General features: G+C 43.1%; 8 protein-coding genes, 1 long non-coding RNA gene and 1 pseudogene across 22 annotated transcripts; 5 read left to right on the top strand and 5 right to left on the bottom strand.

The window, feature by feature from the left end:
• Positions 1-500: 500 nt before the first annotated feature.
• Positions 501-7,805, bottom strand: LOC146702248 (uncharacterized). Of its 2 annotated transcripts, none has more exons than XM_085468984.1 (4): positions 7,606-7,805; positions 5,427-5,532; positions 3,823-4,503; positions 501-2,318 (listed from the first exon to the last, which is right to left on the bottom strand). In XM_085468984.1, the coding sequence occupies exons 2-4, from the start codon at positions 5,442-5,444 to the stop codon at positions 1,701-1,703; spliced, it is 1,317 nt and encodes a 438-aa protein (XP_085325110.1). In that variant the 5' UTR covers positions 5,445-5,532; positions 7,606-7,805; the 3' UTR covers positions 501-1,700. The 2 variants fall into 2 exon arrangements, with proteins under 2 accessions (XP_085325110.1, XP_085325111.1); XM_085468985.1 differs by having other exon boundaries at positions 501-2,315.
• A 3,817-nt stretch (positions 7,806-11,622) lies between these two features.
• LOC146702240 (uncharacterized) lies at positions 11,623-94,969 on the bottom strand. 4 transcript variants are annotated; one of them, XM_085469001.1, is made up of 3 exons: positions 16,282-16,338; positions 15,134-15,318; positions 11,623-13,857 (listed from the first exon to the last, which is right to left on the bottom strand). In XM_085469001.1, the coding sequence occupies exon 3, from the start codon at positions 13,820-13,822 to the stop codon at positions 12,620-12,622; it is 1,203 nt and encodes a 400-aa protein (XP_085325127.1). In that variant the 5' UTR covers positions 13,823-13,857; positions 15,134-15,318; positions 16,282-16,338; the 3' UTR covers positions 11,623-12,619. The 4 variants fall into 4 exon arrangements, with proteins under 4 accessions (XP_085325127.1, XP_085325126.1, XP_085325128.1 ...); XM_085469000.1 differs by having other exon boundaries at positions 16,153-16,315; XM_085469002.1 differs by lacking the exon at positions 16,282-16,338 and adding an exon at positions 15,544-15,647.
• On the top strand, positions 25,762-34,397 carry LOC146702247 (uncharacterized). 4 transcript variants are annotated; one of them, XM_085468997.1, is made up of 5 exons: positions 25,762-26,192; positions 27,253-27,625; positions 32,118-32,220; positions 32,365-33,631; positions 33,985-34,397. In XM_085468997.1, exons 3-4 carry the CDS (start codon positions 32,206-32,208, stop codon positions 33,628-33,630), a joined length of 1,281 nt encoding a protein of 426 aa, XP_085325123.1. In that variant the 5' UTR covers positions 25,762-26,192; positions 27,253-27,625; positions 32,118-32,205; the 3' UTR covers position 33,631; positions 33,985-34,397. The 4 variants fall into 4 exon arrangements, with proteins under 4 accessions (XP_085325123.1, XP_085325119.1, XP_085325120.1 ...); XM_085468993.1 differs by having other exon boundaries at positions 33,982-34,397; XM_085468994.1 differs by lacking the exon at positions 27,253-27,625 and having other exon boundaries at positions 33,982-34,397.
• Positions 42,727-50,333, top strand: LOC146702244 (uncharacterized). Its single transcript, XM_085469019.1, has 4 exons — positions 42,727-42,790; positions 48,251-48,353; positions 48,527-49,541; positions 49,892-50,333. The coding sequence occupies exons 2-3, from the start codon at positions 48,339-48,341 to the stop codon at positions 49,538-49,540; spliced, it is 1,029 nt and encodes a 342-aa protein (XP_085325145.1). The 5' UTR covers positions 42,727-42,790; positions 48,251-48,338; the 3' UTR covers position 49,541; positions 49,892-50,333.
• On the top strand, positions 42,735-45,940 carry LOC146702246 (uncharacterized). Of its 3 annotated transcripts, XM_085468960.1 has the most exons (4): positions 42,735-42,790; positions 43,912-44,047; positions 44,205-44,345; positions 44,496-45,940. In XM_085468960.1, exons 3-4 carry the CDS (start codon positions 44,222-44,224, stop codon positions 45,731-45,733), a joined length of 1,362 nt encoding a protein of 453 aa, XP_085325086.1. In that variant the 5' UTR covers positions 42,735-42,790; positions 43,912-44,047; positions 44,205-44,221; the 3' UTR covers positions 45,734-45,940. The 3 variants fall into 3 exon arrangements, with proteins under 3 accessions (XP_085325086.1, XP_085325085.1, XP_085325084.1); XM_085468959.1 differs by lacking the exon at positions 43,912-44,047 and having other exon boundaries at positions 42,742-42,790; XM_085468958.1 differs by lacking the exon at positions 42,735-42,790 and having other exon boundaries at positions 42,914-44,047.
• Positions 45,928-47,978, bottom strand: LOC146702245 (uncharacterized). The gene is made up of 2 exons (XM_085468969.1): positions 47,568-47,978; positions 45,928-47,331 (listed from the first exon to the last, which is right to left on the bottom strand). Exons 1-2 carry the CDS (start codon positions 47,892-47,894, stop codon positions 46,090-46,092), a joined length of 1,569 nt encoding a protein of 522 aa, XP_085325095.1. The 5' UTR covers positions 47,895-47,978; the 3' UTR covers positions 45,928-46,089.
• On the bottom strand, positions 54,659-58,560 carry LOC146702243 (uncharacterized; annotated as a pseudogene). The gene is made up of 3 exons (XR_014922321.1): positions 58,492-58,560; positions 56,133-56,897; positions 54,659-55,777 (listed from the first exon to the last, which is right to left on the bottom strand). The product of XR_014922321.1 is annotated as an uncharacterized LOC146702243 (transcript).
• On the top strand, positions 59,802-61,755 carry LOC146702242 (uncharacterized). Its single transcript, XR_014922327.1, has 3 exons — positions 59,802-59,961; positions 60,367-60,951; positions 61,315-61,755. It is a non-coding gene; the product is annotated as an uncharacterized LOC146702242 (long non-coding RNA).
• On the top strand, positions 67,140-76,548 carry LOC146702241 (V-set domain containing T-cell activation inhibitor 1-like). Of its 2 annotated transcripts, none has more exons than XM_085469016.1 (5): positions 67,140-67,253; positions 71,839-72,153; positions 72,278-72,544; positions 74,269-74,565; positions 75,915-76,548. In XM_085469016.1, the coding sequence occupies exons 1-5, from the start codon at positions 67,193-67,195 to the stop codon at positions 76,037-76,039; spliced, it is 1,065 nt and encodes a 354-aa protein (XP_085325142.1). In that variant the 5' UTR covers positions 67,140-67,192; the 3' UTR covers positions 76,040-76,548. The 2 variants fall into 2 exon arrangements, with proteins under 2 accessions (XP_085325142.1, XP_085325143.1); XM_085469017.1 differs by lacking the exon at positions 67,140-67,253 and adding an exon at positions 67,322-67,437.
• On the bottom strand, positions 76,750-94,984 carry LOC146702239 (uncharacterized). Of its 3 annotated transcripts, XM_085469012.1 has the most exons (4): positions 94,919-94,980; positions 79,124-79,412; positions 78,925-78,984; positions 76,750-78,851 (listed from the first exon to the last, which is right to left on the bottom strand). In XM_085469012.1, the coding sequence occupies exon 4, from the start codon at positions 78,814-78,816 to the stop codon at positions 77,698-77,700; it is 1,119 nt and encodes a 372-aa protein (XP_085325138.1). In that variant the 5' UTR covers positions 78,817-78,851; positions 78,925-78,984; positions 79,124-79,412; positions 94,919-94,980; the 3' UTR covers positions 76,750-77,697. The 3 variants fall into 3 exon arrangements, with proteins under 3 accessions (XP_085325138.1, XP_085325139.1, XP_085325137.1); XM_085469013.1 differs by lacking the exon at positions 79,124-79,412 and having other exon boundaries at positions 94,919-94,984; XM_085469011.1 differs by lacking the exons at positions 78,925-78,984; positions 79,124-79,412 and having other exon boundaries at positions 94,919-94,981.
• Between the last annotated feature and the right edge of the window lie 9,175 nt (positions 94,985-104,159).

Genomic DNA, 104,159 nt, shown 5'->3' with positions numbered 1-104,159 from the left:
TTGGTTATGGAACTTCATTTATTTATTTATTTATTTATTTATTTATCTTCACACCACATTATGGCTTTATAAGTTCTACTCTGAGTTCTAGTTAATTTTATTTTACCATCAGTTATTTCATAATTTATGGACTTGAATCTTGCTTTAACTTTGGATTGAACTCTTTTATCTAAGACACAAAAAATGTTTACTGTATGTCAATAGACACCAATAAAACATGCATGAGACAGAGTTGGTTTTCAAACCTTTTTCCATCACTTGTCTGTCAGGCTCCCGTTTACAGATCAAAAAGACGAGAAAAAGGCCAAACCTCCTCAACCTGGTGAAACCAAACTACAGATGCTGGACCCAGGGCGGATTAGGACTACATGTTTGATATGGATACATCATAGATTCATAAGGTTTTCACTGTTAACCGTGCTAATTTCAGTTACTGCCCCAATGCACTAATCAATGGAGAATTTTGGATTGACCTCGAGGCGAACCAGACTGCATGAGACACGTTTATAGAGCAAAAGACATTGAAATAGTTTTTCGTTTTAAAGCGAAAGTAAACTTTATTGTCATCTCTGCTATATACAGTACAGTATATAGAGATGAGACGACGAGGCTCCAGTTCCATTCAGTGCAAAAAGAACAACAATTAATATAGGAAGAGTAGGAATAAATATACACTATAAGACTAAGGTAAGGGGAGTAAATATACACTTTGAGGTAAAAGAAAAAGGTTAATTTCAGTCTAACTTTACAATTTAGAATTGTGATTTAAAGTGACCTTGAAGTGGTTTAAAATGACCAACATAGCAGCTTTACAGTTTACAGTATGAGTGATTTAAAGTGACCTTGAGTGAAATAAAGTCACCAACATAAGCAGGATTGAGTGTAGGATTGTAGGATGGGTCCAATGGCTGTAACGATAATATACGATTATTTCTTTATTTTTCACACCGAAACATTTAATAAGACAAACTTTAAAGTTAATTAAATATAGCTACAAACTAACATGTGGGCAAGGTTACATGAAACGAACTGAACCTAAATTAGAAACCAAAACTAAAAGATTAAATCATTTGAATTAACTGAAAAAAACGAGTCAGGAAATGAGTCTCAGTGCTGCCATATTTATCAAAATAAAATATCGAATGGCTTCAGGTTCAGGTTAGATTCGATTATTTGTAGGTACATTTGGTTTCCACTGAGCAACTCATCCATGTTAAAATGAAAAACTTTCATTAATCTTTGGTTCTCTTCCACAGCATGTTTATGTCTCTTCTTCATCCCAGCTCCCTTCATAAAAGGGACTTTTTCCTTCCCACTGTGGCCAAAGCACTTGCTCGAAGGGAGTAAACTGATTGCTGGGACAAAGGCTTTTACTTCTGCGGGCCACCACTGTAAATAAGTATTACACAGAAGTACAGCCCAGGTCTAGTTCAAATTTAAAATTATACTGGTCCCATGGTTAGTCATGTATGCCACAGCTCAGAACGCCAGGGCCTCTGACTACCACCTGGTCCAAATAGCACTAAACCCATATGGCACCTCCTGTTGGTGGTGAATGTCTGTAGTTTTCAATGGTTGCCACTTATTAAATACAAAGAGTATCACTGCCAGTCCAAAAGTCATAGCTATGTCATAAGAACCAGGTGTGACATTAGCTGACTCTTTACAGGGGTAAACAGTCAGAACTATGTGGAGCCTGATCAGGAAGAGGTTCTTTCTGTCTGTTCAGATTTGTTGTGATCCAATGGCAGCAAAGATTTTAGTCCTGCATGATCATGCAGATGTTTGGTCAGAGCAGATAATGAAGTGAACGGTTTTGCACATTGGTCACACTGAAATAGCTTATTTGCAGAGTGCGATCGTTTGTGTTTGGAGTATGAACTGAGATTCTTGAAGCTCTTGTCACACTGGTCACAGCTGAAGTTTCCTTCAATGTGTGTACGTTCATGATCATTACGAGTATTTGCACGAGAGAAGCTTCTGTCACAGTGTCTGCACTTGTATGGTTTCTCTCCTGTGTGGACTCGTTTATGAGCTTTAAGCTCACCTGCAGTGGTGAAGGATGACCCACACTGGTCACAGAGGTTCGTTTTAATGCTACTGTGAATGAGTTCATGGCGCTTTAATTCGCCTGCTGTGGGGAAGCCTTTCCCACATTCTTTGCAGTACTTGAGTTTGTGTCCAGTGTGTCTACGTAGATGTATTTTTGGGCTCCTTTGCCAATTGAAAGTTTTTCCACAAATGTCACAATGAAACGCTTTCCCACCACCACAGTGATGACAGGGTTGAGAACTGGATCCATCTGTGTCGCTCTGCTTCTAAACAAAGACACAAACACAGTCAGAGTCAGGGAATTTCTTCAAAATCTTTTTTCCTGAAGGTTGCCTGAAATTAAGAGAATCTCTGCCAATGTCCAGTTACATTTTACTATGTCAGTGATAACTAAAAAGTAAAATATAGTTATTGTAGGTATACCAAAAAGAATACAACAATAACACTCATGTACTTTCAACTAATGCGTTCACACCGAACGCATTAGAAGCGACCAGAGCTTCAGGTTAACATGTAAAGTCAATGGAGGAGCGTGATGAAGCGCGACAGATTTGCATCGCAAAAAACACTTTTCTGCCTGATTCGCGCAAAAAGAAGCCTGGCTGATGCGTTTGAAGCGCGAAGTAAAATACGCACTGCAGTTTGTGTGGTGCATTTTGTGCATTCCCGCTTATTGCGTCTACCGCTTGAGTTGGAAAAATCTGAACTCCAGCGTCAAGTCGCGCCGCGAAAACCAATCAGGAGCCTCCAGGGCAGAAACAATGTTCTTATTTTTCTCCTCCTTCTCCCTGAGGCTCTTCCACTTTAAGCTGGGTCCTTTTTATTCCTGTCTCTCTGTAAATAGTTATATTTTATATATTCATGTTTAATGTTTTTCAGTTTGAGCATCTTAATATTGTTTCAAATAAATTTTTGTAATGACTAATGTGTAAAGCGTCCTTTACGCCGCTGCTCTGCTCTCCACGGTGAATAGAGAAGGGAGACCCTCTCTTCAAACGCTAGATCGACAGCTGCCATCTGGCACTACTTCCTCCCACATTTCCGCTTCACGGGCATGAAAATTGCATATTTTAAAGCCTGACCAGTTCGCTTTGGACGTGCTTCGAGGTGCGAATGCGCACACGACCAGTGAATGCACCATTACTCTAAAATTGTCACTTGAAATAACAAACTTAATGTTTCTTTGCAATATTAATCTAATATTTTTACAATTATGTAGAAATTTAGTGTTACACTTTTATTTTCTTTATATTTCACCACTTTATCATCATTGGACAATGTCTTCGATTAGATTAGGTGGCACTCATGGGGATCTTTTTATGGTTGACATTTTTTATATGACCTCGTACAGAAGCTGAAGCGGAAAACTTGATCTCTGACAGTGGTTGAAATTCCCTCATAGTAAATCCCTCAGGTGCGTCAAAGATAACTAAAATGTGTTTTGAACGGAGACAGAAGAATTTGTGCCTCAAAAGTTTAGGTGTGGACAGTTTCTAAGGCCCACTTACCAGCTGTAATGGAAGTGTTATGAAAACATTAATGTTAACAACCAGCAGTGGCATCACAGGCAAACAGCCTACTTGAGAGTAGACTATTTAGTTGTGGTTGTTTTTTAAGTCTTATATCTTTATAATGACACTACAATTCTTTTTATTCTATGTAGACCAGACAGAAAATGTACATACAGCATAGTTGCTAATATTGTAACAAAATTTAATAAGCAGAGTTGTTCAAACACTAAAATTACAAGATAAAAATGTAAACACATACCTCGCAGTAACTGCACTTGTAGAGTTTCTTCCTGGTGTGGATCTGTTGGTGCGCTTTGAGGGAACTTGGATCTTTAAAAGCCTTATCGCACACGTCACATTTATAAGGTCTCTCTCCAGTGTGAGTGAATTTGTGGATTTTTAAGTCTCTGTTTGTCATAAACACTTTTCCACACTGTTCACAGTAGTACACATCCTCTTTGGTGTGAATGCGTAGGTGTGCATTTCGGTGCCCTACTTGGCTGAAGGTTTTTCCACAAACCTCACAGCTGTATGCCTTAATTCCAGAGTGGGCAACTTGATGAGTCCATAAGCCGCTACGGTGAGCAAAGACTTTACCACACTGATCACAGCTGTACTGTTTAACGCCACTGTGGATACGTTTGTGCTCTTCCAACCCTTCTTTCCGAGAGAAACACTTCCCACACTGATTGCAAGTATGTTCTTTAACTCCACTATGAATGAGCTGGTGTCTTTTTAAACTTCCAGGCTGTCTAAAAGACTTTCCACACAAGTCACAGCTAAACGGTCTCTCTCCAGTGTGAATGACTTGATGTTTTTTTAATGAGACCTTCCAGGTAAAACCTTTCCCACAATCGTCACAGGTGTATGTTTTGTCTCTCTTTCTTCTGTGAGGTTTGTCGGCCTCCTGAGAGCGCTGACTTCTCGCTCCATGTTGGTCCTGCAGTGACAGAGATACAAACAGAGGCAGTGAGTGAAATGCAGTCGTGGAACAAACTCAACCTTCAAACTTCCTCCATTAACACGAGCTTTAAACCTGATGTTGAATCATGGCAGTTGCCAAATACCTTGTGGATTACCCCAACCTTCTGGTGACAGGAGCATACTTTACTATCAATTATTCATTTTTCCATAACTTAACCATTAGAATATCTGTAAATGGCTATACCTAGTGTTTAGATTGAGATATTAATTAAAACTATACCAGACCCCTTATGACAAAGAAGCAACTAAAAGTGGTAAATATCATCTCTCTTATGTTTCTCATCCCCACCCAGAACAAGCAGTAATTAGTAGAGTGAAGCTGATTAAAGCAGGATTATCACGATGCTACAAACTCAATCTCAATACCCAGAAAATTACCTGACTGCCAGAGGGAGGGGAAAAAGAAAATCAGAACAATACTGGACCATGAAAACGTATCCAGCTACTATCCTGTTTATTTTCTCTACTTCTAGTCATATTTCACTGCTGATCAGCTGAGAGTTGTTGGGTGGCACTCCACTGTTTTAATCCTATGATATTGTCGAAATGGGAGCTTTAAAGACTTCACAATATTTCTCATAAAGACCAGGGCTGTCACTCAGATGTTTGTAGATCAGATTATGTTTAAATGGGAAATTATTACATTTAAAATTTGGGGGTTTAATATGAATTTCAATTTTCTTAATCTGCTATTTTAGTGTCCTGTTAATGTGTGATCTTCTTATTTCATCTATTAACTTGATTCTTGTTTGTATAGGTATGAATGTGTAGCCTGGGGCTAACACACAGCAGCCGATGTGGAACCAGCTCCCAGTTTAGATTTGAGAGCCGATGAAGTGCACCCAGATTCACCAACAGAGAAACTGATATTTTTCTCACCTTTTCTGCGAAACTCATTGTTTCCTTTGTAGTGAGTCAGCTGAGACCAAATAGCTGAAAATCTTTCTCTGCTGCTCCGTCAGACTCTTCTCCTCCTGCTGATCAGCTGGGACAAAGAACAGATTTTTATTAGACAACGAGACTACTGAGAGGGACTACAAAGAGAGAGAATACTACACTGGCGTCCCTTCATTGACTCTCTGTTAAATCGAGAAGTGAATTTTAAATCTTCCTCCTCACATACAAGGTCTTGAATAATCCGGCCCCATCTTAATGACCTCAAAATACCATGTTTCCACTGCAGACCACTTTGCTGCAGGTTTACTTGCCGTTCTTATGATATTTGAAAGTAGAATGGGAGGCAGAGACTTCAGCTTTCAACCTCCTGTTGCCCCTCTCTGCTGCAGAACTAGCTCCCAGTTTGGATTTGGTAGGCAGATTCTACTTTTGAGATAAGCTTCACAACACTCATCTTTGATCAAGATGGATGTCAGTGTAAACTTTTTACATCACATTTAGCCCGAGATTGAATTTTGTGTCATTTCTATACAAAACCTAACACAAGTATAAAAAAGTGCTTTTCATAGGTTTTTTGAACCACAGAACTTTTTAGCCTGAAACACAGTTTTTTGCAAAGTCAAACTTTAGTGTACCCATTGTACGACAAGGCCCAGACATTTTTCTTTCCTTCTCGGTTTTGTTACTTTAAAATGATGAAATGATGAGCCAAAAGTGCATTCATGCCTGTATTTCCCGAATAAAAACTCGAATAACAAAAAACTTACTTAAAATTCTCCTGTTTAATAAAACTTATAGTTAATGTTGGATCAAGTGACCCTGAATGCTTCATTAGTTATGCTGCAACAGGCTCATGCTGCTAAGGCCTTCCCATGATGCAATGAGCACGTCTTCACACACCTCTTTTTTTAATCCACATGTGTTAATGTGTCACTGCTGCGTTCTTTGTTATTATTAAACTCGGTGTGTCTTCTGTCCCATCTCACCCCTCCCATAGCACATTGGTGCATCTCCCTGAGTCTGGCGGACATGCACAAACACATGCACATGCTCAGTGGAGTTGCAGCTTCTATGTGAGGCTTTATTAATTGCTCCTTGGGGATAAATAAAGTCTTTCTGATTCTGATATAGCCTAAAAGACAGCATGTTTGCAAACATTAACCAGATTTGTGTAGATTTCTACATAGAAACAGTGAATATCAGCTTCCTCTTAAGCTGGGCTTTTACTCCTAGCTCTGTACATGCTCACAAAAACAGGCATATCGGGCATCAAAATGACCCCTATGAGTGCACAATACTCTAATAAGCGACCTTATCAGACGGTGATACAATGCAGATGACAAGTCTGTAAAGAGAATCAAAGTGTAACAGTAAAATTGCTACATTGTTGCACATAACACGCTCTTCATTTGTAACCTCACAGCTGTCCAGTAGAGCTCTCAAACTTTAAAATGGACACATTTAAACATTTAATGTTATTTAGGCATCCTGCCACAAAATATGACCAATAATTTTAACACCTGCTGCTATCAAGTAAAAATGTGATATTTCCAAGTTGGGTTTTAAAAATTTAGTAACTCCCCTGCAAACAACCTCCCTGGCTTCTGGAGTATAGATAGCCAAGTTCCCCAATTTCAGCTTAAGCCTAATTTTCTCCTGGCCTCAACACACAGACCGCAGTCACCGGTGCATGTCTTTCTTTTTGTCTCCTGCAGTTTGTGTTTTGTCTTATGTGTTGTTACTGGTATCTCTATTCTCTCCTCATCACTCTCACTGCTGTCTGCAGATCATTTTAGGAGTTCACTTCCTCTCATGTGTTCATCCACAGCAGCTGGACAATAAAGTTTATTGTGACCCTGATACTGCAGCAGATCGCTCTCATCCATTTCCTGTTATCACTTCAAATAGAAACGAGGCTGTAGAGGTTTGGTGCAGGCAGAAAAACAGCTGCAGGGACAATGAAAAGACTTTTCTGCTCCAACTTCTCCCAGCATGCTGAGCTAATGATTAGTTGGTGTTCTTCTCCAAACACTCTCTCACTCTTCTCTCAACGTGTTCACAATAAACTGTGAACAGACACCGAGGAGAGCAGCAGAAGACCTCATTCAGGAGCTAAACTCAACATGAACTGAACTCACAGTAAAGTTAGCTCGGTGCTTACCTTTAGATGAGCCCACAAACCGAGAGAAACTCCGCGATGAAGCTGCAACTCTTTCCAAACACACGAAACAGATCAGGGAGCAGAGACCCACGTGGTTCACGCGGTTGTCAGGTGCGATCGTAGCTACAGGTGACACCACGCGCTGTTTTCTGAAGCCGTTTGAAAGCATCGGGACGAGCGTTTCCGCGGTCGCCATCTTGGTGATAGAAAACCCACGTAACTTTGGAAGCACGGATCTGGCTGTGAAACGGCTTGCTCATTGGCTAATAATTTGTGATTGACAGGCTCCTGTCCAATGAGCATGCGGAGAATATCAAATCCGATTCTTCTTATTAAAATACGGTATGACCAAGAGGATCCCTCAGGGATGGAGAAGTGAACTTGATTGAACTGTGATTAGCAGAGTCGTAACAGCTTTGGTATCTGTAAGAGCCAAAGTCAATGTTTATGTTTTGCTTATTTGTTACGGTGGCACAGGTGTATAGCTTTACCTGCGTCTTAGGTGATGGCATGTGGGTGTGGTCACAGTCTATTTACCTGATGCAGGTGTGTTGGGTGAGTGGATGTGGGCAAACTTTTCTGTTGAGCGTCATTTTTTGGCACACCAGTTAATCCATGCGCTATTTGTAAATTGATTGAAAGCGCAAACGTTTGTTTTTGTTTTGTTCTTAAAATAAATGCGCAAAGTACAAGTCCGACTCATATGGATTATTGGAGGCGCGTCACAGGGACACAACCAACTCAGCCGGCCGCGGCTTTATTTATGGATGAAAGTCGCAACAGTATCGATCTGATACTGAGTTACTACAGGACGGGTATTCCTGATGCTAGTAAATGCAGCTTATGCGGGCTCCATATTGTGTCATGATTTCTGAGATTAATTATCTTCAGTTTACAAATTATGAACACATACACCAGTTTAGCCTCTGTACAAAACCACAGCGGATTTCCAATCAAGTGCAGATGTTTAATTTACTTCAAACACAGTCCCTATTTCCAGAGGCTTAAACGTATTAATTAAGGACTATCCCATTTCATTCCCCACAGTTTTTTTGAATGAGACATTCACTGACCCTGTCTGAAGTGACCCGAAGTCACCTGCACATCTGTTTGGTCTGCTTTTATATGAAGTGCATGAACCATCACTGTAACCAGTAGCGGTTTTTGATACGGGCGGTTGCCCTAGTGGGCATCGGCAAAAATAAATAAATAATTGCTCGTACTCATGCTGCTCCAACATCAGCCAGCGCATATTGGGAATGGCATGGGCACCAATCGTTTTTCTATCGCCCATTTGCTGGGAGTAAGGGCGCCCTCCGTTTGCGAGGTGCGCCTGTTGCTTGCGGCACAGAAAGGAGAGGGCGGGGCGGCGGGGGATTCTCTGACCGGCTGGAGCAGCATCTAATAACCGACTCGCAAAATAAAAACAAAATAAAAACAAATCAACAAACACGAAAACACCAGACATCATGATACAGACTTATAATTTGCACCCATGTTTTTCCTCGGTGCTCCTGCTCGCTGCTGAAGTCAAAGTAAACTTTATTGTCATCTCCGCTACAGACAGTCCAGAGAGACGAGACGACGAGGCTCCAGTTACAGCAGTGCAAGTAAACAAACAATAAATATAAGAAGAGTAAGAAAATAAATATACACATTAGGACTCGGGGTAAAGGATCAATAACAATTTAAAATGTATAATTTACAGTTTGATGATTTAAAGTCTCACACACAACCTGTCGAAAGGGGCGGGGCCGGCTGCTTCCAGATAGAGCACATTTCATTCATAATGTTGTAAATCCAAGCCCATCATGTATTCATGATTTGAATCCTGGGTTGTGTGAAATCCCAGAAATAAAACCTACACAAAGGGAATCTGTGAACTAAGGTGTAGGTCTGTTAGGTTATGTTGTGGTGATCCTCGAGTTGAGGGATGGGTGTTCATACTGGAGTGCAAAATTAAAACCAATGGAAGATGTACAAGAAAAGTTCAAAGCCATCAGGTGCTCAGTTTAGAAAAAATAGAAAAGGGTGATAACAGGGTTCTTGCCATGATAACAGGGTTCTTGCTGATCGGAGCTGGCTTGGCCCTGACTTATCGGAGAAATAAGAGAGCGGAACCAGCTGTTCAAACTCCCCCTAAGCTGACCGCTGGAATTGAAGCGATGGGACGAGGCGCGGCCTCCCACACCGAACGCAGCATGGTTAACACCTTGGAGACGCTTACAGCTGCCGTGAAGACTCAAACTAACACCATTGAGCGTATGATGGGATACATCAGAGAGGGGCCTGCTCACAATAACACCCTTGAGCGAAAGTTGGATAACATCGCAGAACGGCTCACTGCAGCTGTGGGGTCTCAGAACCAAAAGAATGACAACACCACGGAACAGAAGCTTGATACCATCATGGGGAGGCTCGCAGCGCTCCAACGGGAAATCGAGGCCCCAGTGTCAGAGTGCTAAATTCGCTGCTCGCATAAAGGAGAAATCAACAATATTCAACATTTGGACACCACGGCGCCAGCTGCTAGGCCCAAGGCTGGAGCCCACCAAAACAACTCCCTGATAACGACTGTGTGATGACTATTCTTCCCATCCCATGAAGGACACCAGGATCGGCTGGAGGACTGTTTACTTAGCCTGATACAGCGAAGGACACTGTCTCAGCTGAACTCTGGACACACTTACACTGATAAGCACGCACTCATCCCCCTCCCTTCCAAACGCCTTCGATGCTTGTTCCTGCGGGGGAAGGCAGCGGGTCTGCGTGCCGCGCTGAAATGATAGCATGGTGCAGGACGACTGCTGTGTTCCTTCGAATCACCCCCCACCCCCCTATCCATCCCCTGTGGCTTGTCATGTGCTCTGATGTTGTGATGTGGACATTAATGTGCTCTCTGTGCAGAGGAGTTTTTTTGTTTCCTGTTCTCATGCTGTCCTTCCATAGGTTGCCCAGCGTGTGAAGAGGTCTCTTTTTTTCCTCTTGTACTTTTCCCAATGTTGTGTAATTTTTTCAGTGTTATTCTCTCAACGCTGCCGGTCTCCGACTGTATTCCCTTGTGTTGTCTTGTTGTTGTGTGTGTAAGTCGGGGGGGGGGTCCTATTCCTCTGTGGGGCAACCTGCATATGGCCAATAAAGCATTCATTCATTCATTCATTCAAAAGAAGAGGAGGAGAAACGAGCTACAGGTAAGCAGACGTGTGATTGGATAATGGCAGCTCATCCTGAAACAATCAGAGTCAGAATACTTTATTAATCCCTAAGGAAATAATGTGGGTTACAGTTGCTCCAAGAAGAAATGGTAAAAATAGTAACAGTAACGGACTAAACTCAAAACAATGTTATGTTACAGATTTTAATATTAATTAGTCAGTGTCAGTTGTTGATTTGTCCTGTTCTCATTGTATGACGAATTATGATGGCTGTTTGGTAGCCGTTTGCATACTATGTATACTCTCTCTCTCTTCATATGTGTGTGTGTGTGTTTTTGGGGAAATTCAGTATGGTTCCGACAACACTTTTATGTTAATATGTTTTATGTGTGTGTGGCGGGGGAAGGGGGATTCCAATCAAATTGATTCATGTTTGTGGCTGTAATGTGACAAGATGTGGAAAAGTTCAAGGGGGCCGAATACTTTTGCAAGCCACTGTATAAAATATCCTTGCTCTTATACACAGCGACTTTACCATTTCTGGTTCGGGACCACTGTCTTCTAAAGGCTGGTGAATCTTCTGGTACAAAATGTGGAGAAGTAAATGTGATGCATTCAGCTATGAATGGAGCGGACAATGTACACTCCAATAGTGGATTTAGTGATCAGTGGTCATGACACTTTGCATGCTAATGATTAACAGCCTTCATTATTCATTATGCACAGATGAACAGAATCAACTTCTGGGATTTCCTTACCTGGATGATTGAGCATGCATCAAGATATTACCCACAATTACTTAGGTACACGGGAACAAAGGGACAGCAAGTCAGTTTTATCATAAATGACACACATTTATGACTTACAATAAAAATATTTTTATTGCAACATAAAAAAAAGAATGTAGGTTTGTCTCTTCATGGAGCAAAACACACTCACATCCTGTAAGAAAACACAGACCACTGAAAACTTTACACATTACCTCGTCCCCCGCGGCATGAGCCTTACTTTTTCAAAGTCAAAGTCAACTTTATTTGTCAATTCTGCCACATGTACAGGACATACAGAGAATAGAAATTTCGTTACTCTCAAACCCTAGATGAAATAGCAAATGAACATTTAAATATAATTTTGGTTCCCTTAGCTGTGTTAGAAGATTCCTCAGTTATATAAAACTTGTACATAGTTCTGAGCTTGGGTGTACTGAGTATGCTTTTGGGGTTCTGTTACCTGTACACTCCGTGTTTTGTGACAATAGAGCCCATTTAAAACACATTTCCTGTGAGTTACAACAGAAGTGGCGCAGCACTGCCACTGATAATTACCTCACGATGAACAGCCAAATAAACAGTAACAGGTCTGACAGTTTGACCCAGAAGGTGAACTCTTCTGACATTTTGCTTTTCTTGTGATCAGATGATGGGAGTAATGTTTGCTCTGCATGCTGTTTGTGGACACAGCCAGTGAAGTTAAACTCGCTAAACTTGTGTTGGGATAACTAACTCCATAAGCTAAGATTTTGTAATCGCGGCTCGATCGCTTCACAACATTCATGATCTTCTCTTAAACTCTTTTTCTTTCCATCCTGTCTTGCAGCTCTATTGTCATCATCCTTTCCTGAGTATTGCCCTCTCTTTGAAAAAGGAAGAAGGGGCTCAGAATTGATGTAATCCTGCCCCCACCTTCAACCCAAGTATGTGTGGTAGTCACTGCTACCACACAAACATGTCCTGAACCACGCTCACATACTTCTCTGTCACTTCTGACTTCATCATGCAGTACCACAGTGCCTCTTTTTGCACCCTTTCATGTTTTCACTAGATCTACAAAGACAGTGAAGCTCTGACTTTCTCAGGAAATTAAAGCTGAATTCTGTGAAGCCTGATCTCAAGCTTTTTAAGTTTGACGCAGCATCCAGAAGAACTTTTGTTCAGATCCCCCGTTTCTCCCACTGTGTTCAAATGAACCCCGTCAGGGTAATGTCCCATTGGTCTGCCACTTTTCGCACAGGAGGACACTTTGTGGGTCTTTTGATGGCTCAATAGACTTTTGTAATGGATGAAAGACTTTCCACACTGATCACATACAAATGATTTAACTCGAGAGTGGGTGCGCTGATGTGATTTTAAGCTAGTCATACGAGTAAAAGCCTTTCCACAGTCACCACATACAAATGATTTAACTCGAGAGTGGATGAGCTGATGTGAGTTTAAGCCAGTCATAGACGTAAAAGCCTTTCCACACTGATCACAGCTGAACTGTTTATATCCACTGTGGATGAGCTGATGTGCTTTTAAGTTGCTCTTCTGAGTAAAAGCCTTTCCACACTGATCACAGCCAAACGGTTTATATCCACTGTGGATGAGCTGATGTGCTTTTAAGTTGCTCTTCTGAGTAAAAGAATTTCCACACTGATCACAGGTGAAAGGTTTAACTTCACTGTGGATGCCCTGATGTCTCTCTAAGTGATCTCTATCCATAAAAGCCTTTCCACACAGATCACAGATAAATGATTTACCTCCAACATGGATCATATAATGTCTCTTTAAGTGACCTTTTCGAGTAAAAGACATCCCACACTGATCACAGCTGAATGGTTTCACACCGGTGTGGAGTAGCTGATGTTTTTTTAAGTTGCATCTTAGACTAAAGGTCTTTCCACATTGATCACAGCTGAATGGCTTCACACCGGTGTGGATCAGCTGATGTCTTTTTAAGGTGCATCTCAGAGTAAAAGACTTTTCACACTGATCACAGTTGAAAGCTTTAAATCCAGTGTGGACGACCTGATGTAATTTTAAGCTCCATCTAAGAGTAAAGGTCTTTCCACATTGATCACAGCTGAATGGTTTCACACCGGTGTGGATCAGCTGATGTGATTTCAAGTGACCTTTCTGAGTAAAAGCCTTTCCACACTGATCACAGCTCAAGCTTCTGTCCTCCCTGTTGGCGTGCTTGCGTCTTCTGATCTGCTTCATAGCAGGAAAAGTCTTTTCCACAGGGATCGCTGCTGGCTCATCTTTACTTTCTGGTGCTGGATGTTTTTGGTTGATGTCATCCATGTGCTGAGGTTTGGGCCTGCTTTCACTTCTTTCTCCTGTAATGACAAAGAACCCAAACAGTGACATCAGGTCTATATCTTCAGCTCATCCACAAGTGCCCCCTCTTACCTCACAAAGCCGTCCGTCAAAATATTGTCAGACATAAACCGGTCCGTGGTGCAAAAAAGGTTGGGGACCGCTGGTCTACAGCTTTCTACCCCCCAAGGACACGTAGTCTAATGCCTTTATTTTTCAGGGCCATGTCCACTTAATACTACACTATACGGTTATATGGCATTTTAGTTCATATACAGCATAGAATTGAGGCACTTCAAATATTTTCATCTCAACACCTCCTCCCTGGAGATAAGGAGGAGTCTCACTATCTGCCTAATAGGGGTGGGGGAAAAAATCGATACTGTGTAGTATCGTGATATTTTGTTTGCTAATAATGTATCGATACAGGGACAGCAGAAATCGATATTTTGTTACAAACAATTTTTTCATGGACTGGAACATGATCTGACTTCATGTTGATCCTTTTTCTGAGCAAGAATCCTGACATTCCTTCACTGTCCAAATGTGTTTAACTTTTTTTTTTGGCAGCAATAAACATGACAGTTTACTTATTTTAATTTAAGACATGTTTTATTTTAATTAAGTTTAAAACTTTTTTATTTAATGTAAAATTAGATTTTGTTTTAATTTACTTTCAAATTCTTCAGTTGCTGAAGGGGCTGCATAGTTTTCATAAATTGCATAGTTCAGAATAGCTATAATTGTACCAGATGGTTGCATTCAGTTAAGTTGGACTAGACTGTAATACAAACCGTTCAGTTTGTCAACAATAAAACTGAAATGAGAGAAAGACTGAGTGTGAGACTTTGTCAGTCCAACTCACTCACAATACCCATCTGTGTGTGGAATAACATATTTGATGTTTTCCTATATGTAGAACCAAGTCACACAAAATGTACTATAGATATTACTAAAGTGATATTGTCAAAACATATGATCAACACATAAAATAAAGAAATCTCCATCACAAGAGTTAGCAGCTTACACAAGAAAAGACGTCAGAAAGAATATGAAAGAAGAGAAGTGGAAAAGGAAAACAGAGGATTTTTAATGAAGTCATGATCACTCCACAGACATCACCTTCATATGAAGGGAAACAGAGAGTGTAACTCAAATGATAAACCATTAAGTTCCTGAGGCAGACAAACAGAGAGGCTAAACAGAAGGCAGAAATCAAACCAAAGTGAGCTAAGAGAGAGAGACCCTGTAGAAAATGATGAAGTTAAGCAACCAGTGTAGTTATAACTGACTTACTCTGGATCTCCTCTCAGACTCAGGAGGGGGCGAGCGGCCGGCTTTGTAGTTGGAGTCGGACCAGCAGAGACAATGGGCTCACTGACCTCCACTCCCCAAGTCAGTCACCACGAGGACAAGTTCTTTGTTTAGAGATGATTTAATCCAAGCTCACCAACAACATCACTCAGCTGTCCTCGTCAGAACTAATGAAATAAAAGCAGTAACATTTAGAAACGTCAGTTTACTAAACATAAAAATATTGCTCTTTTAGCCTCGCTGACATATTCTGTAAAGATTAAATTACTTAAATCATCACGTGGTTTACAAAAACACATTGTTAATCTCAGCAAATAAGTGCGCATCCAGAAATAACTGTTTTATCTCGTTTGACATGGAAACTTAAATTTACAAAGACACACTGAACGCACCTTCCTACCAGCTGTAACCTAAAGCTGGGCAGACGCTGTGCGATTTTTTCAGTCGCATTATTCAGCTTCTGCTCGAACTGCACGATTGACTCGCAGGGGTTAGAAGTTCGTAGGTCACGATGCAGGTCTCACACTATACGGCCCGATGCTCTGATGCGACCCGAGTGCTCACACTGTGCGTCCATAAAATGAAGGTTATAACAGAAATTCTGTCGCTCGCTCTCCCTCTCTGCCTTTCACTCACACAGACACGCACACCACCACCATCAACTTTGCTAAATTGCTAATGAAAAACATGATCAGCTGTGTTTGAGCAGCAATGTAAATCCAACTATTTTCACGGTTGTTGTGTTTGCGCGTGCGCAGTGCGAGAAGCTGCGGTGACACCCTCCCGACCAAGCGATTTATGTTCGGGAGCTGCTCGGAGGTGTTAATCGCTTCTCGTTACCCCCACGTATACTACACGACGCACGATGAAGGCCAAAACCGGGCCGATCGACAAAACGGTCGCACGACTCAAAAACTGGCTCAAAATGGGCCAAAAATCGCACAGTGTGAGCCCAGCATAACAGGAGAACGAACGTTCGTCTTCGCAGCTGCAATACACACCTCACAACACGCCGTTCATCAATTACATTAAACACGAGGCGTCGCCACAATACTTTGATACGGGTTCTTCAACAAGTGCCCTACTTTTAAAACTGTGGCAAGACACAGCAAAGAGCACAGTACGCACACCTCTTCTTCTTCGTCTCCTCCCCTGCTTCTTCTTCTTCTTCTTAAGTTTTATTGGCGGTTTGCAAACAATAAAATGGTGCGTTACTGCCACCAACTGGTATGGAGTGTCGACCCTCAAGCCCTCCTCAAATGTTTACTCTCTTTTAAAAAGTGGAATAGGGCCTGATAACACTCACGTCTTGAGTCCTTTTGCAGTAAATCAATAAGATCCAGTTTAATTTTTATGTTACTGAGGTTTTGGATCAGTTACCTTCTCTCCACCTGATATTTCTGACAGTGTAATCTAACACGTTCTATAGTTCACCCTTCTCTGCAGTGATCACGTTTCCCTGCATCATGTTTCCCTGTCATGAATAGTTTTGTGTTCAAACCAGTATGTCCAAACCTTATTCTAGAAATGACCACCTCCTCGCGCCTACTCCAAACTGTGCTCCTCATTTCTCCTGCTCTCCTTTGAATTTTATTACAAGCATCGTCCCCTCCTTTCTTTATCCATTGTATTTCTCCCTCTTCTGAAACCACTTTGATGTTTAGATATGTATCCTTTATTTTCTATATAACACATTAATTTGTCATTTATTATTCGCTCCGTAATTTTAAAGATAAATGGTAAATGGCCTGTGTTTATATAGCGCTTTACTAGTCCCTAAGGACCCCAAAGCGTTTTACATATCCACTCATCCACCCATTCACACACTGGTGATGGCAGCTACATTGTAGCCACAGCCACCCTGAGGAGCACTGACAGAGGCGAGGCTGCCGGACACTGGCGCCACCGGGCCCTCTGACCACCACCAGTAGGCAACGGGTGAAGTGTCTTGCCCAAGGACACAACGACCGAGACTGTCCAAGCCGGGGCTCGAACCGGCAACCTTCCGATTACAAGGCGAACTCCCAACTCAGATGTTAAAGCTATGAGACTGTAATTTCCTGGATTTGTATCATCCTTTCCTGGTTCATGTATGGGCACAACCACAACCTCTTTTTTAAAGTGATTTAATAAATCATCCGTATCTTCTATCTGTTTCAGTAAAGCCCTATTCTCTATGATGGCATTACTCTTCCTCTTCACCCTTCTTCACTAATATTGCCTGAACTGTGGATTTTAACAAACGTTTTTGCCAACACATTTGCCTTCTCCTCATTTTTTACTGCTCTTGCCTCTCCATTCCTCAAGATTGGACATCCATACTCCTCGTTTATTCCATCCATCTGACCGTACCAGCTTTATTTATATGGTTTTATGTTAACGTTTATATAGCGCTTTAAAAAGTACTGTATATATACAGGTAGATTTAAACAAATAAACAAATAAACAAAATAAAATAATTTCATTAAAAATGTTTTTAAAGAAAGTTGAGTCAACCCCTTAAAATAGTGCCAAAGGCTTCAGCAAATCAGTATGTTTTCAGATAAGTTTTAAACTCAGAAAGAAAAAAGACCTGCCTAACGTGCAAGGACAGATTATTCCACAACAACGGATGCATCACTAACCCCACAATAAAGTGTGTTACAATATTCCAGCCTAGATGTAACAAAGGCATGTATTGCTGTCTCATAACACTCCTTTGATAAGATGGGCTTTATTTTGGCTAATTGCCTCAAATATAAAAGCTTGATCTTAAGACCTTATCGCCCGATTTGCCACCTCTGAGACTGCATTACAAGTAGAAGAATTTAATCAGCAACCTCAACATTTATATCAATCTTTTGTATTTCCTGGTCACTGACTAATCTAAATGTTTACCAATCAGCAGTACTGCAACACCACTTCTAAACACCCCCTTTGTCATGTTTCTCTACATTCAGCTCTATCTCAGTCATAGGATAGCGGTCTTTACCTACGGTCGGTACCTGCCATGAACAAATACCTGCCAATGAGTCTGACACTATTGTGAGGTCAGTTGCTGATTCTGAACTTGTTCTAACATTCACTCTTGGACAGAGGTGGGTAATGTCGAGATGAAATATTATTTTATATTCATAATCAATATTACTGTTGTATCATTTATGATTTATCATTGTAATCTTTCATTGACACATTTATTGAAACTGGTGAGGTTATATTAAAGTCTGTATTTCACGGGTTGGCATAAGCACATAATCTTTCATTGCAGGTGCAACTGTAATCATGTTATACACATATTGCATAATTAAAGGGTTGAAGCTCGGTCAAGTTAATTAATGGTTTGAAGCTACGGGCAGCGCGATGTCTGGCCGATCAATGGAGCAAAGTTCAGCTATTGAAAGGTTGCCTACATGTTTATCGTATAATTTACTGCATATTGCCTGTGTGCATTCAGCAGCCTCCTGCATTGAAGTTTGCCTGGTAACAGAGGACGTAGAGGGGGGTCAGGCGCTAAGGTCACAACACAGACACATAGTCTGCCTGAGGGAACTGATTGCAAAGGCTGTGTACCTGTATACGTGACAGTTTAGTTCTGATTAGTCCAGTGTAAGAGTGTAATGACAGGATGCATCTGTTAGGTGGAGGAACATCGGAAGGAACTGTTCTTTTTGGAATATCTCCTGAGATAGAATTACTGGAACATGCATGTTGTTTTTCATCTGTAGTGACGCATGTCACCATGGTCATCATGTCTATAAGTATCACACCCCAACTATTGTTCGGGGAAGATCGATGCTGTTTGAGTGATCGTGCTCGACTTCCCCCCATATACGTTTCAATAAAATCCTTGTTTTGGCGCACCGTACTGGGACTCTGCAGTCGTTGTCTTTCCTCAAAATACGAATCAGGTAACAGTAGTAACGAGTTACATTTACTCCATTACATTTACTTGAGTAAGTTTTTGAAAAAAATGCACTTTTAAAGTATCTTTTTTGCACGATACTTTTTACTTTTACTTGAGTACATTTGTGAAGAAGAAACGGTACTTTTACTCCGCTACATTTGCAAAATTCGACTCGTTACTTTTTAAAAAAATAATTAGTTTAACACATTAGATAACATGACGTCAGTGGAGTTTCTGGTAACTTTTTTTACCAATGAGATGTGGCCATGCAGTCACATGACCAGTTTGAAGCTGTGGTGGGCAGAGCGGCCCAAGCGTTTCAAAGTAGCGACACATGGAAAGAAGAAACATGAAAACATTGCAGAGTCTACGCTAGAGCTGAAGAGGATGAACAGCATTTTCCTCACATGCAAAGAATGTTTCGTTTAAAAGCAGCACAAAGGAACAGCTATGTCTGCAGTGTCGGTGTCTTCGGTGAGAGCCAAAACAAACCAACTTTTCAGCGTGAAAAAACTCAACTCGTGTAACCTGAGGAAATGGTACGTTTTCTCTAAATATCTTTTTAGCTGTGGCTAGCTGGATGTCAGCAGCTGTGTCGTGCTGGAGCTGCGAGTCATATTTTCGGCACCACGTTGTAGTGAGATAAGTTTGTAGGTGTTTTGTGCAGCTTCGGCTGTCCTTTTAAAAGGGAGATTTTCCTGCCGTTTTCATCAGATTCCACTACACTGCATTTTCGCAGGAAATGCAACCTTTTCTAGCTTTTATTTAACATTTAATTAACAATATATATTTTTGAATTTAAGCTAGAACAAGACTTGGCATTATTTAAAGGATATGCTTATGTCTGTGACGTTACCCCAATTAAATTGGACTCACGTCTTGAAAGTTGGTCTGCTAAAGGATTACCTACATTTGATAGTCTGATTAAAGATGGGAATTTAATTAGTGTTGATACATTGAAACAAAAATACAATCTGGAAAGACAGGATTCATGCCGATACTTGCAAATAAGGAACTAAAGACGACGATGAGAGTGGCGTCGGACACTAATGTAGATTTGATAGCAACGCTCAAAAAGGCATGTAGTGGCGAAGTCAACAAAAAACACATTTCCTCTTTGTATACATTTTTTACAAATAAGATATTATGGGAGAAGGAGGGAGGAGTGTGCATAACACAGGATGAATGGACTCAAATATGGAAACAACAATGGAAATGCACTACCTCACAAAGATGGAGGGAATTTGGATGGAAAATTTTGATTAGGTTCTTTATCACCTCTTACCAAAAGACTCATTATGATGGGAATCCCCCGTATGCTGGAGAAAATATGGACACAGACGAGTACACCTCTGACATTTGCAGGCAGAATTTTAAACCTTGGGTGAAATGGGGTCAATGCAGTTCTTAAGCATGCATACAAATGTTCATTAGTCAGCTGTGAGCGAGTTTTCCCCATTCATCTTTAAATGCCATATTTTCACTTCAGGAAGTACACAGCCCCACCCCACTGATGACTTGCTGTTGGCCAACACCCTCAACGACTTTTACTGTCGGTTTGATGATCCATCAAGCAGCTTTCACACCTCAATAGAGACACTTTGGTCCATCATCCCCCCACCTTCCCCGCTCCCCCCACAACAGAGCCATCGATGCTATCAAAGACTTCACCCACAGGAGCCCCCTCCTCACTTCACAACCTTGAGGATTTCAAACCACCTTCTCCCACTACAGCCCTTCATATTCATGAAGCAGATGTGAGGACGCAGTTTAACCCCTCTAGACCTACTAAAGAACCGATTCAAGTCAATTCAATTTTTATCTATATAGCGCCAAATCACAACAAAAGTAAAGCTTTCCCTTTTACTAAGTCATATAGTTAGAGCTGGTTCAGGTGACTCTGAACCCTCCCTTATTTATGCTGCAATAGGTGTAGGCTGCCAGGGTTTCCCATGATGTATTGAGTATTTCTTCCTCAGTCATCTTTCTCACTCACTATGTGTTAATAGACCTCTCTGCATTGAATCATACTTGTTATTAATCTCTTGTTCTTTTCCACAGCATGTCTGTTATCCTGTCTTCCTTCTCTCATTCTACCCGGTTGTGGCACATGGCCTCCCCTTCCTGAGCCTGGTTCTGCAAGAGTTCTGCTTTCTTGTCAAAAGGGAGATTTACCCCAAATAAATTGGACTCAAGTCTTAAAAGCTGGTCTGCTGAAGGATTACCTACATTTGATAGGCGGATTAAAGATGGGAATTTAATTAGTGTTGATACATTGAAAAAAAAAAACGATCTGGAAAAGATCGCAGGATTTCTATTGATACTTACAAATAAGACACTATATAAAGATGACAATTACAGTGGTGTCGGACACTAATGTAGATTTGATAGTGTTAAGAGTCAATTATACATAATGTGATCAGTTTTATGAAATGTGCCCTTGTAAGGATAGTTAAGCAAACCTCATGTCTACGTGACTTTTCATATAACAACTTTTAATAATAATAATAATAATAATAATAATAATAATAATAATAATAATAATAATGGATTGGATTTATATAGCGCTTTTCAAGGCACCCAAAGCGCTTTACAATGCCACTATTCATTCACTCTCACATTCACACACTGGTGGAGGCAGCTACAGTGGTGATAAACTTATTTAGCAACTAACAGCTTCCTCTGTTCTGAGAACATACAGATGCAGAAAAGGGGAACCTCAGCTCTGAGTTCTTGGAATAACTTTGTTATCTTTGTACACACGTGTAACCAGCTTGTATAAATAAAGAACGCAGACAGTGACAGAGCACGAATCCGTGAGCGTCTCTCTGCGAGTACGAGCGCTCTGGCTGCCCTCGGGAGTAAAGACAACTGCAGTGTTTGTGTTTTCTAACTCAGGTGTCTCAGCTGAAGAACTGTTGGGAGATTCTTAGAAATTCCCTGACAGATAGCAATGCTCAAAAAGGCATATAGTTCAATTCAATTCAATTTTATTTATATAGCGCCAAATCACAACAAAAGTCGCCTCAAGGTGCTTCAACAATCATATGACCCCGGGGCCTGGCGCCTGTTGCTCGGTCAGGCTTCCTCCGGGGTGCGGGGGGGCCCTCGGGCCTCCGGCCTCTGGGCCTGTGGCTCGGTTCACTCTGGCACAGCTGGCTGCCGGCAGAGCCGGCGGGCACGCCGGTGCAGCCCCCTCTAGCTTCTGCTCGATGGCTACTGGGTGACCCCTTGTCTGGGGATCCTCAGCCCTTCCCATGAGGGTGGCACGGATGCCCTCCAGTGGTCCTCCTTGGGCTCTCGCACTCTGGGGCCTCTGGATGTCTGGGGCCTGGATCTCCTCCATGCCTACTTCATGCCCTGGGGGACAGGGCTATGGCTCTCTACATCCTCTTGCAGACCATTACATGGGGAAACCATTTGAATATAAGCGCGCTGATCCACACAGGTGTGCACATGGATGTTCACTGTTCATAGACTTAAATCACACCTTTCTTGGCTGCTACGTCAAAGCACATTGTGCGCTGTCTGTCCTGCGTGCTGCACAACAACATTCAATATTTAGTGTTTACTGCTGTTTACACTTAGCTAGATTAATGCGATGCTAGAATAATGTGTTGTGTTTAGTATGTTGCTTTGGCTTTTTATTGCTTGTTTTCTATTCTTTTTCTCTCAACAGGTGATCCAGGAGATTTTTTTCCCCTTTCTCACTGTCCCTCTCCCCTTCTGTTTTTCTTTTCCTTCCTCTTTCTTTCTCCCTTTCCTATCCCTCACTCATGTCTGTCCCGTGTGTAAAATAAAATAAAATAAATAATAAAAACAAAAGTCGATCAAATGGACCAATACGGCAATGCCATGATGACCCATTTGGCAAAGTAAATCCATTGGGTATCCTTGTAGGTCTTCAGACAACAATTCTGACGACTAAAGAACCAAATGGGACAGGAAAAAAAAAAAAAAGAAATTCCCTGACAGATAGCAATGCTCAAAAAGGCATATAGTTCAGTTCAATTCAATTTTATTTATATAGCGCCAAATCACAACAAAGGTCGCCTCAAGGTGCTTCAACAATCATATGACCCCCTATGAGCAGCACTTTGGCAACAGCGGGAAGGAAAAACTCCCTTTTAACAGGAAGAAACTTCCGGCAGAACCAGGCTCAGGGAGGGGCGGGGCCATCTGCTGTGACCGGTTGGGGTGAGAGAAGGAAGACAGGATAAAGACATGCTGTGGAAGAGAGACAGAGGTTAATAACAGATATGATTCAATGCAAAGAGGTCTGTTAATACATAGTGAGTGAGAAAGATGACTGAGGAAGAAATACTCAATGCATCATGGGAAACCCCCGGCAGCCTACGTCTATTGCAGCATAACTAAGGGAGGATTCAGGGTCACCTGGTCCAGCCCTAACCATATGCTTTAGCAAAAAGGAAAGTTTTAAGCCTAATCTTAAAAGTAGAGATAGTGTCTGTCTCCCGAATCCAAACTGGAAGCTGGTTCCACAGAAGAGGGGCCTGAAAACTGAAGGCTCTGCCTCCCATTCTACTTTTAAATACTCTAGGAACAACAAGTAGGCCTGCAGAACGAGAGCGAAGTGCTCTAATAGGGTGATATGGTACTACAAGGTCATTAAGATAAGATGGGGCCTGATTATTTGAGACCTTGTATGTGAGGAGCAGGATTTTGAATTCAATTCTGGATTTAACAGGAAGCTAATGAAGGGAAGCCAAAACAGGAGAAATATGCTCTCTCTTTCTAGTCCCTGTCAGGACTCTTGCTGCAGCGTTTTGGATTAGCTGAAGGCTTTTCAGCGAGTTTTTTGGACATCCTGATAATAATGAATTACAGTCGTCCAGCCTGGAAGTAATAAATGCATGAACTAGTTTTTCAGCGTCACTCTGAGACAGGATATTTCTAACTTTAGAGATGTTGCGCAAATGGAAGAAAGCAGTCTTACATATTTGTTTAATAAGTGTGTTGAAGGACATATCCTGGTCAAAAATGACTCCAAGGTTCCTCACAGCGTTACTGGAGGCCAAGGTAATGCCATCCAGAGTAAGAATCTGGTTAGATACCATATTTCTAAGATTTTCAGGGCCGAGTACAATAAGCTCAGTTTTATCTGAATTAAGAAGCAGAAAGTTAGCGGCCATCCAGGTCTTTATGTCTTTAAGACATTCCTGCAGTTTAACTAATTGGTGTGTGTTATCTGGCTTCATGGACAGATAGAGCTGGGTGTCATCTGCATAGCAGTGAAAATGTATGCTATGTCTTCTAATGATACTGCCTAAGGGAAGCATGTATAATGTAAACAGAATTGGTCCTAGCACTGAACCCTGTGGAACTCCATAATTGACCTCAGTGTGTGAAGAGGACTCTCCATTTACATGCACAAACTGGAGTCTATTAGATAGATATGATACAAACCACTGCAGTGCAGTACCTGTAATACCTACAGCATGTTCTAATCGCTCTAATAGGATATTATGGTCAATAGTATCGAATGCTGCACTGAGGTCTAGCAGGACAAGCACAGAGATGAGTCCACTGTCAGAGGCCATAAGAAGATCATTTGTAGCCTTCACTAAAGCTGTTGAAACCTGACTGAAACTCTTAAAATAAGCCATTCCTCTGCAGATGATCTGTTAGCTGTTTGACAACTACTCTTTCAAAGATTTTTGATATGAAAGGAAGGTTGGAGATTGGCCTATAATTAGCTAAGACTGCTGGATCTACAGATGGCTTTTTGAGTAAAGGTTTAACTACAGCCACCTTGAAGGCCTGTGGTACATAGAGGATTATTAGAGATAGTTTGATCATGTTGAGGCTGTCATTTTTAGCATCTACATCAGGGGTCAGCAACCCTAGGCACGCGTGCCACAGTTTGCACGTGAAGGGTTAAGTGTTGGCACAACCAATGCTGGAATGGCCATCGGGCATTTCCTCGGTGGCCCGGTAACTTTTTTCCCCCTCTGTACACAAATATTAAAATAAACAATAAAAACAATAGACATTATATACAATGTAAAAGATCAAATGTAAATAATGTAAAAAAAATTAAATAAAATATGTAGATCAACAAAAGGCTTGTTTGAACAGAAAAGATTTTAACTGTTTTTTAAAAGAATCCACAGAGTCAAGCAAACGTAATTGATGTGGTAAACTGTTCTACAGGCTTGGTGCAACTGACTGAAAGGCTGTCCCCTTTTGTCTTCAGTCGTGTACGGGGAACAACTAACAGACTCTGAGTCTGTGAGCGGAGATGACAAGCAGCAGTGTATTTTATAAGAAGCTTGGATAAATAATCTGGGGCCTGGCCATTTAGTGCTCTGTATGTTAAAACAAGAATTTTAAAGCAAATTCTAAACTGTATTGGGAGCCAATGTAAAGAATATAAGATGGGAGTGATGTGAACACGCTTGGTAGAGCGAGTTAGTTGTCTGGCTGCTTCGTTTTGTATTGCCTGGAGGCGACAGAGAGATGATATATCCAAGCTAGTAAACAGGGAATTACAGTAATCTAAGTGTGATGACACAAATGCATGAATGAGTTTTTCCAGTTCAGCTGAGGAAACCACATGTCGCAGTTTAGAGATGTTTCTTAAATGATAGAAACAGGAACGACAAAAATATTTTACATGAGAGTCAAGGCCCAAAGAAGAGTCGAATATTACTCCAAGACTGTGAATATTTTACTTGACAGACTGTGTATAAAAGGCCCCAAGAAGAAGAAGAAAGTGTGTACATTATTGTACTTTATTGAGCCCCGTGGGGAAATTGCTCTCTGCATTTAACCCATTCACTCAGTGAAGCAGTGGGCAGCCATTGGGCGCCCGGGGAGCAGTGTGTAGGGACGGTACCTTGCTCAGGGGTACCTCAGGGTAGCTGTTAAGGGGAATCGAACCCCCGACCTTCCGATCATGGGGCAACCACTCTACCTACTGAGCTATCCCTGCCCAAAGTTCATATAATAGTTTTACTGGTGTTTATAAGTTTATATAAGTTCATGTAATGTTCCATCTTCTGTCAGTTTGGGCCAGCCCACCTTCTAGTGACATCATCCGGTTAGTAAGGTGGGCAGTTTAATGGCGGCTGAGCAGTGTTGGTCCGGAGGGGGTGCACTGATTCCTGGGGCATGTTAGGTGTGCGTAAATGACAAGTAAGTAGTGACCTGTGTCGTATTTTGCCTTTGTTGTGTCAGTACTGTAGTATGTTACCATTTAGGAGCTAATGTAGTCCATAGTTGGAGCGGTAGGCCACGCATGCAACGCGTGAGTTCACCCTCATTTCATATGCTAACTTATGTTGTTAGCTTGGCCCCGGTTTAGCTTGTTGACGCATGTACGGTCGCTCGTATGTCCATAATGTCATTCCTGTGTTATCAGACCTTCTCTATATGTTGTATGTGATGCTTGTGATTGTTTACTTTGAAGTAGCGGAGTTTGTAGCGAACAATTAGGTACGTGGATTAATAAAATAGCAAACGTAGTATAACCGGAAGTATGGCGTCCCACTTGCCCTTCACAATAAGAGCATTATAGCGGAATATAATGGGGGACGCTTTTATTTTGTATAACTACCGGAAGTAGTTCACATGTACTGACGGTTGCTTAACCTCGCACTAATGCTATTTAGTTGCATAGTGTGAGCAGTTTGAAGTGTATTATATTTTTCTGATCTTTATATTTGATTATGTTAACTATGTTGTATTATGTTTATATTTGAGTATTTGACTTTTCCATTCTCTTTATTTATTGTTATTTCCCTTGTTTATTTCCTTTGTAGGAAACCACACACACACACACACACCCAGACACACACTTATGTACACCCGCTGTGTTACAGCCCCAGAAATTAAGCGGTGACAATAAAGTGCCTCAAACGGAACCTTAAGCTCTCTCCTTCTTTCGTGCTCTGGGCAATTTGGCCTTAAGTGGTGTTCTGGCCGACACACCGGGGTGACCGTAGTGCTCAAAGACTGAATCAGTGCCACAGCCGTGCCTATCTTTGATATCTCCACTACAGACTGTGCAGTGAGAATTCAGTCAAAGCATTTAACTGAGATGTGAAAAAACTAAGCTGAACTCTACATCTTGTTGTGGTCTCCTGTGGCTTTAGGTGCTGACATGCCTTCCATCTGTTCTCCTGCATTTTCATTTACAACCGTAAAATATCTCCACATGGTGCTCCTCTCTCTCTCTCTCTCTCTCTCTCTGCAGCCCAAATGCGTCTTCCGAGCGCATCTGAGTCACGTGACCGCACAGTAACAAATCCCAGCAGGGCAAAAAGAAGGGGGCGGAGCAAAGTGAGTCTGCCGCATAAGAAGCGGTGTTTTCACAGACAGAGCTGCTTTTTCATCCAAAGGGAGTAAAGTTCTAAATTTAGAGGAGAGGGACGAACTAAAGCATCGATCATAAACCACTACCAACGTTTGGATCGATATCTGCATCGATCTGCCCACCCTTGTCTCCTGGATCGTAGCTGAGATCAGCGTGAACCACGTGGGTCTCTGCTCCCTGATCTGTTTCCTGTGTTTGGAAAGAGTTGCAGCTTCATCGCGGAGTTTCTCTCGGTTTGTGGGCTCATCTAAAGGTAAGCACCGAGCTAACTTTACTGTGAGTTCAGTTCATGTTGAGTTTAGCTCCTGAATGAGGTCTTCTGCTGCTCTCCTCGGTGTCTGTTCACAGTTTATTGTGAACACGTTGAGAGAAGAGTGAGAGAGTGTTTGGAGAAAAACACCAGCTAACCATTAGCTCAGCATGCTGGGAGAAGTTGGAGCAGAAAAGTCTTTTCATTGTCCCTGCAGCTGTTTTTCTGCCTGCACCAAACCTCTACAGCCTGATTTCTATTTGAAGTGATAACAGGAAATGGCGGCGCGGCAGTAGCACGCAGCGGCCACTCCGGAGCCAAAACTGGTGCTGCATTGTTTATTGTTTACGTTTTTGTGTGTAGCGTGCTTATTTTGCACTATGTATGGATAACGTCGCAACTGGTGTCGGTGTTCGTGCATACAACAGCCAGACACTTTTCAACCTAAATAACCTAGTTGACGACATCCAGGAGGGGCTGCGGGAAACGCTGCGTGAACTCGGCTTGCTCCGCGAACCAGGCCTCGAAGCCTCGGCGTTGCCTGATGCCGGCGGACGGAGGTGGAGACATCGGAAGCGTTGCGCGAGGAAGCGGAAGCGCGGCAAGCGGGCGGGAGTCTGTGCTAGGCTAAAAACAAACCCTAGCCGGCCGGCTCTACCGTCCATCATCTTATCCAACGTCTGCTCCCTGGATAACAAACTGGATTACATCCGACTCCAGCAGGCCACACAGCGTGAGATTAGAGACTGCTGTGTCTTTGTTTTCACGGAAACATGGCTCAGCGAAAGAGTACCGGACGCCGCTATTCAGCTAAACGGGCTGGCCTCGTTTCGCGCCGACAGAAATGCAGCTCTGTGCGGTAAGACTCGCGGTGGCGGCTTGTGTGTTTACATCAACGAGAAATGGTGCAAGAACTCTGTGCTAGTCTCTAGTTATTGCTCATCGCTGGTGGAGTTTGTGACTGTTAGATGCAGACCTTTTTACTTACCACGGGAATTCACCACTGTTTTCATTATCGGAGTGTACATTCCACCTAGCGCTAATGCTAAGGAAGCGCTATGGGAATTGTATACAAAGATCAGTGAACTGCAAAATACACACCCGGATGGACTGTTTATTGTTGCTGGGGACTTCAACCATGCAAATCTCAAGTCAGTGCTTCCTAGATTCCATCAGTATGTGGACTTTGCAACGAGGGGAGAAAACACGCTGGATCTTGTTTACACAAACATCCCCGGCGCATATCGGGCAGAGCCCCGCCCCCACCTCGGCTACTCAGACCACATCTCTGTTATGCTAATTCCAGCATACAGACCACTCGTCAGGCGATCAAAACCGGTTCTGAAGCAGGTGAAAACCTGGCCAGCAGGAGCCATCTCTGCTCTTCAGGACTGTTTTGAGAGCACTGACTGGAACATGTTTAGAGAGGCTGCAACTTACGGCGACTTCACTGACTTGGAGGAGTACACATCATCAGTGTCCAGCTATATCAACAAGTGCACCGATGACGTCACTGTCTCCAAGATCATCATCTCACGACCCAACCAGACACCGTGGATTACTGCGGAAGTGCGTGCACTTCTAAGGACCCGAGACTCTGCCTTCAAAGAGGGAGATAAGGTGGCGCTTAGAAGAGCGAGGGCTGAACTTTCTCGGGCCATCAGAGAGGCGAAGCGCGCACACGCCCAGAGAATCCACAACCACTTTAAGGACAGCGGCGACACACGACGCATGTGGCAGGGCTTACAAGCCATCGCTAACTACAGGACGACACCACCTGCCTGTGACAGTGACGGCTCCCTCCCAGATGTGCTTAACAACTTCTATGCTCGGTTCGACAGGCAGAACGACGTGGCGGCGAGGAAGACCACCCCTCCTCCGAACGACCAGGTCCTGTGTCTCACTACAGCTGAGGTGAGGAAAACTCTACGCAGAGTCAATCCACGTAAAGCTGCTGGACCAGACAACATCCCAGGCAGAGTGCTCGGAGAATGTGCTGTTCAGCTGGCAAATGTTCTCACCGACATCTTCAACATCTCTCTGAGCAGTGCCGTTGTCCCCACGTGCTTCAAGGCCACCACCATCGTCCCCGTGCCCAAGAAGTCTTCTGTGTCCTGTCTCAATGACTACCGCCCTATCGCACTTACACCCACCATCATGAAGTGCTTCGAACGGCTCGTCATGAGACACATCAAGACCCTGCTGCCCCCCTCACTGGACCCAATGCAATTTGCATACCGCCATAACCGCTCAACGGACGACGCCATCTCCACTGCACTCCATCTTGCCCTGACACACTTGGACAAGAAGGACTCACACGTCCGAATGCTGTACATAGATTTCAGCTCAGCATTTAACACGATCATCTCCCAACAACTGATCGGAAAGCTGAGCCTGTTAGGCCTGAACACCTCCCTCTGCAACTGGATCCTGGACTTTCTGACCGGAAGGCCTCAGTCAGTACGGATCGGGAACTGCACCTCCAGCACCACCACACTGAGCACTGGGGCCCCACAAGGCTGTGTGCTCAGTCCTCTGCTGTTCACACTGCTGACTCATGACTGTGTAGCAACACACAGTTCAAATCACATCATTAAATTCGCTGATGACACGACCGTGGTGGGTCTCATTAGCAAGAACGACGAGTCAGCGTACAGAGAGGAAGTGCAGAGACTAACGGACTGGTGTAAGGACAACAACCTGTCTCTGAATGTTGACAAGACAAAAGAGATGGTTGTTGACTTTAGGAGGACACGAGGCGACCACTCACCGCTGAGCATCAACGGCTCCTCTGTGGAGATCGTTGACAGCACCAAATTCCTGGGTGTACACCTGGAGAAGGACCTCGGCTGGTCCCTCAACACCAGCTCCCTGCACAAGAAAGCCCAACAGCGTCTCTTCTTTCTGAGAAGACTGAGAAAGGCCCGGCTTCCACCACCGATCCTGACCACCTTCTATAGAGGAACTATTGAGAGCATCCTGAGCGGCTGCATCACTGTCTGGTTTGGGAGCTGTGCCATATCAGACCGCAAGACCCTACAGCGGATAGTGGGAACAGCAGAGAAGATCATCGGGGTGTCTCTACCCTCTATTGAGGACATCTACACCACACGCTGCATTCGCAAAGCCACCAGCATTGTGGCTGATCGGACACACCCCTCTCACACACTCTTTACACTCCTGCCATCTGGAAAAAGGTACCGAAGCATTCGGGCACGCACATCCAGACTGTGCAACAGCTTTTTTCCACAAGCCATCCGTCTCCTCAGCAAAAAGGGACTGACTGATAAACACGCACACACACACATACACTAACATTATCACTCAGCTTAACTCAAATACCTCAAAACATTGAGACTGGACTGACTAACCAACACAAAGCGCAAACACACTGACCTACACCACCAAACCATCACACACACCAACCTGTAAATGCTCTTTTGCACAATATTATTACTAGATATATTATATATTATTATTTTTTTTTTTTTTTTTTTTGCACTAACTTGTCTTGTAGCACCTTGGTTCCTGGAGGAACGTTGTTTCGCCTCACTGTGTATTTTTAAACTGTATATGGTTGAAGTGACAATAAAGTTGAACTTGGAACTTGGAGAGCGATCTGCTGCAGTATCAGGATCACAATAAACTTTATTGTCCAGCTGCTCTGGATGAACACATGACAGGAAGTGGTTTTCTTTTTTTTTAATTAGCAAAAGAAAAACAACTAATCATTGGCTCAGCACGCTGGGAGAAGTTGAGCATTTGCTGGCAGAAAGTTGGAGTAGAAAAGTCTTTTCACTGATAGAAGCTCATTGATCAATGGTCATGAGTACCTTTCACGAAGAGTTTGGGGAATGGCTGCAATCACATGGTCATGAGAATTTGCATATTAATGGTCAAGGAACTGACCTCCCAGCCCATTGTTCCTTCAGTGGTGCTAGTTTCAGTCATTATGTAGGTGGAGCTGGGGGCCTGAAGGAGTTGAAAGTGTGGGGTGGGGGAGTAACAGGTCTGTCCCTGTTTGTGGAAACCACAGGAGGAGCTGTTCAGGCTGTTGCTGGGTGTGAATTGTTGATGGAGTCTTTAAACTTGTAGTTGCTGTTTTCCAGACTGAAGCAGAGTCGTTAGCTGAAAACTGGTTTTAGAGCTTCATTCAGGACACCTTCTCAGGCTCTTACAGCCTTACCTGTATCATAACAAAGTGTATAAACCCCAATCCACCTTTAACACGGTCCTTCTCCCAAACCTTCAAATAGGACTTTCTGGCCCTGTCATAGTAAAGGGCTGCTTAGAATATTAGAGCCAATGTCACAAAGTTCCTCCTGAAGTATAAGTGAGTGAGAGAGTTTCCTCACTTTGCAGCACAACACGTCTCACAAGATTTCTACAAGCAATCAGAGTGAAATTTGTACTTTGTGTTGTCAGATGAACATATGAGACACTTTGACTCTTCAGTGCAGTGTGGAGCCTAACAAAGATCTGTTTTGTGTCCCAGCTGATCAGCAGGAGGAGAAGAGTCTGACGGAGCAGCAGAGGAACATTTTCAGCCATCTGGACTCAGCTGAGTCACTACAGAGGAAACAATGAGCTCAACACAGGTGTGTGTGTGTGTGTCTCCAAATGTGCTATAGATAATCTCTATAGCACACTCGGACCACCCATAAAGGGTTAATGGAGGGAGTTCAGTTTGTTCCACGACTGCATTTCACTCACTGCCTCTGTTTGTATCTCTGTCACTGCAGGACCAACGTGGACCAAGAAGTCAGCGCTCTCAGGAGGCCGACAAACCTCACAGAAGAAAGGGAGAGAGAAAATACAGTTGTGACGAGTGTGGGAAGGATTTTACCGTTAAAGCTTCCCTAAAAATGCATCAGGTCATCCACACTGGAGAGAGACCGTTCAGCTGTGGAGACTGTGGAAAGTCGTTTACTGGGTCTCGAAGCTTAAAAAGACACCAACTCATCCACACTGGAGAGAGACCGTTCAGCTGTGATGAGTGCGGAAAGTCTTTTACCCAGTCTGGAAACTTAAAAAAACACCTACTCATCCACACTGGAGAGAGACAGTTCAGCTGTGGAGACTGTGGAAAGTCTTTTACCAAGTCTGGAACCTTAAAAAACCACCAACTCATCCACACTGGAGAGAGACCGTTCAGCTGTGGAGACTGTGGAAAGTCTTTTACCGAGTCTGGAACCTTTAAAAAACACCAACTCATCCACACTGGAGAGAGACCGTTCAGCTGTGATGAGTGCGGGAAGTCTTTTACCCAGTCCGGAAGCTTAAAAAACCACCAACTCATCCACACTGGAAAGAGACCGTTCAGCTGTGGAGACTGTGGAAAGTCTTTTACTGAGTCTGGAAACTTAAAAAAACACCTACTCATCCACACTGGAGAGAGACCGTTCAGCTGTGATGAGTGCGGAAAGTCTTTTACCCAGTCTGGAAGCTTAAAAAACCACCAACTCATCCACACTGGAGAGAGACCGTTCAGCTGTGGAGACTGTGGAAAGTCTTTTACCCAGTCTGGAAGCTTAAAAAACCACCAACTCATCCACACTGGAGAGAGACCGTTCAGCTGTGGAGACTGTGGAAAGTCGTTTACTCAGCCTAGAAGCTTAAAATCACATCAACTCATCCACAGTGGAGTTAAAGCGTACAGCTGTGATCAGTGTGGCAGAGCTTTTACTCAGAGTAGCAGCTTACAGAGTCATCTAGTTACCCACTCTGGGATTAAAGCATACAGCTGTGACGTTTGTGGAAAAACCTTCAGCCTGAAACAGCACCGAAATACACACCTACGCATTCACACCAGACATGATGTGTACAGCTGTGATCAGTGTGGTAAACTATGTTTAACAGGCACACAGTTACAACGCCACATGTTTACCCACTCTGAGGAGAGACCTTATAAATGTGACTTGTGTGACAAGACTTTTAAATCTCCATATGACCTGAAAGCACACCAAAAGATCCACACAAGAAAGACTCTACAAGTGCAGTTACTGTGAGGTATGTATCTATATTTTTATCTTGTCAACCCGACTGTTTGAAACAACTTGTATTAGCATGTTAGCAATTTTACTGCATGGAAAAACACCTCTGAGTGATTATTCAGACTCTAATCACAGGTTTTTAGTGATAGTGTTTGAGAATTGTATTATTGTTATTGTAGCATTAAACTAGTATTAATTTAATGGTTTTACTCTTATCGTTTTTATAGCAATTTAAATTGAGCCGAGTGTGATAATGTAAACAGTAAAATGTAATTGGACTTTGGCAGAGATGCTCTTTATTTCAGGCAACGTTCAGGGTGAAAATGTTGAAGGACTGACTTACACTGTGTTTGTGTCTTTGTTTAGAAGCAGAGCGACACAGATGGATCCAGTTCTCAACCCTGTCATCGCTGTGGGAAAAACTTTCAGTCATCAAAAGACCCTAAAAATACATCAACGTAGACACACTGGAGACAAACTGAACTACTGTAAAGAATGTGGGAGAGGCTTCACCACTTCAACGGACTTCAAACAATATGAATGAAAATGTGCCTCGTTACATTTTAAGCTTTCTAAACTGTTCTACTGTAGTGTTCATGTTGAGTGGTTAGCTTTGTTCCAGCAGTTGAATCAAAAATCTGTTTCCTGTTATGTTTTTAATGAATGCATCGATCCATGTTTTCTGCAGTTTTTTTTTTTTCAGCTTGTTTGTGATATGAGATCCTGCAACAGTTAAACCAAAATTTTACATGTTAAATAAAGAAATGGTTTACTGACAAAGAGTTTGAGCCGTGATGTCATTTCCTGTATATCAGAGCAACACCTGAAGTTACCAATGTTTAAAGTCATAGTCAAATTATGTGTCAGCATGACCTTGTGAAAACTGCTTGGCGCTGCTTCACTATGTTATCTGCTAACTGTTAGGGTGTAGAAGGACGAAACTCCCAGGATGACCAGTGCCAGGACCTTCCTGATGCAGAGAGTTGTGTGTGGGGGGGATAAAGGAGAAGCTGAGGCATCCCAAAGTTAAAGCTGGCATAACTGAACCTTAATGTTTGATGTGTGTTGTGGTTCTCTTGCGCGCAGTAATTAATAGCTTGAACACAGCAGAGCTTGATATAAAGACCTGGGTGACAACTAGCTTTCTGCCGCTGATTATACGTGGCCCTAAAATACCTAGAAATGTGGTATCTAACCAGATACTTGCTCTGGATGCCATTACCTTGGCCTCCAGTAACACCTTGGAGTAATATTTGACCAGGACATTAAAGAAATATTTAGGGCTGTGTGATCGGCAGAGTTGGAAAAAGCAGGAGTCACAAGAATTATTAGAAAAACAGGGTTTTCATTCATTTAACCCAAAAATTATATTTACAAAAGTAATTAATGTTGAGCTCATAAAAAAGGTCAAAGAAACAAAACTGAACTCAGGCAAAGAACTGCAAACTTAACAAACCAAATGACTGCACAAAGAAATATAACTGACCTAAACATGAACTGACACAGAAGGGTATATATAAAGTCTGATCAGACCACTATGACACACGAGGAGTAACTAAACAAAACACAATTGTAAACAACAAACATGGCAGTACAGTCTGGTTTGTCTTTATCCTGTTTTCCTTCTCTCACCCCAACCGGTCGCAGCAGATGGCCCCGCCCCTCCCTGAGCCTGGTTCTGCCGGAGGGTTCTTCCTGTTAAAAGGGAGTTTTTCCTTCCCACTGTCGCCAAAGTGCTTGCTCATAGGGGTTCATATGATTGTTGGGCTTTTCTCTGTATCTACTGTACAATATAAAGCGCCTTGAGGCAACTTTTGTTGTGATTTGGCGCTATATAGATAAAAATTGAATTGACTTGGTTCCTTAGTAGGTCTAGAGGGGTTAAACTGCGTCCTCACATCTGCTTCATGAATATGAAGGGCTGTAGTGGGAGAAGGTGGTTTGAAATCCTCATAGGTGTGAAGTGAGGAGGGGGCTCCTGTGGGTGAAGTCTTTGATAGCATCGATGGCTCTGTTGTGGGGGGAGCGGGGAAGGTGGGGGGATGAGTGACTAAAGTGTCTCTATTGTTGGGGAAGTCTCTATTGAGGTGTGAAAGCCGCTTGATGGATCATCAAACCGACAGTAAAAGTCGTTGTGGGTGTTGGCCAACAGCAAGTCGTCAGTGGGGTGGGGCTGTGTGCTTCCTGAAGTGAAAATCTGGCATTTAAACATAAATAGGAAAAACTCGCTCACAGCTGACTAATGAACATTTGCATGCATGCTTAAGAACTGCATTGACCCCATTTCACCCAAGGTTTAAAATTCTGCCTGCAAATGTCAGAGGTGTACTCGTCTGTGTCCATATTTTCTCCAGCATACGGGGGATTCCCATCATAATGAGTCTTTTGGTAAGAGGTGATAAAGAACCTAATCAAAATTTTCCATCCAAATTCCCTCCATCTTTGTGAGGTAGTGCATTTCCATTGTTGTTTCCATATTTGAGTCCATTTATCCTGTGTTATGCACACTAGTAGTAGTAGTAGTAATAGTAATCCAGTCTAGAAGTAATAAATTAATGAACAGCATCACTCTGAGACAGAATATTTTGAGATGTTTAGAGATATTGCGCATATGAAATAAAGCAGCTCTACATATTTGTATAATGTCCTGGTCAAATATTACTCCAAGATTCTGACAGTGCTACTGGAGGCCACGGTAATTCCATCCAGAGCAAGTATCTGGTTAGATATTATATTTCTAGGAATTCTAGGGCCACGTACAATCAGCAGCAGAAAGTTAGACATCACCCAGGTCTTTATATCTTTAAAACATTTCAGCAATTTAATTAATTGGTGTGTGTTACCTGGTTTTATGGATAGACAAAGCTCAGTGTCATCTGCATAGCATCTACTGCAGGGGTCCCCAGTCTTAGTCCAGTGTCCCTGCAGGTTTTAGATCGCACCCTGGGTCAACACACCTGTATCACATGATTAGCTCATTACCAGGCCTCTGGAAAACCTCGGCTGTGTCCCAATCAAGAGACCGCTCGCTTGAAGTACGCGCACTACGTGTACTACGTACGGTGCGTACTATAAGTACGAGAAGTGCGGAAGTGAGAGGCTTGTGAAATGGGACGTTCTAGCCTTCGTCGCGCTGTTCAGGTTGCCTAGCAACCATGATACTAACCACGAGAAACGTTACATACAGCTTTGTTTGACAGAAATGAAGGCGGGAAAAAAAGTGTTTTGTTGGTCATTCGTTTTTGTCATGACATCACTCTGATTAGTTGAGTATCTGAGGCTGAGACCACGGGACTGTAAAACATGACTGTTGGGCTTCATTTCTGTGCTGAACTGTCATTTTAAGATTAGTTAGTAAATAACAATTAGCTAATGTTGGAGGGAGGGAGGGAGGGAGGGAGAGATCAGAGCCTTAAACAGGCTGACTTCTGCTAAATGGGTCAAACTGGGCAGAAAGTCTACAAACACATAACATCCTTATAGAATATGATGTAACACTATAGATCAACTTACCTCAGAATATATAAAGCATACACAATTACAGCAATATGATGCAACAAACACAGCAGTGTTACTGATCCAAAATACTCAAAGCTTCATAGAACTGAAACAAACATTTGTTTTTAGCTCCATTCTGCTGCTGATACAGACTTTAGGTTTCTGAATATTACACTTGTTGCTGCCTTTCATAGTGTGTAACTTGAAGGCCCTGAGTACTTTCTCCCACACTGAAAACACTGGAATGATCACATTATTTGAACATTACCTAATTAGACTGATTCAGGACAGGACATGTTAAACTTTCCTAGCAGTCCTTCACAAACAGGGAACAGTCTGTCTATTCTCTCCATCTGTCAGCTGCTGCTGGCTCTTCCTCCTCCTCTTCCTCACACACTGCTGAGTTTGTCCTGGTGGATCATCAGGGGTGCAAAGCCTCACAGATGATGTGCAGCAGTGGGTCCCTCAGTCTGTCCTCACTCTGGACACTTGCAGTCGTCACACATGGAAATCAAATGTGTGATAAGCTGCAGGATTCAAACACAAGTGTAACTTATAAACACATGTTCATACTTTTATTCCACAATCAGAGAGAAAGAAACAGAGAGAGAGAGCAGGACAGACAGACAGGTGAGAGTCTCAGGTGTACACACTGCTACAAACAGGATTTAGTGTTTGTGTTATTACGAGTGCTAAACAAGAGTTCCCAGATGGTACAGTGGACACATGTGTGACTGCTGTGATTAAAGCATCTTTTTTTCAGCTTAACGAGTGAACCGTCAGCTCGTTCAAACACACGTTAAAGTCTGTTTGGCTCGACACCACCGAACAGAGGCAGCAATATAACATAGCTAACATTAACAGTGCAGTGAATCCTGCTTGTGCCGTGATGTTCAGGACTGCAAACCGAGCAGCATCACTGACTTTCAGCCTGTTGTGTTTGTGGATATATGACTGACTTTAATTATCCACAAAATCATCACAATCTCTGTAAGATTAAGGTCCACTATTGAGCGGCGTATATTTTAAAGTAAAGGCTTTAAAACCAAGTAAATGCTGAAAGTACAAACATCGCTAATGACACATAACTTTGCCGACATGTGGCCAACAGTAATGTTTTAATGTTCTTCATTATTCAACATTTGCACATAAATAAGTGATATATTATTCAGTACTTACTTTTATCAGTTTACTCCTTGGCCACTCCGCTTCTGCCGTCTGCCGCAAAATTATCCACACCGACTGCCGTGCTATGAATTGTGGGATATATTGGGCCACAAAGTCTACACCGCCACAGCCTTAAATTTCAGGGAAGTGAAGGACGCATTTGAGGGCCGCATTTCAAGCAGCCTTTGAATTGGGACAGCCTTCACTGTGATGTAATCGGCCTTAAAATGCGGCCTTTAAGGCTGCAGACCCTGAATTGGGATACAACCTCAGTGAGAGAGAAAGGTGACTGAGGAAGAAATACTCAATGCATTCTCCTTGGGCTCTCGCACTCTGGGGCCTCTGGATGTCTGGGGCCTGGATCTCCTCCATGCCTGCTTCATGCCCTGGGGGACAGGGTTATGGCTCTCTACAGCCTCTTGCAGACCATTACATGGGGAAACCATTTGAATACAAGCGCGCTGATCCACACAGGTGTGCACATGGGTGTTCACAGTTCGTAGACTTAAATTACACCTTTCTTGGCTGCTACGTCAAAGCACATTGTGCGCTGTCTGTCCTGCGTGCTGCACAACAACATTCAATATTTAGTGTTTACTGCTGTTTACACTTAGCTAGATTAATGCGATGCTAGAATAATGTGTTGTGTTTAGTATGTTGCTTTGGCTTTTTATTGCTTGTTTTCTATTCTTTTTCTCTCAACAGGTGATCCAGGAGATTTTTTTTCCCTTTCTCACTGTCCCTTTCCCCTTCTGTTTTTCTTTGCCTTCCTCTTTCTTTCTCCCTTTCCTATCCCTCACTCATGTCTGTCCCGTGTGTAAAATAAAATAAAATAAATAATAAAAACAAAAGTCGATCAAATGGACCAATACGGCAATGCCATGATGACCCATTTGGCAAAGTAAATCCATTGGGTATCCTTGTTGGTCTTCAGACAACAATTCTGACGGCTAAAGAACCAAATGGGACAGGCAAAAAAAAGAAGAAAGGAATTCCCTGACAGATAGCAATGCTCAAAAAGGCATATAGTTCAATTCAATTCAATTCAATTTTATTTATATAGCGCCAAATCACAACAAAGGTCGCCTCAAGGTGCTTCAACAATCATATGACCCCCTATGAGCAGCACTTTGGCAACAGTGGGAAGGAAAAACTCCCTTTTAACAGGAAGAAACCTCCGGCAGAACCAGGCTCAGGGAGGGGCGGGGCCATCAGCTGCGACCGGTTGGGGTGAGAGACGGAAAACAGGATGAAAGACATGCTGTGGAAGAGAGACAGAGGTTAATAACAGATATGATTCAATGCAGAGAGGTCTGTTAACACATAGTGAGTGAGAAAGGTGACTGGAAAGGAAAAACTCAATGCATCATGGGAATCCCCCGGCAGCCTACGTCTATTGCAGCACAACTGAGGGATGGATTCAGGGTCACCTGGTTCAGCCCTAACCATATGCTTTATCAAAAAGGAAAGTTTTAAGCCTAATCTTAAAAGTAGAGATAGTGTCTGTCCCCCGAATCCAAACTGGAAGCTGGTTCCATAGAAGAGGGGCCTGAAAACTGAAGGCTCTGCCTCCCATTCTACTTTTAAATACTCTAGGAACAACAAGTAGGCCTGCAGAGCGAGAGCGAAGTGCTCTAATAGGGTGATATGGTACTACAAGATCATTACTATATGATGGGGCCTGATTATTTAAGACCTTGTATGTGAGGAGCAGGATTTTGAATTCAATTCTGGATTTAACAGGAAGCCAATGAAGGGAAGCCAAAACAGGAGAAATATGCTCTCCCTGTCAGGACTCTTGCTGCAGCATTTTGGATTAGCTGAAGGCTTTTCAGTGAGTTTTTTGGACATCCTGATAATAATGAATTACAGTCGTCCAGTCTGGAAGTAATAAATGCATGAACTAGTTTTTCAGCGTCACTCTGAGACAGGATATTTCTAATTTTAGAGATGTTGCGCAAATGGAAGAAAGCAGTCTTACATATTTGTTTAATAAGTGCGTTGAAGGACATGTCCTGGTAAAAAACGACTCCAAGGTTCCTCACAGCGTTACTGGAGGCCAAGGTAATGCCATCCAGAGTAAGAATCTGGTTAGATACCATATTTCTAAGATTTTCAGGGCCGAGTACAATAACCTCAGTTTTATCTGAATTAAGAAGCAGAAAGTTAGCGGCCATCCAGGTCTTTATGTCTTTAAGACATTCCTGCAGTTTAACTAATTGGTGTGTGTTATCTGGCTTCATGGACAGATAGAGCTGGGTGTCATCAGCATAGCAGTGAAAATGTATGCTATGTCTTCTAATGATGCTGCCTAAGGGAAGCATGTATAATGTAAACAGAATTGGTCCTAGCACTGAACCCTGTGGAACTCCATAATTAACCTCAGTGTGTGAAGAGGACTCTCCATTTACATGTACGAATTGGAGTCTATTAGATAGATATGATAGAAACCACTGCAGCACAGTACCTGTAATACCTACAGCATGTTCTAATCACTCTAATAGGATATTATGGTCGACAGTATCGAACGCTGCACTAAGGTCTAGCAGGACAAGCACAGAGATGAGTTCACTGTCAGAGGCCATAAGAAGATCATTTATAGCAGGGGTGCCCAATCCCGGTCCTCGAGAGCTACTATCCTGCAGCTTTTAGATGCATCCCTACTCCAACACAGCTGAATCAAATGGTTTGATCTCTTCAGCATGCCATCATGTTTGGCAAAGGCCTGATAACAAGCCATTCATTTGATTCAGGTGTGTGGGAACAAGGATGCATCTAAAAGCTGCAGGACGGTAGCTCTCGAGGACCGGGATTGGGCACCCCTGATTTATAGCCTTCACTAAAGCTGTTGAAACCTGACTGAAACTCTTCAAATAAGCCATTCTTCTGCAGATGATCTGTTAGCTGTTTGACAACTACTCTTTCAAGGATTTTTGATATGAAAGGAAGGTTGGAGATTGGCCTATAATTAGCTAAGACTGCTGGATCTACAGATGGCTTTTTGAGTAAAGATTTAACTACAGCCACCTTGAAGGCCTGTGGTACATAGCTGATTATTAGAGATAGTTTGATCATGTTGAGGCTGTCATTTTTAGCATCTACATCAGGGGTCAGCAACCCTAGGCACGCGTGCCACAGTTTGCACGTGAAGGGTTAAGTGTTGGCACAACCAATGCTGGAATGGCCATCGGGCATTTCCTCGGTGGCCCGGTAACTTTTTTCCCCCTCTGTACACAAATATTAAAATAAACAATAAAAACAATAGACATTATATACAATGTAAAAGATCAAATGTAAATAATGTAAAAAAAATTAAATAAAATATGTAGATCAACAAAAGGCTTGTTTGAACAGAAAAGATTTTAACTGTTTTTTAAAAGAATCCACAGAGTCAAGCAAACGTAATTGATGTGGTAAACTGTTCTACAGGCTTGGTGCAACTGACTGAAAGGCTGTCCCCTTTTGTCTTCAGTCGTGTACGGGGAACAACTAACAGACTCTGAGTCTGTGAGCGGAGATGACAAGCAGCAGTGTATTTTATAAGAAGCTTGGATAAATAATCTGGGGCCTGGCCATTTAGTGCTCTGTATGTTAAAACAAGAATTTTAAAGCAAATTCTAAACTGTATTGGGAGCCAATGTAAAGAATATAAGATGGGAGTGATGTGAACACGCTTGGTAGAGCGAGTTAGTTGTCTGGCTGCTTCGTTTTGTATTGCCTGGAGGCGACAGAGAGATGATATATCCAAGCTAGTAAACAGGGAATTACAGTAATCTAAGTGTGATGACACAAATGCATGAATGAGTTTTTCCAGTTCAGCTGAGGAAACCACATGTCGCAGTTTAGAGATGTTTCTTAAATGATAGAAACAGGAACGACAAAAATATTTTACATGAGAGTCAAGGCCCAAAGAAGAGTCGAATATTACTCCAAGACTGTGAATATTTTACTTGACAGACTGTGCAGTGAGAATTCAGTCAAAGCATTTAACTGAGATGTGAAAAAACTAAGCTGAACTCTACATCTTGTTGTGGTCTCCTGTGGCTTTAGGTGCTGACATGCCTTCCATCTGTTCTCCTGCATTTTCATTTACAACCGTAAAATATCTCCACATGGTGCTCCTCTCTCTCTCTGCAGCCCAAATGCGTCTTCCGAGCGCATCTGAGTCACGTGACCGCACAGTAACAAATCCCAGCAGGGCAAGAAGAAGGGGGCGGAGCAAAGTGAGTCTCCCGCATAAGAAGCGGTGTTCAAACAGACAGAGCTGCTTTTTCATCCAAAGGGAGTAAAGTTCTAAATTTAGAGGAGAGGGACGAACTAAAGCATCGATCATAAACCACTACCACCGTTTGGATCGATATCTGCATCGATCTGCCCACCCTTGTCTCCTGGATCGTAGCTGAGATCAGCGTGAACCACGTGGGTCTCTGCTCCCTGATCTGTTTCCTGTGTTTGGAAAGAGTTGCAGCTTCATCGCGGAGTTTCTCTCGGTTTGTGGGCTCATCTAAAGGTAAGCACCGAGCTAACTTTACTGTGAGTTCAGTTCATGTTGAGTTTAGCTCCTGAATGAGGTCTACTGCTGCTCTCCTCGGTGTCTGTTCACAGTTTATTGTGAACACGTTGAGAGAAGAGTGAGAGAGTGTTTGGAGAAAAACACCAACTAATCATTAGCTCAGCATGCTGGGAGAAGTTGGAGCAGAAAAGTCTTTTCATTGTCCCTGCAGCTGTTTTTCTGCCTGCACCAAACCTCTACAACCTCATTTCTATTTGAAGTGATAACAGGAAATGGATGAGAGCGATCTGCTGCAGTATCAGGGTCACAATAAACTTTATTGTCCAGCTGCTCTGGATGAACACATTAGAGGAAGTGGTTTTCTTTTTTTAATTAGCAAAAGAAAAACACCAACTAATCATTGGCTCAGCACGCTGGGAGAAGTTGAGCATTTGCTGGCAGAAAGTTGGAGTAGAAAAGTCTTTTCACTGATAGAAGCTCATTGATCAATGGTCATGAGTACCTTTCACGAAGAGTTTGGGGAATGGCTGCAATCACATGGTCATGAGAATTTGCATATTAACGGTCAAGGAACTGACCTCCCAGCCCATTGTTCCTTCAGTGGTGCTAGTTTCAGTCATTATGTAGGTGGAGCTGGGGGCCTGAAGGAGTTGAAAGTGTGGGGTGGGGGAGTAAGAGGTCTGTCCCTGTTTGTGGAAACCACAGGAGGAGCTGTTCAGGCTGTTGCTGGGTGTGAATTGTTGATGGAGTCTTTAAACTTGTAGTTGCTGTTTTCCAGACTGAAGCAGAGTCGTTAGCTGAAAACTGGTTTTAGAGGTTCATTCAGGACACCTTCTCAGGCTCTTACAGCCTTACCTGTATCATAACAAAGTGTATAAACCCCAATCCACCTTTAACATGGTCCTTCTCCCAAACCTTCAAATAGGGCTTTGGAGCGTGATGTCACGGGGGTGGGCGTGGAAAGGATTTTAGCCCGATTCACCATTTTGGGGGTCTAAGCTAGAAGCGATAGCATAGCCATGGTTCGTACTTGCTGTGTGCTCGGCTGCAATGTTCGATCTTACGACCGGCACGGGAATAAGGTTGGATTGTCTTTTTATGCTTTCCCAACCTGGAAGCAACATGAAGGAGCTCATGTATCGGATGTTACCAAACGAAGGCGTCTAGCCTGGATAGCAGCCGTGAGACGAGTTGATATCAAGTTCTGTTACGTCTCCAGATATCAGCTGGTGTGCTCACGACATTTTCATTCCGGTAAGTTCTAAATATGTTCTTATCACACTTCAAAGCTGAATAATATTACCGTTGGTGGTCTCGGAAGTTATAGAAATTGCGATCAAACATCGAATGGAGTGACTTTGCAGACATATGTGCTATGTAACGATTCGCTAATTGTTTCGCACAACTGTAGGGAAGCCTGCCTATGAAATGGATCAAACAAATCCAGACTGGGTACCAACGCTACACATGGGGCACTCCGAAACCCGAACATCACATTCAGACCGTCACAGGAGGCGAACACAACGTCAACAAAATAAAGTACTATTTGGAGGTAAACGACAACCGCACGCCCAGCCACAGTCTCTTATTTTAAAAGTTGATCTTAGTCAATTAACACAAACATTTTTGAGTATTCATACGGCCTTAATGTATAAACCATTTAAAACTTCCCTTGTGTATTTGCACTCTTTTTATTGGACAGGCTTTGACAATGGAGCAGCAGAGTGTGAAGGTGAAGCCTCAGCAGAAGTTACCACAGAAGAGCAGCCAGAGATGGACACCACCGAAGAGCAACACCATAACAACCTTGTTATTTTGGCTGAGGGACAAATTTGTGCTGGACAAGTAGAAGCAGAGGTAACGGGTGCAGATGCAGAAAACATTGATATCAGAGAGAAACAGACAGAAGATCAACAACTGACAAATGATTGTGTGCACTGTGTACAGAGCAGAGCAGAAATAAACCGGCTGCTGGAGGAGAACAGAAAGCTTAAATCAAAGTTGGACAAGACAGAGCTGAATGAAAACTTTTTAAAGGGTGACACGGAAAAAGTGAAATATTACACCGGTTTTACTTGTTTTGCTATTTTTATGTCCGTGCTCGAGAATGTAAAAGCTTTCCTACCAGCATCAAAGAAACTGTCACATTTCCAAATGCTTTTACTCACACTTATGCGACTTAGACTTGATCTTCCTGTTCAGCATCTTAGTTATCTATTCAATGTCTCCCACAAAACTCTTTCTTCTGTCTTTTCTGATACAATTGACGTGTTGTATGCCCGCTTTGGAATACTTGTACACTGGCCAGAGAGGCACTGTTTGCAAGCAACAATGCCACCACAATTTACGGACACTTTTGGAAATCGTGTAGCCATCATTGTAGACTGTTTTGAAATTCGTACAGAACGACCATCTAATTTAAAGGCTCGTGCTCAAACGTACTCACACTACAAGGGTACACACACCATGAAATATCTGATCGGGATTCCTCCACAAGGTGCAATTTCATTCATTTCTAAGGGGTGGGGGGGCCGTGCATCAGATAAACACATCACAGAGCAATGTGGCATACTTAACAAGCTGTTACCAGGGGATGTAGTTTTGGCTGACAGAGGCTTTGACATCAGAGATGCGGTGGGAATGATGTGTGCGGAGGTAAAGATCCCAGCATTTACAAGGGGCTTCTGTCAACTAGATGCCAAGGACATAGAAAATACACGAGCCATTGCACACCTAAGAATCCATGTTGAACGAGTAATTGGCAGTTTGCGCAACAAATTCAAAATGCTACATACTACCATGCCCATCCGTTCTCTTCTTCCATGTGAGGGTGAAGACGTTACATTCCTTGATAAAATTGTGAGGGTGTGTTGTGTTTTGGTTAACATGTGCCCCAGTGTGGTAGTGAAACCAGGCACACATGAGACTTGTACTTGTTAATTAATAATTGTTTAAAAAAGGAAAACCTTTTTAGTTTTTTGTATGTGTGACTGTATGAACACATTGACATTGCGTTATGTAACCATTTCTGTACCTGTATACTGTAAGCGAAAGTTTATCATCACTTTGAACTCTTTGTTTCACTAAAATTACGTTATAATAAAAGCAAGATAACAAATAACTGCTTTGCACTCTTTATTTCACACTTTGACAATTGGTACATGGTAAGTGCTGCACGTTTGAAATCAAGTTATACATATTTCAATGCACTTCTGACAAAAAACTAGACACCAGAAGAAAAAACGTTGTGACCACTCGGGGCTGCATTTCGCTTAGAGAAATGTTTTCCTACAAGTTCAGGAAGGCACACCTTCCTGAAAGAACTCCTGAGCTTTCTTTAAATGTGATTCCCAGAAGTGCACATCTGGGAAGATGCGTAAAATTGCCATGTCTTTTTGTGTCCATACCACGAGGTCACAGTGCTTTGCGTTGGCCACAAAGACCTGTGTTTGCACTTGTGAGTAGAAGCGATGTGTCTTCTTCAAGTTAAGTCCTTTTGCTGTCAACTCGAGGCAGAAGTCTTTGTCATGTGCATTCAACGCTTGCTGAATGCTGTCACATCGATATTTAAATGGACATTTAATTTCTAGGCACCCCTTCCCACAGCATTCACACGTGGTTAGTCCATCAGGAGATGCTCCTACTTCAGGAAAAGCCATGTTAACAAGAAAACCACACATACGGACCTGTAGGTTTTTGTGACATGCTGACATTGTCTGGGTGTAGGCATGTCGAGCATCCTGTTCATGCTCCAGTCCCCAAGTTGTTTGCACATTACAGACAGAGTTAACAGGGTAGCAAACACGATTAACCACAGTAATGGCGGGTTTTTCTACAGTGGTGGCAAACACAGCGTGCATCATTGAAGCGGTGATCCTCCCAGCACGCCAAACATACCATTCTGGGCTCTTGTGTTGCAGTCTTGTGCGTACCTCAATAGCTTCTGCCTGTTCTTCAGTTACTTTAGCTGTGTTTATGTACTTTACGCAGTGCAGTTGTAGCTCGGTAAGGCCAAGAGACTGTGCACCTGTGCTGTGCAAACACGCCAGAGACAGTGGTAATGTGGATGACTGTACAGTGTGTGATGTGTAGTATTTCTCCAATCCAGACAAACACACTGCTTTATTGTGTTTTTGAAGTGTGTCTAACACTGGTGACAACTCCTCAAACGTAGCAGAGGGAATCTTTCTTTTTGAAGGACGGCTTCTTCTGCCTTTCACCACAGACGGTCCGTTTATATTTTCATCAAGAGTCTTTTTTTGTGCTGCTGAAGATGTAAAGTCAATGTTATGGCCAACCTCTGGCTGTATCTTGGCTGTGTTCCCCGGCAAAACCCAGTAAGCTGGTTCATCTGTGACTGTCTTTGTGCCACGTATCCTCACTGTTGCCTCCACTTTAAACAGAAGTGCAGCGACATGGGTGCAGGTCTCAGCCACTCCGGCCATACAGGTGCAGTGTGCAGTTTCGACCTTCCCTGTGGTGCTTACAATTACCCATGGTCGTAATGCAGGTTCATTCAATCTTTGGGAGTGCAGTACCTGTAACATGCAAGGACAAGGTTGATGTAAAGACAATAAATGAAATGAGACAGGGAGGACACTGATTGGCGTTAATAATTTGCCCGATTATCAATGTGTTAATTTGCATCTACTATACAATTATGGGCACATAATATGATAACGATATTTTAGCAGTTCAATGATAGAGGTATAACATTAATTATGGTGGGGGGTGGAAAATGGCTATGTCACTCGATGCACTCCAGCTGACTTACCTTGGTATGAATGACGACGTACTCAGATTTTGGCGGCTTGAAAATAGCCAAATCTTGCACCCAGCCATTTGTAAATTGGATATGCGCCTCCAGTGACTTGTAATTACGAAACTGGTTCGCAGTGTAAGCACTTACTCCACAAACAAGATAGGTGAAGATATCGGGGTAGGACAGTGGCGGTAAGTCGTCTGGGTCTTTACTCCACTGCCGTATGTCGTATGGGTCCAGATTTGCGATGCACTCTATTTTTTTCAAATACTGCTGCTTCGCCTCTGGACGCAATCGATCTCTATACCGTCCGTTTTCTTTCGAGCTGCTTTTAAGCATGTTTCTTGTCGTAGTCGCCGTTCCAATACAGTGTTTGTGTTTGGATCGTAGACCCCCAAAATGGAGCTGCGCTCCCACAATGCATTGCGGCGTGACGTCAACTCCAAAGCCCTATAGGACTTTCTGGCCCTGTCATAGTAAAGGGCTGCTTAGAATATTAGAGCCAATGTCACAAAGTTCCTCCTGAAGTATAAGTGAGTGAGAGAGTTTCCTCACTTTGCAGCACAACACGTCTCACAAGATTTCTACAAGCAATCAGAGTGAAATTTGTACTTTGTGTTGTCAGATGAACATATGAGACACTTTGACTCTTCAGTGCAGTGTGGAGCCTAACAAAGATCTGTTTTGTGTCCCAGCTGATCAGCAGGAGGAGAAGAGTCTGACGGAGCAGCAGAGGAACATTTTCAGCCATCTGGACTCAGCTGAGTCACTACAGAGGAAACAATGAGCTCAACACAGGTAGGTGTGTGTGTGTGTGTGTGTGTGTGTGTGTGTGTGTGTGTGGTCCAAATGTGCTATAGATAATCTCTATAGCACACTCGGACCACCCATAAAGGGTTAATGGAGGGAGTTCAGGTTGTTCCACGACTGCATTTCACTCACTGCCTCTGTTTGTATCTCTGTCACTGCAGGACCAACGTGGACCAAGAAGTCAGCGCTCTCAGGAGGCCGACAAACCTCACAGAAGAAAGGGAGAGACAAAATACAGCTGTGACGAGTGTGGGAAGGATTTTACCGTTAAAGCTTCCCTAAAAATGCATCAGGTCATCCACACTGGAGAGAGACCGTTCAGCTGTGACGAGTGCGGAAAGTCGTTTACCCAGTCTGGAAGCTTAAAAAGCCACCAACTCATCCACACTGGAGCGAGACTGTTCAGCTGTGGAGACTGTGGAAAGTCTTTTACTGAGTCTGGAACCTTTAAAAAACACCAACTCATCCACACTGGAGAGAGACCGTTCAGCTGTGGAGACTGTGGAAAGTCTTTTGCCCAGTCTGGAAGCTTAAAAACCCACCAACTCATCCACACTGGAGAGAGACCGTTCAGCTGTGGAGACTGTGGAAAGTCGTTTACTCAGCCTAGAAGCTTAAAAAACCACAAACTCATCCACACTGGAGAGAGACCGTTCAGCTGTGGAGACTGTGGAAAGTCTTTTACAGAGTCTGGAAGCTTAAAAAACCACCAACTCATCCACACTGGAGAGAGACCATTCAGCTGTGGAGACTGTGGAAAGTCGTTTACTCAGCCTAGAAGCTTAAAATCACATCAACTCATCCACAGTGGAGTTAAAGCATACAGCTGTGATCAGTGTGGCAGAGCTTTTACTCAGAGTAGCAGCTTACAGAGTCATCTAGTTACCCACTCTGGGATTAAAGCATACAGCTGTGACGTTTGTGGAAAAACCTTCAGCCTGAAACAGAACCGAAATACACACCTACGCATTCACACCAGACATGATGTGTACAGCTGTGATCAGTGTGGTAAACTATGTTTATCAGGCACACAGTTACAACAACACATGTTTACCCACTCTGAGGAGAGACCTTATAAATGTGACTTGTGTGCGAAGACTTTTAAATCTCCACGTTACCTGAAAGCACACCAAAAGATCCACACCAGAAAGACTCTACAAGTGCAGTTACTGTGAGGTATGTATTTATATTTTTATCTTGTCAACCCAACTGTTTGAAACAACTTGTATTAGCATGTTAGCAATTTTACTGCATGGAAAAACACCTCTGAGTGATTATTCAGACTCTAATCACAGGTTTTTAGTGATAGTGTTTGAGAATTGTATTATTGTTATTGTAGCATTAAACTAGTATTAATTTAATGGTTTTACTCTTATCGTTTTTATAGCAATTTAAATTGAGCCGAGTGTGATAATGTAAACAGTAAAATGTAATTGGACTTTGGCAGAGATGCTCTTTATTTCAGGCAACGTTCAGGGTGAAAATGTTGAAGGACTGACTTACACTGTGTTTGTGTCTTTGTTTAGAAGCAGAGCGACACAGATGGATCCAGTTCTCAACCCTGTCATCGCTGTGGGAAAGACTTTTTTGCGACCTTTGCGGAAAAACTTTCAGTCATCAAAAAACCCTAAAAATACATCAACGTAGACACACTGGAGACAAACTGAACTACTGTAAAGAATGTGGGAGAAGCTTCACCACTTCAACGGACTTCAAACAATATGAATGAAAATGTGCCTCGTTACATTTTAAGCTTTCTAAACTGTTCTACTGTAGTGTTCATGTTGAGTGGTTAGCTTTGTTCCAGCAGTTGAATCAAAAATCTGTTTCCTGTTATCATGTTTTTAATGAATGCATCGATCCATGTTTTCTGCAGTTTTTTTTTTTTCAGCTTGTTTGTGATATGAGATCCTGCAACAGTTAAACCAAAATTTTACATGTTAAATAAAGAAATGGTTTACTGACAAAGAGTTTGAGCCGTGATGTCATTTCCTGTATATCAGAGCAACACCTGAAGTTACCAATGTTTAAAGTCATAGTCAAATTATGTGTCAGCATGACCTTGTGAAAACTGCTTGGCAATCATTCACTGTGTTATCTGCTAACTGTTAGGGCGTAGAAGGATGAAACTCCCAGGATGACCAGTGCCAGGACCTTCCTGATGCAGAGAGTTGTGTGTGGGGGGGATAAAGGAGAAGCTGAGGCATCCCAAAGTTAAAGCTGGCATAACTGAACCTTAATGTTTGATGTGTGTTGTGGTTCTCCTGCGCGCAGTAATTAATAGCTTGAACACAGCAGAGCTTGATATAAAGACCTGGGTAACAACCAACTTTATGCCGCTGATTATACTTGGCCCTAAAATACCTAGAAATGTGGTATCTAACCAGATACTTGCTCTGGATTGCATTACCTTGGCCTCCAGTAACACCTTGGAGTAATATTTGACCAGGACATTAAAGAAATATTTAGGGCTGTGTGATCGGCCGAGTTGGAAAAAGCAGGAGTCACAGGAATTATTAGAAAAACAGGGTTTTTATTCATTTAACCCAAAAATTATATTTACCAAAGTAATTAATGTTGAGCTCATAAAAAGGGCAAAGAAACAAAACTGAACTCGGGCAAAGAACTGCAAACTTAACAAACCAAATGACTGCACAAAGAAATATAACTGACCTAAACATGAACTGACACAGAAGGGTATATATAAAGTCTGATCAGACCACTATGACACACGAGGAGTAACTAAACAAAACACAATTGTAAACAACAAACATGGCAGTACAGTCTGGTTTGTCTTTATCCTGTTTTCCTTCTCTCACCCCAACCGGTCGCAGCAGATGGCCCCGCCCCTCCCTGAGCCTGGTTCTGCCGGAGGGTTCTTCCTGTTAAAAGGGAGTTTTTCCTTCCCACTGTCGCCAAAGTGCTTGCTCATAGGGGTTCATATGATTGTTGGGCTTTTCTCTGTATCTACTGTACAATATTAAGTGCCTTGAGGCAACTTTTGTTGTGATTTGGCGCTATATAGATAAAAATTGAATTGAATTGGTTCTTTAGTAGGTCTAGAGGGGTTAAACTGCGTCCTCACATCTGCTTCATGAATATGAAGGGCTGTAGTGGGAGAAGGTGGTTTGAAATCCTCATAGGTGTGAAGTGAGGAGGGGGCTCCTGTGGGTGAAGTCTTTGATAGTGTAGATGGCTCTGTTGTGGGGGGAGCGGGGAAGGTGGGGGGATGATGGACCAAAGTGTCTCTATTGAGGTGTGAAAGCTGCTTGATGGATCATCAAACCGACAGTAAAAGTCGTTGTGGGTGTTGGCCAACAGCAAGTCGTCAGTGGGGTGGGGCTGTGTGCTTCCTGAAGTGAAAATCTGGCATTTAAAGATGAATGGGGAAAACTCGCTCACAGCTGACTAATGAACCTTTGCATGCATGCTTAAGAACTGCATTGACCCCATTTCACACAAGGTTTAAAATTCTGCCTGCAAATGTCAGAGGTGTACTCGTCTGTGTCCATATTTTCTCCAGCATACGGGGGATTCCCATCATAATGAGTCTTTTGGTAAGAGGTGATAAAGAACCTAATCAAAATTTTCCATCCAAATTCCCTCCATCTTTGTGAGGTAGTGCATTTCCATTGTTGTTTCCATATTTGAGTCCATTCATCCTGTGTTATGCACACTCCTCCCTCCTTCTCCCATAATATCTTATTTGTAAAAATGTATACAAAGAGGAAATGTGTTTTTTGTTGACTTCGCCACTATATGCCTTTTTGAGCGTTGCTATCAAATCTACATTAGTGTCCGACACCACTCTCATCGTCGTCTTTAGTTCCTTATTTGCAAGTATCGGCATGAATCCTGTCTTTCCAGATTGTATTTTTGTTTCAATGTATCAACACTAATTAAATTCCCATCTTTAATCAGACTATCAAATGTAGGTAATCCTTTAGCAGACCAACTTTCAAGACGTGAGTCCAATTTATTTGGGGTAACGTCACAGACATAAGCATATCCTTTAAATAATGCCAAGTCTTGTTCTAGCTTAAATTCAAAAATATATATTGTTAATTAAATGTTAAATAAAAGCTAGAAAAGGTTGCATTTCCTGCGAAAATGCAGTGTAGTGGAATCTGATGAAAACGGCAGGAAAATCACCCTTTTAACAGGAAAGCAGAGCTCTCAAAGAACCAGGCTCAGGGAGGGGCGACCATCTGCCACAACCGGGCAGGGGTGAGAGAAGGAAGACAAGACAACAGACATGCTGTGGAAGGGAACCAGAGATTAATAACAAGTATGATTCAATGCAGAGAGGTCTATTAACACATAGTGAGTGAGAAAGGTGACTGAGGAAGAAATACTCAACACATCATGGGAAATTCCCCTGCTGCCTACACCTAATGCAGCATAAATAAGGAAGAATTCGGAGCCACCTGATCCAGCCCTAACTGTATGTTTTATCAAAAGGGAATGTTTCAAGCCTAATCTTAAAATTAGAGATAGTGTCTTCCTCACCAATCCCAACTAATAAGCTGGTTCCGTGGTAGAGGGCCCTGAAAACTCAAGGCTCTTCCTCCCATTCTACTTTTAAATACTCAAGGAACAAGAAGTAAGCCCTGTCAGTACTCTTGCTGCAGCATTTTGGATTAACTGAAGGCGTCTAAGCAAGTTTTTAGGACATCTTGATAATAGCAAATTACAGTAGTCCAGTCTAGAAGTAATAAATTAATGAACAGCATCACTCTGAGACGGGATATTTTGAGATGTTTAGAGATATTGCGCATATGAAATAAAGCAGCTCTACATATTTGTATAATGTCCTGGTCAAATATTACTCCAAGATTCTGACAGTGATACTGGAGGCCACGGTAATTCCATCCAGAGCAAGTATCTGGTTAGATATTATATTTCTAGGAATTCCAGGGCCACGTACAATCAGCAGCAGAAAGTTAGACGTCACCCAGGTCTTTATATCTTTAAAACATTTCAGCAATTTAATTAATTGGTGTGTGTTACCTGGTTTTATGGATAGACAAAGCTCAGTGTCATCTGCATAGCATCTACTGCAGGGGTCCCCAATCTCAGTCCAGTGTCCCTGCAGGTTTTAGATCGCACCCTGGGTCAACACACCTGTATCACATGATTAGCTCATTACCAGGCCTCTGGAAAACTACGGCTGTGTCCCAATCAAGAGACCGCTCGCTTGAAGTACGCGCACTACGTGTACTACATATGGTGCGTACTATAAGAACGAGAAGTGCGGAAGTGAGAGGCTTGTGAAATGGGACGGTCTAGCCTTCGTCGCGCTGTTCAGGTTGCCTAGCAACCATGATACTAACCACGAGAAACGTTACATACAGCTTTGTTTGACAGAAATGAAGGAGAAAAATGTTTTGTTGGTCATTCGTTTTAGTCATGACATCACTCTGATTAGTTGAGTATCTGAGGCTGAGACCACGGGACTGTAAAACATGATTGTTGGGCTTCATTTCTGTGCTAACAATTAGTTAATGTTGTTGAGACTAAAAGCATCTCACTGTGGTAATGTAAATATAATATAGTCAATATTATTTAAATTGGGACAGCCTTCATCGCGTCGCTGTGAAGAAGTCTAGTCTAGAAATAATAAATGCATGAAGTAGATTTTCAGCGTCAGGATATTTTGCGATGTTTGGGCCAAGGTAGCCACCCAGAGCTGGTTAGATAACATATTTCTAGAATTTTAAGGGCAAACTACAATCAGCAGCAGAAAGTTAGACATCACCCAGGTCTTTATATCTTTAAGACATTTCAGCAATTTAATTAATTGGTGTGTGTTCCCTGGCTTCTTTCCATTCTAGAGTGTGATTAACGTGATGGGTGGGCTCTTTTACATTCGAGATCAACAAAAGTGGACAAGAAAAGATTGAGACCCATCAGTCCAGGCAACTTTTTTCAATCTCTGCAACTTTCAGATTTTAGGGGCAGAATTTGTCTCAAACAACATAAAGCATGGATCCATCCTGCTGCTGGTGTAATAGCGTGGAGATGTTTGGTTGGCACAATTTGGGTCCCTTAGTACCAACTGACATCATTTACAGACCACAGCCTACCTGAGACTCAGTCCAATAGAGCACCTTTGGGATGTGGTGAAATAAGATTCACATCATGGACGTCCAGCTGAAAAATCAGCTGTCATATCAATATAGACCAACAACTTCTGAGAGGCAGTGCCAACAAAGGAAACTCTGATAAGCTGTGCAAATCAAACCACAACTTTAAAAGATCATTTTCCAAAATTAATATTTTTATTTCTCAAACACAAATCAGAATTTTTGATACCTACAGCAACTTTGTTAAAATACAAAAGATTTTAAAGATCTTATTTTTTCATAAATTTCAGGTCAGAATTTTCAGTAAGCTGCAGGAACCCTGTTCAGTGTCAGAACAGCCAAGTCTCCTCTGATAAACCTCCATCTGTGTCACTGAGAACATTTGTCACGTCAGTTTTTGGTTTGATATACAGGAAATGACATCATGGATCAAACTCTTTGTCATTAAACTATTTCTTTATTTAACATTTCAAATTTTGGTTTAACTGTTGAAGGATTTCATAACACAAACAGCCTGAACAAACAAAAAAAAAAAAACAAAACAGATTTTTCTTTTATTCAACTGCTGGAACAAAGCTAACCACTCAACACCAACACTACAGTAGAACAGTTTAGAAAGCTTAAAATGTAACGAGAGGCACATTTTCATTCATAGCTGCCTCATCAGATCTTTACAGGAGATTCCATCTGAACTCTGTGGAGCCTGATCTCAAGGGCTTTGAGTCTGACCCTGAAACCAGAAGAGGATCTTTCTGTCTCTGCAGATTCACAGAGATGGGAGTGATCACGCTGATGTTTGCATAGAGAAGACAATGTGGTGAATATTTTGGCACATTGGTAACAGTGAAACAGTTTATTAGTAACGTGGGATCGTTTGTGTTTGGAGTATGAACTGAGAATCCTGAAGCTCTTGTCACACTGGTCACAGCTGTAGTTTCCTTCCATGTGTGTACGTTCATGATAGTTATGACTATCTGTATGTGAGAAGCTTTTGTCACAGTGTCTGCACTTGTATGGTTTCTCTCCTGTGTGGACTCGTCTATGCACTTTGAGCTCAAATGCAGATATGTAGGATGACCCACACTGATCACAGAGATGTGTTTTAACGCCACTGTGAATACGTTCATGTTTTTTTAAGATACTTGGTTTGGGGAAGCCTCTCCCACATTCTTTGCAGTAGTTCATTTTGTCTCCAGTGTGTCTACGTTGATGTAGTTTTAGGGTGTTTGGATGACTGAAAGTTTTTCCACAAAGGTCACAAAAAACTTTCCCACCACCACAGTGATGACAGGGTTGAGAACTGGATCCATCTGTGTCGCTCTGCTTCTGAACAAAGACACAAACACAGTGTAAGTCAGTCCTTCAACATTTTCATCCTGAACGTCACTTGAAATAAAGAGCATCTCTGCAGACGTCCAATTACATTTTACTGTTTACATTATAACACTCAGGTCAGTTTAATATGCTACAAAAATGATAAGAGTAAAAACCTTAAATTAATACTAATTTAATACTACAATAACAGCAATATAATTCTCACTATCACTAAAAACTGTGATTAGAGTCTGAATAATCACTCAGAGGTGCTTTTCAATGCAATAGAATTGCTAGCACAACTTGATGAGCAGAGTTGTTTCAAACAGTCAGGCTACAATCACAAGATAAAAATATAAATACATACCTCACAGTAACTGCACTTGGAGAGTCTCTTTCTGGTGTGGATCTTTTGGTGTCGTCTCAGGTAACGTGGAGATCTGAAAGTCTTCGCACACAGGTCACATTTATAAGGTGTCTCCTCAGAGTGGGTAAACGTGTTGTTGTAAGTGTGCGCCTGTTAAACATAGTTTACCACACTGACTACAGCTGTACACATCATGTCTGGTGTGAATGCGTAGGTGTGTATTTCGGCTCCGTTTCAGGCTGAAGGTTTTTCCACAAATGTCACAGCTGTATGCTTTAATTCCAGAGTGGGTAACTAGATGACTCTGTAAGCTCTTACGCTGAGTAAAAGCTCTGCCACACTGATCACAGCTGTACGCTTTAACTCCACTGTGGATGACCTGGTGTTTTTTTAAGTATGAAGCTGAGGAGAAAGACCTTCCACAAATATCACACTTGAACGGTCTCTCTCCAGTGTGGATGAGTTGGTGTGTTTTTAAGCTTCCACACTGAGTAAAAGACTTTCCACAGTCGCCACAGCTGAATGGTCTCTCTCCAGTGTGGATGAGTTGGTGTCTTTTTAACTTTGACATCTGCGTATAAGACTTTCCACAGTCATCACAGCTGAATGGTCTCTCTCGAGTGTGGATGACCTGACGCATTTTTAGTAAAGCTTTCACAGTAAAATCTTTCCCACACTCGTCACAGCTATATTTTTTCCTCTCTTTCAATCTTCAACAAATTTGTCGGCCTCCTGAGAGCGCTGACTTCTCGCTCCACGCTGGTCCTGCAGTATCAAAGATATAGAGGCAGTGAGTGAAATGCAGTCGTGGAACAAACTCAACCTTAAACTCGATTCTTTGTAGCGAATGAGACAACCTGGCTTCTGTCACAAGGAGATAAATAATCTCCCCCCCGACCCCACCCGCTTCAACATCTTCAGCCCCCTAAGACCCACCACCTCCACCATTCAAAATAGCCTGGACCTGATCACCACTTCATTAGTGTCTCCACGACCCATTATGCCTCCCTCCATACTGGAGAGTAGAGATGCAAAAAGCGTCTTTAACATACAGATCTCAAAAAAAGCAGCTGAACCAGACTCAGGGTCTCCATCATAAACCATACAGGGGGATCACAATATGAAGCAGTTTAAGACGATTGTTGCTGTGAACTTTCACTATAGAAAGAAAACTGAACAGAACATCTGAATTCACTCGATGCTGAACATTCATTTCATAGAAAGAAGAATTGTAATTATACTCAGATCTACCTGTGCTTTAATGATGGGGCCTTTAAACTTACACATTCAACAGTTTTAACCAGCTTTCCTTCCTGCTTTGACTGCAGCTGTGTTTGACACAGGAAGACATTATTGATTTCTTCAATATTATACTTTATTCTTTTTGGGGGAAGTGCAGCTTTAAACCTTTACATGATTCAACTCAACCCAACAAATCAATCTGAACGATCACAGGTGGGAAAAACTTCTGTAAACAAAATAAATAAAACCCAACATTCAATCCACAACATGATTAGAAACATGATTCTCCCAAATCACCAAGAGCTGCACATTAACCACCACAATATATTTTATTCTCTGTGCTTTCAAATATGAACACTGTTTACTTTCATCTGTTTCATTAGTTTTTGTTAACATCTTCCTGTGCATCACTTTACAGCAGCCACACTCATTAAAATGAGACTTTGTAGGAGTTCACTTCCTCTCATGTGTTCATCCACAGCAGCTGGACAATAAAGTTTATTGTGACCCTGATACTGCAGCAGATCGCTCTCATCCATTTCCTGTTATCACTTCAAATAGAAATGAGGCTGTAGAGGTTTGGTGCAGGCAGAAAAACAGCTGCAGGGACAATGAAAAGACTTTTCTGCTCCAACTTCTCCCAGCATGCTGAGCTAATGATTAGCTGGTGTTTTTCTCCAAACACTCTCTCACTCTTCTCTCAACGTGTTCACAATAAACTGTGAGCAGATGTTAAGATATTCATTGTGTGTACTCATGTTGTACATTGTTTAACAGCATTATGGTTACTGTGGTTTAACAGAGACAGTATTTTAGTTGTCACCACAATGAGGCACTGTTTCATTGTAAGAGCACGGATGTTGCATCATCGCGCTCCTAAAACAGAAGAAGAAAATAGATACGGCACCTATGAGAAAAGTTTTGCCGCGTGTTGAAGAGGAATAAAGTTCATAAAATATTAAGGACATTTTTGCCTCCGTCATCATTTTCCTTCGAGTTGATCGCTGTCGATGCTGCAATACTCAACAGCAGACACCGAGGAGAGCAGCAGAAGACCTCATTCAGGAGCTAAACTCAACATGAACTGAACTCACAGTAAAGTTAGCTCGGTGCTTACCTTTAGATGAGCCCACAAACCGAGAGAAACTCCGCGATGAAGCTGCAACTCTTTCCAAACACAGGAAACAGATCAGGGAGCAGAGACCCACGTGGTTCACGCTGATCTCAGCTACGATCCAGGAGACAAGGGTGGGCAGATCGATGCAGATATCGATCAGGACGTTGGTAGTGGTTTACGATCGATACTCCTCCGAGTTCACTATTTTACTCGCTGCGGATGAAGAAGCAGCTGTCTGTTTGAACACCGCTTCTTATGCGGCAGACTCACTTTGCTCCGCCCCCTTCTTCCTGCCCTGCTGGGATTTGTTACTGTGCTGTCACGTGACTCAGCTATGTCCAGAAAACGCATTTGGGCTGCAGAGAGAGAGAGAAAGAGGAGCATCATGTGGAAATATTTTACGGCTGTAAATGAAAATTCTGGAGAACAGATGGAAGGCTTGTCAGCACCTAAAGCCACAGGAGACCACAACAAGCTGTAGAGTTCAGCTTTCAGCTCGTTTGTTTGCAGGGTTGAAAAATGGGCAGCATAGTGGCTCAGGCCTGACAGGAGGACTGGAGGAGCTTGTGCAAGGAATTTGGTTCCGGTAGATGGAGGCTCTCAAGCACAGCAATGTAAAACAAACAAACACACACACACACACACACACACACACACACACACACACACACACACACACACACACACACACACGTGTCTATATATACATTACACATACATACACAAAGCTGTGTAAACCAACTGTATGGTTTATGATGGAGACCCTGAGTCTGGTTCAGCTGCTTTGTTGGGGTCTGTATGTTAAAGAGTCTGTTTACATGGTGGAGGTGGTGGGACTGGGGGCCTGAAGGAGTTGAAAGTGTGGGGTGGGGGAGTAACAGGTCTGTCCCTGTTTGTGGAAACCACAGGAGGAGCTGTTCAGGCTGTTGCTGGGTGTGAATTGTTGGAGTCTTTAAACTTGTAGTTGCTGTTTTCCAGACTGAAGCAGAGTTGTTAGCTGAAAACTGGTTTTAGAGGTTCATTCAGGACACCTTCTCAGGCTCTTACAGCCTTACCTGTATCATAACAAAGTGTATAAACCCCAATCCACCTTTAACATGGTCCTTCTCCCAAACCTTCAAATAGGACTTTCTGGCCCTGTCATAGTAAAGGGCTGCTTAGAATATTAGAGCCAATGTCACAAAGTTCCTCCTGAAGTATAAGTGAGTGAGAGAGTTTCCTCACTTTGCAGCACAACACGTCTCACAAGATTTCTACAAGCAGTCAGAGTGAAATTTGTACTTTGTGTTGTCAGATGAACATATGAGACACTTTGACTCTTCAGTGCAGTGTGGAGCCTAACAAAGATCTGTTTTGTGTCCCAGCTGATCAGCAGGAGGAGAAGAGTCTGACGGAGCAGCAGAGGAACATTTTCAGCCATCTGGACTCAGCTGAGTCACTACAGAGGAAACAATGAGCTCAACACAGGAGGTGAGGAAAATATCACAGTTTCACCAAATAATCAGTCACGTCAATTAATGTAGTTTAAAGCCATGTCAGAGGTGAAAGTGTGTGTGTGTGTGTGTGTGTGTGTGTGTGTGTGTGTGTGTGTTCCTGTGCTCATCTCACTGAACAGGTGTACGGGCACTTTGCAGGCCAAATGTCTCTAATCGTTGCCCTAGAAACAAGTCGAATATTTATCTTTGTCTGGAAGCGTGTTTGACCCTCAAAAGACTCAATGCCATCTCTCATGAGCACATTTGCAATGTGTGTATGAAAATGAGTATAACTACTTATTTAACACAAGCTTTGCACAAAGTACCACTAATAAAAGCCCAGTTAGAAGAATGTGTTTCCCACAACTCACTGCCTCTGTTTGTATCTCTGTCACTGCAGGACCAACGTGGAGCGAGAAGTCAGCGCTCTCAGGAGGCCGACAAACCTCACAGAAGAAAGAGAGAGGAGAAACACACCTGTGACGAGTGTGGGAAAGATTTTACCGTAAAAGCTTCCCTAAAAATGCATCAGGTCATCCACACTGGAGAGAGACCGTTCAGCTGTGACGAGTGTGGAAGGTCTTTTACTGTGTCTGGAAGCTTAAACAAACACCAACTCATCCACAGTGGAGTTAAAGCGTACAGCTGTGATCAGTGTGGCAGAGCCACAGTAACCAGTTACAGAGTCATCTAGTTACCCACTCTGGAATTAAGGCATACAGCTGTGACATCTGTGGCAAAACTTTCAGCCGGATAGACGGCCTAAATACACACCTACGCATTCACACCAGACATGTGTACAGCTGTGGTCAGTGTGCCAAACACTTTACTATAAACACACAGTTACAACAACACATGTTTACCCACTCTGAGGAACAACCTTATAAATGTGATCTATGTGAGAAGACTTTTAAATCTCCACGTTACCTGAAAGCACACCAAAAGATCCACACCAGAAAGACTCTACAAGTGCAGTTACTGTGAGGTATGTATTTATATTGTTATCTTGTCAGCCTGACTGTTTGAAACAACTCTGCCTATCAAGTTGTGTTAGCATGTTAGCAATTTTACTGCATGGAAAAACACCTCTGAATGATTATTCAGACTCTAATCACAGGTTTTTAGTGATAGTGTTTGAGGATTGTATTACTGTTATTGTAGCATTAAACTAGTATTAATTTAATGTTTTTACTATTATCGTTTTTACAGCACATTAAATTGAGCTGAGTGTGATAATGTAAACAGTAAAATGCAATTGGACTTTGGCAGAGATGCTCTTTATTTCGGGCGATGTTCAGGATGAAAATGTTGAAGGACTGACTTACACTGTGTTTGTGTCTTTGTTTAGAAGCAGAGCGACACAGATGGATCCAGTTCTCAACCCTGTCATCACTGTGGTGGTGGGAAAGACTTTTTTTGCAACCTTTGTGGAAAAACTTTCAGTCATCAAAAGACCCTAAAATACATCAACGTAGACACACTGGAGACAAACTGAACTACTGTAAAGAATGTGGGAGAGGCTTCACCACTTCAAAGGACTTCAAACAATATGAATGAAAATGTGCCTCGTTACATTTTAAGCTTTCTAAACTGTTCTACTGTAGTGTTCATGTTGAGTGGTTAGCTTTGTTCCAGCAGTTGAATCAAAAATCTGTTTCCTGTTATGTTTTTAATGAATGCATCGATCCATGTTTTCTGCAGTTTTTTTTCAGCTTGTTCGTTATGAAATCCTGCAACAGTTAAACCAAAATTTTACATGTTAAATAAAGAAATGGTTTACTGACAAAGAGTTTGAGCCGTGATGTCATTTCCTGTATATCAGAGCAACACCTGAAGTTACCAATGTTTAAAGTCATAGTCAAATTATGTGTCAGCATGACCTTGTGAAAACTGCTTGGCGCTGCTTCACTATGTTATCTGCTAACTGTTAGGGCGTAGAAGGATGAAAATCCCAGGATGACCAGTGCCAGAGAGTTGTGTGTGGGGGTATAAAGGAGAAGCTGAGGGATCCCAAAGTTAAAGCTGGCATAACTGAACCTTAATGTTTGATGTGTGTTGTGGTTCTCCTGCGCGCAGTAATTAATAGCTTGAACACAGCAGAGCTTGATATAAAGACCTGGGTAACAACCAACTTTATGCCGCTGATTATACTTGGCCCTAAAATACCTAGAAATGTGGTATCTAACCAGATACTTGCTCTGGATGCCATTACCTTGGCCTCCAGTCACACCTTGGAGTAATATTTGACCAGGACATTAAACAAATATTTAGGTCTGTGTGATGGACTGAGTTGGAAAAGCAGGAGTCACAAGAATTATTAGAAAAACAGGGTTTTTATTCATTTAACCCAAAAATTATGTTTACAAAAGTAATTAATGTTGAGCTCATAAAAAAGGTCAAAGAAACAAAACTGAACTCGGGCAAAGAACTGCAAACTTAACAAACCAAATGACTGCACAGAGAAATATAACTGACCTAAACATGAAATGGCACAGAAGGTCCATCTGCTGTATATCACTGGGAAAGAAAAGAAGGGGAGCTAATTTCACGCAGAGATGGAGAAAGATAATAAAGACAGGAGAGGAAGAAGAGAGGTGAGATTTAAGGGTAAGGACTGCTTATATTAAGAGTCGGTGAAGGTTCTCAGCCATCCAGGTCATCGTAGTCTAAGGAGCTTGGAAAGAAAAGCGTCTGGACTTCCTTAAGTTGCTTGAAGACGCTTCACCTCTCATCCGAGAAGCTTCTTCAGTTCTCAAGAAGCTCATCACAAAGACGGCAGCTGCGGAGAGTGACGGTACAGTAGAGCGACACAAGAGGGTGCCATTACACAAGCTTACTGCTCACAAGCAGCCAAGCACAGCAGCAACTACTGTATACAACTGGAGTAAGGTGGAAATTAACAAAGGACAGTGTTAAAAGTAGAATGAGAGTGGTGTAAGGCAAGTTGAAAGATCCACAATAAGTTTCTATAACATGTTCATCAAAGGTAACTTAATTTCTACTGTACTTCAAAGTGATGCTTTGTAGTTTAGGGAAGAGTTCTGTGTGCTTGTTTAAGGTCGAACTATGAGTGAAGTTCGCAGGGTTCTTTCAGTACAAACGCATCTGCATTAAGAGTGAATGTCATTACAGCTAAAGTATATGCAACAGTAACCCCAGAGTAATACTTAAGGATTTTGAAATCTAAACACAGACCATTAAATGACATTTAACTATACTCACAAGACGGTTGACAAAGATCTCCAAGAGCACTATGCTGTACCACTTACTGCAGTGGAAGAAGATGATGCTGAGCAAATTACAGAACTACAGACTGCTCATAAAAGCGAAAGAGTATGAACACTAACCGAAAAGGCTAAAGAGCTTTAAGAGAAGGACTTCAACATTTTGTGGCGTCAGTGGCGGTCCTAGCCTGTTTGGCGCCCTGGGCGAACACTCCCTCTGCTGGGGCATGTGACCTGGACTCACACTCACTGCAGCCCTGAACTTTTCTAAAAGATACATCTGAAAGGCTTTCTTTGCAATTAAGCAGATCTTTAATCTTTTATCTCCCTGTAATGAAGTCTGCGTGATGTCTGAGTGTAGTCATGTGACAGCTGTGCAGAAAATGGTGATTGAATTAAAAGCCAGCAGGCCTCATCTAAACGCATCTTAAGTGCAGAAGGCAAAACCTATATACCAAAAGCACATTTTGGTCATTGCATTATCAGCGACAGCAGCTGGTGTGGTTCTGCACTGGACGAAGAAAAGAGGTAAAATGATATTATGCCGTCTTTTGAATTTACATGCTGCTTGCATCGATGATGCTTTACAGGTCAGGGGACTATGACTGAATACGGTCATGTTCGGTTTCGTGTAGCGATGGGTAGATGAGGCCTCGTGAAGCGTTTCAGCACAAACTGTATCCATGCTGTGTCGACACAGTGTTGCTGTTTTGCTCCATGCTGACACCTGCTGGACCTTAAATACCATTGCAGGCAACTTGAGACTCACAACAGACACTGATTCAATGGCCAAGTCACACTTGTACACTGTAAGGTATTGTACTTTCCATGGAATCATTTTATATCTTTTACATTGCAAATATTTTACACATCTTTATTTTATACTCTACAAATATATTGTGAATGACATTAAGTGAAAATTAAAATGAAAGTATTGTGAATGTAATGTTACCCATTTGACTCAGAGTTTATTATAAATTTCTATTCAGAAAAAAAAGTTTATCCAATGTTTTTGAATTCAGTCTATTGCATTTTTTTTTTTTGCACCATTTCCACAGCTTTGGAAAACTCACAGGCACAGATGAAGCTGGGCTACACAAAAACTGTAAAGCCAGGTGGATAAGGTTCTGATAATATGTCTTCCTTTCCCCCCAGTACGTTAAAGGATCCTCTGATCTTGGAATTTTTCTCTCCGACACTCTCCACAATACTAAAGGGTTGGCAGTCCTTTATAATAAAATCCAGTACTGCCTGGTCCAGAACAGTCTTCCTAGATGAAAATAATAAAACACATATTAATTAAAACAAATGATGATAAAGATGTTCAGTGTCTATATAGGCCCACCAGTGTTCATCCTCGGTGTGTTTGTCTCCTCATTTTCATGTTTGGCTCTGTGATGCCTAAACACTGAGGAGGTGCTTTTGTTTGTGTAAGAAAGCTCCGCAGAACAGATGCGACATTTAACCTGCATAAAATGAAATAAATAATTTACACTTCAAGTCACATTGCTGTTTTTCCTATTATGATAGGTTACACTGAAACAAAGACAGACAAACTATTACCTTATTTGCAGTTAAAAGATCAAAATGATCCCACACAGCAGAAACATTTCTTTTTCTTTCGGGCTCCATTTTGTTATGGAGAGATGATTATTATTTATTTATTTATTTTTTTATCTTTGCGAGAGTAATTTTGTGTTTTTTGGTGGCGACTCATTCCGTTGACAGATGCGGAACCTTTTAAACACAGATTGGGTCGTTGGCAATGAGCGATACTGCAGCTGTGTCGATCACGTGACTTTTTCTTAAAGCGACGCACGCAGGCTTTGCTATGTGAGCTTGATACATGCGTCGGTGCGTCAGTGTTGCAGGACCCATCACATTAAATCATTTTTCTTGTTTCTGTTGCAGATTTGTCCCACAGCTTTGAAAACCAGTTACATGTTTAATCCGATGATCCTGCAACATTTTCTGGTTTGTTTGGGAGAGTTTTTGGTGACGAAATATGCAAATGGGTGTTCAACAGAAAATAACACGACAAGTTACAAAAACCCCCGCAGATTTATTAAGTTTGTTTTTGAGTTTAATATCGCATATTATTCATTTTGACCTGTAACACAGTCTGAAGTGTATTTCATGCCCGTAACTTCACTTGCATGTGTAAACAGGCCCCTTTTTAACCTTTGCAGCAGGAATTATGGTTCTGAATTTAAAGAAACATAAAAACAGTCACTGCACCATAACTTTCATGATTTTAATGAAAACGTTAATGAAAAAAAACTTTGACTACAGGGAGCTTTGTGTTTGACTTCATCCACCTCATGTAAACTATACTATACTCACTCTACACCTACGACTGCACAGCCACTAACAACTCCAACATCATTGTGAAGTTTGCGGACGACACTACAGTGGTGGGTCTTATCACCAACGGCGATGAGACGGCTTACAGGGAGGAGGTCAGCGCCCTGACCCACTGGTGTCAAGACAACCATCTCACCCTCAACGTCGCAAAGACAAAGGAGTTGATAGTGGACTTCCGGAGGTGCAGAGAAGTACACACCCCCATCACCATCAACGGCGCTGCTGTGGAGAGAGTGAGCAGCTTCCGCTTCCTTGGCGTACATCTGGCTGAGGATCTTACGTGGTCAGTACACACAAACAAAACAGTGAAGGCGGCGCAGCAGCGCCTCTTCTTTCTCAGGAGACTGAAAAGATTCGGCATGAGCCCCCGCATCCTCAGGACCTTCTATCACTGTGCCATTGAGAGCATCCTCACTGGATGCATCACCACCTGGTATGGCAACAGCACCGCCTACAACTGCAAAGCTCTCCAGCGAGTAGTGCGGTGCTCTGAACGGATAATCAGAGGTGAGCTTCCCTCCCTCCAAGACATCTACAGGAAGCGCTGCCTGAGGAAAGCGGGGAGGATCATCAAGGACTCCAGTCACCCCAGCCATAAACTGTTCAGACTGCTTCCATCAGGAAGGAGGTTCTGCAGCATCCGGTCCCGTACCAGCAGACTGAGAGACAGCTTCTTCCACCAGGCCATCAGACTGCTGAACACGTCATAGACACCTCAGCTTCACTACTGGAACTTTAACATTATGCACTCCATACTGTACAGTAATGCCACTGTTTTGCACATATTCAACTCTGTATATTTTATATATTTTATTTATTGTTTACTCTATTTAATTTGTAAAATATGTGTACACACACACACACACACACACACACGTGTAGAAAAATATTTAGTATACACATCCAGAAATGCATATACTATTATTTCAGATGTAGCCATTCTTGTATTTTGCTTGTTTACATTATTGTATTTTGCACAACTCTGTTGCTTGTGAAGCTCGCACACAAGAATTTCACTCACATGTGCTGTACCAATGTACCTGCACATGTGATGTGACAATAAAAGTGATTTGATTTGATTTAAAAGAAAACTGTGGACAGTAGGTCCCTGGTGAGGAGGCGGGACACAGCGGAGAATGTAACTGTAACTGCTCCTGAAGGTTTTTCATGTTCGAAGTAGAATAAAGGGCCATGCTCCAACTGATGTTCAGCCAGTATTTTAATCTTCTTTTCACCAGCAAACACCGTGAAAAACTATGGTGAAACGATCAATGAAAAACACGGATATTACATCAGCAGAACAAAAATTACAACTCAAATAAAACATACACACAAAGTAAATGCACCAACATACCGTGTGCGCCTTTCTACTGAACATTCATGAGCAATTGTAGTCCATATCTTCTATATTTCCACCCTTTACACAGGACAGCATTCTCTTTCTGGCTCGAGCCTTCAGTCTCTGGTGACACGTGCACTTAATTGAGCATCACCCCAAAGCATGCGCACCACAAAGCGCCACACTCAGGCCAACCAGTAGGTGGCGACAACACAACATGAATCCAGATTAAACACCAAAGTTTGAACATTGCAATCACAAAATAATTACATTTCAATGCGACGGCTACAGTAACAGTAATGGTGCGTCAACGGAGCTCGTATTTGTTGCTCTGGATCTTTCTGACGATTGTAGATGGAGGTGAGTGAGATGTTTGCTGTCAGTTGATCAGAGCGTTTGTAAAAAAAAAAAAAAACATTTTGGGGAACTTGGTCGAAACTTTTCACTGTATTCAGTTTTCACGCTTTGGCTCTGCGACTGGACTTCTTTGGACTTCTTTCGATGTTTCGTGAAGGCATTTACTGCTCCCTCGTGACAAGGCGGGGTTTGTTCATTTATCTATTTATTTATTATCCCTGGCTGGAACTGAACCAACGAACTTTTGCTTAGAAGTAACGAAAATAAAGATCTACAATAAGCATCTTAACAGAGTACAGGCTGTAATAAGAAGCTTGGCGTCTGTGTTCTTCAAAAGACGCATAAACTTTTTAGTTAAAAACATTAAAAATCAGGAAACAAACTCAGCCCGACTACACGGGATTTCCTGCGACGGAGGGAAAGCCCTGAAAATCTCAGCAGGCTGAACAAAAATCTAAACGTAGACATGATGTCGCAGTCAGGATTTGAGTAATGCGTCGTATTTATCAGTGGGTCTGGAAATGCTTTTAAAGCGGAGAAGTTAACGGTCGGGCTGGGTGGGAGACGTCCTCTTCCTGAGCGACTACAATGGGACAGCAGCAAAAGCACATCTCGGCTTTTATTCGTAGCCAAAGCCAGTTACACGAGTCTGGACGGCACGTCAGTGAATGGGCTCCATAGTTAACTTTGATTATTAGAGGAAACTGTAGTTTGGTTATTGGGGCTTAGAGCAGAGGAGACATGCATCACTGTGCTTGTTAATCATGTAAATATAATCAGTAACTGAAATCTCTGAACACTGAAGTCCTTATGTCTGAATATTTGCGAAGATCAAGTATCAATGTTACTTCCTTTTTCCCTTCCTCTTCTGAAAACCTCATTCTAAGTACTTTAAACATTTCAGTTTGCTTTCCAATCAGTCCGCCCGCTTTCACTTACAAAATATTAAACAGAAGTCCAAGTTCTGTAATTTAGGTTGTAAAAATACAGCATATCAAAACACAACATAGCTAAAGATCTACAATAATTAAAAGAGTACAGGCTGTAATAACAAGCTCACACTCAGGGTTAGACACAATGTTAATAATCAGGGCCGTGCAGAGAGGTTTAAAGGGGCACATTGAACCAGGCTGAATAACAACAACAACACATTCATCAAGAATCTAATATGGGCAACAAGGCAAAGCAAACGTAGCCGATGCTTTACCTGATGGGTACAACGTTGCTGTTGAGGGGTTGCTGTGGATAGTGCTGGTGGGCAGGGCTGTGTTGATCTGAGACTGTAGACATTAAAAAGTCCATAGGAGAGATGGTAGCTGATTAAACAAGTGTCATGAGATAATAACAAAATGCAAAGATTGGTGACAGCGCTTGGAACCATAAGGACACAAAAAACTGTGAGAAATAATTTAGACTCTGCCTGTGAATCACTCTTTGCTTCTCTTCTTCCTTCCATCCCATCATTTCATATATCACTCTCCACTTGCTATGTGAGAACAAAGCACAACTTGCTATTGCAATAAACTATAATCTAATTATCCACACCTAACAACTCTTGCACTTAATCTAAAATAAAATGATGACAGAAAAATGTTATAGCACTGCCTTTAGTAGCCTCACACAGCTCTACTGTTTCCTCCTCATGTCCTTACCAGCCATGTCTGGACAATGTTATATCATGAGTAATATTTTTTTTAAAAATCCATCAAAATAAAACACACACATGCACGCACACACAGTGACATTTTAGACCTTCTTCAGAATACTGTATATACTATGGGCATCATGGTGCTGATCCAGAATCCTTACATTATTATTTATTACTAGAGCTACAATAATAAAGCAATGAGGAGGGGGAAGTAATAAATATGAAATAATGTCATTATGATGATTCCATTTGTTTCACTATCCACTCTGTGCAGGGCAAAGCTTATTACATGTTTAAACTGTAGAGATACAATAATTTTACTGCTGTAAAATCCTAATTTTGTCTTATTTAAGATATAAATCTAATATAATCTGCTTCTTAATGTATGTTCTTTAAAATACAGCGTGTGTTTTTTAAAATATTATAATAATGCATAATTATGTGGACATGCATATTAGATCGTTTTTAGTGAAATATAATCCCTCCAGAAAGGCAGGAAAAGCCCGGAAACTTACTTTAAAACTAAATATGTTCCCTAAAACGGTGACAGAGCTACAGACCCATGACAGCCTTACACAGGTAGCCAGCAGCTATGACCAGCACTACCTGTGCAGTTAATAAAAGGACAGGTAATGTTTGTCGCGCTGTTGCACACACAGCACGCTCGTTTGTTTCAGTTAGTCAGTTGCCACAAGACAGCTTACCAACGTGTACGTAATAAGCTGATACTCCTGTGTGCTACACACTACAGTGTACGCTGTACACCTACTTACTGGTTGTGTCGCATCAGTCTGTGTCTCTGAGTTAACTTGTGTTTCTCCTACAGCTCTGGACCGGAAAAAATGTGTGTGCTCTTTGTGAGCTCGTTCCCGGCTCGTAACCAGCACGTTCTGCCGTCAAGGGCGATCATTGGTTAAATGTGATCATGTGACTGATGCAAGCCAGATCCTTTTATTTAGCAAAACTGTGATTAATAGTTAAATATAACATTGTTGAGGGGCACAGACAGGACTCCGCACGCGCACACACACACACACAAAAAAAAATCTTTTAAAAGTTGCCTCAACAAAAGGGCACTTTGGGCACTCATCAGGAAAGGGGCGGGTGCTCAAGCCCCTCTAGCCCCCCCTCTGCACGTGCCTGTTAATAATGTCTGAGACCTACAGTCAAAATGTTTGATTACAAAGACCGAAACTAAGAATCCCATCACTCAAAATCTGTTTCACTTAGTGAACTGAACCAAACGTAAGAGCAGATTTCAAACAAGAGAAGTTCGATAAATCACAGCCGACTGTCCAACATGAATACAAATGTAATAGCCTGCACACACTCATCACCAGCAGGTACATCTTGTTGCGTCCTCTTGCCTTCAGAGCTGCCTTCATCCTTCATTACAAAGACGCAGCTATTTTCTGGAAACCCTCCTCTGAGATTCTGTTCCACGTTGACTTGATAGCTTCTCACAGCTGCTGGAGATTTGTCAGATCCGTGATGTGAATCTGCCGTTCCACCACATCTCATAGTTGCTTTATTGGCTGTCGTTTTATAGCAGTGAACTCACAGCCATTTTCAAGAAGAGAGCGTGCTCTCCTCCTGCCTGGGTGTTTGGAGCTAGATGTGCAGGGGCCACGACTGAGAACAGGCTGCTCAGAGGGTAATTAACACTGCCCAAAAATCACTGGCTGCCCTCTGCGACCCCTGGAGGCCATGGCCAGATCCTCCTGTGTCAGAAAAAGCAGGACTATCTCAGGTGACCTCTCGCACCCCGTCCACCACCTGTTTGACTGCTGCCCTCTGGTCAGTGCCTCGGGTAAATCTCCCACTATTTAAACCCTAGTGGGAGTTGCCCATTAAGACAGAAATAATGGCTGTCCAACACAATTTTTAAGCTCTCCTCTAGTAACAGTACGAAGTTACAACATGTAACCTTTGCAGGAAGAAGTGCTGCAGCTGTTACGTATACAGTGCTGTGTAAAAGTTTTGAGCCACCACTCGTGTTTTTATAATTCACTAGAAAAATTGAGGAATTTGCAAACATTCATGGAAATACAGCATATAGGGCAAAATCGGCATTTACACAACTGTAACATGCTTGAAAGTCAACGTTTGGTTTGACCATATTTATTCTTCAACACAGCCTGAACTCTTAGGCAAGCTTATTTCTAATATTTTAAAGTTAGATGTTCTTATGTTTCAGGTACATGGGCCAGACGTGGCTGTCAAAAAGGCCAGGTGGGTCAGATACTAATAGTTGTGCTATGGACAGATTCCCCCACCTGAGCTGTAGATCTCTGCAGCTCGTCCAGAGTCACCATGGGCCTCTTGGCTGCATTTCTGATCAGCGCTCTCCTCGTTCGGCCTGTGAGTTTAGGTGGACGGCCTTGTCTTGGTAGGTTTACAGTTGTGCCGGACTCCTTCCATTTCTGAATGATGGCTTGAACAGTGCTCCGTGGGATGTTCAAGGCTTGGGAAATCTTTTTGTAGCCTAAGCCTGCTTTAAATTTCTCAATAACTTTATCCCTGACCTGTCTGGTGTGTTCTTTGGACTTCATGGTGTTGTTGCTCACAATATTCTCTTAGACAACCTCCGAGGCCGTCACAGAGCAGCTGTATTTGTACTGACATTAGATCACACACAGGTGCACTCTGTTTAGTCATTAGCACTCATCAGGCAGCGTCTATGGGCAACTGACTGCACTCAGACCAAAGGGGGCTGAATAATTATGCACACCCCACTTTGCAGTTATTTATTTGTAAAAAATGTTTGGAGTCATGTATGATTTTCGTTCCACTTCTCACGTGTTCACCACTTTGTGTGGGTCTTTCACGTGGAATTCCAATCAAATTGATTCATGTTTGTGGAAAAGTTCAAGGGGACGAATACTTTTGCAAGCCGCTGTATGTGTTTAATTTTAGTGTTTGTCTGTTCTGATGTTTCAGATACTGAGGTGTCCTGTGTTTTCATGGAGAGATGCGTCTTACCGTGCAGTTTCAAGATTGGGAATGAAATCGTCATCCACTGGTTTAAGACACCAAGAGACCTTCATGTCCACTCATTCTACTACAGCAGAGACCAGCTTGGAAACCAGGACCAGTACTACAGAAACAGGACTTCACTGTTCAAGGACCAGATCTCCAGTGGAAATGCCTCACTCCAGCTGACAAGTGTGGAGGTTCAGGATGAGGGCAGATATAAGTGCCACACCAGCACCATCACGGGAAACCAGGAGTCATTTGTCAACCTAAAAGTGGACGGTAGGAGAAACTTGCAGTGAACATCAGCTCAGTTCTCCGTGCACTGTCAGATGAATGAAGATTTTGTGTTCATTTTTGTCATCAGATTAATGATGAGTTTTTGATCCGTGATTTTTTGTTGCAGCTCCAGTTAATAAGGTCAAAATGAATCAGGTTGAAAACAGGATCAGTTGCAGGTCAGAGGGGATCTACCCTGAACCTCAGGTCACCTGGTCCACAAGCCCTCCATCCAACATCACCTTCACTAACACCACCACAGTCGAGCGGACTGAGCAGCTGCTTTACAACATCAGCAGCTCTCAGATGCTTTCAGCCGGTGTTTATCACCTGCTCTTTATCTGCACCATCAGCACTCGCAGGAACAGGAGGAGAGCCACTCTGCAGAGACTATGTGAGTATTTCAACCAAACTAGGAGAACTGCAGATGGGACGTAGATAACTAGGAAAAATATGAAGGAAAACTGCATTAAATATGTTGTCTGTAAAATTAAAACAAACAAACAAAAAACACAAAACCTGTTTATCTATCCTGATGAAACAATGCAAGGAAATCTCTATCCGTGATGTATCTTCGTCACCGTGCACTTTCAGATAAAATGCAGCATCCACACAAAGACTGTGGACCTTTAAAAAGTGTCAAGATGAACAAGGCGCACCAGAATGATCAAAAAGCAGAAAAGTTAAAGGCGGACTTTGGATGTGGTTTATGCAAAAAAGAAGAAAAAACTGTTGAGCTCTCTCTCATCAAAACACTGTTAGAAAATACAGGAATTTCTTTAAATATCAGTAATAACATACATATATCAGTATGTGGAGGGCTCAGCTGCAGGGGTCTATATGAGCTCAGTGAAAACAAGGAAGATTGGTCTGCCAGCGGGGCAGAGGTCACTGAGGTATTTATTAAGCTGTTTGGTGGTTGGTGCACTGAGGTGGATGAAATTCAACTCAAGTTCTTTTAGGCTTTGGGTCTTGAAGGCTTCTCCTGGGTGACATCAGTGGGGGTTTGGGGACAGCTCCTCCGGATTGGTGCTCTGGATCCACAGAGGAACCAGAGGGTTCACATTTCTCAGCCATCCTGGGAAGGTCCATGCTACGATACTTTTAGGAAGACTCCAAGCTTCAGGAGGAACAGTGCAGCATGGATCAGTCTGATACCCTGTTACAAATATCTGAGGATATTGACTTGGATGTTTTGTTCTAGAAGTGAAGCACAACAGTGGGTGTGTGATGACATTCGTAGACGACATCACGAGTTCCTGTTGATATCCCAAATTCATGGCTGTCTGAGAGTCCCTCAGAGTCAGGACTCCTCTTCTTTACCATTTTTCCTGCTTTTTGTTACAGAATTAAAATCACCAAACACAAACTTTGTATCCTTAACTTTTGCTGGTGAGTTTAAGTTTCGCTTCTCGTCCAATTGCATTCTGTCTTCTCTGCATTGTAAGATGCTGTGGCAACAGAACCTGAAAACTCAAGCAAATATCACATCACTGATGAGTGTTGGACAACGCTCTTTGCTGGGGTCTTTTGGCTGGTGAGGGTTCACTATGTGGTTACCATGGATATGTCTGTGAAGGTTCTCAGTCATCCAGGTCATCGTAGTCAAAGGAGCTTGCAAAGAAAAGCGTCTGGACTTCTTTAAGTTACTTGAAGACGTTTCACCTCTCATCCGAGAAGCTTCTTCAGTTCTAAGGTCAAATGGTGGAGAGTCCCAGATATAAACCTAGTGGGAGTTTCCCCCCCACAGAGGGACAAAAGGACCCCCTGATGATCCTCTAATTGCCTGAGCCAAGGTGTGAAACTGGGTGTGGGTCTCAATCAGCCAGAGTTTCGGGTGAGTTCATTGTGAAACCTGGCCCCACCTTATCATGCAAATTCCTGAGATCAGATGGCCCAGGATGTGAGTGGGCGTTAAGGCAAAACGTCTTCAAGTATCTTAAAGAAGTCCAGATGCTTTTCTTTGCAAGCTCCTTTGATTACCATGGATACATGACGCTCTGTGTGGGAGTGCTCGCCTCGGCTCGGTGTTGCTTGGGGCTGCATGGACCTCTTAGTAATTTCCCAAGACTGTAGTTTTTAATATTGTTGTTAATCATTTACGTTGTATGCCTTCAGCTGATATCAGTGGTCCCAGCACTGGTGTGACAATCCCCTGCACCCCCTCAAACACTTCACTCACCAACTTCACCCTCCTCTGGAGATTCAACCACACTCAGACCGTCCTGAGCCAGTCCTGGACCGACGTCACCTACTCGGTGTCAGACGGGTGGAGGCAGAAGGTGGAGAATGTGTCCAAGTCAGGCAGCCTCATGCTAAAGGACTTATCCACAAAGCAGGAGGGGATGTACACCTGTAAGCTCAGTAATGCTGAGGAGACGCACATTACCCACATCCACCTGAGAATAACTGAAGGTAAGATCGAGCTGATATAAAACACTGCAGGGAGAAACTTGCCCAGCTGATGACCAGATAAAGCCAGATTTCTAAAGAAATTAATTAATCATTGGGCGATCGTGGCTCAAGAGTTGGGAGTTCGCCTTGTAATTGGAAGGTTGCCGGTTCGAGCCCCGGCTTGGGCAGTCTCGGTTGTTGTGTCCTTGGGCAAGACACTTCACCCATTGCCTACTGGTGGTGGTCAGAGGGCGCCAGTGTCTGTGCGCCCCAGGGTGGCTATGCAAATAAATTTGGATAATTGGACAAAAGCATAAAATAAACTACTAAATGTGTATTTTGGACATTTTCTTTGCATTGGTTTAAAAAGTGAAACAACATGACCCAAAATCTCAACTTCTCATAACAAATAACTTCTTACCTGTAGAGTCCTGACTAAATGTGTAACCATGCACCTGCCAGAGCTTTTATTATTGCATTTGTAAAGTGGGGACATTCAGCCAGACAAAGACTTATTCTACTCAGAAATAATAATAATGGATTGGATTTATATAGCGCTTTTCAAGGCACCCAAAGCGCTTTACAATACCACTATTCATTCACTCTCACATTCACACACTGGTGGAGGCAGCTACAGTTGTAGCCACAGCTGCCCTGGGGCAGACTGACAGAAGCGAGGCTGCCATATCGCGCCATCGGCCCCTCTGGCCAACACCAGTAGGCAAGTAGGGTAAAGTGTCTTGCCCAGGGACACAACGACCAGGACAGAGAGCCCAGGGATTGAACCGGCGACCTTCCGGTTACAGATGCAATTCCCAACCCCCTGAGCCACGGTCGCCCACACCCAGAAATGTTTGCTGTTGAAACATAACTACACAGACCAATAACGTAAAAGTAAAGATTCAGTGTAACTGTATCAAAAGTGAACCTATCAGTGTTTCTGCAGCTATGACCTCGTGTTATTACTGCACGTGAGCTTTACTCATAATTTCCTAAAATAAGACATGTGAGCGACTGTGAGGGGAACAATTGGAGGGGAAATGGACTTTTTTACAGGTTTCTCTCTTCATGGTTCAGTTAACAAGTTAAAGCTTATTGAGGAAGTGAATCTGTCAGTTGAACCAAAACAGAAAACATAACTAATCCTGATGCAGCAGCAAGTTTTACTGTCACTTAGTCATCATACACTTCAGTTTTTGAATAATTCAGCAGTAAAACAAGCCTGTCGGGATTACAGTAATATTCTGGTGCGCAAACTAGTATGAAGTATTAAGTCAGCTGTGTTTATACTTATAAAGATCATGTACATTCTTTGATAATCACCAACATTATGATTAGTAACTGTACTTTCATTACACATTTTTCCACAGGGGCTCGCTCTAACACTGCAGTCATTACTACAGCTGTTATGTGTGGACTGGTATTGATCGGCCTGTCGATCGCTGCCCTAATCTCCATCAGGAGGTCTGTGCTACACTTTAATCACTTTGTTTGACTTTGAGTTGTTTATAGTCCAGGGTTGAATCACTGCAGTGTCTACACACCATAGAGTGTGATGGCGTTTGTTTGTGCTGGTCTGTCTGCATCGTTCTGCCATCATGAGGGAAACTAATCTGTTCATGTCACACTTTGAGCTGATAAATATTGAACAGCTGGTACTTTTGTTCAAGTAAAAAAAAAGAAAGTTGATTCTGTTCATCTGCACGTAGCGTTTTGTGGGAGAAACGTTTCGTCACTCATCCAAGTGACTTCTTCAGTCTCAGCTGACTGCAGGTTTCAATCTTATAAACAGTACATTTGCATAATGACTGAAATCAGCCCACTGAAGGAACAAAGGGCTGGGAGGTCAGTTCCTTAATCTTAAGCAGAGAGTTTAGATGAAGGAACTCGGGAACTATGTTACTGATGACACCCAGTTTGTGCTCCAGTGGATGACGAGAGTCAAACCTTAAATACTGATCCGTATGTGTAGGTTTATGGTGCACGTCTGCTCCCACAAAACGCTACATGCAGAATCAACTTTTGGAGATTTCCTTACCTGGATGATTGAGCATGCATCTAGATATTACCCACAATTACTTAGGTACACGGGAACAAAGGGACAGCAAGTCAGTTTCTTACAGAGGAAGAAATAAACAAATAATTATACTGCAATTAATTTTAAGCAGTGTGTAATTATTCAGAAAAAAAAACCTGAAAGACACGTCACATCTTTCTACATTTTATTTTTCATATGATTCAGTTAATCTTTTACATCCTGCCTGGATAAAATGACGAAAATATATGACTTACAATAAAAATATTTTTACTGCAACATAACAAAAAATGAAGGTTTGTGTCTTCATGGAGCAAAACACACTCACATCCTGTAAGAAAACAGACCACTGAAAACATTAAATATATTCTTACCCACGTGTAATTTTCCACATACTGCCTGTTTAAAATGACACAAATTTATGAATTTACTTTTTTTTACTGTAACATTAAAAATTGCAGGAACGGTTGTGTCCTTCTGGAGCAAAACAGACTCACACAATATTGTAAGACAATAGAGCCCATTTAAAACACATTTCCTGTGAGTTACAACAGAAGTGGCGCAGCACTGCCACTGATAATTACCTCACAATGAACAGCCAAATAAACAGTAACAGGTCTGACAGTTTGACCCAGAAGGTGAACTCTTCTGACATTTTGCTTTTCTTGTGATCAGATGATGGGAGTAATGTTTGCTCTGCATGCTGTTTGTGGACACAGCCAGTGAAGTTAAACTCGCTAAACTTGTGTTGGGATAACTAACTCCATAAGCTAAGATTTTGTAATCGCGGCTCGATCGCTTCACAACATTCATGATCTTCTCTTAAACTCTTTTTCTTTCCATCCTGTCTTGCAGCTCTATTGTCATCATCCTTTCCTGAGTATTGCCCTCTCTTTGAAAAAGGAAGAAGGCGCTCAGAATTGATGTAATCCTGCCCCCACCTTCAACCCAAGTATGTGTGGTAGTCACTGCTACCACACAAACATGTCCTGAACCACGCTCACATACTTCTCTGTCACTTCTGACTTCATCATGCAGTACCACAGTGCCTCTTTTTGCACCCTTTCATGTTTTCACTAGATCTACAAAGACAGTGACGCTCTGACTTTCTCAGGAAATTAAAGCTGAATTCTGTGAAGCCTGATCTCAAGCTTTTTAAGTTTTACGCAGCATCCAGAAGAACTTTTGTTCAGATCCCCCGTTTCTCCCACTGTGTTCAAATGAACCCTGTCAGGGTAATGTCCCATTGGTCTGCCACTTTTCTCACAGGAGGACACTTTGTGGGTCTTTTGATGGCTCAATAGACTTTTGTAATGGATGAAAGCCTTTCCACAGTCACCACATACAAATGATTTAACTCCAGAGTGGGTGCGCTGATGTGATTTTAAGCCAGTCATGTGAGTAAAAGCCTTTCCACAGTCACCACATACAAATGATTTAACTCCAGAGTGGATGAGCTGATGCATTTTTAACCTACTAATCCCAGTAAAAGAATTTCCACACAGATCACAGACAAATGATTTACCTCCAACATGGATCATATAATGTCTGTTAAAGTGAGTTTTTAGAGTAAAAGACTTTCCACACTGATCACAGCTGAATGGTTTCACACCGGTGTGGATCAGCTGATGTCTTTTTAAGCTGGCTCTATGAGTAAAGGTCTTCCCACATTGATCACAGCTGAATGGTTTCACCCCTGTGTGGATCAGCTGATGTGATTTTAAGTGACCAATCTGAGTAAAAGACTTTCCACACAGATCACAGCTGAAAGCTTTAACTTCAGTGTGGATGACCTGATGTAATTTTAAGCTCCATCTATGAGTAAAGGTCTTCCCACATTGATCACAGCTGAATGGTTTCACCCCTGTGTGGATCAGCTGATGTGCTTTTAAGTGACCAATCTGAGTAAAAGACTTTCCACACTGATCACAGCTGAATGGTTTCACACCGGTGTGGATCAGCTGATGTGATTTTAAGTTGCATCTTAGAGTAAAGGTCTTTCCACACTGATCACAGCTGAATGGTTTCACACCGGTGTGGATCAGCTGATGTGATTTTAAGCTACCAATCAGAGTAAAGGTCTTTCCACACTGGTCACAGCTCAAGCTTCTCTCCTCCCCGTTGGCGCGCTTGCGTCTTCTGGGCTGCTTCATAGCAGGAAAAGTCTTTTCCACAGGGATCGCCGCTGGCTCATCTTTACTTTCTGGTGCTGGATGTTTTTGGTTGATGTCATCCATGTGCTGAGGTTTCGGCCTGCTTTCACTTCTTTCTCCTGTAATGACAAAGAACCCAAACAGTGACATCAGGTCTATACCTTCAGCTCATCCACAAGTGCCCCCTCTTACCTCACAAAGATAAACAGTTTCACCATCTGCCAAACGTCTCAGGTGCCTGGGGACGCTATGCTGTGGTAAACATTCGAAGTGAGCTCATTTTGGGGATAAAAGTAGTAAAAGTTCAAGATTGTGAATAAAATTTTGGCTTGTGTGACTTCAAAGTTTTTTAGTTTTTACTTTGTTCAAATTTGAAGAACATCACACTTACAATGTGCAGTTCAGGTTGTATGTGTGAGAGCTGTACAACCAAATCCACACTGACTCAGATTTCCCTCTGATTAACCACGAGGGTGACACACAGTTATCAAAGTCTGCAGACACTGTCAGCTGCAATCAACACCTTTGTGGTGGAGGTGTGGTCCGGGGCGCGGCTGCAGGGGAGGAGTGGTGCAGTGAGCTCGACGGGGCGGTGCTGGTAAGAACAGCTGATGGCGATTTTGGACTGATGGTGGTTTTCCTTCCCTTTATATAGTGAGGCGGAGAGGAGTGGAGGAGCGCTAAGGGAAAAGAGACACACATCAGCTGGGATCGAGAGCTGTCAGTCTGTGCGTCATATTGTCTGCTGTGTAAATATCAATAAATGTGGTTCTTGGCAATACGGATCTGCGTGTGTGTGTGCTTGGGCCTGGTATACTCCACAAGTGGTGCCGAAACCCAGGAGCCTGCCGGTGTGGGGATGTCCGACCCGCAGGCTGCGCCGCCCGCCCAGCCTTTGCAGTATTTGGCGCAGATGCTGGCGGAGATGGCAAAGATGAGCCACGACCAGGCACGACCCGCCGAAGCCCCCACCGCTGTCGGTGGCGGTGCCCCGGATGGGGGACGGGGACGACCCCCAGGTTTTTCTGGAGACTTTTCATGCCACGGCGGAGGCCTGCCAGTGGCCGCAGGCAGAGTGGGCTCCGCGTTTGCTGCCTCTGTTGTCAGGGGAGGCTCGGACGGCGGCCCTGGGTCTGCCGCCGGCTTCGAGGGGCAGCTTCCAGGACGTGAGCCGGGCGGTGGTGGACAGGTTGGGGCTCACCGCTGAAGATCATCGCCGGCGATTCCGGGCCTGTCGGCTGGCCGTGGCGGATCGGCCGTTTGCTTGGGCCCGGAAGCTGCATGACGCGGCCGTAGGCTGGCTGCAGCTGGGATCGTCAGAAGGCGAGATGCTGCTGGTGGGCAAAGTGGTGCTGGAGCAGTTTGTGGAGGGGCTGCCTGCAGAGACGGCGAGATGGGTCAGGTGTCACCGTCCCGCGAGTCTGGAGGTGGCGGTGACGTTGGCGGAGGACCACCTTGCCGCTAGAGCGGGGGAGCCCCGGGACAGCGGCCGGAGGCCGAACAGACAAGCCCCGGTGCCGGCACCGAGGCGCCGGATGCCTGTGCCAGGGCAGGCAGAGCGGACGCTGGTGTTGAGCCCTACTAATCCTTTTGCTGCGTTTGTGCCTTCCCAGGGACCGGACCTAAGCAGCGCTGCCCCTGAGCCACGGAGAGCAGCACAGACGCCGGGGCAGGAGTGCTGGAAGTGCGGACAGCCAGGACACCTGAGGAGGGACTGTCCTCTGATGGAGGTGGGGCAGGTGTTCCGCGTTGCCGGTGCTCCAGCGCCCTCTCCCGGTCCGGGAGGGACATACAGCATTCCGGTAAGGACTCGAGGGGGTATACGCCATGCTTTGGTGGACACAGGCTGCACGCAGACCCTCGTGCACCAAAGTTTGGTTCGCCCCGGGGCATTGCTGGAGGCAGAATGGGTGGAGGTGAGGTGTGTGCATGGTGATGTTCACAGGTATCCCATAGTGCCGCTGTTATTGAAGTATAAGGGTAAAACGCATAGAATAACGGCTGCGGTTAGCCCGCGCCTGTCGCATCCCCTAATTCTGGGCACAAATTGGCCGGGGTTTTGTCATCTGTTGGGACAGTACGCGGGGGTGCGGTCACGACCGCTAGTAGCATGTAGTGTCTGCGCGGCGCTCAGTGGTGACGCGGGGTTGTCCGACACTGACTCTGGGGAGGGGGAGACGGCGAGTCCTTCACAGGTAGTCCCGCCGGCTCCGGAAGTTCCCCCCACGGGTGATTTCCCACTGGAGCAGTCTCGTGACGATACCCTACGCTCAGCCTTTGACCAAGTGATTGAGATTGATGGTCACGTGGTGCGCCCTGAAGCCGTGCGAACCTACCCACGCTTCATTTTGTCGAAAGATGGGTTATACCGAGTGAGTCGTGACGCTCGCACGGAGGTGATGCACACCCAGCTGTTGGTGCCGCAGGGCCGCCGGGAAACGATTTTCCAGGCGGCTCATTATAACCCCATGGCAGGGCATATGGGATACGAAAAAACTCTGGAGCGAATAACGGCCCGATTTTATTGGCCGGGCATCCGAGCGGATGTGCGCCGCTGGTGCGCGTCCTGCCCGGACTGCCAACTTGTTAATCTGCCGGCCATACCAAAAGCGCCTTTGCGTTCGCTTCCACTCATAGAGGTCCCGTTCGAGCGCATTGGCATGGACCTCATCGGGCCGTTTCACCGGAGTGCACGCGGCTACCGCTTTGTGTTAGTCCTGGTGGATTATGCAACGCGGTACCCGGAAGCAGTCCCGCTGCGCACCATCTCTGCAAAGAGATTGTCGAACGGAAGAGCCATAGAAGTTCCGTAGTGTGAAGGTATTTCGGCTATTTCAAGTCTGACAAAAAACAGAGTAGCGTGCACTGTAAATTGTGCCGAAAGCAAGTCTGGAAATACAATAAACTGGTGCATGCGTCACACTATTGTCTGCTGTGTAAATATCAATAAATGTGGTCCTTGGCAATACGGATCTGCGTGTGTGTGTGTGCGCTTGGGCCTGGTATACTCCACAACCTTTTATTATAATGCACAGGTGATGTTGTGGATAGGTGTAGCTTTGGGTCACGTGGTGCCGGTAATAGTAATAGTGATTGCTATATCACCTGTTCACATCCCGAGGGAATTTTTGTGAATGAGTGGGTGATGGAGGAAGTCGACCATTGCTGACCGCTCAAGCTTAGAATGTTTTTTTGATCACTGTTTTTCTACAGATTTTAAGGATTTGATAACAAACAAAGAAGTTTTTAATCTGGAACTTTGACATACGTTTTGAACTGCGGGCGCGTCAACATTATTCCCCTATTCAGCTGCTCGGCAACTCAAAGGCTTGACAGTCGCCAATATTTGTCAGCAAAAACGTGCGACGGCAATGGAGCCTCCCGCAATCAGCGCTGAATAAACGCCGACGCGAGCCCACACGCCATCGCCACTACACCCATAAAATCGGCTAGTCTGACAGATAAGGAGAAGACGACGGTGGTATGTAAACTGTGTTATTGTGCTGCGTGTTGTTTGTTTGAACGCAGTTTGGATTCTGACCATACGAAGATGTTTTCGTGACACGCCCACCGCTACGTTTGCTGTTGGATTTGGTGTGTGTGTGTGTGCTGTGGCTCTGCAGGCATTCAACTGAGTTTGAAGGAATCGCTGTTGCCTTTGTTTTGGATTTTGGCATGCTGCTTATGTTGAATGCTTAAAATGACTGGATCGCAGGCTGCATCTGTTGTTGGAAAAACTGAAAAGGATAAAAGATTAATTTCCCTCACTGAGAAAGCTCTTGCAAACAAAATTGAAACCATCCAAACAGATCGGAAAAGGCATGTAAACAAAATAAAAAGTGTTATTATGGCACTTAAAGAGCTAATGAAAGGTGATAAAAATCATTCACAAGTCAAAAAACAGTTTGATGAGTTAACACACCTGTTCAAGGATGCCAGTGCATTGCATGAATCTTTACTTTCTCTAATCTCATTTGATGAGAAAGATAAACAAAATACATGGTTCTCAAGCATCGCTAAATACAATAAAGGGTTTATGGAGGATGTTAAGATATGGCTTTCTGAAACGTTCGGGGAGGCCATCATCTGACAAAGCACAGTCACAGGAAACTTCCCTGGGAGGAGAAGTGGAGGTGCGAGAACACATTGGAAAATCAAGATGGCGGCGCGCACGGGTGCAGCTCTCCAGTTTGGTGCTCATTTTTACTTTTAATGTGGATATTTTTTAATGTTTGCAACGCCGCCATCTCTTACAGTCGCCAGAACCTAATTGACCTAGGTTTTAAATATAGTTTGTCTGTTTCTGGCGACTATCAGCGAACACAAAACATCCTGGAGGAGATAGCGAGACCGCCGGGGTCACCGTGGATGGTCTGCCCGCCCAGCAAGCGTAGAAGGCGACGGAGGGAAAGAAAGAAGAGGGGATGCCGGTCGGGCTCAGACGCTAGGCTACGCAAACATCCACACCGGCCAGCACTTCCGAGCCTTTTCCTATCGAACGCCAGATCCATCACCCACAAATTGGAGCTACAGATAGCCACCACGAGCTTTGCACGTAACTGCAGCATTATTCTTATTACGGAGACGTGGCTTCACCCGCTGATTCCCGACGCTGCAGTCGAGTTAGCAGGCCGCACGCTACACCGGCATGACAGAAACAGCAACTCAGGTAAAAGCAGAGGAGGGGGGCTATGTGTTTACGTGCATAACGAGTGGTGTTGTAACAGCAGGATCATTCACACACACTGCTCTCCTGATTTGGAGGTTCTGGCAGTCTCGTACAGACCTTTTTACATCCCGAGGGAGTTTAGAGTAGTCATTGTGATAGCTGTTTATATACCGCCGGATGCTAATGTTAGCATGGCTCTTTGCCTCTTGCTCTACACCATAAACAAACAACAGCTTGCCCACCCCGATGGGGTTTTTATTGTCGCCGGCGACTTTAACAAAGCGTGCCTAAAGACTGTGCTTCCTAAATTTGCCCAGTTTGTGGACTTTGCTACGAGAGGAGAACCCACTTTGGACCATGTCTATAGAGATTGACAGACCACGTGACTTTCGCGCATTGCAAAACAATCCAAGTACCGCATCAAATGCAAGCATTTGCAGCACCGCAAAACGTTCATTCTTCGGTTCCAATAAATTCTTGCTTTTTCTTTGCCCCCCAAAAAGGTATGTACAAAACGAAGGAGAACAATCCCGGTCCGTACAAAGACAGACTTGATGAAAAGTCAAAGAAAAGATACGAGGAAAAAAATCAAACCAGTGAAAGGGTTAGACCCTTACGAGCACACAGAGGGACAAAATACGTTAGCATGCTGCCCAACTTTCACCATGCTCATATTTATAATTATACGGTTCTTGGAGTGAGTGCATACACTCGTGAAGTTTAGTACCGTATTTTCACGACCATAAGGCGCACTGTGCTAAAAGGCGCAGTCTCAGTTATGTGTGCCCTTACTGTATTTAACACACACATAAGGCGCACTGGACCATAGGGCGCATACAAGTACCATATGCGTATTTAAAAATAAAGCGGGAGCAAACCTGAATTCGGTACCTTACTCACATTTCTATTGCCGGTAATCGTCATCATCAACAACACACAAGCATACAAGTGTGCATATTTAAAAATAAAGCAGGAGCAACACTGAGTTTGGTACTCACATTTTTATTACCAATAATCGTCATCATCAACAACACACAAGCATACAAGTGTGCGTATTTAAAAATAAAGCAGGAGCAAAACAAAGTTTGGTACTCACATTTTTATCATCAATCAAACCCATCGAAGTCCTCATCCTCTGTGTCTGAATTGAACTGCTGCGCTAAATCTCCATCAAACATGCCAGGTTCACTTTCTTCACTGTCAGAGTCACTTTCCGTGCCGTGCGGCTCCTCGGAAATGATGCCGGCTTTTGCGAAAGCTCGAACAACAGTGCCAGCAGACATGTTAGCCCAAGCATCTACAATCCATTGGCAAATTGTGGCGTAACTCGCCCGGCGCCGCCTTCCACTCTTAGTGAAACTGCGTGGAAAAAACCACCTGGTCTCCTTACATACACCTCCCTCAGCCAGTCTTTCATCATTTCCTCATCCATCCAGCCCTTTTCATTTGCCTTAATGATGATTCCTGCTGGAAACTTCTCTTTAGGCAAAGTCTTTCGCTTAAAAATCACCATTAGCATGGCAGCCAAGCACAACAGTAAAAGAAGACTTTTCATACCCGTTGTGCGTATCGCTACCGTGCTGGTCCCCTTCTTCTCCACAGTGTGACTCACCGGGATGTCAAAAGTGAGCGGGACCTCGTCCATGTTTGTGATGTGGCTGGGCTGGATGTTTTTGTCGCCGATGTGTTTGCTGCAGTAGGAGCGGAAGATGGCCAGCTTTTCCTTATAATCCGCTGGAAGTTGCTGCGCTACCGTAGTTCTGGTCCGGATGGAAAAATGGCACCGTTTCATAAAACGAAAGCACCAAGACGGACCTCCTTGGAAATGTTCAATGTTCATCTCTTCAGCTAGTGAAACTGCTTTTAGCCGAATGGTGACCGTCGAAACGCTTCTCCCGCTCGCTCTTTGCTCGATGATCCACCGCTCGAGTCTTTCCTCCAACTCGGGCCACCTCGCCTTATGTCCGCGGAAACTCAGCTGCGTTTTCTTGACCTGCCGGAGCTTGTTTTCCAGCTTCCTCCATTTGCGAACCATCGATTCGTTAATCTTAAATTCTCTCGCCGCTGCTCGATTTCCATGTTCCTCCGCGTAGCTGATTGCCTTCAGTTTAAACTGTGCTTCGTAAGCGTGTCTCTTTGCCATTTTCAGGGTTGTTAAAACAACGATGTCCTGCATAATGCACATACCTGTTCTTTTATACAGGTATGTGCGATTGTCCCGGTATATACGATCAACGCCCACACTTCACCCTTTAACGTTCTCATGGTGTTCTCTACTACGTCCTCCTTACAACACACAGGGCGCACTGCGCTATAGGGCGCGCCGCACTTTTTGAAGAAAATCTAAGACTTTTAAGTGCGCCTTATGGTCGTGAAAATACGGTAACTTCAGGTCACTGCAACAAGCCCAGGTACAGTTTACCGACGGATGGGTGCAGGACCTTGAAATGCACCGTGTAGAACGAAAGACCATCGTACGTATCATAAGTTTACCAGTCTTACAAATAGTCTTCATAAATACACATTCGTTAACAGTTTATTAATAGGACCTTTGAGCTCAACAATAATTAATTAGTAGTGGAAATAATTTCTGGTACGCATCACAGAAATGTAGCAGTGACAAATATTGTATGCTGTAATCGTACTGGGCAATTAGTGATACAAAACAACTGTTTTATCCTGTGAATAAAAGTATATGTTTTTGTCAATGTACCATGGTAATAACAGAAGCGAAACGCAATATTGTGTCAGGACAATTCACTATTTATGCACAATAAACAAAGGAGCATAGCGCGATAATTTCTGTTCAGCGCCAGACTTGCTTGTAACCTATATCACTAATTATGTTAAGAAAAATGACGCATTAACTACAACAGCAGACTGACCTTTGTGGAAATGCTTGGAGCAGACTAACCTGTGAGCTGGAGTGTTCTGGGACGTTATATTTGGTCTTTGAATGGCTGCAATCCAGTCGCCTCTTTGTTACTTCGGAAACATGGCTCGAACAATTTCTCTTCAACGACGTAATCCGATAACAACCGATCTCTTTACCCGTCGGCTTCCCGTGGCTGTCATGCGACCGGCTATTGCAGTTAATAATACAACAGCTTCTTGCCATTTTTTGTGTTTCTTTTTATCGCTGTATAACCGATTTCAATTGAAAGCCTGCGTGCGCTAGTACCTCTTGCCACGAGTTCCCAGAATTCTTTACGGTTTTACCCCTGAATGACGTCACATTTTCAATCTCTATTCAAACATCAGGCATGCTTTCAGAGCGACACCCCTCCCCCACCTGGCTGGATCTGACCACCTCTGCATGTCCCTCACCCCCACCTACACCCCCCTGCTGAGAAAAATAAAGCCCCAGACAAAGACAATAAAAACCTGGCCTGAAGGAGCCCTTTCTCAACTGCAGGACTGCTTCTCAACAACTGTATGGGATTTATTCTGCAGCCACAACCTCCAGGAGTACACGGACACTGTACTCTCGTACATCAGGAACTGTGTTGACAATGTCACCGTCAACAAAAGGGTCAGGGTGTTTCCAAATCAAAAACCCTGGATGAATAGCAAAGTGCAATCCCTCCTAAAAAGCCGCAACACTGCCTTCAAGTCAGGGGACAGGGCTGCATATAGGGCGGCCAGGGCAGACAGGAGTAGAGGAATCAGAAAAGCTAAGGCTGCCTATAGGAGGAGGATTGAAGATCACTTTGCTGACAACGACCCCAGAAAAATGTGGCAGGGGATCAATCACATTACCAACTACAGAAGCAATAACCAGGCGACATCTAGGACTGATGCCTCGCTGGCTGAGGATCTAAACCGTTTCTTCGCCCGCTTTGAGACGACCAGGCCCCCAGCTGCCACACCACTTCCACCCGCCCCCAGCACTGGCACACTAACACTCAGGGAGCATCAAGTGAGGTGTGTTCTAAGGTCAGTGAATCCCAGGAAGGCGGCAGGTCCTGATGGAATACATGGAAAGGTTCTCAGAGCATGTGCTGACGAACTGACCGGAGTCTTCACTAAAATCTTCAACCTTTCTTTGTCATCAAACACCATCCCGCCCTGCCTCAAAACCTCCACCATTATCCCCATCGCCAAGAAGACAGCTGTGGCCAGCCCAAATGACTACAAGCCTGTTACACTTACGCCTGTAGTGATGAAGTGCTTTGAGAGACTGGTCTGTCAGCACATCAGGGCCAGTCTGCCTCCCACTCTGGACCCCCACCAATTTGCCTAGAGGACAAATCGATCCACCGAGGACGCTATCACCATAGCGCTCCACACTGCGCTGAGTCACCTGGAGCACCAAGGAAGCTATGTGAGAATGCTCTTCCTGGACTTCAGCTCAGCATTCAATCATATCATCCCGGAGATCCTGGTCCAGAAACTGTCTCACCTGGGACTCTCCACCCCCATCTGCCTCTGGAGCAAGGACTTCCTGACAAATAGACCACAGTCTGTCAGACTCGGCCCCCACCAGCACCATCACACTCAGCACCGGGTCTCCACAAGGATGTGTTTTGAGTCCCCTCTTGTTTATGCTCTACACATCCGACTGCTCCCCTACCCATCTCTCAAACACCATCATAAAGTTCGCGGATGACACCACTGTGCTTGGACTCATCTCAAGGGGGGATGAGTCGGACTACAGAGATGAGGTCAACAGACTGACTAAGTGGTGTTCAGTTAACAACCTCCAACTGAACACCACGAAAACTAAAGAACTTATCTTGGACTTCAGGAAGGACAGAGCAGACCCGGCCCCACTCTACATCCACGGGAACTGTGTGGAGAGGGTACACTCCATGAGGTTTCTGGGCGTGCACATCTCTGATGACCTCTCCTGGACTGCAAATACCACAGCGGTGGTTAAAAAGGCCCAGCAGCGTCTCCACTATCTGAAAGTGCTCAGGAGGAACAACCTGGAGGAGAGGCTGCTGGTGACATTTTACAGAGCCACCATAGAGAGCGTCCTAACGTACGGCATAACATCATGGTATGCAGGATGCTCAGCTGCGGACAGGAAAGTACTGCAGAGGGTCATCAACACAGCCCAGAAGATCACTGGCTGCTCTCTGCCCAGCCTGGAGGTCACTGCAAACTCTCGGTACCTCAGCAGAGCTGGCAATATCATCAAGGACCACTCTCACCCCAGCAACCAACTGTTTGAACTATTACCGTCAGGCCGACGGTACAGGTCACATAAAACCAGGACAAACAGATTCAGGGATAGCTTCTTTCCCAGAGCTATCACCGTAGTAAATAAGCACAAAAACAATTGAACCTTAGCTATTCCATACAGTCACTGTCATTATATTATGCTGCTATTCATGCTGTCATTATATTAATGCTGCTATCCTGTATATATTGTACATACTATTGTTTGAGTACTTACGATTGGTTTTTTTTCGTACTTTTTATATTTTACATTTATATTTATTATTGAAACTTGCACCAAGGGAGTGGCACTCCAATTTTGTTGTACTCTGTATAATGACAATAAAGGCTATTCTATTCTATTCTGAAAAGAACCTCAATCATCTCTTAATCCCCAGAATGATGTTAATGATAAAGTGTCGCCATCCGACAGTGTGTCAAATAAAGGCAGTAGGTCAAGCTCAAGAGTATCATCTACTTCATCTGCACGTCTCAGGGCAGAAGCTGAAATGGCCGCCTTGCTCGCACATCAACATGTGCTGAAAGAAAAACACTCTCTTGAAGAACAAGAGGAACTGAGGAGAAAGAACAACTTCAGCTTGAAGCAGATATAGCTGCAACTGTTGCAAAGGTGAACGTGCTAAGAACTGGATCCACTATGCGGAGCGTCACTTCACGGAAATCTAATGGAATGGAATCATATTTTAAAACAAAGGGAAAACGGCCTTGAAATTCTTAATGCGGATGCAGAGACTTTTGTTCCACAGACGCTTACAAAAGGAAATGCAATCACTGGGAATGCAGAGCTTCAAGTAAAAACAGTGCAACAGAATATGAAAAGGGAAAGGCCTGCACCAGCTCTTATGGGCCTTCTGACGCTTTTGGATCAATTCCACCTTTGCCTAAGCCACAAGCTGCTCATCCAGTAGCCAATGAAAATCTGTTGTCCATTATGGAAAAACAAAATGAATTAACTTGTATGTTGGTCTATCAGCAAAGTCTTTCTTCACTGCCCAAAAGGGAGATTCAAACCTTTGATGGTGACCCTTTACATTTTCAGGCTTTTATGCGCTCGTTTGAACAGGTCATAGAAGCAAAGACTGGCGATGCTGGCGACTGCCTGCATTATCTTGCAAAGTACACCAAGGGGCAGCCCAATGAACTTGTTAAAAGCTGTCAACATATGTCTGGAAGTGCTGGATATGTAAAGGCAAAGACTCTGCTGTATGAGCACTTTGGGAATGGACATGTGATTGCATCTGCTTGTTTGAACAAAGTTCACTCATGGTCACTGATTAGATCGGAAGATGGAAAAGCTCTTCAGGCATATTGTTTGTTCTTACGTGGATGCTGCAATGCAATGGAAGAGATTAATGATCTCTCTGAATTAAATACACCTGCCAATATGCTTGCTGTGATTAGAAGACTGCCATATAAGTTAAAAGACAAATGGCGAACAGTACCATGTGACATTCAGGAGAGGCAACATCGCAGAGCCGCATTCATTGACATTGTTTCCTTCCTTGAGCGTCAAGTTAAAATTGCAACAGATCCTGTCTTTGGAAATCTATGTGACATTCCAGCAACACATCTAACAGCCAAGGGCAGCAATGGAGGGAAACGTTCTCCACATCTAAGAGCTAAAGAAAGTAGCTTTGCCACAACAGTCTCTGATGTTGAGAGACAGAATCAGACAGGGGCTCAAGATCGTCACAGCACTGTGAAGGCTTGTTTTTTTTTCTGCAAAGGCAGACACACACTGGAGTCATGTGCTCTGCTTGATAAGAAACCTCATAATAAGAAGATTTCTTTTCTTAAAAAGAATAGCATCTGTTTTGGCTGTTTGTATACTGGGCACATAAACAAAGAATGCAGAAAACGCCTTTCATGTAAAATCTGTGGTCTCTGACATGCAAGTATACTCCATATCCACCACAAAGAGAAGAATGAAGTCAAACCTAATAATGAGGCAGATAACATTCCTGTTACGATCCAGACTAGTGGTCTTACTGGGGCCGGTGAACAGGACTGTAAGCTTGCCATTGTGCCAGTTAAAGTAAAATCAAAGAGAGGTCAAAGAATAGTGGAAACGTATGCCTTTCTGGACCAAGGGAGTTCAGCATCCTTTTGTACAGTGGGTCTTATGGACAAGCTGAATTTTTCTGGGAGGAGGACAAAGATTCTCCTGCGCACCATGGGACAGGAGAAAGTGGTGGACAGTTTCATTGTACCTGAACTTGAAGTTGCTGGATTGGACAGTGACATGTACTGTGATATGCCTAACCTCTTCACTCAGCATAAAATGCCTGTAGATATTGGTAACATCCCAAATCAACAGGACCTGGATGACTGGCCACATTTGAAGCATGTTCATTTGCCAGAAATTAAGGCCAATGTGGAGCTTTTGATTGGCATGAATATGCCCAGAGCTCTAGAACCTTTGGAGGTCATCCGGAGTGTAGGTGATGGACCTTTTGCCATTAGGACTGTGCTTGGCTGGACAGTGAATGGGCCACTTAATCGAGAATGCTGTGGAAGGCCAGGATGTTTGGCAACAGTTACTGCCAACAGAGTTTCTGCTGTCAACCTGGACAAGCTATGGAAACAGCAGTTCCAAGATGGACTTTCCAGAGAGCAGCGATGATGAACAGATGGGGCTGTCAAAGGAAGACTTGAAGTTCCTGGAATTGGCCAGCAAGTCGGTGACTTTGGGGGATTGGCACTACAGCATTGCCCTGCCACTGAAAGACCGAGACATAAGAATGCCTGACAACCGTGCAATCGCTGAGCAACGAGCCTTAGGTTTGAAGAAAAGGTTAATCAGAGATAAAGACTTTCACAAAGACTACACTGCCTTCATGACAGATCTCATATCTAAAGGATATGCAAAGAGAGTGCCAGTCGCAGAATTAGAGCGCAGTGATTGGAAGCTTTGGTATATCCCTCACCATGGGGTTTACCATCCTACCAAGGGGAAGATGTGGGTCGTCTTTGACTGTGCAGCATCATTCCAGGGTGTCTCTCTTAATGCGCAGCTCCTGAGTGGTCCTGACTTAACAAACTGTTTGGTTGGCGTACTGACGAGGTTCAGAAAAGAGCCTATTGTTTTGATGTCTGACATCGAGGCTATGTTTCACCAGGTGCATGTGCCAGAGGAAGATGCTGACCTTTTGAGGTTTCTTTGGTGGCCCGGTGGTGATTACAATCAGAGCATGCAGGAGTACAGGATGGGTGTTCATTTGTTTGGGGCAACGTCCTCTCTGAGCTGTGCTAACTACGCCCTGCGGAAATGCGCAGAGGACAACAAAGCATACTTCAGCCAGCAGGTGACTGACACCATTCTGTATAGTTTTTATGTGGATGACTGCCTTGCTTCAATATGCTCTGAAGAAGAAGCCATCAATCTTTACTCAGACCTCAGAGACATTTGCACCAAGGGTGGTTTCCACTTAACAAAGTGGATCAGCAATAGCCGCAGCGTTTTGGCAGTTATACCTGAGGAGGAAAGAGCAAATGAAGTTAAGGACCTAGACCTGGATTGTGACCTTTTACCTATTGAGCGGGCATTGGGAGTGAAGTGGTGCCTGCAGTCAGATGCATATAAGTTCTGCATATCCATCCCAAACAGACCATTGACTGGGAGAGCGATCCTATCCACAGTAAGCTCCTTCTATGACCCTCTGGGGTTCCTTGCTCCTGTTATCTTCACAGCCAAGAGAATCCTTCAAGATCTGTGCCAGAGGGGGATAGGATGGGATGATGCTATACCATCAGCAGTTGCTCAAGAGTGGAAAAGCTGGGTAGAAGAATTGCATCTGTTGAACAACATCAGCACGGGACGATGTTTAAAACCTTCTGATTTTGGACAGACGACCACTGCTCAGTTGCACCACTTTGCAGATGCGAGTGAGTGAGAAGGGCTATGGGGCCGTTACCTACCTGTTGCTGTACAACAGTCGCTCACAGATGCACAGTTCCTTCATAATGGGAAAATCCAGGGTGGCACCTTTAAAACCAGTCACAATCCCTCGCATGGAATTGACGGCAGCAGTGGTAGCAGTTTGCATGGATAGAATGTGGAGGAGGGAGTTGAGACTACCTCTCCTAAACTGTCTTTTGGACGGACAGCACCGCAGTGTTGAAATATATAAACAATGAGACTTCCAGGTTCCGTGTTTTTGTGGCGAACAGAGTGTCAGAAATCCTCAAGGCTTCTAGTGCCTCCCAATGGAGGTATGTGAACACCACACATAACCCTGCGGACCTTGCCTCCAGAGGTATGAAGGCAGAGACCTTTTTACGTGACACTGAATGGATATCTGGTCCTGCATTTCTTACACAGCCAGAGAACAATTGGCCTGTGAACCCAGAAAACTTGCAAGAACTTCCACATGAAGATCCTGAAGTTAAGGTGTCTGCTGCCATCGAGGTCTTACAAGCACACGATGATGATCATCCTCTGACCCTTTTAATCCATCGTGCCTCATACTGGACTCGTCTCATCAGGGTGATGGGTTGGATTTTGAGGTTCAAGACATTGGACGAGGAAGGGCTCCAAACTGCTCTTTGTGAAGTGGAGTCAGTCCTCAACAGTAGACCCATTACGCTGGAATCCACTGATCCAAATTATTTGGAAGCATTAACACCAAACCATCTCCTTCTCAAGTCCAACCCGTCTTTACCACCTGGCCTGTTCCGCCTGTTCTACGCACGTAAACGATGGAGGTAAGTTCAATATATATCTGACCTGTTTTGGAACAGATGGACTAAAGAGTACTTGCCACAACTTCAGCAGCGCCAGAAATGGTGAAGGATTAAATGCAACTTTGTTCCTGGAGATGTGGTCCTTATAGTGGATGATTCTGCACCTCGTGGTTCATGGATCATTGGGAGAGTCACCGGAGCTGCACCAGATGAAAAGGGGCTTGTGCGTCAGGTCTGGATTAAGACCCCAACCAGCCATGTGTGCAGACCCGTCACAAAGATATGCCTTCTTCAGGAGGCCTCTGACCCATGACGATGACATTTTTGACACAGAGTGACATAACTAACTTTGAATTGACTTTAATGTTATGAGATGTACATCACAGACTGACTATATTTAGGCTAAGTGCTGGTAACCTCTGGCCTATGAATGACTGACCGTGTGCAGACAGAAGAAAAGAAGAGAAGAAATGAGAAAATAACTTTGGTGGACTTTTGAGTATGTTACGTTGTCTCACTGGGTGTCTGTGATGTGATGAAGTGTGTCTGTGATGTGATGAAGTGTGTGTTGTGAGTTATGGTGTTGGATGTGTAATTATTACTGTAAGAATGTAATAATTAGGGGCTGGAATGTTATGGATAGGCGTAGCTTTGGGTCACGTGGTGCCGGTAATAGTGATTGCTATATCACCTGTTCACATCCCGAGGGAATTTTTGTGAATGAGTGGGTGATGGGAGAAGTCGACTTTTGCTGACCGCTCAAGCTTAGAATGTTTTTTGATCACTGTTTTTCTACGGATTTTAAGGATTTGATAACAAATAAAGAAGCTTGCAATCTGGAACTTTGACATACGTTTTGAACTGCGGGCGCGTCAACATTATTCCCCTATTCAGCTGCTCGGCAACTCAAAGGCTTGACAGGCGCCAATAGGTGAGTTATAATGCATCTCCACTAGAAGATGGTCCCCTGTTATCTACTTTTTCACAGGCAAGCGTGGGTGAGAGTCTACAGCATTCTACCCCCCAAGGACACGTAGTCTAATGCCTTTATTTTTCATGACCATGTCCACTTAATACTGCACTATATGGTTATATGGCATTTTAGTTAATATACAGCATAGAATTGAGGCACTTCAAATATTTTCATCTCAACACCTCCTCCCTGGAGATAAGGAGTCTCACTATCTGCCTAATGTCTCATGGTGCCTGGGAGTGTCAGTCCAACTCACTCACAATACCCATCTGTGTGTGGAATAACATATTTGATGTTTTCCTATATGTAGAACAAAGTCGCACAAAATGTACTATAGATATTACTAAAGTGATATTGTCAAAACATATGATCAACACATAAAATAAAGAAATGTCCATCACAAGAGTTAGCAGCTTACACAAGAACAGAAAGAATATGAAAGAAAAGTGGAAAAGGAAAACAGAGCATTTTTAATGAAGTCATGATCACTCCACAGACATCACCTTCATATGAAGGGAAACAGAGAGTTGAACTCAAATGATAAACCATTAAGTTCCTGAGGCAGACAAACAGAGAGGCTAAACAGAAGGCAGAAATCAAACCAAAATGAGCTAAGAGAGAGAGACCCTGTAGAAAATGATGAAGTTAAGCAACCAGTGTAGTTATAACTGACTTACTCTGGATCTCCTCTCAGACTCAGGAGGGGGCGAGCGGGCCGGCTTTGTAGTTGGAGTCGGACCAGCAGAGACAATGGGCTCACTGACCTCCACTCCCCAAGTCAGTCACCACGAGGACAAGTTCTTTGTTTAGAGATGATTTAATCCAAGCTCACCAACAACATCATTCAGCTGTCCTCGTCAGAACTAATGAAATAAAAGCAGTTACATTTAGAAACGTCAGTTTACTAAACATAAAAATATTGCTCTATTAGCCTCGCTCACATGTTCTGTAAAGATTAAATGACTTAAATCATCACGCTGTTTACAAAAACACATTGTTACCAAACTCAGCGAACAATTGCGCATCCAGAAATAACTGTTTCATGTCGTTTGACATGGAAACTTAAATTTACAAAGACACACTGAACGCACCTTCCTACCAGCTGTAACCTAAAGCTGGGCAGACGCTGTGCGATTTTTTCAGTCGCATTATTCAGCTTCTGCTCGAACTGCACGATTGACTCGCAGGGGTTAGAAGTTCGTAGGTCACGATGCAGAGTCTCACACTATACGGCCCGATGCTCTGATGCGACCCGAGTGCTCACACTGTGCGTCCATAAAATGAAGGTTATAACAGAAATTCTGTCGCTCGCTCTCCCTCTCTGCCTTTCACTCACACAGACACGCACACCACCACCATCAACTTTGCTAAATTGCTAATGAAAAACATGATCAGCTGTGTTTGAGCAGCAATGTAAATCCAACTATTTTCCCGGTTGTGTTTGCGCGTGCGCAGTGCGAGAAGCTGCGGTGACACCCTCCCGAGCAAGCGATTTATGTTCGGGAGCTGCTCGGAGGTGTTAATCGCTTCTCGTTACCCCCACGTATACTACACGACGCACGATGAAGGCCAAAACCGGGCCGATCGACAAAACGGTCGCACGACTCAAAAACTGGCTCAAAATGGGCCAAAAATCGCACAGTGTGAGCCCAGCATAACAGGAGAACGAACGTTCGTCTTCGCAGCTGCAATACACACCTCACAACACGCCGTTCATCAATTACATTAAACACGAGGCGTCGCCACAATACTTTGATACGGGTTCTTCAACAAGTGCCCTACTTTTAAAACTGTGGCAAGACACAGCAAAGAGCACAGTACGCACACCTCTTCTTCTTCGTCTCCTCCCCTGCTTCTTCTTCTTCTTCTTAAGTTTTATTGGCGGTTTGCAAACAATAAAATGGTGCGTTACTGCCACCAACTGGTATGGAGTGTCGACCCTCAAGCCCTCCTCAAATGTTTACTCTCTTTTAAAAAGTGGAATAGGGCCTGATAACACTCACGTCTTGAGTCCTTTTGCAGTAAATCAATAAGATCCAGTTTAATTTTTATGTTACTGAGGTTTTGGATCAGTTACCTTTTCTCCACCTGATATTTCTGACAGTGTAATCTAACACGTTCTATAGTTCACCCTTCTCTGCAGTGATCACGTTTCCCTGCATCATGTTTCCCTGTCATGAATAGTTTTGTGTTCAAACCAGTATGTCCAAACCTTATTCTAGAAATGACCACCTCCTCACGCCTACTCCAAACTGTGCTCCTCATTTCTCCTGCTCTCCTTTGAATTTTATTACAAGCATCGTCCCCTCCTTTCTTTATCCATTGTATTTCTCCCTCTTCTGAAACCACTTTGATGTTTAGATATGTATCCTTTATTTTCTATATAACACATTAATTTGTCATTTATTATTCGCTCCGTAATTTTAAAGATAAATGGTAAATGGCCTGTGTTTATATAGCGCTTTACTAGTCCCTAAGGACCCCAAAGCGTTTTACATATCCAGTCATCCACACATTCACACACATGATGGCAGCTACATTGTAGCCACAGCCACCCTGAGGAGCACTGACAGAGGCGAGGCTGCCGGACACTGGCGCCACCGGGCCCTCTGACCACCACCAGTAGGCAACGGGTGAAGTGTCTTGCCCAAGGACACAACGACCGAGACTGTCCAAGCCGGGGCTCGAACCGGCAACCTTCCGATTACAAGGCGAACTCCCAACTCAGATGTTAAAGCTATGAGACTGTAATTTCCTGGATTTGTATCATCCTTTCCTGGTTCATGTATGGGCACAACCACAACCTCTTTTTTAAAGTGATTTAATAAATCATCCGTATCTTCTATCTGTTTCAGTAAAGCCCTATTCTCTATGATGGCATTACTCTTCCTCTTCACCCTTCTTCACTAATATTGCCTGAACTGTGGATTTTAACAAACGTTTTTGCCAACACATTTGCCTTCTCCTCATTTTTTACTGCTCTTGCCTCTCCATTCCTCAAGATTGGACATCCATACTCCTCGTTTATTCCATCCATCTGACCGTACCAGCTTTATTTATATGGTTTTATGTTAACGTTTATATAGCGCTTTAAAAAGTACTGTATATATACAGGTAGATTTAAACAAATAAACAAAATAAAATAATTTCATTAAAAATGTTTTTAAAGAAAGTTGAGTCAACCCCTTAAAATAGTGCCAAAGGCTTCAGCAAATCAGTATGTTTTCAGATAAGTTTTAAACTCAGTTATGCTGTCTCATAACACTCCTTTGATAAGATGGGCTTTATTTTGGCTAATTGCCTCAAATATAAAAGCTTGATCTTAAGACCTTATCGCCCGATTTGCCACCTCTGAGACTGCATTACAAGTAGAAGAATTTAATCAGCAACCTCAACATTTATATCAATCTTTTGTATTTCCTGGTCACTGACTAATCTAAATGTTTACCAATCAGCAGTACTGCAACACCACTTCTAAACACCCCCTTTGTCATGTTTCTCTACATTCAGCTCTATCTCAGTCATAGGATAGCGGTCTTTACCTACGGTCGGTACCTGCCATGAACAAATACCTGCCAATGAGTCTGACACTATTGTGAGGTCAGTTGCTGATTCTGAACTTGTTCTAACATTCACTCTTGGACAGAGGTGGGTAATGTCGAGATGAAATATTATTTTATATTCATAATCAATATTACTGTTGTATCATTTATGATTTATCATTGTAATCTTTCATTGACACATTTATTGAAACTGGTGAGGTTATATTAAAGTCTGTATTTCACGGGTTGGCATAAGCACATAATCTTTCATTGCAGGTGCAACTGTAATCATGTTATACACATATTGCATAATTAAAGGGTTGAAGCTCGGTCAAGTTAATTAATGGTTTGAAGCTACGGGCAGCGCGATGTCTGGCCGATCAATGGAGCAAAGTTCAGCTATTGAAAGGTTGCCTACATGTTTATCGTATAATTTACTGCATATTGCCTGTGTGCATTCAGCAGCCTCCTGCATTGAAGTTTGCCTGGTAACAGAGGACGTAGAGGGGGGTCAGGCGCTAAGGTCACAACACAGACACATAGTCTGCCTGAGGGAACTGATTGCAAAGGCTGTGTACCTGTATACGTGACAGTTTAGTTCTGATTAGTCCAGTGTAAGAGTGTAATGACAGGATGCATCTGTTAGGTGGAGGAACATCGGAAGGAACTGTTCTTTTTGGAATATCTCCTGAGATAGAATTACTGGAACATGCATGTTGTTTTTCATCTGTAGTGACGCATGTCACCATGGTCATCATGTCTATAAGTATCACACCCCAACTATTGTTCGGGGAAGATCGATGCTGTTTGAGTGATCGTGCTCGACTTCCCCCCATATACGTTTCAATAAAATCCTTGTTTTGGCGCACCGTACTGGGACTCTGCAGTCGTTGTCTTTCCTCAAAATACGAATCAGGTAACAGTAGTAACGAGTTACATTTACTCCATTACATTTACTTGAGTAAGTTTTTGAAAAAAATGCACTTTTAAAGTATCTTTTTTGCACGATACTTTTTACTTTTACTTGAGTACATTTGTGAAGAAGAAACGGTACTTTTACTCCGCTACATTTGCAAAATTCGACTCGTTACTTTTTAAAAAAATAATTAGTTTAACACATTAGATAACATGACGTCAGTGGAGTTTCTGGTAACTTTTTTTACCAATGAGATGTGGCCATGCAGTCACATGACCAGTTTGAAGCTGTGGTGGGCAGAGCGGCCCAAGCGTTTCAAAGTAGCGACACATGGAAAGAAGAAACATGAAAACATTGCAGAGTCTACGCTAGAGCTGAAGAGGATGAACAGCATTTTCCTCACATGCAAAGAATGTTTCGTTTAAAAGCAGCACAAAGGAACAGCTATGTCTGCAGTGTCGGTGTCTTCGGTGAGAGCCAAAACAAACCAACTTTTCAGCGTGAAAAAACTCAACTCGTGTAACCTGAGGAAATGGTACGTTTTCTCTAAATATCTTTTTAGCTGTGGCTAGCTGGATGTCAGCAGCTGTGTCGTGCTGGAGCTGCGAGTCATATTTTCGGCACCACGTTGTAGTGAGATAAGTTTGTAGGTGTTTTGTGCAGCTTCGGCTGTCCTTTTAAAAGGGAGATTTTCCTGCCGTTTTCATCAGATTCCACTACACTGCATTTTCGCAGGAAATGCAACCTTTTCTAGCTTTTATTTAACATTTAATTAACAATATATATTTTTGAATTTAAGCTAGAACAAGACTTGGCATTATTTAAAGGATATGCTTATGTCTGTGACGTTACCCCAATTAAATTGGACTCACGTCTTGAAAGTTGGTCTGCTAAAGGATTACCTACATTTGATAGTCTGATTAAAGATGGGAATTTAATTAGTGTTGATACATTGAAACAAAAATACAATCTGGAAAGACAGGATTCATGCCGATACTTGCAAATAAGGAACTAAAGACGACGATGAGAGTGGCGTCGGACACTAATGTAGATTTGATAGCAACGCTCAAAAAGGCATGTAGTGGCGAAGTCAACAAAAAACACATTTCCTCTTTGTATACATTTTTACAAATAAGATATTATGGGAGAAGGAGGGAGGAGTGTGCATAACACAGGATGAATGGACTCAAATATGGAAACAACAATGGAAATGCACTACCTCACAAAGATGGAGGGAATTTGGATGGAAAATTTTGATTAGGTTCTTTATCACCTCTTACCAAAAGACTCATTATGATGGGAATCCCCCGTATGCTGGAGAAAATATGGACACAGACGAGTACACCTCTGACATTTGCAGGCAGAACTTTAAACCTTGGGTGAAATGGGGTCAATGCAGTTCTTAAGCATGCATACAAATGTTCATTAGTCAGCTGTGAGCGAGTTTTCCCATTCATCTTTAAATGCCATATTTTCACTTCAGGAAGCACACAGCCCCACCCCACTGATGACTTGCTGTTGGCCAACACCCTCAACGACTTTTACTGTCGGTTTGATGATCCATCAAGCAGCTTTCACACCTCAATAGAGACACTTTGGTCCATCATCCCCCCACCTTCCCCGCTCCCCCCACAACAGAGCCATCGATGCTATCAAAGACTTCACCCACAGGAGCCCCCTCCTCACTTCACAACCTTGAGGATTTCAAACCACCTTCTCCCACTACAGCCCTTCATATTCATGAAGCAGATGTGAGGACGCAGTTTAACCCCTCTAGACCTACTAAAGAACCGATTCAAGTCAATTCAATTTTTATCTATATAGCGCCAAATCACAACAAAAGTAAAGCTTTCCCTTTTACTAAGTCATATAGTTAGAGCTGGTTCAGGTGACTCTGAACCCTCCCTTATTTATGCTGCAATAGGTGTAGGCTGCCAGGGTTTCCCATGATGTATTGAGTATTTCTTCCTCAGTCATCTTTCTCACTCACTATGTGTTAATAGACCTCTCTGCATTGAATCATACTTGTTATTAATCTCTTGTTCTTTTCCACAGCATGTCTGTTATCCTGTCTTCCTTCTCTCATTCTACCCGGTTGTGGCACATGGCCTCCCCTTCCTGAGCCTGGTTCTGCAAGAGTTCTGCTTTCTTGTCAAAAGGGAGATTTACCCCAAATAAATTGGACTCAAGTCTTAAAAGCTGGTCTGCTGAAGGATTACCTACATTTGATAGGCGGATTAAAGATGGGAATTTAATTAGTGTTGATACATTGAAAAAAAAATACGATCTGGAAAAGATCGCAGGATTTCTATTGATACTTACAAATAAGACACTATATAAAGATGACAATTACAGTGGTGTCGGACACTAATGTAGATTTGATAGTGTTAAGAGTCAATTATACATAATGTGATCAGTTTTATGAAATGTGCCCTTGTAAGGATAGTTAAGCAAACCTCATGTCTACGTGACTTTTCATATAACAACTTTTAATAATAATAATAATAATAATAATAATAATAATAATAATAATGGATTGGATTTATATAGCGCTTTTCAAGGCACCCAAAGCGCTTTACAATGCCACTATTCATTCACTCTCACATTCACACACTGGTGGAGGCAGCTACAGTGGTGATAAACTTATTTAGCAACTAACAGCTTCCTCTGTTCTGAGAACATACAGATGCAGAAAAGGGGAACCTCAGCTCTGAGTTCTTGGAATAACTTTGTTATCTTTGTACACACGTGTAACCAGCTTGTATAAATAAAGAACGCAGACAGTGACAGAGCACGAATCCGTGAGCGTCTCTCTGCGAGTACGAACGCTCTGGCTGCCCTCGGGAGTAAAGACAACTGCAGTGTTTGTGTTTTCTAACTCAGGTGTCTCAGCTGAAGAACTGTTGGGAGATTCTTAGAAATTCCCTGACAGATAGCAATGCTCAAAAAGGCATATAGTTCAATTAAATTCAATTTTATTTATATAGCGCCAAATCACAACAAAAGTCGCCTCAAGGTGCTTCAACAATCATATGACCCCGGGGCCTGGCGCCTGTTGCTCGGTCAGGCTTCCTCCGGGGTGCGGGGGGGGCCCTCGGGCCTCCGGCCTCTGGGCCTGCGGCTCGGTTCACTCTGGCACAGCTGGCTGCCGGCAGAGCCGGCGGGCACGCCGGTGCAGCCCCCTCTAGCTTCTGCTCGATGGCTACTGGGTGACCCCTCGTCTGGGGATCCTCAGCCCTTCCCATGAGGGTGGCACGGATGCCCTCCAGTGGTCCTCCTTGGGCTCTCGCACTCTGGGGCCTCTGGATGTCTGGGGCCTGGATCTCCTCCATGCCTACTTCATGCCCTGGGGGACAGGGCTATGGCTCTCTACATCCTCTTGCAGACCATTACATGGGGAAACCATTTGAATATAAGCGCGCTGATCCACACAGGTGTGCACATGGGTGTTCACTGTTCATAGACTTAAATCACACCTTTCTTGGCTGCTACGTCAAAGCACATTGTGCGCTGTCTGTCCTGCGTGCTGCACAACAACATTCAATATTTAGTGTTTACTGCTGTTTACACTTAGCTAGATTAATGCGATGCTAGAATAATGTGTTGTGTTTAGTATGTTGCTTTGGTTTTTTTTGCTTGTTTTCTATTATTTTTCTCTCAGCAGGTGATCCAGGAGATTTTTTTCCCCTTTCTCACTGTCCCTCTCCCCTTCTATTTTTCTTTTCCTTCCTCTTTCTTTCTCCCTTTCCTATCCCTCACTCATGTCTGTCCCGTCTGTAACAACTGAAAATAAAATAAAATAAATAATAAAAACAAAAGTCGATCAAATGGACCAATACGGCAATGCCATGATGACCCATTTGGCAAAATAAATCCATTGGGTATCCTTGTAGGTCTTCAGACAACAATTCTGACGACTACAGGAAGAAACTTCCGGCAGAACCAGGCTCAGGGAGGGGCGGGGCCATCTGCTGTGACCGGTTGGGGTGAGAGAAGGAAGACAGGATAAAGACATGCTGTGGAAGAGAGACAGAGGTTAATAACAGATATGATTCAATGCAAAGAGGTCTGTTAATACATAGTGAGTGAGAAAGATGACTGAGGAAGAAATACTCAATGCATCATGGGAAACCCCCGGCAGCCTACGTCTATTGCAGCATAACTAAGGGAGGATTCAGGGTCACCTGGTCCAGCCCTAACCATATGCTTTAGCAAAAAGGAAAGTTTTAAGCCTAATCTTAAAAGTAGAGATAGTGTCTGTCTCCCGAATCCAAACTGGAAGCTGGTTCCACAGAAGAGGGGCCTGAAAACTGAAGGCTCTGCCTCCCATTCTACTTTTAAATACTCTAGGAACAACAAGTAGGCCTGCAGAACGAGAGCGAAGTGCTCTAATAGGGTGATATGGTACTACAAGGTCATTAAGATAAGATGGGGCCTGATTATTTGAGACCTTGTATGTGAGGAGCAGGATTTTGAATTCAATTCTGGATTTAACAGGAAGCTAATGAAGGGAAGCCAAAACAGGAGAAATATGCTCTCTCTTTCTAGTCCCTGTCAGGACTCTTGCTGCAGCATTTTGGATCAGCTGAAGGCTTTTCAGCGAGTTTTTTGGACATCCTGATAATAATGAATTACAGTCGTCCAGCCTGGAAGTAATAAATGCATGAACTAGTTTTTCAGCGTCACTCTGAGACAGGATATTTCTAACTTTAGAGATGTTGCGCAAATGGAAGAAAGCAGTCTTACATATTTGTTTAATAAGTGTGTTGAAGGACATATCCTGGTCAAAAACGACTCCAAGGTTCCTCACAGCGTTACTGGAGGCCAAGGTAATGCCATCCAGAGTAAGAATCTGGTTAGATACCATATTTCTAAGATTTTCAGGGCGGAGTACAATAAGCTCAGTTTTATCTGAATTAAGAAGCAGAAAGTTAGCGGCCATCCAGGTCTTTATGTCTTTAAGACATTCCTGCAGTTTAACTAATTGGTGTGTGTTATCTGGCTTCATGGACAGATAGAGCTGGGTGTCATCTGCATAGCAGTGAAAATGTATGCTATGTCTTCTAATGATACTGCCTAAGGGAAGCATGTATAATGTAAACAGAATTGGTCCTAGCACTGAACCCTGTGGAACTCCATAATTGACCTCAGTGTGTGAAGAGGACTCTCCATCTACATGCACAAACTAGAGTCTATTAGATAGATATGATACAAACCACTGCAGTGCAGTACCTGTAATACCTACAGCATGTTCTAATCGCTCTAATAGGATATTATGGTCAATAGTATCGAATGCTGCACTGAGGTCTAGCAGGACAAGCACAGAGATGAGTCCACTGTCAGAGGCCATAAGAAGATCATTTGTAGCCTTCACTAAAGCTGTTGAAACCTGACTGAAACTCTTAAAATAAGCCATTCCTCTGCAGATGATCTGTTAGCTGTTTGACAACTACTCTTTCA

The sequence above is a fragment of the Copadichromis virginalis genome, linkage group LG9 (assembly GCF_057382275.1).
Source record: "Copadichromis virginalis isolate Kocher_CV1m ecotype Utaka linkage group LG9, C_Virginalis_male_GT1.1, whole genome shotgun sequence".
Classification (NCBI taxonomy): domain Eukaryota; kingdom Metazoa; phylum Chordata; class Actinopteri; order Cichliformes; family Cichlidae; genus Copadichromis; species Copadichromis virginalis.
The sequence above is the reverse complement of the archived record's forward strand: the minus strand, read 5'-3'. Positions and strand labels throughout refer to the sequence as shown.

What these genes read in the sequence shown, in the direction of transcription:
- LOC146702248 (XM_085468984.1), bottom strand. An exon ending in ACAAGTGCAGTTACTGCGAG is followed by an intron (nt 2,319 to 3,822) that starts GTATGTGTTTAC and finishes GTCTTTGTTTAG; the next exon opens with AAGCAGAGCGACACAGATGG.
- LOC146702245 (XM_085468969.1), bottom strand. Translation starts at nt 47,894, where the DNA reads ATGCTTAAAAGCAGCTCGAAAGAAAACGGACGGTATAGAGATCGATTG. An exon ending in ACGTCGTCATTCATACCAAG is followed by an intron (nt 47,332 to 47,567) that starts GTAAGTCAGCTG and finishes TGCATGTTACAG; the next exon opens with GTACTGCACTCCCAAAGATT.
- LOC146702241 (XM_085469016.1), top strand. Translation starts at nt 67,193, where the DNA reads ATGGTGCGTCAACGGAGCTCGTATTTGTTGCTCTGGATCTTTCTGACG. An exon ending in TCTGACGATTGTAGATGGAG is followed by an intron (nt 67,254 to 71,838) that starts GTGAGTGAGATG and finishes CTGATGTTTCAG; the next exon opens with ATACTGAGGTGTCCTGTGTT. An exon ending in AGCCACTCTGCAGAGACTAT is followed by an intron (nt 72,545 to 74,268) that starts GTGAGTATTTCA and finishes GTATGCCTTCAG; the next exon opens with CTGATATCAGTGGTCCCAGC.
- LOC146702240 (XM_085468999.1), bottom strand. Translation starts at nt 13,822, where the DNA reads ATGGATGACATCAACCAAAAACATCCAGCACCAGAAAGTAAAGATGAG.
- LOC146702239 (XM_085469013.1), bottom strand. Translation starts at nt 78,816, where the DNA reads ATGGATGACATCAACCAAAAACATCCAGCACCAGAAAGTAAAGATGAG.
- LOC146702246 (XM_085468958.1), top strand. Translation starts at nt 43,813, where the DNA reads ATGGTTCGTACTTGCTGTGTGCTCGGCTGCAATGTTCGATCTTACGAC. An exon ending in CTCACGACATTTTCATTCCG is followed by an intron (nt 44,048 to 44,204) that starts GTAAGTTCTAAA and finishes GCACAACTGTAG; the next exon opens with GGAAGCCTGCCTATGAAATG. An exon ending in AAATAAAGTACTATTTGGAG is followed by an intron (nt 44,346 to 44,495) that starts GTAAACGACAAC and finishes TTTATTGGACAG; the next exon opens with GCTTTGACAATGGAGCAGCA.